Source organism: Chenopodium album, chromosome 27, assembly GCF_948465745.1.
Source record: "Chenopodium album chromosome 27, dcCheAlbu1.1, whole genome shotgun sequence".
In the NCBI taxonomy this organism is placed as follows: domain Eukaryota; kingdom Viridiplantae; phylum Streptophyta; class Magnoliopsida; order Caryophyllales; family Amaranthaceae; genus Chenopodium; species Chenopodium album.
Window position 1 is genome coordinate 26,961,679 of NC_137860.1, and position 124,315 is coordinate 27,085,993.

At 33.6% G+C, this 124,315-nt stretch overlaps 10 protein-coding genes, 1 long non-coding RNA gene and 2 pseudogenes across 19 annotated transcripts in view; 7 read left to right on the plus strand and 6 right to left on the minus strand.

The window, feature by feature from the left end:
- The window catches only part of LOC145621436 (uncharacterized), a 2,631-nt gene extending 1,977 nt beyond the window's left edge, over window positions 1-654 (plus strand). For both annotated transcript variants that reach the window (XM_081676165.1, XM_081676166.1), the window contains exon 3: window positions 399-654. In XM_081676165.1, the coding sequence (XP_081532291.1) occupies window positions 399-596 (198 nt within the window). In that variant the 3' untranslated portion in view covers window positions 597-654. The remainder of the gene's footprint in view (window positions 1-398) is intronic.
- A 1,262-nt stretch (window positions 655-1,916) lies between these two features.
- LOC145620815 (nuclear pore complex protein NUP35-like) lies at window positions 1,917-7,659 on the plus strand. Its single transcript, XM_081675531.1, has 4 exons — window positions 1,917-2,203; window positions 3,003-3,602; window positions 3,705-3,816; window positions 7,125-7,659. The coding sequence occupies exons 2-4, from the start codon at window positions 3,031-3,033 to the stop codon at window positions 7,428-7,430; spliced, it is 990 nt and encodes a 329-aa protein (XP_081531657.1). The 5' UTR covers window positions 1,917-2,203; window positions 3,003-3,030; the 3' UTR covers window positions 7,431-7,659.
- A 4,126-nt stretch (window positions 7,660-11,785) lies between these two features.
- On the plus strand, window positions 11,786-23,168 carry LOC145620680 (putative inactive ATP-dependent zinc metalloprotease FTSHI 2, chloroplastic). 8 transcript variants are annotated; one of them, XR_014108287.1, is made up of 13 exons: window positions 11,786-13,349; window positions 17,082-17,254; window positions 17,526-17,627; window positions 17,735-17,899; window positions 18,055-18,195; window positions 18,892-19,050; window positions 19,162-19,247; window positions 20,186-20,264; window positions 21,438-21,560; window positions 21,763-21,819; window positions 21,890-22,137; window positions 22,568-22,625; window positions 22,757-23,168. XR_014108287.1 is itself a non-coding variant. In XM_081675388.1 (13 exons), the coding sequence occupies exons 1-11, from the start codon at window positions 12,032-12,034 to the stop codon at window positions 22,100-22,102; spliced, it is 2,616 nt and encodes an 871-aa protein (XP_081531514.1). In that variant the 5' UTR covers window positions 11,786-12,031; the 3' UTR covers window positions 22,103-22,137; window positions 22,615-22,625; window positions 22,757-23,168. The 8 variants fall into 8 exon arrangements, 6 of the variants coding, with proteins under 6 accessions (XP_081531514.1, XP_081531516.1, XP_081531510.1 ...); XR_014108288.1 differs by having other exon boundaries at window positions 22,766-23,168; XM_081675388.1 differs by having other exon boundaries at window positions 22,615-22,625.
- A 2,747-nt stretch (window positions 23,169-25,915) lies between these two features.
- On the plus strand, window positions 25,916-27,353 carry LOC145619893 (early nodulin-like protein 7 pseudogene; annotated as a pseudogene).
- Window positions 27,354-36,455: 9,102 nt separating this feature from the next.
- On the plus strand, window positions 36,456-42,616 carry LOC145619894 (F-box protein CPR1-like). The gene is made up of 4 exons (XM_081674581.1): window positions 36,456-37,705; window positions 41,469-41,594; window positions 42,307-42,398; window positions 42,549-42,616. Exons 1-4 carry the CDS (start codon window positions 36,456-36,458, stop codon window positions 42,614-42,616), a joined length of 1,536 nt encoding a protein of 511 aa, XP_081530707.1.
- A 557-nt stretch (window positions 42,617-43,173) lies between these two features.
- LOC145619895 (uncharacterized) lies at window positions 43,174-46,137 on the minus strand. Its single transcript, XM_081674582.1, has 5 exons — window positions 45,702-46,137; window positions 44,689-45,113; window positions 44,396-44,594; window positions 43,995-44,090; window positions 43,174-43,841 (listed from the first exon to the last, which is right to left on the minus strand). The coding sequence occupies exons 1-5, from the start codon at window positions 46,135-46,137 to the stop codon at window positions 43,174-43,176; spliced, it is 1,824 nt and encodes a 607-aa protein (XP_081530708.1).
- A 1,269-nt stretch (window positions 46,138-47,406) lies between these two features.
- Window positions 47,407-50,663, minus strand: LOC145619897 (uncharacterized). The gene is made up of 5 exons (XM_081674584.1): window positions 49,614-50,663; window positions 49,159-49,347; window positions 48,900-48,987; window positions 48,556-48,645; window positions 47,407-48,430 (listed from the first exon to the last, which is right to left on the minus strand). Exons 1-5 carry the CDS (start codon window positions 49,842-49,844, stop codon window positions 47,763-47,765), a joined length of 1,266 nt encoding a protein of 421 aa, XP_081530710.1. The 5' UTR covers window positions 49,845-50,663; the 3' UTR covers window positions 47,407-47,762.
- Window positions 49,978-50,652, minus strand: LOC145619899 (uncharacterized). The gene is made up of 2 exons (XM_081674585.1): window positions 50,192-50,652; window positions 49,978-50,032 (listed from the first exon to the last, which is right to left on the minus strand). Exons 1-2 carry the CDS (start codon window positions 50,650-50,652, stop codon window positions 49,978-49,980), a joined length of 516 nt encoding a protein of 171 aa, XP_081530711.1.
- Window positions 50,664-55,867: 5,204 nt separating the features above from the next.
- Window positions 55,868-57,133, plus strand: LOC145621012 (uncharacterized). Its single transcript, XR_014108331.1, has 2 exons — window positions 55,868-56,259; window positions 56,924-57,133. It is a non-coding gene; the product is annotated as an uncharacterized LOC145621012 (long non-coding RNA).
- A 341-nt stretch (window positions 57,134-57,474) lies between these two features.
- On the minus strand, window positions 57,475-59,379 carry LOC145621010 (putative F-box protein At1g65770). Its single transcript, XM_081675750.1, has 2 exons — window positions 59,242-59,379; window positions 57,475-58,958 (listed from the first exon to the last, which is right to left on the minus strand). Exon 2 carries the CDS (start codon window positions 58,912-58,914, stop codon window positions 57,724-57,726), a length of 1,191 nt encoding a protein of 396 aa, XP_081531876.1. The 5' UTR covers window positions 58,915-58,958; window positions 59,242-59,379; the 3' UTR covers window positions 57,475-57,723.
- Window positions 59,380-70,446: 11,067 nt separating this feature from the next.
- On the minus strand, window positions 70,447-72,049 carry LOC145619093 (F-box protein CPR1-like). The gene has a single exon (XM_081673692.1). The coding sequence runs from the start codon at window positions 72,047-72,049 to the stop codon at window positions 70,658-70,660; it is 1,392 nt and encodes a 463-aa protein (XP_081529818.1). The 3' UTR covers window positions 70,447-70,657.
- An 11,182-nt stretch (window positions 72,050-83,231) lies between these two features.
- On the plus strand, window positions 83,232-87,495 carry LOC145618928 (ruBisCO large subunit-binding protein subunit beta, chloroplastic-like). The gene is made up of 15 exons (XM_081673542.1): window positions 83,232-83,368; window positions 83,957-84,209; window positions 84,306-84,431; window positions 84,634-84,771; window positions 84,872-84,967; window positions 85,048-85,290; window positions 85,373-85,607; window positions 85,687-85,856; window positions 85,945-86,022; window positions 86,115-86,186; window positions 86,274-86,378; window positions 86,477-86,569; window positions 86,669-86,761; window positions 86,928-87,051; window positions 87,141-87,495. The coding sequence occupies exons 2-15, from the start codon at window positions 83,970-83,972 to the stop codon at window positions 87,152-87,154; spliced, it is 1,827 nt and encodes a 608-aa protein (XP_081529668.1). The 5' UTR covers window positions 83,232-83,368; window positions 83,957-83,969; the 3' UTR covers window positions 87,155-87,495.
- Window positions 87,496-109,199: 21,704 nt separating this feature from the next.
- Window positions 109,200-110,197, minus strand: LOC145620612 (ethylene-responsive transcription factor ERF037 pseudogene; annotated as a pseudogene).
- Window positions 110,198-124,315: the final 14,118 nt, after the last annotated feature.

Genomic DNA, 124,315 nt, shown 5'->3' on the forward strand with positions numbered 1-124,315 from the left:
AGTTTAATTTAGTTGTCATTTTAATAGTTAATTGAGAGTTACATGAATATATGACCTTCTACTAAACATAATATACTCTTGATAAATGATAATATTAGTTACATGGTCTAGGCATATAGCAATAGTAGTTGTTTGCGATAGATACTACAGAGTACTAGTTAGAATTGTCAAAATAAGAATAAAGATTAAAGTAGAGTCGACACAAGTTATGACATATCTCCATAATCGTATATTGTTACTATGAATTGTACTATGTATCATTATATAAGTTCACGGGGGGAATATCAATTCGTTCCTCCCTCTAATTTTGTAGTTACTCTTGCTAGCAAAACAATCGATATGATTTTATATTACTCCATATAATTTTAGAAATTGATGATGATTGTTCTTGTTGACAGGGATTGAGGGAGGGAATGGAGCAAATTACTGAAGTAAATGATAATATAATCGGAGTTGATGCAACTAGTAACGTTGATGAATGCATCAAGGAAGAAAAGAATAAAATAGAAAAGTCACACCATTGCTTATGCAACACTCCTCTAATTCAGTCCCCTGATGAAGTTAGGCAAAAGGAGCCTGTCACTGCTCCTTTCTAATCTTCAATATTCTTCACATTATTAATCTTTACATAAATAAAGACTATAAGCGATGATATACTTTGGCCATTTCTCCATTGTTAATTCTCATCTATGTGGTCTCTTTCGAGACATCTGATAAAATTGGAACGATACAGGAAATTGTTGTCTATGTGTATCAAGGAACTAATTGCACGGTGAATATGTTACAGCGATACAATATGATTCATTGTATGCAGGGAATATATCAAGATATGTGAGATAGTAAGATTTCAACTTTGGGAGAATATTGTCTTTGCTTTATAATTATAATATGTATTCAATAAACGGCACTCCGTATCATTAAAAAAAAAAGAATTCAATAAACGGTACTCCGTATCAATAAGTTCACGTACAGTTCAGTGAGGAAGCTGTCTTAATTAATTGGTACATAATGCCACTTCACTCCTATTCTCTTTGCACAAGTAAACACCAATAGTAGAAATGACAATATTGAATGAATATATGTTATTGTAATCTATCACTTACTTTAACAATAGGATGGAAACCCAAATTAAATGGAGGAAAAGTGGGTGACAAATCATATAAGTTCCGGATGGTGCTCTACTCCATTCTTAAACCATCTATCCACCCGTTTGACAAATTTCCATCTAAACATGTTTATAAACATGCTTTGAAGGTTACTCATCTTTATTACTTTAATATACTCCGTATGTTTTTATCATTCCACCACCGCCCCAATGTCCCATGCCAATAATTGCTAATATCTTTATTAAGTAATTATCGACCAAAAGTGATCTTACTCCTAACTCCAACTCTCCAAGCCAGGGCTGTTAATGAGTCGAGCTCGTAAGCATGGGTTTGAGGCTTGGTTCGAGCTCATGTCTCGTTGAGCCTTGAACATTGAGCTCGGCTCAAGCTCATTATTGGTTCGAATTCGAAATCAGGCTCGGTATAAGCTTGATTTTGAAATTAAACTCATTTAAGCCCGTAAATACATAATTTATGTCACATAATTTACCCAACTATCCAAGTATAATAGTGGGTTGCTGTTATTGTCCTTGTTAACTTTATTTAAATGTTAAAAAACAAAAGTTATTTATAAAAAAAAAAGTAATTCGAGTCGCTCACAAGCTTTTTGAACCTAGCTTAACATGGCTCGTGTGTTGTCTCGTTTAGTCTCGAGTCAGATGCAAACCCGACCTGAGGCCGAGCATGTCCAAACTCGAGCCGAGCTCAAACAGTTCACGAATGGTCTCGGGCCTCTCGGCTCATTAACAAATTTTACTACGTAATTGAAATTGGGGACATGTTTAAAGTGGGGTTACGAGTATATTTTATTTCAAAGCGAAAACCTTGCAACCCCGCTGCACAACTCCCTTCTCCCCGCTCTCTTTACACTCCGATCAATTTGAATCCTAATTTCATCACTCAACATTTCCCCCCTTTCTCTCTCTTCCTCGCCGGAAAATATCGCCGACATTTCTGCAACCTCAAATTCCAACCACCGCCGCCGCCAACGCCGCCGTATTTCGTTGCTTTCAAGTTTTATCTTTCTCTCACCTCCCTCTATAAACCCTAATACTCTTAAACCCTAACTCTCTAACAAACTATTTTTTCGCGGTTAGGTAAATTCTTCGCTATTTTACTTCTTCTCGTATTAATTCAGTATTCTCGTCTCAAATTAGCTCAATTTTTTCTGTTGAATTTGATTTTTTAATTGCTGTTTTTTTTCTTAGTTTGTAGAGTTTGTTCAATTTAATTTAGAAGTTTAATTGAATTGAAATTTAGAAACCCTTGATTTGGTGCTTTTGTTAATATTTTTCATTTTATGCATGTTTTTGTTTTATTAATTAGGATAGGAAGTTTGGAATCTGCTTTGTAAAGTAATTGGGGGCAGTAGAAAGGAAATGCATAGGAAAATGGTGAAGTCTTTAACAATTTGTTGGAATAATTTGGGATTAGTTGGGGAAATTATGTAAATATTTCTTAGCAATTTCCACCCTTTTTCTGCTTTGAATTGGCGGACATTCAAATTATTACCTAGTTTGTGATGATTGGAATAGTTTCTCACAATTTGTTGGAATTTTCCGATGAATTGATAACGAACCTATGTGAATTTTCTCACTGTAAAACCTGCGAAATCAGTAGTACTTCAATTTGAAATAGAGTTCTATTTCTACGAAAAAGGTGGAATAGTTTTATAGATGCCAGTCTGCCACTACTCCTTGAATAAGAAAGAGTATGATGTCTGTTTCTTGTTCTCATTTTTTTGAATTTGATTATCTGTATATTGTCAGTGAAAGCTTATCGTGTGCTTAGCGTCAATCTCATTGGTGTTCATAGTTCAGATTAGATGTGGTATATAGTTTTGTTCCTTACACTCGCTCTCTTCAATCTGTAATGTTTTGGTTTTTAATATTGCAGAGATTTTGTTGTAAAACTATATCTGAAGATGAGTTCAACAGTGCATAGAACCCCGAAATCGGGAAGACAGTCATTGTTTTTCAATGATTTAGCTACACCTGTTTCGTCTAGGAGGGGTAAATTTTCAACCCCTGGTCAGGCAGCGGCAGTTTCTGCCCTATGGCGTGAAAATTTTGCAAGTTCTGATCTTCCGCCTCCACCAATGTTTTCTTTAGAAGACCGGTCTGACTTCACACCGGAATCTGGAATTATGGACTATCCAATGTCTCCTGAACCTAGGTCAGATCCTAGAACTCCTGTTCAGACTTCTGGCCGAGAGTTCTCAACACCTCTTAAAAGCAAATCTGAGGCTAGTACATCAATGGCTTTAACAACAAGTCAGCATAATCAACAAGGGTCCTCAGGCATGAGTTGGTGGTCCCCTAGTAAAAGCACTAGTGACCAAGAAGAGAAGGGAAAGGGCTCCCCTGTCGAGGGTGTTGTTCAGCCAGGAGCTTTGATTACTGTTCCTGCACCAAGGGAAGTAGCGAGGCCTGAGATGCAAAGGAGTAGTTCTCCAGCTGGTAACCTCAACGAAGAAGAATGGGTCACTGTTTATGGGTAAGTTGTGACATTCATTTTGAATATAATATGTGAGCATGATGTCTATTTTATAATTTATGCACCGTTTCTTGACCTTTTGTAATACAACTGTTTTAACAGATTCTCTCCCGGTGACACTAATTTAGTCTTACGGGAGTTTGAAAAGTGTGGTGTGATATTAAAACATATTCCAGGACCAAGAAATGCTAATTGGATGCACATTCTCTATCAGGTATCCAGTTCTGGCATAACCTTTTGTTATTGCTTGTTTAATGCTAATGGCTAACTGCTAACTGCTAAGCATGCTTCCTTCAAGGTTCTTTTGCCTCTTCTTCTGAGTCCCGTGCTCAAGTGTCTGTAACTTTGTATCACTGTAAGCATTAGAAAAATTACTCCTTTGTGCTTTAAAAATGCTACATATAACTTGGGCACACAAATGAAAAGTAGGAGAGTGATTAAGAAAAATGAAGAGAGGGTCCATGTGATGAGGAGGGATATAGGTAGAACACATTACCAAATTTGAGTTTGTAGATATATCTAAATAAGGGAATTGTAGTAATTAATAGAGAATGGAGGAAGTAATTTGTAATTGCATTTAAAAGTTGGTGAACCCCCGTGTTTGTTTTGTGATAGAATGGATTATGTTCTGAACTGAATGTTAAGGGAAAAATTGGAACTTCATAGTTCTGTAAACAAGTCCTAGGATATTATGAAACATTTGGGGGCTTTTCACTGTTTTGAGCAAACTAGTCACCCTTCTAGCCTCCCTTAGTTAAACAGTGTACAATGAGTAGAATGTTTTTACTGTGACTATTTATTTATTGTCATTTAATAGTATGATTTGAAAATTGGTAGTTAATTAGTTATATTCCTGATAAATTTCCATGCATAATTTCATTTTGAGTAAGGTTCAGTTGAATTATAGGAAAACAGTAGAAGGAAATGGTAAAATGTAGATATTGGGCAGCCACTGTATAATTTCTAATATTTCCTATGTACCAGCTTTAGGCTTGCCTTTTCTCAGTGCTTCCTTATAGTAGGGGATGATGTATATGATGTGACAAATAGAGAAGAGGGATAGAGGAGCATTGTTGGCAGAAGCTAATGATTCATTTAGCAGGCAGTTCAGCAATTATGCCAATATGTAATCTTTATTCTTTACTAGTAGCTGTCCATCGTTTGAGCACCAAATTTATATTATTTATGGGAATTCTATGTGGTGACCTCTAATATATCACTTTCTATATGGTGGACATTTTTTTTTGCCATATTCTAAAATAACCCTCTGTTTTTTTCTCCAACGTGCCCTCATATTTGTTCAATGGGTAACTTTTGGTGATTTATGGTTAATCTTTAAGCTAAATAAATAAAATTACTACCTTTTTGGTAGGGGTGAGTTGTTTCAGCCTTGGGGGGGGGGGGGGTGGTTTCAGGTGAGGTGGGTGGTTTAGGGGTGGGGGTGGCTTTGAGGCGGGGTTGTGTAGTTTTGGTCGAGTGAGGTGGGTTTGAGCTGTGGTTGGGTGGTTTGGGTGTGGGAAAGGGTTACTTCAGAATATGGGCAAAGAAAATTTCCACCGTATAGAAAGTGCAAATAGTTAGAGGCCACCACGTACGATTTCCCAATTGTAACAGTGTTGTGTTTTTTGGGTAGCAAGAATGCAGTCTACTCTAGTCTTGTGATTGTAATTTACTGCTTATGTTACTTCAGAGTTCAGACCATGGCTGAAATCCTCTTCTACAATAACATTCTTTGCTTTATTTACCAATACCCCGGCAACTTGGCCAAAGCCTTATAAAACACCTACTGATAAGGTCTTCACTTGCTGTGCTGCTTAACTGCAAGTTTCTATTTGACTTGACTGGTTTTGTTTGGTCTGGTCCGGTCCAGACCTGTTCTCGAAACCAATTTCTTTCTCTCTCCCCTCTCTTCTGGTACATCAATATAAACCCCTAGAATTGGATTTTGGTTAAAAATCTTTACTGAATTAAAATTTGCTTGTTTAATTTCTTTCATAACCCTTTGGACATTTACTACTGAATATATCATCCTACTAACTCTTTCATGGATGACAAACTATGTATCTTTGCACCCTTTATGAGTCTTCTTAGAAGGTTTATATATATTTTTCCTCTACTTGTACCCTGTGTCACCTTTGTTCAACTTTTTGCAACTTGTTTCATTTTTAGGCATCCCAAAATATTGGCATGGTTTCAATTATTAGACATTGGGCCTTGTTAACAGGCATCAACACATCATAAAACATAGGAGTGAACTAAAATATTAAATTGTGAATGCGCTAGTGTATTTTATGCATTAGAAAATTTGGTGAGGGATAACTCTGCAACAATTACCCTCTAGTTTTAAATGCTTTGTAACACTCTCTTAAAATTATTTTCTATTACCTTTTATACTGTTTTTAGTGAAGAAACTATCTTTTTTCTTTTTGATTACCTCTAAGCTAAATTATGACCTCATCTTACCTTTAGAGGAATTAGTCTTCAGCCTTTTTTTCCTTGATTGGCTAAACGCTGCTAAATTGAGAGTCACAGCTGGACATTCTAAAGCTAAAAGTTATTGTCAATTGAGAAGGTGCCATGAATTGTAGTTCATTTTTAATACTTTGGAAGGAAGTGAATCTAAAAAAAGAACAAAAAAATTATGAGAGGTAGTAATCGACTAATCGGAATGTTTTATTTTATTTTATTTATTCTTCTTCATTTTAATGACTTTGAAACACCTGCGTATTGGAATGGAGGAAATAGTTTTTTATTTTGTTTTCCTGCCTTCATTTGACCTCTCCAACCGAGCTTTTGAGTTTCCTCTGTTCAATGTATTTTCATTTCTCTATTGATTTTATATAGGCAATTAGTTTTGAGAACTCATATCCTGTGGTAAGACCTGTTATCGGAACTTCTTTTTAGGATCTCTGTGATTCAAGCTACCTTTGCATTATGCCGGTGTTATCATGGATTCTTTTGTGGATGACTATACAGAATAATCACATTTGGTTCATGTAGCCGACCTCACTTATGAGATTAAGGCTTTGATTGATTGATCGATCATCCATTCTTTTGTAATCAAAAGACCATTTTCAAGGCTTTGAAATCTTTTGATTTCCATTGTCTTGGCATCCTCGTATCCTCGAGTTGCTCATTGAATCATGCAACTGAAATTTTTCTCTCGGCTTTTCAGTTGGGAAAGTTTTTTTTTGAGGCAGTCGAAACTGTAGTTTTAGCTCCCCTTGTGAGTTATTCTGTGTTTCCTTGGGCTTCCTTTGTCTTGTTGGGTGAAAAAAAATCAGGCCTTGGGAGATGTATTGACTAAACTTTTTTCTGACTGTTGATCTTTTCTGTAGTTTGTTCATCCCATCTTCTCTATTTGTTAATCATCTTTTTCACTTCACATGAGTCTCCTTCAGTCTCCACTAGACAATCTTTGCTTCTGGTGCATTTCCTGCATTTATTTGTACTTGTGCCCCTCATATCATGTTACTGCTAGCTTGAATGGTTAATATCTGAGCTGTTTCTACTTATTTTCAGAATCGTGCTGATGCTCGGAAAGCACTTAGCAAGAATGGATCACAAATTAATGGAGTCCTTATTGTGGGAGTGAAGCTTGTCGATCCAGGTCAGCGCCAGGCTCTTGATGAAAGGGCCAACAACCAAGGATTTATGCCTCTGCCACCTGCATCATCATCTGGTTTGAATTCTGAGCAATTCAGATCGAATACAGCTCACCCTTACTATCTTCAAAATGGTACCAGTACAACCAAACAGTCTGGTGCAATTGCTTCCCCTGCAAAATCCGTTGTATCTAGAGTCATGGATTTAATGTTTGGTGTTTAGTTATGCCCCCCACAGTTATACTGCGTTCTCAGGAAATTGATAATGTAGTAGTTTGTATTCCAGCAGAATCTTGTTGAGAATCAATGTATGTGCAATGAGGAGCTCAGATGATGAGCAAAGAAAATACATTCTTTGTAGCCACAAAAGGCTGGATTTTGTACTGTTTATCATTCTTTCGGTTCTTGAATTTGGATTGAATCAATGAAATTTCAGATTTTTTAAAATGGAACTCAAAATACATGAAAGTCTACATGTCTTCATTTAAAACTTTTGTGTACACAGTATGGATATGGATTAAAGAGCAACAATGAATTGAAGAGCAACAATTTGGCTTGACATGGCTACGAACTCTGTATATAGGAAAATGAACAACAATATTCATACACAAAACAAGCTGTACCTGATATACAAGTAATTTTAAACCCATTTGTCATATCAGTTACTCCATAATCGATTTTCTTTGCTAGTTTATGAACTACCCATGATCGATATGAAACCTTAAATAAACACGTCTACGATACGACTTTGATTAGATTTTTAATTTTGTATAGTATGGGATTACGGTGATACTTAAACTAAGTAAATAACTGTATTCTGTAGAGTATATACTAGTACATGAAACAGTGTGGCATGAAGTCATGCTTAAAAGTCACGGAATTTTTAAGGGATCTATTAGATTGAAAATCGTCCAAAGTCCCAACAGGTGTTGAACATGAAATTCCCTTTTGATTTGAACGTAACAAACAATCAATGAAGCATTTTGACCCAATTAAATACCAATACACTGCTTGGTCACGAGTACTTCCATCACTTGTCCCTCAGTTCTTCCTTTTCTTTTTTTTTTTTGTTTGTTTGTTTGTTTTTTCTCCTTTCTATCTTTGTTTTCCCCTTTTTTGTATTAAATAAAAACTCATTTTTTGCAAGGAATTATAGCTAGAAAGATGACAACTTTGCTTGATGAAGTACTATTTCCAAGACAATAAGTTCAGTTCTTTTGTATTGGTTACATTTAAAATTTAACCTAAATAAAAGTGTATTCGAAAAAAAATACAATAAAATTATTTAAATTTATTTGTACTAAAATGAACATTACCTTATGAGTAAAGACGTAGTCGAAGTTTAGCAAAAACAAGTCGAGTGGATATAGATCACTAGCCAAAATTTAAAACCATGCGTGATAATTCCATTACCCAAACAAGTGTAGAAGTAGTGCCTCTAATATTACACCACTTGAATTTGTCCTTACAAACAAAGAAACCCCGGTAACACAAACTCTGTCCTTACCTAAACAACCAAACTCACACATTTTCAAATTTCAAAGCTCCCCTTCTTCCTTTATAAACACCTATTCCTACCTCTAAAAACAGTCACACCATTCAACTGAACACAAATTAATGGCGGAAGAGTGTAAAACAACACCACCACCACCACCAGCAGGGCTAGAAATGGGGATAATGAGTGGTCCATTGGCTTCACCTTCTCCATTTTCGATAAGTCGAAAAGTGAGGCCGGCTATGGTTGATGGTGTTCATGTAATGCTGCGGCTGCTTTGTTTGGTGAGTTCAATGGTGGGATTGTCTTTAATGGTTACTGCTGAACAATCGTCAACTTTATCTCTTTATGGGTTTCAGCTCCCTATTTACTCCCACTGGTCCTATTCGGACTCTTTTGAGTAAGTCCTCTTTTAACACTCGGTCGAATTTTATTTAGTCCTATGTTCGTTTAAGTAAATGAAAATATTATGTCCGTCTCATTTTACTTGCCCCATTTAACCCAATTAGATCCGACAAAAAACGGTCACATGAAACAAGTAAAGTGAGACAGAGGGAGTGTAATTTTTCCTAAAATTTTCTGAGTCTTGGCTACTGTACAGGTATCTGGTTGGAGTTTCAGCAACAGTTGCAGCTCACTCTTTACTTCAGTTGCTGATTAGCGCGGCAAGATTGCGAAAGAAAGCTATTGTTATTCCCTCTCAGAAATATGCTTGGGTTATCTATGCTGGTGATCAGGTGAAAATCTAATGAAACTGAAAAATGCATCTATATTTTTGCTAGTCAGTTTGATGCAGATCATGATTTCTACATGTGTAATTCACTAGGGAAGAAATTTTTTCTTACATGTTTTTTTTTTTTTTTTTTTTTTTTTTTTTTTTTTTTTTTTTTTTTTTGTGTGAGGCAGATATTTGCATATGCAATGATGAGTGCAGGCTCGGCTGCTTCAGGGGTGACTAGCCTGAACCGAACAGGAATCCGACACACGGCTCTACCCAATTTCTGCAAGCCTCTGCACGCTTTCTGTGACCGAGTTGCTGCCTCCATTGCATTCACCTTCCTGAGTTGCATCTTGCTTGCCACCTCTGCTGTTCTTGATGTTATTTGGCTAACCTGTTACTGACTTATTTTTAATCTTATTTGTACTCGCTCTTGGTTTTAACCGCGATTATCATTGTACTCGTAAATTGAAGAACGCTAGTGATCTATGTATTGTGGTAAGCGGGTAGCCAGTCTTTTTATAATTCATTACTCTAGTGATTGTTGTAAATGTTGGGAATTTGGGATTAGTATTCTCAACTATGAAAATATGAAGCAAATAGTAGCAGACTAGCAGTGGCTGAAGCTTCTTATATTATTGACTTATGATGGAACAATATGTACTACTTTAACATGTCCTACCATTGATGAAAGTTATGTACTTCCTATTACAAAAGCTTGTTTTCTAAGAAGAGAAATTATTACCATAAATTAATGTGAATTAATGTTTTTCAGAATATACTTATACTTGAAAACTAATTAGCTATACGAACATGATATGATATGTGACAACATTGGTATCTTGAAATGACAGTCTAATCCATTTTGTTTAAAGTAACATTATCGGTAGTCTTGAGCAAAGTCTCGAGGATTTTATGTTTCTTGGGTTGAAGTACAAATGTCTGGAGTAAAAATCTGTAAAATCAAAGATGATGTTGATCATTGGGTTTGCTCAATATGTAGTTACATTTGAGTCCGATAGTTAGAGTGTAAAATCAAGATACATTTGTACTTAGTTTGCAATGAATGTGAAAGATGATTACACTTATTTAAGTTAGTGAAAAACTGATGTGGCAAAGTTTAAAATTTGAGCAAAGTTTGATCGAGTTACCTTAACATGCTCATGAAATTTAATTTAAGTTGGCTAGCTAGCATTTTTTTTTAAAAAAATTCTTTTTTTACTACAATGACTTGATTTTTTTGGGTACAAAATAACTTCTTTACCTAAAATCTTCTTTTAATTAAGGGTAAAATAAATCCAAATCAGTCTACAGAAGGTTTACACACCCACCAACATACACTAAACAATAAGAGATGAAAATAGAGAACAAAAGGAGTAGAAATCGCCAAAAAAGATAGCAGTTATATTCGGAGACCAAATCAGATCTCAAAACGACAATCCAATCGTACAAAATGAAGCCTTTTGTGTCAGGAATAAGCTGTCCTAATTTGAGGACAATCCAACTGTGAAATTGTCGACGACGCACAAATCTCTTATTACTATCCCTGAAAACCCGAAGATTACTTTCCCTTAAAACCCTCACTTTTGTGTGTGTTTTTCTTCTCCCTTTTTACAGCACTTGCTGCCCACATTTTTGCAAGAATTACCCTCAAAAGCTTACTAGGCAAGCCACCAAGAATAAGCCTAAAGTTGAACTCATAATAACAAGTAAAGTGTAATTCAATTTGGACCATGATGAAACATTTTACCACAACTTGGACTGGACCCACAACATAGGCCGGGGTAATTCACACTAATATTATGTAACAAAATCTTTAAGCACTTCATTTTAGAATATGGTGTCACCACTCACCATGCATGTTGCCCATTCATATTGAGGTTACACCATTGCAGTTATATAATACTCCTTTTGTTCCTATTTAGTTGACACACTTTAACTGCCACAAAGTTTTAAGCAAATTTAATTAATTTACTCGTATTATATGATATTCCATCTGTTTCTAAAAGGTTCTCTTAGTTGAAAATACTTGGACATTTCAAACACCTAAGGAGGAATGCCTATTTCATGCATTTCCACTCCAAATCGAAATCCCAATTGCTTTGCCTCAATCCAATTTTTTTTAAAAAGAGACTTTAACGCCGGTAATGACTTTGTCCTCGAGACTAGTGGTAGTTTGTTGGGAGGAGAAAGTGTTAAATGAGTTAAGGAGTGAAAAGCATGTGACGAACTGACGATAACTCGTCTATAATTATCAAAATACGGGCGTTAACCGGTAAAAGACGGGTAACTTTTAAGTCTTCAACCCATAGAAAAAGGAATACTTGTAGACTCGTACAGTACTAAATAAAATCATTGGATTTGCCTATCTCAATTTTTTCCTGCAACGCCAATCTCCAACACCTCCTGTTTTAGTCAGGCCAGTATCTCTCTCACTCACTCTCAGAAGCTACGCTTTCCTGAGCAGATGAAAACTATCTGAAACTTCAATTCCACCAAAGTATGCTGCACCAAATTGCAATTACTTGGTCGCGCTTCAATCAAGTTTGTGTTCCTTTCTCTCAATTCTATTTCATTCTTGTTAATTAGTAGATTATTTTCTGTAAATTTCATGGCTTTGATTAAACACTCATTTCCCTTGTTTAATTTTCCATCAAAATCCCAAAAACATAATTGCCCATTTCATGTACACCCTAGAATTTCATGTCAATTGTCTAAAAACTCACAAGATGATGACGAGAACAAAAAAAACAATAATGGGTTGGAACTGCTTAAGTTGTCTGTCACTCTTACAGTGATTTCTACTGCGCTGCCACAGCCGGCTGTGGCGGCAAAAGAGTCCGAAAAGAAGCGTAGTACTAAGAAAACAGTAGAAGCATTGACCCCAGAACAGTTTAAAACATGGTCTCAGGGTTTGCCTGTAGTTAGAGATAGGTTACCCTTTACTGAGGTATTGAATTTGATGGAGGAGGGTAAGCTTAAGCATGTAATTAAGCCTGCTAGTGCTGCATTGAGGCGAAAACCCGAGTGGGTTTTGGTTGTGTTGGATGATTCTAGGGTTTTTAGGACCGTGTTGCCATCTTTTGAGGGTAATCCTAACTTTTGGAGTAAATGGGATGAGTTGAAGATTGATTCATTTTGTGTGAATGCATATAGTCCGCCGGTTAAGAAGCCGGAGATTCCTTCCCCATACTTGGGGTTCTTGTCGAAGGTACCCTTTTGGGCGATCAATTCGTTTTTTAAAACAAAGCCGCAATCGAAGAAGGCTTTGGAGTTGAAGAAGATGAGGGAGGAGTTGAAGAGGCAGAGAAAAGAGGACATGAAGGCAATGAGGGAGGAGAGGGAGATGATGGAAAAGATGGTGAAACAGCAGAAGAAGATTGAGGAGAGAACCAAGAGAAGGGAATTGCAGAAGATGAAGCACGAACAGTCATTGCGTCAGGCTCGGAAGAATTATAGAGAAATGGGGTATATATGGATTAATTTGGCTAGAGACAAAAATGTGGCTACTGCCCTTGGGGTTATCTTCTTTATCATATTCTACCGGACAGTTGTTCTTAATTATAAAAAGCAAAGGAAGGATTATGAGGACAGAATAAAGATTGAGAAAGCCGAGGCAGAGGAAAGAAAAAAGATGAGGGAGCTAGAGAGGAAAATGCAAGGATTGGAGGGTGAAGATGAAGAAGGAGAAGAAGAGGGGAAGGGTGGTGAGCAAAACGCTTACATGAAGATGGCTTCACAGTTCATGAAGTCTGGTGCTCGTGTTCGTCGAGCACGCCATAAAAGACCACCTCAATTTTTGGAGAGAGATGTAGATGTGAAGTTTTCAGATGTTGCCGGGCTTGGTAAAATACGAATTGAGCTGGAAGAGATTGTTAAATTTTTCACACATGCAGAAATGTATCGCAGAAGAGGAGTGAAGATACCAGGTCTGATTTCTGCAAATTTCTTATGTCTTCCAATTTATATTTACCTGAATTTTGTTGTTGCCAAAAGCCATTTCCTGGAAACTGGGTCTGTTGACTAAATCATTTTTGCAGTGCCTCCTTTCTCTGTACCTCCTTTGGCTAATAACTTAGATTGCATTTCTCATATTAACTGGATAATTACAAAACAAGGCCCTGTAATCCTTCCTCACACGCTGTGTGAAAGATCTTCATCTTCACCTAGATATGAGTCATATGACTGCTATTGCATAAATAGCTTGCGCTGTCATTTAACTTGTTTCTTCATTTAACTTCTTTCTATGCCTGTCAGTAAAAGACTAAGGACTTGTTCTCTTGAACTTATTTCAAATAGTTATTACTTATATCTTAATAAATTCAGATCAGACCAGATCAAAACTTTTGATTATCATTTACTTATCGTTAAATATCGTTAATTGCGTATTAAAAAAATTATTAAAATTACATATTTGAAAAGTTCATAATGAGACGAATCTAAGAAGATCCATTTCGATAATGTTTTTCTGTATAGATTAGTATTAAAATGCAGTCAAAGTTTTGTCAAATTATTAAATCAGATTAGGCCAGACCAGACGAGATAATAAAAAAAAATCAAATCAGATCAAATCAGACCTTAAAAAAATCAGACCAGATTTACTTGTTTCAGGTGAAGAGAACAAGTACTAAAAGCTTATGGTTAAAGGTTTGTGGCAACAAATGGAAGTGAAAGCATTTTTTTTTTTGGGGGGTATTGTTATATGAGAATAGGCAGCGATGTTAAAAGAGAGGCCTCAATCTGAAATTTTGTAGACAACCAGTAGGTGTTAAACGTATACCCCCTCAAGAGTTCTGTGAGAATTGGCCTTGTGAAGGAAATTGTGGTGCTCTATGGTTTGTCTAGCAGACCCCTAGCATGGCGCCCCCGTCTATAACAATGTAGTCCCTAGTAGTCTGAGTTTTCCTCTCTCCTTTGCCACCAGTTGTATCACTTGTATGTCTCTACGGTTTACATCCTAGCCGTTTTGGCCTTTCTTCCTTCTTTTCTCAGCTATTTTTTCCTTGTATAGCTGGTCTTTTTTTGTTTGCTTTATATTTATAACTTTGTGTTCTGAAGTGCTTTATTTACTATCTAGTATTCTAGTTAATAAATACATTATCATCATAAATGCTAGCTATGACTAAAATGCTCCTTTTTCACTGATCCATCCCCTCATGTTGTTGTGTTTTTTTCTGTAAATATATGGCTAGCATTTACACTAGCAGCACTTCTTATTCACCTAATTTGTTTAGGAGGGCACCCTGGTTATAGAGGGGGGGGGGGGGGGGGGGGGGACTCTTTGCATCTTCACTTCCCACCCGATTTACTACTAACTCTCGTTCAAATTTCTTTAAATACAATGTGAATCCAAAGCAGTTTGCAATTCAGAGGAAATGATTTTCTGAGTGGATTTAGATAACGTTAATTACACCTGCTGCTCTTATTAAAGTGCATTTTCTGGTTGCTAGATGCAATCAGCATATGTTTTTCTGTATTTTCCTGGAGTGCCAGACATACGTTAATGATGAAGTGTGAAATTAGCCCTTTAGAGACTAGCGACAGAAATGCATCTAATTTCTTAGCAAGCCTGGTGTGTAGAGTCCAAAGTGGCTATAAACACTGCCTTTTCCACAATTATTTTGTTACTAAAAGCTTGGTTATAACTTAGATCTGCCATTATTCTCCCAACTTATCACATGATAGAAAAAAAAGGTGCCCACCCCAGTATCTTCCACCTCTTATTCTTCACATGAAAGAAAAAAAAAGGGAAAATATAATACTCCACAAGATAGGTCCAAAAGTTTTCCTTTTCTTTTTCTTTTTCCGAGGAGGTTTTCCTTGATCCAGGCTTTAAATCCCTCTGAGATCATTTGAGGGGGTTTTAGAAGATCCCATGTTTCAGCTATAGGGAAGTGTTCATTGGTTCAGATATATGTGGGCAAAAGCTACAGTTAGCATTGAAATCAATTATCCTGTTAGCAATGGCTTGAGCAGTAGTACTTCTGCTCCAATTCAACAGTTTGTCCAGAAAACATATAAATTTTGGGGTGTCAAGGAGATACCCATACCCATTCCCCCTTATCCCTGTTGAGTGCTTACAGTCTAACACCATTATCTTTGATTGAGAGTAGTGTATTTTCAAGGAAAATATACCTTTGGAGACTAATTAGAGGATGTCTTTGTTTTGAGAGGTGACATGGACATGATATTCTTTGTACTCTGAAGAAATCCTAGATATTTTCATGCACATATAACAGGTAGGCAAGCAGGCTTTCACTTATTTGGATAATCCCAGTCCAGTTACCATTTCGTTGTATGCACTTGCATCTTCCTTATTCGTTCCCCATAATCCATTGTAGGCTCTTAAAGAAGAGTATGAACCCTTGTCAATGCTATTTCAATGTATTGGAAATTTGGAAGTCTTGTTAAAACTCTTGGGTTCATAATTTTCATTTCAATAGTTATCTTTGAGAAATTTTGTGTGCCTGAGTCTTATCAGCTTAAAGTAACGACTTTGCCAGACCAGATTGTTAGGTCCCTGCACTAGTGGACCCTAATCTCCCTTTTATGTTATTAGTTTGCAAATATGTCCTCTGGAAATCCAGTGAAATTTTCTTTCTACTTCCTCCGTTAACTATTATTTGCAACAAAGGGGGTGTTTGCGGACTCCTAGGCAAAATTTGTTTGTGAGAGTAAAACGGAGAGAGAAAAAGTTGGGTGCATGTGATGAGGAGAGAGATAGAGAGAAATGATTACTTAAAAAGGAAAGAAAACATTTGTTGCACATAATAGTTAGCATCCATTTATAGTATATGTTGCAAATAATAGTTAACGGAGGAAGTATATAATCTACCAGAAATTCTGTCAATATTATTCATAATTTATCTAGGCTGAATGGCTGATTGTACTGATGAGTTGATTGGAGAAGTGATTTGGTATGCTTTTCAGCCTTTGATCAGCATTTTGACTTCCAGCTGCAAAGCTTTGCAGCTGCTTCATCCAAGAAGAAGCTATGCTGGTTTTGGGTGATTTTTTATTTATTTATTTATTTATTTATTATTATTATTATTATTATTTTTTTTTTTTTTTTTTTTTTTTTTTTTTCCATTTAAGAGGGATACTTGAGTAAGTTTTAAGTCTTCACATTCCTTGAAGTTATCAACTTTTTGTTTGGGAGGAAGTTATTTTGCTCATTGAGGCATTCATTTTTTGGCTAGACTTCATAAAACAGGGGTCGAGACTTTACTTTACTGCTTAACTGCATCAGAATCTCAAATTTCGCTTCGCCTAACAGAAGGAAGTTATCCACAAACATTAGTGCAATACTTCCTGATCACGCCTTGTAAAAGAGAAATGCTTCTAAGTTAAAGAGTCATTCCATACAGAGAATAAAGACTTCTGGTGTTAGAATTACTCTGTGTCTTATTCTTCAAGATGCCTTAATTTCCTGAGGAGGACTTCCATAATCCTGTTTATAATTTCCTAGGAGGTATTTGATGGAAACTATATTTAATATACGAGTTATCAATAAAATGCTACCATCTCACTCACACCTCCCGGTACCAAATGAAACATTTGTTGTTGCCCTTGGTGACAGTTTCGATTGTTGAGTCAATTTAGTGCTTCACGTTGTTTCTTTTGTTAAATTGTTAATAAATTGCTGCATCAACTTCTTGAAGGTGGGATTCTTCTTTGTGGACCCCCTGGAGTTGGGAAGACACTGTTAGCAAAGGCTGTGGCTGGTGAAGCTGGTGTAAACTTCTTCTCAATATCTGCCTCTCAATTTGTGGAGATATACGTTGGTGTTGGTGCTTCTCGTGTTAGGGCACTTTACCAAGAAGCAAGAGATAATGTAAGTATATTTTTGTTACTTAAAGTCATAATCAAATTGAAGGTCCTTATTTTCTCTGGATTCTCCCAGAATGTGTTCTAGTACTAGCGTAAAACATGTGATAGTTTTCATCCTCTTTTGTTACTATAAAAACTTTGTCTTCGTATTCTTACTAAAGTTCTCATCTTATATGTCTCGTGCTCATCTTTTCTGTTATAAGTGAGCAAGATTTGCAATAGATTGAAAGATGAGCTAACAGTAACATGTCTGTAATGGTTTGGGACTTGGATAGGCTCCAGCTGTTGTCTTTATTGATGAATTGGATGCTGTTGGGAGGGAGCGTGGTCTCATTAAAGGTTCAGGTGGACAAGAGCGTGATGCTACTCTAAATCAGGTTTAGTTATCTTGTTCCATTTCCATTATGTTTGTTGAAGCAGAGACATGGAAGTTTTCATGATATAGTTAGTTATTTATCTTTCTTTTTTTTTTTATCAATGACAGCTCCTTGTGTGCTTGGATGGTTTTGAAGGCAGAGGGGAAGTGATAACTATTGCTTCGACAAATAGACCAGACATTTTAGATCCAGCTCTTGTTAGGCCTGGTAGGTTTGACAGGAAGATACATATTCCAAAACCTAGTCTTCAAGGGCGTGTCGAAATTCTACAGGTGCGTCAGCTAAATTTTCATTTGTATTCATTAGCCAGATATTGTCAACCAAATTTTCTTAGACAATGTGTGGCAATTTTACAAGGCACTTGCCCTCTTGGAATAACCTTCTCCCCTTAGCATCTACTTACTATTCTTGTGTCTTCTGGACTTAGGTTCATGCTCGCAAGAAACCAATGGCGGAGGATGTGGACTATATGGCTGTTGCTAGTATGACTGATGGTATGGTTGGGGCGGAGCTTGCAAATATTATCGAGGTTGCTGCTATCAGTATGTTGCGTGATAGCAGAAGTGAGGTAATTTTATTCTTGGAAGCACTGGACTTTGATGGCTCATGTTTTCCTTGTCAGTGAAAGTTTGCAGAAATGTGAATAAAGTTCAGTTCTTTTATGAAACTTTTCTTGGAAATTAGACACTAACTTTAGATACTGATTTGTTAGTTATCATAAAGAGAAGAAAATTTTATCATCCTATTGCCCTCCTTTTTTTTCCCCTCCACCTGAATAAAAATATAAGAGAAAAAAAATCCATCACTCACCTATTTTGGAATACAGTCTTTTGCTTTCATGGCAACTGTATCACCCATGTACATTCTCCCTTGTTAAATTATTGGATTTCCCTATGTTTTAAGTCTGCATTAAAGTTTACTGGATTTTACTTGACAGCATACCACCATATTTCGTTGTAAAATTCAAGATCAGTGGGAATGAAAGCAAAAATGAGAGGCACTTCCAAGTTCCAACCTGTTGGGTTAACCTCAACTTGAGAATTTTGGATCTAGGTTTAGCCTTTTTTAATCAGAAAAGGATATGCATCACTTTTTTAATTAAACCCAAAGTGCACTGACTTAGCTGACTAGATTGACTTGAATGCACCTTTCCTAGTAACATCCATTAAAAGTTACCAAGGTAGTGTTTGGCCAACTGGCCCAATGAAGTTGGTCGCTATCTAGGTCTATAATCATTAGTCATGATTTTCGTTGCGGTATGCAGATAACAACGGATGACTTGTTACAAGCTGCACAATTGGAAGAAAGAGGAATGCTTGACAGGAAGGAGAGGACTCCTGAAATGTGGAAGCGTGTAGCTCTCAATGAAGCAGCACAAGCTATAGCAGCTGTGAACTTTCCTGATCTTAGAAATATAGAATTTGTATGATCCTATCCTGGCTTTGCTTTCATCATTTTTCAAATGTTTTTCTCATTGATGAAGTTGTTTTCTCTGTCATGATATTGTATTTAAATTTTAATTCTTTCCTGGCAGGTAAATATTGCTCCTAGGGCGGGCAGGGAACTTGGTTATGTTCGTTCTAAAATTGATCATGTCAAATTTAAGGAGGGAATGCTAAGGTAGGTTTCCTCACTGCTGCTATTCTGTAGTCATGGTTGTCCTTTCTGTATTTGGTATACAAGTAATACAACAGTGTACAACAACAGAACAGCCAATGTAGATCTTACTGGTGACAGTATCGAAAGATATGGGTATACCTAGCTTTATACGAGGCTGTTTCTCAGATTCAACGTAAAAGAAATGTTGATGAAAGAAATTGCTAGGTATTAGCATGTTTTACAGCACCAACAATGGCAGAAATTAAATTGCCGATTCTAGTATTAAGATGAGAATTACAGCTAATTGAACGATAATTCCACTTTCGAGAGGTGGAATCTCTCCCAATATGAGCTTTCGAGAGGGTCACTCTCACCCAATTACAAACCTCACAATATTCAACATATCCTTATTCTTCCTAATGAGGCCTATTTATAGAAAATCCCTCCTAACAAACCTCTCTAGCTTATTCCCCAAGTTACTACTAAAAGATTATAACTAGCATGCCCTTCCCCTAAATATTGATTCCTTGCAGAAAACAATGATGGGCAGATTGTAACAAATTTATGGTAAGAAGTGTAGTAAGTAGTAGTAGAACATAAATCTAAAACCAAAGCATGAAAGCCAGATAAAGGACCTATCTTGAATTGAAACCCTTAATCTGTAAGATACTGTCTGGTTATGTATGTCTTTTGTCAGTTCTGGACTTTTGGTACCGCCTATCTTGATATGTATCTTCAATACAGCCATATCCTGGAATAAACAGTTGGAACAATGAGAAATAAATAGTATTAAAAAATTCATTTTGTGCATTTACGTGCAACTCACAAGCAAGCAGGTGTCCAACTTGTAGCACATCTGACCTTCATTCATGGTGGCTTAAGATGCATATAGCTGACTTCAGAGTTGCAGTCTGCATTCAAAGAATATACTCACCTTCTCTGTTATCTTCTTTATGCAGCCGGCAGTCTCTTTTGGATCACATTACAGTTCAGCTAGCATCTCGAGCAGCTGATGAGATGTGGTATGGTGAAGACCAGGTGAGGGAAAATTAGCATGGCTTGTGTGACGTTTCTGAAATATCAAAATTCAAATATATTCCTGCATTTTTCTAGGTTGTGCAAGTTTTATGTCTGTAGATTGTAGACTGCTACTCTTGTTACCCATCTATGCTTATTAGTGTTATGTCTTTTCTGTTAGGCTGTGATTATAGTAAGAAGTGAAGGTCTAGTTAGCAAGACTATTAATTCAGTGTCCCATAGTTAAAAAGCTTCCTATCTGCAACTCAATGACTACTTTTCTTGTTTCATAATATGATTGTTCAAGTGGCATGCTTGCTGTATTGTAAATTAACTCCAATCCATATAAAGTTTCCAGCCCAAGTTGGTCTGTATTGTACTTTATTTGACGAAAGCCTCTTATTTCAGCAAATAGACATTTCTTAAATACAAATTTTTGATGGAGCATTATGCTGTGAGAAAATAATTAGCTTTCTTGGTAAAGCTAATCATGGGGGATTTGCTGTTGGATGGCAAATAGACTCTAAATACTCTAAACTTGCAGTGCAGTCTTGTATACTTAAGATTATAAAAGGTTCTGGAATTTAGTGCTTTGCTATGGTTTAGCCTGTCTGCACTATACTTATTTAAAAATAAGTGTGGGATTTGAGATATGCCACAAATCTGAAGATACTGCTGGGAAAGTGAGGTTCTTTGAGTCACCAGGCCATTGATAATATGACGGGAACATTGCTAATATATTTCTTCTATTATTTTCTTCATGAATGTCATTCTCTTTCTGAACTTCTAGTTTTGTACTTCTGACGAATGTTATTATGTATTGGTGCATGGATGATACTGCTTAATACTATTCCTCAATTCACTGGACTTCAAATCAAATTCCCAACAAGGGTAATGTTTGCATAAGTAAAATAATAATAGAAAAGAAGAGCAAGGGAAGAAGTTTATTTTTTAGCTACAAAGGCATTACAAATTACAAATGGGGGAGGGGATTCGAACCTGTGACCTAACATACACAAGCCCTCGGTCTGGCAAGGGAAGAAGATGATGTGGTAGAGTATTGTTATAAAAATAATAATCTGCTATCTGGTTTATTATGTTTATCCTTCTTGATATCTGCTTGCTAGCTAACTAACTTTTATTTCTTCTGCCCTCCTTGGTAGATATGACTCTAACTGCTCTGAACTCTTGCAGTTAAGCACTATATGGGCTGAAACAGCTGATAATGCCCGGTCAGCAGCTCGTGCTTTTGTTCTTGGTGGCCTGTCTGAAAAACATCATGGTTTGAACAACTTCTGGGTTTCTGAAAAAATTGATGTAAGCATTCCCAACAGGTGCTAAATACTTTTTGAATAAAACTCAGCTTTTACCAGTGTATGTTGAGCCAAATAAAATTGAGACCTGGTCCCAACTTTTAAATTGCTTACCTTTTTTTTTTTTTTTTGAAAGGGATAACCTGCTCATTCCTGTTTCTGGTATATGTGTCTAATGGTTTGGTTAATACATTGCCACTTATCAGGACATTGATCTGGAGGCACTAAGGATAGTCAACTTATGTTATGAACGTGTTAAGAAGGTACAGTAGATTAGTGTTGGCGGTGTTATCTGTTGGCTGGTTCTATTGTATGACTGTTTGTTCTTGTCAGATCTTGCAACGTAACCGGAAGCTTGTGGATGTTGTGGTTGACGTACTCATTCAGAAGAAAAGTTTGGCAAAGAAAGAATTTTTTGACCTTGTTGAGATGCATGGGTCTCTCGAACCCATGCCACCAAGTATTCTTGATATCAGAGCTGAAAAACGTAAGCTGCTCCAAGAAGCGATTACAAATCAGAAAGCTACTATTGCAAGCAAAGTTTAAGCGAGAAACTTATAGAACCTTCTGTCTCCTTTCAGGTGATTATTTTTTTTCGACCATTTCTTGTCATCATGGAATTCTATTGTTTCCTTTGATCATTTATTTTTCAAGGTTCAATGAAAAACAACCTTTCTGTTTTCTGGGGGATAAAGTACATCTAACCCCTCTGGCCCAATGTACTCTCCAACCCAGGGAAGATTACTGGCTGGCTCATTTTGTTCTGAAAATTAATGATGAAAAAGAAAAAGAAATTTAAATGTCTTTCTTAAGAAGATTGCTTAGTTGCCAACAACTTTCCACCTATTATCTTAGTTTTACTTGTAATCTACGGAGTACTTGTATAGTTGTATACGAGTATATAAAATGAGAACATAATCTTTCAGTAGGCTATCTACTATTTCGTATATTTATTACTTAGTATTATGCTATCCGAAGGAAACATGACTGTTGCATTTTGTTTGCATTAAGCTGCGCAATACTGGCTGAACTGAGACTGAAAAACCTGTTCTCGGCAGGATTGGAGGAGGTGATCTTCAGATTTCTAAATCTCTTGCTTGTTTGCTTGAGCAGAACAATTCAGTATTTGATTGTTGTCATCAAATTTAGAGTAATGGACCATGCTTGTGTGTTGCGCCCATTTGAATGCCTTATTGTCAGTTGCTGCAGGACATATACTTCACCCTCCATGGACTTTCTACTGCAGCTTCAAGCGAGATGCCTTGCTCCTGGTTTGAAAGAGTGGATGCTGGTCAACTGCAGACAGACGAGCAGCAAAAATGACCACAGATTTTTCGAAACTTCGAATTTTGCCTTTTGTATATGAAATTGTTAGAGCTTCTAGTTTGACCCTTCGGGAGAATGTAGGAGTTTTTTTCTTTTTGTTTTTTTGACCCATTGATGATATTGCTGCAATCCCTTGGGAAGTAGTATAATAAAATCCATCCAAAATTTTGTTTTGGTAATGCCAGCAACACTGCAACAAAAATTTATTTTGTTTTTCGCTTTCATAGTTCGAGTTAGTAACACTTGTAAAAAGAAAGTTTTTGGTTATGGTGACCCCATTTCTTTATATGCAGATAGGACCTAATTGGGGTGTGTTGTGTGTTTGTATTGAGTAAATGACTTTGTAATACAAAGAACTACTAATTTTAATATTAGCCTTCTTGAAAGTACTGTGAAACACTAGCATCTATTATATGGGATAGTTGAGCTTGCCATGGACACAACAAATAGACTACAAACAAATCTCTTATGAATGTGGTAACTCAAGCTACCCCAGAATCCCGGGTTAGCAGGGGTGACGGTAGAAGAACCATGGGAACAAGGCGAGGGTGGAGATGGGATACCTTATCACCCTATCTAGCTGAAGGTCCAGATTCACCTAAAGGCTAAGTTCACAATTCAATCATTGATGAGTATTATGAGACATGAAAGTTATGTAATTGACAATGAATGCAGGGATAGTGTTTGGAGTGCGCTAATACGGGCAACAGAGAGGTTCGAGCCCTTCTTTGGCCTGCTTTGCATGATCAAACATAAGGGTAGAACAATAAAACAGAGGAAGTGATAGTCACCTTTTTTTTTTTTGTTTTTTTTTGTTTTTTTTTCTTTTGCTATGCTAGAGCCTCGGAACAGCTTTTGGCTCATTTGGTAACCTAAATTTTGGGTCCGTTAATCGAATAAATAATAAAGCTAAATTTCGAGTAATATTCATTTTACCTATTTCAGTATTCCTGTCCATATTCAATATGCAAATAACTTAATGGTTATGATTTATACAATCCTTAAGCCGTGATGCATATAAAGCATAACATAATAAGGGCATGTTTACTTCATCTTAATTTCAGTTCAGTTCAGCTCCAATTATTTTTATTTAGTTCCAATCAGTTCAGTTTAGCTCCTAATTTTCTTCTCTCATAAAATATTCATTTCAGCTCTATTCAGTCCAGTTCAGTCTATCTCCAATCAGTTTTGAGTTCAGCTCAGTTTAGGAAATTTGAACAGGCCCTAATACATTATCTTAAAATGGTGAGTATAATTTTAGGAATTTATAACAAAATCACGTGTTAACTGATGTTATTAGTGCTTAATAATTCTTAATAATATCATTTATCAATTTCCAATAATTAATCCTTATATAGTATGTTCTTTATCAACCAAGCATTTAAAGTTTTAATTGCACCAAAAGAAGCATTTAAAGTTTTAAGCTTTTGACTATTGTGTGCTCTGCCTTGAGTTATTCTTGTATATTAAATATTACTCGTACTTTATACTTCGTATGTCATACGATTATTATTTATTCTAAAATAAAAATTATTGTACATATTATCAAAATTATTTATTTCTTCTATACTGTTGAACTTATTTAGGGCCTGTTCATTTCAATTAAATTTCAGTTCAGTTCAGTTTACCTCCTAATTCCCTTCTCTCATAAAATATTCATTTTAGCTCTATTCTGTTTAGTTCACCTCAGCTCAATAAATGTGAACAGACCTTTACTAGCTAAAAAAACTATTAGACCCTGTTCTTTTCACCTTAAAAAAATAATATTAAGTAAAAATAATTTCAGTTCAGTAAAAATAAGTTCAGTTCAGTAAAATTAATTTCAGTTCAGTAAAAATAATTTCAGTTCAGTAAAAATAAGTTCAGTTCAGTAAAATTCAGTTTTCTTAAAGAAGAATTATAATAGAAAATCAGTAAAAATAATTTCAGTTCAGTAAAAATAATTTAATTTCAGTAAAAATAATTTCAGTTCAGTAAAATTAAGTTCAGTTCAGTAAAAATAATTTCAGTTCAGCAAAATTAAGGTGAATCAAACAGGGCCTTAAACTTATTTATTTGAAACAAGTGAAAGTAAGGTGAACATAGAATGACATGAGTTTAATATGAAAACATAATTATATTATAACTCAAAAAATACGGAGTAATTAGATATGTTACAAATATATTTCATACATATCCAATTGTCATCACAATATATAATCCACCAAATCATATGCCAAGGATATAAATCTATATCTATAGGTTAATTGACAACCACTATATTTTCCTTATGAGGTATAACTAATACCAATTTAGAAAACAAATCAAATATCTTTCAAAAAAAGAAAACAAATCAAATTCTTGTCTCTTAATTCTTTTTTTATTTTTTTTTATTTTATAAAGGTAAATAATCCTTCGATAATAATTCACAATATTGCTAAGATCTACTAGTAAGGAAACAAATATATTAATTTTAATTATCATTATGTATATTAAGTGAATCAACAAAAGAAAAAGAGTAAAAATAATCGTTATGAATGGAAATGAAATCAAATAATTGTGAGAAGTAAATGCAGCATACAATGATACACTTTCTTTTTTTTTAAAAAAAAAAAAATCTACAATGACGAGTGATACAATTAACGAATTAATTATCATCAACAAATTTTTTTTTATAAAGAAAAAAAAATAAAATTCAAAGAAAAGAAAGTACTAGTGTTGAAAAGATAAGTGTTGGAAGTTTGAAAGGTAAATAATTTTCAAACGGTAAAAATTCAACGCACCTATACTATACACGTTGATTCCCAAAGATTGAGTCAAATTAGTCAATAACAATATTAATTACCGCCACATTATTATTAACCTCTCCCACGTCCCTTAATATCCTCTCTTTTTATTCTAACCGTTTCAATCCCTTTTAACCCTCCTATATATATAACCTTTACTAGCCCACTTTTTCATTCACATTCATTTTCATTTTTCATTCTTATTCCTCAAAAAACTTTGATATTTAGAGAGAAATATTACAATTATTATTGTGTTAAATTATAAAAGATGAAGGTTAATATGGGATTTGCTTCACTAATCATGATTAGTGTGATAATTGGGATGCAATTAGGTGTTGTGGATTGTTTTAAGAGTTTTGAAGTTGGTGGTAATCTTACTTGGCGTGTTCCTGATGGAAATGATACTGATTTCTTTGCTCATTGGGCTTCTTCTCAACGATTCCATATTGGAGATTCTCTACGTATGTTTTATTTTTATTTTTATTTTATAGTTTTATCTAATTTTTTTTTATTTATGATTTAATATGTCATTTTAAACTTTATTATATGTGTTGAATGTTTTAGATTGAAAGTTATTATATTATACAATTAATGGTAATATAGTTTGGAATAATTTCTCTAGTTAGGGTTTATATTTTTGTTATGAGTTTATGTTTTTTCTTTTCTTTTTTTCTTTAAATTTAATTAATGATAAGTTTGTAATTCGTTTATTTTGTTAGGAGTGTATCATTTATTTATAATAATCAGCCTAAAAGGATCCATTAAAATTAATTGAGACTACATATTTTGAATTAGAGTGTCAACTCTTTATAATAACTAATCGAGAGTACAGATTAGGGTTTATATGTAAAAAGTATGAACTATTAATTGGTGTAGATTAGGGTTTATATGTTTTAATTTGTTACAAGTTTATCACTTTTTCTAATGTGATAAGTTCTAGTTTATAATGTGTTCATTTTGTTTAGTGTATGTTTTTTATTATACTAAAGGGATTTATTGAAATCAATTGAGATAACGATTTTTGAATCAACTGAGATGATGATTTCTAAATCAATTGAGATTACGTTTTTTTTAATCAATTAAGATGATGATTTCTAAATCAATTGAGATTACGATTTTTTAATCAATTGAGATTATGATTTTTAAATTCTTAAACCCAAAGGGATTTATCGAAATCAAGAGATTACGATTTTCTAATTCTTACTCGTAAAACCTGATTATTTTTTTTTATTTTTTTTAAGTAATGAGATAATGCTTTTATATGATGAGATACTTTTTTTATTTTAATTCGTTGTGCAGATTTTCAATACAAGAATGATTCAGTTCTAATAGTAGACAAATATGGCTACTATCACTGTAACAAAACCAACACCACTGCTACGTACACAGACGGCAACACCGTGGTTAAGCTCGAACGTCCAGGATACTTCTACTTCATCAGTGGGAATTTAGAGCATTGCAACAAAGGACAACGATTGACCGTTGATGTCATATCTCCACATTCACCTCCTGTGGCGCCTCCACATGGTTCGCATGGTCAGCCACCCAAGTCTCCTGCACCCTCAGCCGGGTCTCCTACACCCTCAGCCGAGTCACCTGCACCAACAGCCGAGTCACCAGCACCAACGGCCAAGCCTAACTTGGGTTCTAATCTTCAAGTTTCGGCTCTTGTAGGGCTAGTTGCTACTTCTTTGTTCTTTGTTTGATAATATGCAATCAGGATATTAAATGTAGGGCGATTGGAACCATTTTTAAATTGTATGTTACTTAAAAAAAAACTATGCTTGTTGCATTGGTATTCTAATATTGCTATTGTGTGGCTAAATATGAACCTATGATTTTTCTTGGTATGTTTTAGGGTTTATATTGTTGATTAATTAAACACATTAAAATGTTTTATAATGTTAGTTTTGCATTTGGTCCTCCTTTGAATTCTTTGTTTTATAATGTTTTATTATGTTTTGAATTCTTTGTTTTATAATGTTTTAGTATAACTGATGTTGAAGTGTTAATTAATAATTATTACTCTATGTTCATTAAATTTTAAATATGATTGCGTAGACTCAAATACGTCTCATTAGTTGTGCTTAAATTATAATTATGTTTGAGATTATACTCCCTCCGTCCCCTTTTGATAGTCCCTTATGGACATTTTTCACGGGAATTAATAAATACAAATAAGAATAATAAATTGACATTGGTTATGCAAAAAAGTAGAGAGAGAAAGTAATAAAAGTATATGGGAAAACAAAATTTAAATGGGAAAATTAAATTTGCACAAATATTGTTGCAAATTGGAGGGAATTTTGGTAAAAAAAATAATATTGATGGTTGTTGGAAAAAGCAAATGGGGTGAACATTTTGGGACTAAAATTTGACTATAAGGGACTGTCAAAAGGGGACGGAGGGAGTATATGATAATAAAGCATAAAGGGCAATTAATAATATTGGATTGTGTTTGTTTGAGAAAGTGGGCAACTTGATTCAAACTACTCCGCAATTTTTTTATAAGCAATTTTTTGCACAAAAGCTGCTTATTATTATTATTATTATTATTATTATTATTATTATTATTATTATTTTGTAATGACACACCTTGATCAAATTTTTTTTGCAAATCAATACCTTTATATCGAAAAATGAGGTTTGACCCTATTTTCCGACGTTGATTACCCCAATTCACCCAAGAAACCACCTCTCTCCCCGACCTAATTCACAAAATCACCACCTTCGTCCTTAGCTCCACCCACGAAACCGCCTCTCCTCCTCATACCCACCAATGAAAATGAACTTTCTTCCTTCCACCACCTCGCAACATCTGGATTTAGTGTGGTAGATGTCGGCGCTAACAATGGAGGTGAAAATGGTGGCTAGGGCTATAGAGGAGGGTTTAGGGTGATCAGCGTTGTTAAAGGGGTGTGTTTAGGGTGGTCAACGCCGTTAAAGGGGTGTGTTTAGGGTGGTCAACGCCACGAAAGGGTGGTTTTGTGGGTGGGGTTGGGGAGGGAGGTGGTTTCGTGGGTGGGGTTGGGGAGGGAGGTGGTTTCGTGGGTGGATTGGGGTAGTCAACGCCTAAAAATGGGGTCAAACCTCATTTTTCGGCATAAAGCTATTGATTTGCAAAAAAAAAAAAAAAAAAATCTATCAAGGTGTGTCATTGCAAAAAAAAAATTATAAGGTGGTTTTTTGCAAAAATTCTTTTTTCTTTTTAATAATATCTTTTAAATCTGGTTCACACTAATTATTTATTGTGTCCTTCAAATTAAGAGACACTAGAAAAAGGATCTTGCTAACAGACGCTCTCAAGACATTAGATAAGAATTTAAAATACCTTTTAAAAAGGCATTAATTTAGGAATGCATGACAAATTCATGCGTTGATCGGTGTAATTAATGTTCATTTTTATTCAATATTTCTACTTGTAGTTATTTTATTAAACGCCCCTGGGGCATTCATGAGCTTATGTCAAAGGTCACTATATTAATTAAGATAAATGTTGTTATAATAAAATTCATTTTGTTATAATGGTCTTTGGAAATTAAGTTTTTTCAATGAAAATTTTAATATACTGGATCTGATACCATTATGATATGGATATCTCAAGACTCTCACAAGGCTTGCAAGCTATAATAACATTGGATCTTCGGATTTTAATAAGATTTAAAGAAATTACACGAAAATTAAAAGGATAGTACTCTTATTCTCGCAGGAATAGAGGGTCTCTTCCTAGTCGCAACTGCCAACTAGAAGATGATCACAAGTCGCAACAAGTGATGTTTTTGATTAACAATCAAACTAGCAACGCTCAAAGGATTAATTCCCATAACAAATTCTCTCATTCTTCTTCAACTATTATTGATATACACCCATATTTATAGGGTGACAAATCGCACAGAAATAAGATAGAAAACTAAAAATTATATCCTAAAATAAGATAAAATATTTAGAATCCTAACCCTAATATATTTACTAAATCTATCCTAACATAATTAAAATAAATAAATAAATATCCTAATGTCTAAAATTCTTAAAGCCTAAAAATAGGAATAATCCTTTCAAGGTAAAGGTAAAAACCCATAGGCATAATAATTAATAATAACTAAAAGATAGTGTAGACTTTCTCTTAAAATTCCATGAATTTTAAAAATACCCATATTGGTCTATTGCTCCCGCATCATCAATAATAAGAATTATAAAGGTAAATCATGGTCATTACGTTTAATATAATCATAGGGCTGACACATGTGCATTTGTAGTGCATAATTTAATAATTATAGTACGTACTCCCTTCGTCCCTTAATGATAGTCCCTCATGACCTATTTTCTCGGGAATTTAAAAACATAAATTAAAAGTACATTGGAAAGATAAATTTATATCGGGTATGGAAAAAAAGTAGAGAGGGGAATTATTAAAAGTACATGGAAAAACAAAATTTACACGATAGGAAAATTTGTCAATCATCACCGCGTATTAATGTCATTTTGAAAGTAACTACCGCGAATTAAAAAACTTGTGAATTACTACCGTAAAAGCTGTAAAAATTTTGATTATTTTTATTACCAGACTCCACTATAGACCATTATGACGTCATATTTTCCCCTCAACCCATGTTTAATCCTTGATTAATAATTTAAAAGATAACAACAAAAAATAAAATATTCCCCTAACCCATGGTTACCCCAGGTCCCCAGCTAATTCAACCCACATTTCTCTTCCACTACTTAACTTTGACCCTTTGACATTCAAACTCCACTAAAGAACAATCTACAAAGTGATGGATCTTCTGCTCAGATCTGCAACGAATCTTTGACGAAACTAAGTTGATTAGAAATTTGAGCAATGAAGGAAAAGGGATGGACCACCATTGATTAAATCGTCCTGTAACATTTAATTTAAATTATCAAACCCATTAACTCACATATTATAGTTGTTTGATTGATCAATTCAAAGAAAAATACAAATGCGCTACGTTAATCAACCAAAATCGTAATCCCTAAACCCTAAAATGCGAAATCCCTGATCTTCAAAAACCCTAGAATACGAAACAATAAAAAAATTACTTTAAGAGAAGAAAATTACACATTTATTTGGAGCAATTGGAGGATAGATGGGAGGAGTTAATGTGAATTTATTTTTTAAATTTATTTTAATTTTTTTTTATTTGAGGAGTGAGTTAATGTGAATTTGGAGTAGGAAGATTGGAGGGATTTTAGCAGTGGTGGAGGAAGATCGATGAGAGAGGTAGAAAAGAAAGGGAAGTATTGCTTAATTAGTTAGTTGAGGTAACCATGGATTATGGGAGATTTTTGTTTTTTCTTTCTTTTTTTTGGTTGTTTAAATGGTTAACTAATGGTTAAATGTGGGTTAAGGGGAAAAATGACGTCATACATGGTTGAAAGTGGAGTCTGGTAAAAATCTAATTTTAAAAATTATTTACGGTTTTAATTAATAAGTTTTTTAATTCGCGGTTATAATTTAAAAAATGACATTAATACGCAGTATTAATTGTTAAATTTTCCGAAAGTTAAATTTGCACAAATATTGGTGCAAATTGGATGAAATTTTGGTTAAAAAAATTGATATTAATGGTTGTTGGAAACAGTAAATAGGGTGAACATTTAGGACTAAAATTTGGTCAAAACGGAGGGGGTAAAATTTCAGGATATATAAGTTTTAATTTTTTTAAATTTTTTTTTAAAGAGCCATATAAGTTTTAATAAAGGTGTCTATGTTAAACAAAAATATTAAACCCAAAAATAAACGCAAATATATTAAACCCAAAAATTAAACCTTCCATTTCTATTCTGCGCCTATCTAAACGCTTTGTTGCTCTCCAATTCTCTCTCATTTAATTTCCATCTCTCGATATATCTCTAACTTTCTTTTTTTTTTTTTGAAAAACCCTAATTTTCTCTTTTAATTACCTTATTTTTCTTTAATTTTTGTTGTTTCAGTTAGATCTAGGGATTAATTTGGGAAAACTTTCAACCAAATTGAATTTTGTTTAATTTTGCACAATTATAATGGCGATCTATTATTTAAACTCCGACTCTTATTTTTGTTGATTGTAGCGATTGTGTGTTTCGCTACAATTTGCTGATGAGAACTGATGCTCTAAATGTTTTAAGTATTGAACCCATAGGGGTTGTATCAATCCGGATATTATTTAGAATATAAGGTTTTGGATTTTGAATTTAATTTTTTGATTTTTGTTTAGTGTTTATTGTTGTTCTTATATTTAGTGTGTGTTATGTATCTTGTTTTGCTACAGATGAAGCGTGAGATGTGTGGTATGAAAAGCGATAAAGAAATCTGGGTTTTCAAGCATGCTGAGGTTTTAGTTTGTTATTTCTATAATTTTTAGTGGCCAATTAAAATGGGTTTTTTGTGGGTTTTTTTTTTTTTTTTTCATTTTCTATTGAGATGATTGTGGGAAGACAAGACAAGTCAAATTGTTCCAACTTCTAGCTATTCAATTGACAAACGAGTACTACGATGTAACAAATATGCACTTATAATGATCGAGTAGTTTGATGGCTTGCAACCACTCGAAAAAAATGGGTGGGTGTGATTACATCTCAAAATCTAATGTAAAACAAATTATATTAAATGTATTTATATTTTAACAAATTACGTAAACTATCATCTTAGTAAATTTAATAAAGTCAAGTACTACATTAAATCTTTTGGTAACACTCTAATTTTGGGTTTAATTTGGGAAATTTATAACCAATTTCAACATCACTATCAAAGTAAATCCATAAGTTTTTTCTTTTGTAGCAATGGTGCGGTACAAGTTTAAGATGACGGTTGAACTTTAGAATATGCTAGCATTCAACCCATGGATGGCTGCAACAATCCAGATTTTATCTGGACTTTTAAGGATTTTATTTTATTTGGTTTTGATTTTTTTTTTTATTTTATTTGTGTTTATTTAGTTCTTTTTTTCTATTATTATTGCTATTCTTTTTATTTAGTTTTTGCTCTGTTTGGTCTAGTTGGAATGCGAACGGTGTGGTAAGAAAAGTAATAAAGATGTCTAGGCAAAAGTAGGGAGTGAGTATTGTGATGAATTTGGATATCCTGCCAAACAGAGTGACAGATGGTAAGATTTCTAGACAAAAATAGAGAGAAAGTATTGTGACGAATTTGGATATCCAGCCAAACAGAGTGATAGACGGTATAATAGGGAGTATGTTTATATTGAAATATTTTTGGTGTGTTTTTCTGTACTTTTTTTTGTGTGGTTAATTCACGTGTTGTGTTGTGTTTTTTTTTTTTTTTTTTTTTTTTTTTTTTTTTTTTTCTGTTTGTCTTTTCCCTCCACACTGTGATGACTGTGGCAGGAAAAACAATATGAATTTTTCTTCGACAGCTGGTAAACCACTTACAAATGAATACAGTACTTCCAAAAGATATGCACTGATTATGGTACTGCATTTTGATGGCATACAGTAAACTCGGTGAGTACTTGTCTCATAGTTGGAGGGGAAGAGAGTTTGTAAATTTTGGATAATATTTGTTCTTCTTTTTGAACTTTTACTGTTATTTTTTTGAATTTATTGAATTTTTCTCAAATTATAAGAAAGAAAGAATTGAACGTTGATTGCCTTATACACCTTGTAAGGAAGACATTCTCCTGCATAGTGTACAGCCGGATATAAATATTCTCAACAGGATTGGATTTAGTCATAAATAAATGATGTTCCATAATTCTTTTGCTTGCATTCAGAAAGTTAACTTAGCAAATATTGTCGTCTCTTCAGAAATAGCCCCAAATTTGTACGTACCTATATAGACAACACTACTTGAAGCACATTAAATGCACCAGAATTTTTTGTATATTTGTATGTTCCTACTAAGATAAAAATAAAATATATTTCTTGCCTTTCTTATGGCCAACACCAGGCAGGAACAACTGTTGATCAAGAAATAAACCCTGTGCTCTCGAATTTACGGCATTACAACATGTAAATATACCAAAAAAAAAAAAAAAATCAACATTTACTGGGCAGTAGTTATCTAGTAGTGTGATCGCTCACAGCTTCCAAACCCCAACTCAGCTGAGATGGATGCCCAAGCTTCAACTCAACGCTAGAAGAAATACGACCTCTCAATCGAACAACTAAATTATAGTCAACTCACTGCAAGTTCAAAAAAGAAGAACTAGACAAATTCTCACAAGAAGATGTAAAGGGGAAGGACCTCGACTCCTCGAGTGACAATCATTCTGTGATCCCTCTTTATCACTCAGCAATGTGGGCCTTAAATTTCTTGAATTGCAAGCTATTTGGGCGTTATTTAATATTTGATTTGAGAAATTCTATATTGGTCGAGGTATAAATTATTATCTTTCTCCTATGAAGACACCCCATTTCTAATCTAATATCAATTACTCCATCCGTTTCATAATGTGGGTCCCATATGGAATCAATCACATAAAATAAAATAATTTTTTTTTTTGAAATTTAACATTAAAGTACAAAATAATTCATAATTAGTTTACCTTATTTAAGTTTTTTTATAGTTTTTTTTTTTTGAAAAGTATAAGTCATAATTGTATAATTCAAGGTAGAAATTTCCTTAACTAGAGTCATGTCATCAAGCCACAACCAATTAATTCCAAAAAAAATAAATTAAAAATGAAATATAACGCCCAAAATAATATATGGGACTAAAATTATGAAATGGAGGGAGTATTATTTTCTCTGGATCTTATCTATGCTCATACCTTGAGCTGTGATATATTTAACCATCAAAGTTCAAATAAATTAGGGGTTGTATTAAACATCGCTCTCCTTTTACTAGGTAACACCCCCCCCCTTTTTTTTTATTATTTGAATGGACTTATTTATCCTTCATATAAAATATACCAATCTCCTTTCACTTTTGACTCCACTGTTCTATCACTTTTCACACAATTTTTTTTCTAAAATCAATCATATTACAACTTAAAAAAAAAAAAAAAATTCAACCAAATGCCATTGAACACTTTTAAAATTCACCAAATGCCATCAAGGTTTTTAAAATTCACCAAATGCCACCCAGTTTTTAAAAAATTATCAAATGCCACCCAATTTTTAAAAAATTCACTGAGTGTCATTAATGACTAACAATCGTTAACTCTGTTAGTCATTAGGGTTTAATTATGACACATGTCATGATATAATTGGTTCATTTTAATTGATAAAAAAAAATTTATTCACGCTTTTCGTAACGATAATTGATCGGGTAAAGTTTTGGGGGTTAGTTGACCCTTCTATGGGTTCAAATTAAGCTCGAAATTGGCAAAATAATAACATAAATGCCCCGTTTTGTGTGTCGAAAAATACCTTGATTAGCGAGTCATTATTTTTCTTCCATGAAAATTGATCGGGTAAGATTTTGGAGGTTATTTTGACCCTTTATGGTTTCAAATTAAGCTTAGAATTGGCAAAAAAATAAAATAATGTAAATCCCTGTTTTGTGTGTTAAAAAATATCTCGGTTACCGTGTCATGTTTTTTAACCATTAAAATTGACCGGCTAAGGTTTAGGGGGTCATATTGTCCCTTTAAGCATCTAAAATGACCTCCAAAACCTTACTCGATTAATTTTCGTGCTTAAATAATAATGACTAGCTAATCGAGATATTTTTCGACACACAAAATGGGGCATTTATGTTATTTGTTGCCAATTTTAAGCTTAATTTGAACCCATAAATGTTCAAAATAACCCCTAAAACTTTTCCCGAATAATTTTCTTAGACGTTATTTTTCGAGTTTCATCTTTTATCGAAAAACCTAAGTAGTTCCGTCTGAATTAGGCGTTTCCACCTAGGTTTGCCGGAAAAACCAAACACCTCAAAACCTAGGTGGAATCGCGTGATTACTAAAGTAAAATGTGCCTAGGCGTGCTATAAGCCAATAATAGGAGAAAGAACAACCACAAGTGAATATTGAAGTAAAATGTCACTCCCAATTTTTCTAATTAATATTTTCAATATCAAGCAATTTGTGTCTTTAATTGCTATTCAATATCTGATTTATCAAACACTATATAAAATACTCTAGTATCGTATTCAACTTTCAGGTGATATTTATTTAATTTAATCAATGTAAAGATCATATAAGCCGCAGGCTATGTCTTGCTGCTTGACACCTAAAACAAAGATATACATGTATGATTCCATTGATGTATGCAAAAACAATGTCGCATTTAATTTGTAACACTACCGGAGCAGTAGAACAGAAACTAACAAGATCCATCAATGTAGCTTACAATAATGCATTCAAAGACGAATGTCCCAAAAACCGTCTAGAAGAAGATTTCACCGTACCATCAGGAACATTTGCTCCTCAATAGATCCATCTTCAACCAATATCCACCAAGTTGCATCCCAGTACATCCTATGGATCAACATGAACAATTATTAAAAAGTAGAGAAATTCCAAAATACTATTTTACAATCAGCTAGTAAACTATATATTCTACTCGAATTATACAATCAGATACTCAAACAGCTAACTGATAGCCAACAGATCAATTTTTAACCAACTAACAGCTAGTCAATATAGCAAATACTAGTATTAGATTACTAATGCAAGTTTTGTTGACTATTATTAACAATTAGCTGGATGCTTGAACCGCAAGTCATTCATGAATCATGATCCAAGTGTAAAATTATAGCCGACCCAAAAATATTAAGAAAACAAAAGCTTGGACCCCAAGAATTAAGCATGTATATAAAATAAAATACACTCCAATTGCTTCAAACCAATATCTTCAATACAAAAACAACCAAGAAATCACTCATTAACTTGTATTCTATGGCATCCAAAAACATTCCCATGGAAATAACCATAATAATCCTATCACAATTACCTGTTAAATCTCTATCTCGATTCAAATGTGTATGCAAGTCCTGGAAAAATCTCATTGAAACTCCAGGTTTCTTCAAACTCCATCTCAACCGATCTCTCAAAGTCAACTCCTACAATTGCTCTCTTATTCTCACCATTTATCGTACCCTTATGATAAATGGTTCCCCTACCATGGTCCGTGCACTCTACCGTGCTTACCTTGAGCTTAATGACACCAAACTCAAAATCAACAATCTAGCATTGCCTCCGTCTTTTAGCCCATCCATCGAAAGTGTAAGAAGATACAAAACCTATTATGGAAACGGAACTAAAAAGCTAGGCTTTGGGAGTGATGTGATTGCTGGCTCTTGCAAAGGGTTGGTTTTGATCTTAAGTGGGACGCACCACATTGCTGTCTGCAACCCAGCTATTGAGAAAGAGCACGCGGGGTTTAAATTACTACCTTGCATACCCTATAATTATGATCCTTACGGCTATTATTATGAGCAGCATTACCGGCACTATGAGATTCCTAATTACACACGCTATGTGGGTCGGACTTTTAGTTTCAGGGTTTACGGGCTTGGCTATGATAGCTACAACCGCTGCTTTAAGATTGTAACATTTACTCCAAAAAGGGCTTTCATTTATAGTTTGATAAAAGACGGCCATTATTGGAGTACAATGAAGTTACCTGATATCACCCACAGTGTCCCTAATTATGCAGGGGAATGGGAACAAGAAAAGTTATATATACGGGCATACGACCATGGAATCCCAGCCAACAACCACTTACACTGGAATATAACCAAGTACGATCCATTGATTTTTGAATACTCGAGGGAAATGATCCTGAGCTTTGACCTTCACGAGGAAGAATGGGGTGAAGTGCCAATGCCGGATGTATTAGATCAAGGGTATTATTTGCATGGTTACATATCAAAGCCTTACATCATAGAGCTTGGAGTACTAAGTGAATGCTTATGCCTCTTGATATCTAAGGGTATAAGTTATCCTTATCTCGAGTTGTGGATAATGAAAGAGTACGGAGTGAAGGAGTCGTGGACAAAGTTGTGTAATGTACCCAATGGAAGTGGAATTCCTCTGGTTTATCACACAGAACGACATGAATTTTTGTTGCCAGGAATCCAGCATGGTCTGGGTTGGTATAGTCCACGAGAGAACAGGATAACGAAGGTTGAGTTTCATGGTTGTGAGTGTTAGGAAGATATTTCTTGCCTTTGTCATTGATTTGCAACGTATAAATACAATTGGTATCCTAGGTAATTACAATCTAGGAAATAATATATACTCTAGGGAATACTATACAAACATTAATGAAGCAACCTAGGGAAATATATATACATTGTATCTAACAATACATTGTATCTAATACACCCCCGTAGGCAAAGCGGGAGGTAACCGAACGCTGAGGCTATCACGAAAGTCTTCAAACAAAATCTGTGGCAGCCCTTTGGTAAAAATATCGGCTATTTGGTAACGAGAGGGAATGTGAAGGACGCGAACTTGACCCCGAGTTACCTTTTCACGAACGAAGTGGATATCCATTTCAATGTGTTTAGTGCGTTGGTGCTGGACGGGATTACCGGTGAGGTATACCGCACTTACATTATCACAATAAACCACCGTTGCTTTCTTGATCGGGAGACGGAGTTCAAGAAGGAGGTTGCGAAGCCAGCAGGACTCGGCAACCACGTTAGCCACCCCACGGTACTCGGCTTCAGCACTTGATCGAGACAATGTGGGCTGCCGTTTGGCCGACCAAGAAATTAAGTTGTCGCCAAGGAAAACGCAATAGCCCGAGGTGGAGCGACGTGTGTCTGGGCAGCCACCCCAGTCAGCGTCGGTGTAGGACAGCAGCCCTGAGAGAGAGGAGGAGTACAAGTGGAGGCCGAGCTTCAAAGTACCCTGTATGTACCGTAATATGCGATGAAGAGCTTGCATATGTTCCTTGCGTGGGTCATGCATGAAAAGGCACACTTGTTGGACAGCATATGAGATATCGGGCCGTGTGAAAGTTAAGTATTGTAGAGCACCCGCCAAGCTTCTATAAAGAGTTGGGTCCTCGGTTGGGGGACCGGAATTTGCACTCAACTTTGCCTTGGTGTCGACCGGGGTGGTAGATGGCTTGCATGAAGACATATTTGCCCGAGCTATGATGTCTTTAGCATAGGCTTGTTGAGAAAGAAATAAGCCTTTGCTATGATGTATGACCGAAATGCCAAGGAAGGAGCTAATCTTGCCAAGGTCCTTCATTGCAAACTCCGAATTTAATTTTGACATAATGGACTTGCGGAGAGTGTCGGAAGAGGCCGTGAGGATTATGTCATCAACATAAAGGAGAATGTATGCCACTTGTTTGCCATGACTATAGATGAAAAGAGAGTGGTCGGATTTGCTATGAATAAACCCGAGAGTGGACACAAAGGTGGCAAATCGGTGGTACCATGCTCGTGGAGCTTGTTTGAGACCATAGAGAGCCTTGTTGAGGAGACAAACATGACCCGGTTTATTTTTATCACGAAAACCGGGTGGTTGGTGAATGTAGACGGTCTCTTCAATATCACCATTTAAGAATGCATTTTTCACGTCCATTTGATGAATAGACCAAGATTTTGAGAGGGCAACGCTGAGAACGGTGCGAATAGTTGCCGGTTTGACCACCGGGCTAAAAGTTTCATCACAATCAACTCCAACCTGTTGGTTCCTGCCATTAACAACAAGACGGGCTTTATGCCGCTCAAAAACACCGTTAGCATCTTTCTTGTGGCGATAAAGCCACATACAAGGAATAATATTCGCATCATGAGGACGAGGAACTAACTCCCACGTCTTATTATTAATTAGAGCATTGTATTCCTCAAGCATGGCATTTTTCCAATTAGGGTCTCCAAGTGCTTTGATAGGATTAGTGGGGAGAGGAGAAGGAGTAGCAGCAGTGTGGAGATTGAAGTGTCGTTTGGGCTTAAATATCCCATGTGAGCTTCTAGTGGCCATTTGAGGAGAAAGAGATGGAGTGGGAGTTGGAGTGGGCTGAGTAATGGAGATGGGCCTTAGAGAAGGAGCATCATCATGGGGAAGAGGAGGGGAGACGGGCTGGGCCTCGTTTGTGGGAGAGTGAGGGAGCCGTGAGTGAGGTGAGAGAGGAGGAGAGTGGGCTTCGGGTGGGGGGAAATTTGGTTGGGCCGGGGCTTGTGTTTGGGCCGTGGGAGTGGGGTGGACTGCTGGTGGAGAATTTTGTGAGTGTAAGTGATGGAGAATTGTGGGGGAAAGACCATGTTCAAGAAATTCATATGTGTTGGCAGTGGGAGTGTGGATTTTTGAGAACGGGAATTGAGTCTCATCAAAAAGAACATGACGAGAGATGAATATTTTGTTGGTGGACATGTCATAGCATTTGTATCCGCGGTGATTAGGAGGGTAACCCAAAAACACACAAGGGGTGGATCGTGCTTGGAGTTTATTGATAGTAGTAGAGGGGAAAAGTGGGTAGCAAAGGCACCCGAAAACTCTAAGATGTGAGTAAGAAGGATCTTTATGGTAGAGGATTTTTGTGGGGGAGTTGAGTCCAATGGTTTTAGAGGGGAGGATGTTATGTAAGTAGGTGGCCATTTGTAGAGCATGGTGCCAAAAGGAGGGAGGCATGGAAGAATGAGCAAGAAGAGTACGAACCATGTTGTTTATTGTTCGGATTTTTCTTTCGGCTTTCCCATTTTGGGAGGAGGTGTGGGGGCAAGAGAAGCGGAAGGTCATGCCATTTTGGTCACAAAAAGATCGGAATGGACCATTATCATATTCTCTACCATTGTCACATTGAAAACATTTAATCTCACGTTCAAATTGAGTTTTAGCATATGCACGAAATTGTAGAAAATATGAATGCACTTGAGATTTCTTGCATATAGGAAAAGTCCACAAAAAATTGCTAAAGTCATCCAAAAACAATACATAGTAAAGATGCCCTCCCGTACTTAATTTAGGAGAGGTCCAAAGGTCACTGTGAACAATGTCAAATGGCATAGATGTACTAGACATGGAAGAATAGAAGGGAAGTTTAACATGCTTTCCAAGAGGACAAGAAGTACATATGCTAGCATTAGAAATTTTATTACAATCCACAAAATTGTTCGCTTTTAAAGAGCGCAAAACATTAGTCCCGGGATGCCCTAGTCTATCATGCCAAAGAGAAGAAGAAATTGCAGCAAAAGTTGAAGGTGGAGGAGCTTGAGAGAGGGCGGTGGTGAGGGGATATAAGTCGCCGGAGCTATCACATCGCATAAGAGTTGTCTCCGTCGAAAGGTCCTTCACAGAAAAACCAAACGGGTCAAACTCAATAGAAACCCAATTATCACTAGTGAATTTTCTTACGGAAATCAGATTTTTGATTAATTTGCCGATGTTGATGCTCCGGTAAACAACCAGCGACTCATCCTCACCATAATTCGCGGCCTTCCAAAATCGTTTGATGGGGTCGCTGCGATTCTCCAACAAACCGAGCCATTGCCTTCATTCTATAAAACCCGATCAATGCTTGTTCTTGAGGAATCCCGCCTCTCCAATCAGGCCGCCTCTGAAGCTATTGCTGCCGGCACCGCCCTTCTCACCACTGACTCTGACTCATATCAAGACGAGGTTCCCTCCTCTCATGACAATCCTCGCAATCATCATCGCAACAATCGCAGCAACAACAACCGCGGCGGACGCAACCGCGGTGGTGGTGGCCGCGGCAAGGGTCGCCACAGCAACCAGGGGCAGCACCGTAATGTTTGTATAGTATGTATTGTTAGATACAATGTATTGTTAGATACAATGTATATATATTTCCCTAGGTTGCTTCATTAATGTTTGTATAGTATTCCCTAGAGTATATATTATTTCCTAGATTGTAATTACCTAGGATACCAATTGTATTTATACGTTGCAAATCAATGACAAAGGCAAGAAATATCTTCTTAACAGTGAGTTTACCGGAGAGCATTATTATTCTACCAGAGTAAAAACATGTATCGAAAGTTTTGTTCATCCATTTACTTGTATGGAAGGAAGAGAAGGAACAGAGGAAATTTATCAAGAAGAAAATCTGCTGTACTGAATCTACTGACTGTTTGCAGTAATGCAGTTTCTGCTGCTTCTGTTAGTATGACTGTAGTTTTTTGGACAGACTTTATATTTTTCCTGAGTAATTGTGTTATAATACTGTACACTTGGAGCTTAATTCTTGTAAAGAGGGTAATGGTTAATTGTAAGGATAAATAGGAAGAAGAATAATCATAAGAATATTGAAACAAAAATGTGGATTTCCATTTATGGTTATATGAATTATATGCTCTTAGTTTTGCTAATTTTCTTTCCAGTAACAAATTTAAGTCTTGAATTCCAATTCAGTGACCAGATCATTTGTAACATTATATCAATCTTTCAGGTAATGTATGCGTAAGCCAAACATTAAATTAAAACAGAGATATAAAGCTAATGTATGCAATAAAACAAGGACAGATTCAGTTCTTAACACTTCTGGAGTACAAACTAACAAGTTCCATTAACATAGAGTACAAACGCTTCCAAAGATAAATGAATGAAAAATTGCCTAGAAGGAGACTCACCACCAGGACGATTTGCCAGTCATTTTATCCACAACAGAAGAGATGCATGCCAGTTCATCTTTTGGATCAGTAGGAACAGCCAGCAAAGTCAAGCTCCCAGGAAAGACGCAGAAAATCCAGTTTCAATTTTATCCCCGCCATCATGCCTCCTTGTATAAGCCCAAATTTTAACTGACTAGGTAATTGTCATTCAGATGCAGAACAACCTCAACCACAAAAATTGCTCACAGTCGTTCTCAACTAAAGATGACTCCAACTGCACCAATTTTAAGGGGTATTCTTCCCGGTTAACTAGTTACAGTATTTTACAATATGATCATCTGATCTACAAGCCGGAGATTGAGAATTTAATGGTGCTCCATCAAGAACTATACAAGTCCTTTAATCTACAAAAAGTTGAAAACTATGCAATAGAATAAGCATTTGCTTATACCAGGTTTTCCAGCCCAATCAGAACTCTGCTATAGAAGACTTGATAACCAAGAGAAAGGCAGCAATGATTGACACAGGACCCATAATATAAACTCTACCAGGCAATGTTGGCATGTGCTTCAACTTTGCAAAATGAAGTGATTTCACAGAAAAGATTTTACTTATTCTCTCACAAGTGAAGTGATAACAATCTCCGGATACTATGTATGTTTATACTCTGCTTACTTTCTACAAGATGAAGTGTTCCCCCAGATTAAATATTCCAGTTAGCATACAACACATCAAAGCAGGACAGTCTCACAGAGTCACAGCCACATTGTCTGACGATATCTGTCATCACAAGTACATGAATGCCATATTCACCTTAATCACAAATTTAACGAGAGGCAACATAAGAAAACTCTTGGAATCTAAAAACGATTAGGAACATCACTGACACACAACCACCTAGTACTCCATAGATTCCCTAAAGTGACTGAGAGAAAATAGAGTACGTTTACCAAGGCCTGGGAATGTTAATCGCTAATAGATAGTCAAAATAGCTAATACAATTGGCTATCGTCGATCAACTTACTGCTAATCACCAAATAGGGCCTTGTATATCCATACAAGTGTCAAACTGAGGAAACTTAATACGTGATTATCCCAGAAGCAACTCGACTTAGCACATCAGAATTAAATGAAAAGGTTCCCCCTTGAATATTTTGCTGCTTTCTCCACTTAGAAGTCTTTAGCTTGTCATTGATCATCATAATAGTCAATACAACAAAAACGATGCATAAGAACCCACCACAGATAGACAACACAATTCCAGACGTCCATTTCAGGTGTTGGACTTGTAGGATTGTAGCCCACCTTGCTGCAATGTAAGCAGTGGCTAGGAAAGATACTGCAAGCCATAAAAGCTTATGTGTTAGAGACAACACCTTTCGCATTGGTGAGGTGCGAAAAGGAATGATGCTAACAAGAATGACAACGATGCCAAGAGACAAGAAGAGGGCCATATCGTTGCTAATCACAAACACCTTAAATGCAGTTGTTTGACCCAACACCGGCTTTCCTATGTTAATTCCCTCTTGAAAAAAACCCCCTGGAGGGCTCAGACATCCTGTAAATGTTACTGTGGCAATTAAGATTGCGATTATGTTGATCGTATTCCTTGCATTTTGAAGCCCTTCCATGTGCATTTCATGCATCCTTTTCTCTTGTCTATCCTTACGAAGATCCTTTTCTGCTTGTATAGTCTCGAGAATTTCTTTCACAGCTCTATACATGTGTTCTTGATAAAATGCATTTACTGAGGCAAGAATATAACATAAATCACAACTTTCTCATGGATATGAAAGAAACTTCTTGTTTTATACTGTATAGCAAAAACGATATTGTAATAAACTATTAAGGCTAGGTTTGATTGAGAAGGGCAAAAGTCCGAACTTAAGATGAAACTCACCTTCACACTCCCTAGATACATCATGTGGAGGTGATGGAGTTGACGAGGATTTTCTTGATTGGACTCCGTCTGTTGTGTGCCCACCACTCACTAATCCTCCAAAACACAAAAGAAACATGAAAGATTATATTACTAATTCTAAAATACTAATGATTTCTAGAATGAAGATTGTTTGGGTAAAGTCTAGAATAAAGATAGTAGACATGGAATTTATCAGTCTAGAACAAATTATGCACTAGGTGTTAGTCAAAAATCTGTTTCAGTCCATTCTGTTCATAACAGTTGATGCTATAAAAATCATTGTTGAACAAATTGGAGTACTCCATAATTTCAAAAAGTAAGCTAAAATGGTCATCATTACTAATATTAAGATAAAGGAGCCAAGGAGGTATATCAATTACCTTCACGTTGCTCGATTGGTTCAAGAGTAGATGACTTGATGTCGAGATAATCTTCTTCAAGCTTTTCTAACAAACAATCTCTTAGTCCTGTGATCATGTCATCTCCACAATTGTGCAAAATGTCAAGAACTGCGAGCCCTCCATCATTCCTGTCTAGGAGTTGTTCTTTAGTTGATAGGTTGATAATATACTTTGCAATCTGTAGCAGGACATACATGTTAGTGTTTTAAACCCATTAAAAACAGCCTGCAATAAATTTATGCAAGATCAAGAACATTAAATTTTTGACTGACTTCAACACATTTTCCTGAAATAGCAAAATGCAAGGGAGAGTTCCCTTGTTGATCACGACAGTGGAAGAGATCGTGTTTAGAGTCTTCATCAAGAAGTTGCATCAAGCATAAAAATGTATCAAATTGGTTATGGCATATGATTAGATGGAGAATTGTATCATGCTGCTTTGTTAAATCCAGGAAAGCAAGCGGCGCTAGTGCCTCAAATTCTTTGAAAATTGCGCCATTTTTGTGCACCACAGCCAGATGTAAGGGCGTGAAGCCATTATTATCATATAATTGCGCCAATTCAGGACTCAGTTTAAGCAGCTTTCGGGCTATCTCTGGCTCACCATATTTACAAGCATAATGCAGCAGGTTTAGTCCATTTTCATCAGCTTTTTCAATGATACTTGGCCATGTTTCAATTACTTCATGTACAACATCTGCAACAAATTTTAAATGACAACTAATATATCAAAGTTGATTCGACTTTACTTTCACAAATCAAAGGATACTGGAGAAGGTGAGGAGAGCGGCTGACTAGTTGAGCATCAAAAACCAAACAGAGAATCCAACTTAGATTGGAGAAACTAAAGTCATATCAACTTTGATAGTATATATACCAGCCAAAAACATTTTAAAAAGAAGAAGAAATTTTGTACTTGTATAATAAAAGTAAAATTCTACCATTGCTAGCACTAAAAGTGACCAGAACTTAGCTTGACCTTATTAGAGCTTAGGCCATGTTTTGTTAACTTTATGTCCACATGTTTCAGAAAAAATAAATTCAAATAAGAATAATTAAGTTCAGATAAAGGTAGCCAATAGTTTATTCAAGTTTAGTAGTAGTAGTAGAAATCCTGTAGAATAGCAAAAGATGCAAAACAGATATCCAAACTTAAACAGAGTAAATAAACAACTAGTAATCATTAATGAGGATGCCCCGGTTTTTCATGGTGAGAAACAAATTTTGTTTCTTTCACAAAAATGTCCCCATGAGAAACAGGAAATTTCCCATCATTAATACTTACCTGCATGGCCACGCGACAAGGCAGCATGCAAACATAACAAATCAACAGGAATATTAATCTCTTTCAAACGATTCACTAGCTGACGGTATCCATATTTGCAAGCCAAAAACATAGCACTCTGCCTGTTGTTGTTAAGACAGTGCGCTACCCAGGGTTTAACTGGCAAGAGCAAGTCCAGCACCTTGAGACTTCCACGACGACAAGCCTCATGAATCGGTGATTCTCGGTGTATATTTAGTGCCTCAACCTGATCAGGTCTCAAGCTCACTATATGAGACACAAAATGTGCATGCCCATATCTTGAAGCTACATGAAGTGTGGTATCCAGGGAGTGCTCATTTCTTTGATCAATCAACGATTCATCCTGGTCAATTAGCTGCTCGAATAGCAGCCTATCATTGCGAATGATAGCTTCAAAGATGTCATATGAGTTCATTTTAGTGTTTCGGAAACAATTCGAATTGATGCAATGGATGGATGGTCAATTTGCAAGCTGTGTGAGAGAGAGCTAGGAAGGGAGGTATCAAGAAAACTTAAGTTGACTTAGAATCACGAAATTTCTTTAATTCCCCATTTCTTATAGACGTATTATCTAATTTAACATTTTATTTTACCTTCTCAAACAAAACAATACATATCAAAACAAAACATATCTAAACCTTTGACGACACAGTTGAATCAGCTACACAGTTTGCATACTTGGTCATTTTATTTAGTTAAAAAAAAAAAAATAACCTTTGACAACTTCTTCCTCCAATCTCTAATTTCCTCCTTTCATATATTTAAAGTTGGAAAGCCTTGTCCATGAATTCCAATCAATAAGAAAAAAAAGTGTATATTCTTTGGACTTTTGCACTACATCACCAAATTTGACGCTTTGTTTCACAACTATACGAATTATTAAAAAAAAAAAAAGCATATGGAGTATTATTAATTGCAGTTGTGCATTAGTAAAAACCTCATTTTGATGGTCCCCATCTGTAATTTTCTTAAAATATGTGACTAAGAGAGTATCAATTATTCCGAAATGAAGGTTATAAATTTAATTATAACCTTGGAGTCTTTTCACTTACTTTTATCAATGCGTCATATATCAATAATAAATATTTTTATCTAACAATAAGTAGATAGGTTAAAAAAAAAAGTGTCAAAAATTAAATAAATGACTTCCAATGAAAACGTTACATATACTCGTATTACATTATACTCCTACATCAAAATCCTACATCATAGAGCTTGGAGTTTTAAATTGAATACGGTCCTTGGAGTGAGGAGGGAAAGACATCATGGACAAATTTGGGCAATGTACTACTATATGGAATCAAGATCTCTGGGGTTTATTGCACATAGCAAGATAAATATTTGTTGTCTGGTAACTTGGTTTATGTTGGTAATCTTGGTATAATCCAAAAGAAGAGTAATAGAATAAGGAAGACTGAATATCATGACTACAACTGCGAGTTTACAGGGGGGGGGGGGGGGGGGGGAGCTTAACAATTATACTAGAGTATAAATGTGTAATGATCTAATCCATTCACTAGTACAGAAGTTGAAGCAGAGGAAATCCTTTTTGTGAAATCACTTCATTTTGCAAAGTTAAAGCACATGCCAGAAGTGAAGTGATAACAATCTCCAAATACTACGTACGTTTACACTCTGCTTACTTTCTACAAGATGAAGTGTTCCAAAGATAAGATTTCGTGGCAATTGTGAAGAAACGGGATTAAATATTCCAGTTAGCATACAACAAATCAAAGCAGGACATGAATGCCATATTCACCTTAATCACAAATTTAATGAGAGGCAACATAAGAAAACTCTTGGAATCTAAAAACGGTTAAGAACATCACTATTCACTAACACACAACAACCTAGTACGGAGTACTCCATAGACTCCAAAATTGACTGAGAGATGATGGAGTTTAACAAGGCCTGGGAATGTTTTGCTAACAGATAGTCAAAACAACTAATACAATTGGGTATCGCCTATCAACTTACTGCTAATCACCAATTAGGCAAATAGGGCCTTAAAAATCCATACAAGTCTCACGTTGTTTAGCCTTAATAGGAGATATAACCAGATGTAACTCGACTTAGAACATTAGATTCAAATGAAAAGGTCCCTGCTGTTAAATTTTCTTTCTTTCTCAACTTAGATGTCTCCAGCTTGTTTTTGATAAGCATAATACTCAACCCAACAAATATGATGCATAAGAACCCGCCACAGATAGACAACACAATTTTGGATGTCCTTTTTAGGTGTTTGACTTGTAGGGTTGTAGCCCACCTTGCTGCAATGTAAGCTATGGCTAGGAAGAATACTGCAAGCCATAAGAGCTTATGTGTTAGAGTCAACACCCTTCGCATTGGTGTGGTGCGAAAAGGAATGATGCTGACAAGAATAACAACGATGCCAAGAGACAAGAAGAGGGCTACATCGTTGCTGATCAAAAACACCTTAAATGCTGTTGTTTGCGACAACACTGGCTTTCCTATGTTAGCTCCTTCTTGGAAAAAGCCCCCTGGAGGGCTCAGGCATCCTGTGAATGTTACTGTAGCAATTAAGATTGCGATTATGTTGATCGTATTCCTTGCATTTTGAAGCCCTTCCATGTGCATTTCATACATCCTTTTCTTCTGTTTATCCTTACGAACACCCTTTTCTGCTTTTATAGTCGTAAGAATTGTTTTTACAGCTTTATATAAAGGCCTTTGATAAGATGCATTTGCTGATATAAGAATATAACATAAATCAGTTGTGATAAACTTTTTGTTTATACAACAAAAAAGATCATAAATTATTAAGGCAGAGTTTGATTGAGAAAAGCAACAGCAGTCTAATCCAGAAACGCACCTCTACGACCCTGATATACAGTACGTGAACTCGATGAGGTTGACGAAGATTTTCTTGATAGAACTTTGTCTACTTTGCGCTCAATGGTCACTAAAATCCTCCAAAACAAGAAATGACAGATAATATTATAATTTAGAAATCCTCTCTACTAATACTAGAAGATTCAGGAATTCTAGTGTAAAGATTGTTTTTTGGTGAAGTCTGTAACAAAGATTGTAAACATGATAAGTGTTGAGTCTTTATTATAAGTCTATAAGATATAAACATAAAACATGTCAATGGCGTTGTGAAAACAATGATACAACATGAACATAGGCTCAAGCACAATTCAGCATGTAACTAACCTTCTTGCAGCTTGGACTTATATGTTCGAGTTTCAATATCTGATAGGGTTTCTGTTAATTGAACCATCTGAGATTGATCTTCATTCAACTCTGTTTTTACAATCACATTTAAGAAAAATAAAAACAAAAATCAACGGGTGAAGCTGCTCATTCTGGACATGCAATTTAATGCTTGAAAAATTTGTATAAAGCACAAGTGTATTATATTGAAAGTAGTACGGAGTACAAATGATGAAATTACCTTCATCTTGTTGGCTTATTTCATTATCAGATGCTGATTTTCTGTTGGGATTAAGTTGTGAAGTTTTTTTAGCAAGAGGTCTTTGAGATGCAGGGCGGCAACATCGTCTAGTCCAGACTTCTCCAGAAAGCCAAGAGCAGTAAGCCCTGCGTAGTTTCTAGTTTGTAGTAGTTGTTTTGTTGCTGTGTTGATCAGATATTCGGCAATCTGTATAATGTAACAAGTGTTATTGGTCTTTTTAATATGTTATGTTGATCTCAAATAGAAGATTGCAGTCTGTAATAATTGAAATGCAGTTAGTACCTATTCACCAAAATATTTAGTAGCATTGCTTTGTAAAACTAGTTTATGGTCTCGTGCAATGCACACAGATAGTACGTTGTGTAGTTTGAGCCTAAGACACAGAGCATGATTGAAAAATAATAAGGAATACCAAAAAAAGCAGAATATTTTTTTTTTTTAACATACTATACCTCAACTGAATTATGATAGACAGCAAGATGCAGGAGACAATTTCCATCTTGGTCTCGTCTATAAAAGAGATCATTGGAGTCACCGAGAACTTGGATCAAGCTTACAAAGGCATCAAATTGATGGGTTTGAACTGCAAGATGAAACATAGTTTCTTGCTTCTTGGTCAAGATTTTAAATGCAGACGGAGCAAGTGCCTCAAATTCTTTAAAGATGGCTATTTTATTTCGCATTACTGCGTGATGCAGAGGAGCAAAGCCATGATTGTCATGAGATTGGGCAAGGTTAGGATTCGATATGAGCAATATTCTTGCGATATCAGGTTCACCCAATTCACAAGCATAGTGCAGTAAGTTAAGTCCATCTTCATCTGATCTTTCCACAAGAATTGGACACGCTTCGATTAGCTCTCTGATAAATTCTGTATAAACATCAACACACTGATTCTGTTTACATTACTCACAAGAAACCCACTAGAGGGAACAATAAACTAATAAAGTCTAACCCCCTAGAGTACGCAAAATGGAATAAAGGGATAAAAACAGAGAGATGCTTAGCTAAATCTAACCGACCTGCATACCCACGGGAGATAGTAATGCGTAGACAGGAAAATTCAGCAGCAAAATTGGACGAAAGAGAGAAAAAAACAGTTTCAACACTATTCATCTCTGACATCAAACGCTTCATCAGGTGACCATGTCCATGTTCACAAGCCAACAGCAAAGCACTTTTACAGTTAGACTGATGAAATGCCCAAGGTTTAGCCTCCAACAAGGTCTCCAACACCTCTAGGTTTCCGCCACGACAGGCATCGAGTAGTGGAGTTTCTTTCTGTTGATTAAGTGCTTTAACCAAGTCTGGCCGCAACTCCACTATTTGATGAGCAATATTGGCATGCCCATGTTTACAAGCTAAATGTAGTGTTGTCTCCTGTGAATTCTCAGTTCTTTCGTCGAGTATTGAATCACCTTCTTCATCTAGTAGTTGCTTGAATAGCAACTGGTCATTCTGTGTGATTGCTTCGAACAATTTGAGGTTCATTTTTTGTAACCTTTGTGTTTTTTATGGGAGAAAGGACAGACGGCTTTGACGACCAACCATATATAATACAGAGTAGAAACCTTACTTTTGCAACTACGACAAAGTCTACCGTCTTCCATGGATGGGATCAAAAAACACAAAGTCTTCGGTCTTCCATGGATGGGACCAAAAAACACAAAGTCTTCCATAGAAATTTCAACGAAAGTCGAATGATTGCTTAATGCTTATGTTACCGATGGTTGGTGCACCCGGGTGCACCATGCGCATGTTGCACCCGGAAAGAACATTAGGTATATTTAAAAGAACATGGGAAAAAAAGAATATTATAGATATTTATAAAGAACGTGAGCATAATATGTTCTTTAAGTTTGATCAATATGTTCTTTGAGCTTGAATTATATGTTCTTTACATTATAGAATATGTTCTTTAATGTATTAAAAAAAAAAAAAAAAAAAAAAAAAAAGAGTAACCAGGAAAAGAACATGTTCTTTAATGTATTATCATGTTCTTTTTGTAAAGACTTTGTGTTCTTTGGCTAGAGGTGATCAAAGTTAGACCGGCCCGACCCGATTTTGGACGGGTTTTGGGCAGAATTTTTTCGCCCTCACATCGGGTCAGATCCGGCCCGTAAATTTGATGTTTTAAGCGGGTTTGGGAATGCGTTTTTATGCATTTTAGTTGATTTTTTTTACTCGAACCGAAAAGCCCGCATGGCCGGACTATTTTGGGTGGGTTTGGGCACAAAAAATTTGGCCCAAAACTTGTCTCGACACGAGAAGTGATCTGGTTTTTAACTTTGGCCCAGCCCGCCCAATGATTACCTCTATCTTTGTCAAATGCAAGCATGTTCTTTTTTTTGTCAAATATTATGTTCTTTTTCAAACACGTTCAACCACCCGAGTAATCATGAAAAATAACATGTTCTTTTTATATAGAGTCTATGTTCTTTGTAATGTCATGTTCTTGTCAAGCACAGGTATGTTCTTTTTCAAACAATAACATGTTCTTTTTTTTTTTACCCATGTTCTTTAAAATATGTCTAATGTTCTTTCCGGGTGCACCATGCGCATGGTGCACCCGGGTGCACTATACTATTTTCAGGCTAGTAATTTCAATTCTAGGGAGAGAGATTTAATTTCACGTCTATACTTTGTATGGAATATACAAGTGCATTCGAACCCAACTACAAGACTTAAAATGCATCCAATTAGATAGGATTATAGGAACATTGAAAGCAGCTCCAATGACAAGCTAAATGGCAACGGGTCAGATCTGGACCGGATCAGATTTGGACCGGGTCTGGATGGACCCGGATCCAGATCCGTTTTCCAACCTTGGATCCAGATCTGTCCCGAATCCGTCGGGTCTAAAAAATGAAGACCCAGATCCAGATTCAGATCCAACGGATCCAAGTCTGGATTCGGGTCCAACGGATCCGGGTCTGGATTCGGGTCCAAAACGGGTCCTGCACATTTTGCCTACTTTTTTAAAACAAATGTAAAGAAATACGCATTTCAACCAAGTTCAATACGTAAATTAGAGTTACACAGCTAAAAATACCAAGTAAAAGGTAAAACACATTTTGTCTTTGTAAAAATAAAATTTTAATCATTAAAAAAAAGTACGATGTTAACCCACAAAATCAACCCAAACAAAGATAAGAAAGAGAACATCACAAATTAACCCACAAAATAACTTGTACAGAAACATCAAAAACAAATGAACTACTACTATCTTACTTTAAAAACAAAAAAAAAAACAAAAGATGAAAACTAGACAAGGACCATAAGACTTATTGATGATCTGAACGAAGTCATGAACTCACGAGCTTGCTTCTTTGCTTTCTACTCCGTATGTTTCGTAGATCTGCTTCAGGTGAACGTTTGTCGCTGCCATTCGAGGTCGCGCGCCGATTTGACAGGGAGTACGGGGTGAAGAGGTGGAGGATGGAAACTAGAGAGAGAAAAAGTTAGGATTTGTAAAATTGTAAATTGTATGAATCTCTTTGGTTGGGCCGAAAGTTGTGAGTTTGTGAGTATTGTGACCATTACTAATTTCAGTTTTTTTTTTTTTTCCCAATATATATATATACTCCCTCCGTGTTTTTTTTAAGTGATATATTTTTCATTTTCGGCCGTGTTTTTTTAAGCGATACATTTCCTTTTTTGACAAAACAATACATTAAAATATTATATCTCTGTCCTCTCATGGTCCCCACCCAAACACACTACTACTTTTTTATTATATCTTTCCTCTCACATATATTACTTTTCAATAAACTATTAACCCCACTTACCTCTTATTTTATTTAAGTCAATTAAATTGTCTAAAACTATGTGTCGGTAAATATGTATCACTTAAAAAAACACGGAGGGAGTATATATATATATATATATATATATATATATATATGTAAAATTTATAAAACGGATCCACGGATCCGGGTCCGAGGGTTAGACCTTGACCTAGATCCAATTTTTTCAGCAGGACCCGGATCCGTCGGGTCCAAAATTTGAGGACCCATACGGATCTGGATCCACGGATCCAGGTCAGGTCCAGATCCACTGCTATCCCTAATTGCACTACTATCATTAGTGAATATTTAGAGAATTACAAACAACCTATTTACTGGAGTTTCTAATTAAACTCAAAGAGTTTACTAATTTAAATTCTAATATTTATCAATTCTTATTATAACTTAATTAGTTGGATAAGTATGATCAACACAGTCTACATCTTTAAATTTAAATTTGCCAAATCAATCATGTCTCTTTTAATTGGAAGAACATCTCAAAAACATCACTTTTCATCTAGATTAGCAATGGGTGACCGGTGTTTCTAATGTCTATAAGCTCAAACCCATACACATATGCAATCTCAAAATACCTATAATAATAGAGTATAAATTATCTTACTACAATTGCCATACATTGGCTTTAACATTGGTTATAAGATGAAATATGGGAATATGGGCTATCAAATTGAACATGATTAATGTCGTCAATCTTGAAATTGTTGTGTTTTCAAGGTTATTTACGATAAACGATATACTACGTAAATAAGTATGTTCACTAATGGAAGGATTTGATGGAAAATGTATACACCACCCTCTTAACTTAAACCAATTAAGCTAGTTGTTAGTGACCCCAAGACTAATTTTTTGTGATCACTGATCTGAAGAATTTTCTTTTACGTAAATTGGTTGTATGTATGTGATGATGATCTGAAAAGTTGCTTTTCTTTGATCATGACTTTTTATAAAATGGCATCAAGTTTTGTTACCATGTCAACATACTAAATACTTTACTATAATAATATATACCAATATATAAATACCAAGATATTCATATCTAATTAGAATGATCATAATCAATCAATAACAATATACTAAAAGACACAACAGTAAAATTATTTTGAGTAATTTTCTAATAAGGTTAAAAAGAATTAACTATAATATAAATTGTCTTTATGGTAGCAAAACAACTGATAACTATATACTAAAAAACACACTAGCAATGACACATGTCATTTTCTAGTATTTTTTTTTTTCTTAAAACCTATTTTGAGTGATTTTCTAATAAAGTTAAAAAGAATTAACTAAAATATAAATTGTCTTAGGTTAATGGTAGAAAAACAATTATAGCAATAAGTTATGTAAGCAAATCAATTTTAGCAGGAGTATTTTTTATTTTCAACAATAATCTTCTCTACTTTCTATACTACATTTAGCCTAAAATATTCACGATCATATTTCAAATAATATATTTCTAAATCTAAAAAATTTTAATTGACAAGAAAGAAATGGAAAATATTTACCAAAAAAAAAAAGGTGTTTAATTTTATCTACTCTAATATTTTTGATAAACAAAATAATATGTGTATGTTCAATAATTTCTATGTGACCCAACTACTATAGTTGGGTAGCCATTTAATTTCAAAAATAATTTCTATGTAAAAGTTAAAAATACTCATTAAAGTTTAAAAGGTAACTTTGGTAACTTAAAGCAATGGATTAATGATTAATGGTATCTATCTATCTATTTATATAAGTATCTATAATCTATCTATAACTTTATACTAAAGGCGAAACCAGGAATGACACATGTCATTTCCTGGTTAAAAATTTTCCCTCCAAAAGTTTTTTTTTTAATTTTTTTAATTTTTTTGGCCAAAGCTTCTTAGAGAAGTTTTTAATACAAACTATACAATAATAATTCACTTCCTATTTGATAAGTATATCTTATTTATATGCAATAATAGATTTCCATCTATAACTTTGTAATGTAATTCAGAGTTATTTTTATTAGTCGTGCATATATTATTCTCTCTGTTTTCTTTAGTGTGATAAAATTTTTTAATTATTTTTTTTGTAATAACAGAACTTTCATCCTATTTTGCAATTAGGTTTTTTTTTTATAATTAAATAGCAGTCTTAAACTATGTATTAAAAATTACCGTGCATGGCACGGGACTTAACCTAGTATATATACTAAAGGCGTAAGAAAAAAATATGAATGACATGTGTTATTTCTTGATTAAATAATTATCCGCCAATTTTTTTTTCAAGCTTATTCTTAAAGAATATTTCTTATTTGCAATAATATTTCCCTTCTTGGTAATTATATTCCATTTACATACATTCAATAAAAAATTATTAATCTTTTATTTAATACTATGCAATTATCGATAGCTTTGTGATGCAATCCACAATATTTTATTAGTCGTGCATTTCGCCTTTGGTTTTCTTTCTTATGATATATATTTTTAAAAATTTTGTAATTACATAATTTCATCTTATTTTAATGAGTTCCAAATGAGTTATCTGTAGCTCATAATTTCATAATGAGTTCCAAATTTTTGTAATTACATAATTTCATCTTATTATCGATAGCTTTGTGATGCAATCCACAATTTTTGCAAGAATACATTCCAAATGAGTTCAATCTACATCATACCCCGAACTTCTGGAGGTAAATTATTCAATATATTCTACTAGATTGGTTCTTATGCTCTATCATATCAACTATTGAATTAAGCTATAGGTGGATTTTGAATAGAGTAGTTTCTCCATCAACCTTATACAGTCCATTTTAATCAATCCATCTTATATTCTACTCTTCTATAGGTGTCTAAGATTTCGGGATCACTGAGGCTATAAATGGGTTACAAAGACAAAAATGCCAAGCCAAATACACTAGTAGAAAAATTGAAAAATACACCGCTAATTGGCCACCGGTTTTTGAAAACCGGTGGCTTAATTAATGGGCGGGATGAGCCAAACCGGTTTTGCCACCGGTTCAAACCAAACCCGTGGCAATAATTATAAGGCCACCGGTTTTGAACCGGTGGCAATATCCAATTAAATTAAAAAAAAAAAAAAGCGCCCCATATAAAAACCCAAACCCAAACCCTATTCACTCATCAGCCACTGTCATTTTCTCTCAGCTCTTTCCTGTTCGATCTCCCTTATTCTCTCTCCTCTCCTCTCCTCTCCTTCTCTTTCCTGTTCGTCCTCCTTCTCGATTTCCTTCTCGATCTCCTTAACACCGCAACAACAACAACGAAGACATTCAACATAATTTCGGGGGTTTGTGGTGAAATTCGAGGTAATTTCTCTCTTTTCTTACTTTTATTTTGTTTTTTTTGTTGTTTTTGGTGGAATTCGTGGGTTGTGGTGGTGGTTGTGGTTATGGTGATGGGTGGGTTTAATTCAATTTTGTAATTTTCTCAGTTTTTAATTCGATCTCCTTCTAGATTTAATTCGATTTTAATTTTGGGTTTAATTCGATTTTAATTCTGGGTTTAATTGATTTATGTTAGGGTTTTCTTCCTTTTCATATTAATTTTTTCAGATCTAGAGTTCTTGTTGTTTTTTTCGGATCTACAAGCGATTTTTTTATGGGTTTTCATCCTTTTTCATATTAATTTTTTATTTTTCGAGAATTTTCTGGGTTGTTCGAAAATTCTGGGGTTTTCGAAAATTTTCTGGGTTTTTTAGTTTTGTAAATCTGGTTTATTTTTCGCATTTGGTTTTGAGTTTAATTAACTTCTGGGTTTTTTAAATCGAGTTTTTTGAGTTTTAAAATCGATTTTAATCCAATTTTTATTTGATCTTCTTTTGGGTATAATTTGATTTTAATTATGGGTACATGCTTTTTCTGGGGTGTTTTGTTTATTTTTAATTTATTGATGCAGGTATTTTTAATTATGGGTACATGATATTTCTGGGGTACATGATTTTAATTTATTTTTTTGTTTTGATTGATGCAGGTATTTTGATTAAGATCTTAAATCGAAGAATCATGATGCAGGAATATTGTTTTTGATGTTGTATGGGGTTTTTTGGATTTTGATGATGTATATTTGTTTTTTGATTTGTATTGTAAATTTTTTTTTTATTTATATGTTGTAATTGATGAATTTTATTGATTCATATTGTAAATAAAATTTCGATTATATAGATTGATATTGTTTGATTTATATTTTGATGTTTGTAAATTTTTTTGACTGAATTGTTTGTTATATTTCTTTTTGAAAAAGACAAGACAAAAAAAAAAAAAAAAAAAAAAAAATGTATGCATTGCCACCGGTTAACCGGTGGCAAAAACAATTAATACCCAAAAAAAAAAAAAGCGCGAAACGATAATTGCCACCGGTTAACCGGTGGCAATACTCCTTTTTGCCACCGGTTTTGAACCGGTGGCCTTTGCTTCGGAGTATTGCCACCCCCCAAATGACCACCGGTTCAAAACCGGTGGCATTGGGGGGTTTTGAACCGGTGGCCAATTCATATTTTCGCCTAGTGATATATAGCAACTTGATACAGCAACAATACATGTTCATTAGTTCATTAGAGATCAAATATACCTTTAATGACTGATTAGTCAACTGACTCACATAGATAATGCACACTTAATTAAACACGGTACAAGGAGAAGCTGAGCAAATAATTTAATGATTGCTAAATAATGAATAAAAGCAGGAGAAAAAACAATAATAAATTAAAGGAGAACAATACGTTTTCCCCTCCTTTATTCCTCTATATATATTTCAAGATGCAATTGTTCTTGTCAAAACTCTTGTTCTTTAATGGATCCACCTCTTGTGCCTAGCATTGGCATAAACCATAAGGGTGGGCAGAAATCAGAAAGGACATCATCTCCGTCGTACAATGTCTTAAACTCCATGTCTTTTATACTAAATATCCCCATATCGTGCCCCCTTGTGCCATACATATTGTGCGAAAAATGCTGCCTCACATCATCAGTAAAATAGATACAATTGCATTTGCAATTGTTAGTAGAAGATGAGCGAATAGACATGGGGTGATTATTGCCCACAAATAAGGCGACATCACTAAGGTCTTTTACTTCTTCCCAACATATGGTGTCAAAATTAAGCTTATATACCTTAAAATCTCTCGTTTTCCCATCAACGTCGTGTTTGAAATCATTCACATTCACATATCGGAAAACCATAAGAAGATCACCAAATGATTCCAACAAGTATAATCCAGTCCAATCACCTTTCAAAAGCTCTATTGAAGGTGAAAGATACTTGTTTGCCGTAACAGTTTGTGAATTTTGAATAGCATTGATATCGCAATATCCAAGTGAACCATGAGAGCCACCTAAGAAGAGTATTTTCGAACCCCAACGCACAACATCAACCGCAATAGTTGGAATCAAAATTGACCTCCATGCCTGATCACCCGGCATTGCATAAGCCACACAACTATTGCTACCATAACGATATAAAACAAAAACAATCCAATCATCATTATCATCAATAATGACATGCACCTTGCTTATAAAATAATCTTCTCCATAACAATTATAGCTAGCTACTTTATACTTTTCTTCAATTAGCTTTGGTTTAGTTGATTGGGGCGGTAGGCGAATCCGAGCTCTTGTGAGGGGGTTAACTAAATGCATCTCCAACTCACGATCAAGCGTGACAACCCAACCACAAGAAGAACCCCAACATCTAGCCCCAAACGTTTGAGGGAGCTTTAATTGGTAGCATCTTTTACTACTAGGACAATATAGTTTCCTAAGGTAATTCGGGTTCGCTTTCGTGTTTTCGGCTAGCATCAACCATGGCATTCTTGGCCGTGATAACCATTCCTTCATTACAATTGGATACACACGATTCCATGAATGACATACAGCGGCGAAATAGATGATATCTTCAGGGCAATCTATTTTCAAAGCAATTTCAACTAGGATGTCAAACGACAACATAGACCAGTTGTCAGCCATGTATAAATTACAAGAATTTGCTGCAGTCCAATGCTCCAATTAACCTGCAATTTCAACCACATATATTTACAGAGATGTAATTTCATAATCTATTATCTCGAAAAATACGTAATTATAGGGATATTTGATTCAATAATCAAATTAGGCTGAATAATTTTGGTTATGATGTTTCATAATCTAAGAATTTAGAACCAATAGTTGAGATTTACGAATTTACGAATCCTAAAGTTAAAGCACTGATAATTGAATTAGATTAGATTAGATCAAATATAAACCCTAGATTGTGAAATTGATATGATATGATGATAAGAACAACAAACAACTAACCTTAGAAGCTGCTTCAATGGGGAGACAAGAATTAGATTCAAAGGAGAACGTGAACTGCGCTTCAATGGAGAAAGTTGAGTGCGCTTCAATGGATATCTGAGAGAAGTTGGAATAGAGGCCTTGGAGCCCTTTTAAAATTTAGTTAGTTGGTATGAGAGAGAACGTTGAGTGCCCTTGCACGTGTTCGGTTCAACGTTGGGAAAAATGGTCAAATTAAAAATTGATTAAGGTGTGTTATTGCAAAAAAAAAAAAAAAAAAAATAAATAAATAAAAATAAAAATCTAATCTATTAACTATTACTAAAACAAAAGTTGCTGACGTTATCATTGTACACGTGTCGCTCTCTCAATAAAAAAAATTCCCGACTAGCTAGCATGATGTCATATTTATTATTTTTTAATCATATTTTACATTTTTGAAATTTAAATATTAGAAACTTCTACATTACAACTTAAACCTATCAATTTATCGTTGAAAATTAAACAATTTTGAAAAGCACACTAATATATGACCTCCTACATTGAACTATGAATTAGACAGCGTTGATCACTATAACATAATTTTAATGAAAATAAAAAATTTTAAAATTACAAAATGTACGTAATTCTAATTTATATTCATTACAATAGTAGTTTATTTTTAAAATGTATAAATTAAAAATAGGTTTTATATAAATCGTGCATCGCACGGGTTTTAACCTCGTCTAATCTAATATATATAAATAAAGTAGGCATTTTTCGGGTGCATCCGGCGCGCCACATAAGAAAAGGTATTATTTTTACCAATGAAATTTTAGATTAATAATTTATTTTAGAATTAAAAAATTCACTTGCCACCTAAGAAAAAGTGACGAATAAGATTTAAGAATTTTTCCACCTAGGTAAAAATAACGAATGTATTTTTATTTTTTTTGTCAAATCTTCTCAAACAATTGTTTACTATACCAACGAGATATTTTTTTCCCATATTTAGTTAACATATATATTCCTTATTTTTCATTTTATATCTTTTATACCTTTTATATAAGGTAATTCATTATTATTGCCCAACTCATGTGTCAATCAAAGTTTGTCAACTAATTAAATTGGTAAGGGAAAAGTGTTGTAATCGTAACTTGTATGTCTTTGTTCTAAGGTATAACTTCGGTAAAAAAAAAAGAAGTTATTTTACGCATATTATACATATTATGATTCTCTCTAATTTATTTATTTTTTCTAAATTATTGTAGAACTAACAAAAGGATGTAATTTCTATTAAAAAATAAAAACCTAAAGGCTGTAATTAAGAGAGTATTGCATGGTACTATCCTTGGTGTCATTGTTAAATTAAAAACTAGTACTTGTATAAAACTAGGTAATTTTGTTTATATAAAAAGAAATTATAACATTCTCTTTTGCGTAAATTATTGTATTTCCTTTTGTAATTTAATAAGTGTTACACTTATCAAATTCGACCGTATTTTAATAAATGTTACACTTCCTTTTTTGGCAAAAAAAACTTTATTATAATATTATATTTTTCTCTCTCATGATGGTCCCCATCCAAACCAAACACTACTTTTTTTACTGTATTTTTTATAAACTCTCACATTCATTACTTTATACTTCCTATTAGTTAAAAAAAAATTAAAAAAAAAACATTTATACTTTACAATAAATTATTAACCCCACTATTTTTCTTTTACAATTTTTTATGTCTCCAACTACCGTACTAACCTCTTATTTTATTTAAGTCAATTAATTTTCTTAAAACTATGTGACGATCAAAGTGTATAGTAACACTTATTAAAACATATAGGTAGTATTACTTTTCAAAGATTATATAATTCAAAATAAAATTTTGTTAAATCTGTACGTTGCATGGGATTTAGGGTCTGTTCACATTTACTTAATTTCAATTCAGTTCAGTTTAACTCAGCTCCAATCAGTTCAGTTCAGTTCAGCTCCAATCAGTTTAGTTCAGTTCAGTTCAGCTCCAATCAGTTTAGTTCAGTTCAGTTCAGCTCCAATCAGTTCAGTTCAGTTCCAATCAGTTCAGTTCAGTTCAGCTCCTAATTTCCTTCCCTCATAAAATATTCATTTTAGCTTAATTCAATTCAGTTCAGTTCAGCTCCAATCAGTTCAGCTCCAATCAGTTCATTTCAGTTTAGTTCAGCTTAGTTCAGTAAATGTGAATAGGCCCCTAATCTGGTAGTTGATAAAAATAAATAAAATATTGTAAAATTTTCCAAATAAAAAAATGGAGCACATATTTAAACAAAACTCTATATATAAAAACAGAGGGAGTACAACTCCATCCCTTTATTACATGTCTGTATTCCTTTTTGGGTGACCAAAATTAAGTGTCTGTTTCTATTTATAGGTTGTAATTTTTTACAATATTATTCTCTTTTTATGATTTGTCACCCTTTTTCTTTTTCTTTTTCTTTCTCTTTCTCTTTCTTAATTTCCAACCATTTTTTCTTTCTCACTATCTATCTCTAACCCCATATGCATATTTATACTCCCAATTATTAATTTTAACTTTTTAAGAAACCTTTAACGTTCTTAATTTCAGTGCAAAATAAGAAATAAGCATGTAATGTAATAAAGGGAATGATGGAATATTTTCTTTACGTTAGAAGCTCAACAATGGCTGATGGAGTGATGGAGGAGCCATAGAAATCTCTCTAGATTTCCCCGTTATTATTGATGTCATCGACACTGTAAGTTCCCCAACACAAACACTGTTCTTTATTTATTTTTGTAAATTTTAACTCTTTTTGGGAGCTGAAATTATGATTTCACGCGATTTTTCTTTTTCTTTTTTTTTTTATTATAATTTCCACCACTTTATTTACAATGCAAAATTTAACGTAAATGTCTTTAAATTATGTGATTGTAATTAGAAAATTTAATGTTTAGAAAATACACTTATGATCAAAATTTGGCTCGGAATCGAGACATAAACTGGAAAATTGGAGGAATTTGTGGTTTCTTCAATTCAAAATTTTGGTTAATTATGATAATTTTTGAATGATTAACTCTGTAATTCTGAGTATATTGGATGCAAAATCTTATTTTTATGATTGATAATTTGTGCTTGATTTGTTGAATATTGGAGTTAATTTTTTCAATTGACAACGAAATATGAAATCTGGCTAGCCATAATTTAATTAATTTGAATCATCGTTGATCTCTATTTCTTGAATCTGGTGATTTTTTTTTTATTTTAAATTTTAAGCCTATGAAGTTGTGCGGCTTAATTAGTGGTTTAATTTCGTCGATTTTAATACCTTGAAGCTCAGTGATCATCTACCTAAGTACTTATTGTTAGTAGATAAGCAAATTAAACGAAAGTACTTATCTCAATGTTGTGTAGACCAATTGATAATTGCCGCGTCGTGGTAAACCACTGACCTAAAAGACGATTCCGCGCTACCCGGGTGCAGTAGACATCAAGCGGTCGCCCTCCAGGATAAGCACAGCGCCGGAATTTGTGTGCACTCACAAACCCGACTGGAACCAGAATACTTGCCCAAAAACCGAAGGGATAAATTTAGAGAGGGTAAAAGATAGCTGATTTTTGTGTGTCTTATGGAAGCAAAGAAACATGAATATATGTATGTATGTTTTAAGAGGTTGGAGCATAGCTTATAAAGCATAGGAAGGTGTGAAAAGGAAGCCAACAACAATGGGTAAAACCATCAGCCATTAAAGGCATAAATGCCATACTTAATCAACATTAACTAGCCATTAAAAGAGCTAATAAAAGGGTAATTCAAGGGAGCATAATTACCGGCTATTAAGAGCAATCTCAACAGCCACACACAATTAATCATTAATGTGACTTTCTTTGTTTAACATCAAGAACTTCCAACAATCCCCCACAGGTTCGAAGATGTGAAAAGAAAGAAAGAAAATTGGTTTTGGGCAAAACAAAACAATTGCATAAGTGTCAATGTCTCGCGACTTGAATTAACACATAGTGGACATCAAGCTATGATCCCTCACCTACCAAGTGACCTTCGTCTTGAACTTAATAGGGAGTTAGGGACCCGTCACATTGAGCCACACAATTGAACATGTATAATATTCTGAAATTCCGCGAATAAAAGTGACGCATTATACTGGCCATACGTCCAGCCTGGATGCTCATAGGTGCTCTAGAGTATTAGCCCACCCAATACTCATAGGAAGCGGCCACACTTCCACACCTAAGTAGGTGAATCCCATCAAGTGTGAGCTACATCACACCACCAAAAATATGGATATGGGTTCATTAAGAGCCATATGCTCAACCTCTTTCCATTTGTAGCAAGCACACATCAAACATCTAGGGATGGACAAAATAAAATTTTGTGCTTCCGAATTATTCCATAATGTTCCCCTTTGAACTCATGATGAGTAGGAGTTGATTACTTGTAATTCATACTTTGGGCTTTAGTCCCATCCCTTCCGATGTTACCAAAACTAGTTTTGTACAAGGCCTTTATTAGTTAACGGATCCGTAACATTCCTTTTAGACTTTTTCTAGTCTAGTGATATCACCCTATTCGACAATTTATCTCTGACATCAACCATTATAGGCATGGTTCAATCAAAAGTAACTTCAACTTGCAAATCACAACGAATTCCCCTACAATGGGATATTTGCAAGCACATTTGCTCATAAGAGCCATATATCACTAGACTAGAAAATTGGTTTTGGGCAAAACAAAACAATTGCATAAGTGTCAATGTCTCGCGACTTGAATTAACACATAGTGGACATCAAGCTATGATCCCTCACCTACCAAGTGACCTTCGTCTTGAACTTAATAGGGAGTTAGGGACCCGTCACATTGAGCCACACAATTGAACATGTATAATATTCTGAAATTCCGCGAATAAAAGTGACGCATTATACTGGCCATACGTCCAGCCTGGATGCTCATAGGTGCTCTAGAGTATTAGCCCACCCAATACTCATAGGAAGCGGCCACACTTCCACACCTAAGTAGGTGAATCCCATCAAGTGTGAGCTACATCACACCACCAAAAATATGGATATGGGTTCATTAAGAGCCATATGCTCAACCTCTTTCCATTTGTAGCAAGCACACATCAAACATCTAGGGATGGACAAAATAAAATTTTGTGCTTCCGAATTATTCCATAATGTTCCCCTTTGAACTCATGATGAGTAGGAGTTGATTACTTGTAATTCATACTTTGGGCTTTAGTCCCATCCCTTCCGATGTTACCAAAACTAGTTTTGTACAAGGCCTTTATTAGTTAACGGATCCGTAACATTCCTTTTAGACTTTTTCTAGTCTAGTGATATCACCCTATTCGACAATTTATCTCTGACATCAACCATTATAGGCATGGTTCAATCAAAAGTAACTTCAACTTGCAAATCACAACGAATTCCCCTACAATGGGATATTTGCAAGCACATTTGCTCATAAGAGCCATATACTCTTGACCATCTTGCCTCATAATAACCTGTCAATTCAAGAGCAATAAATTTAGATTATTCCAAAACAAACATAGCAAAACAAGGTTGCTTTGCACAATTTCCAAAACATAGCTCCACCACTTAGTGGTGCAAACATAACCACTTGAGTTTGAAATCATTGTCGAACATCAAGACCTCATGGAAAATTCTTGCAATAGTGCAAACTCTTATCTTTTGTACTTTTCAAGTACTTATGCATCCTTCTCAAAACTATCTAATGATCATTGCTCGAGTTAAGAGTATACTTGCTTAATCTACTTACATAAAAAGCAATGTCAGATTAAGAATAGTTCCCAAGAAACATAAGACTACTAAACGGACACAAATTTCTCCCATATAATTAATAAATTAAAAAAAAACTTATCTGAGCAATGACTCATCTAAATCACAAGTTTAGCCTTAAAAACTTTCAGCAAAACTCAAATGTATTAACAACAAAATCCATAGAAGAAACATCAAGCATTACAATCCTAAGGAAAAGATTGTAGAATTCTACACATAGTTAGACATAACCTAACTCATAATCAAGGACTTCTTCCATGAAAACAATCACTCATGATATTCCACTAATTTAAAGTTAATACTCTAAAGACATAGAGATACCAAAACAAACTTGTAAGGAAAACTCAATCATAAACCATCTCTAGCTCAATTAACCACTTTTAGGCTTTGCATTAAACAATATAAAATTCTAACATTAATGTCACTCATTCCTACTAGATTCAAGTAATCCAGCTTGGATATCCAACCACTTGAAACATAGTAATAATACACATATATGCTCAAATACAATTTATTCAATAAAGAATCAATTAGGATATGCAATTTATCAAGCAAAAACTAAGCAAGACTTTGAGTCCAACACCGATTCTTTATTACTTCCCCCACATTGGACAACAAAGTCCGATTCAAAACCCTTACCAATGCACCCACATTCTCAATGAATGAAATATTTGGATATAAAAACCTCCGTCCAAAAATCACATGGGGTCTTTATTAACATAGATTTCTTATAAAGAAAACGCATAAGTTTATAAAACATGAACCCCCACATGAAAGGACAAGGTTCAAATACCAAAATAGAGCATAAACAAATACATGGTTGGGAAAAAAAAAAACCACAACTATGTCATAACACTGGGTATAATAACATATAAAGTGGACAAGAGCAGAGATATTTGAAACATTGAATTAATCAAAGATAATAATTCAACAACACCTCAAAATATTAACTCCCAAGCCACCATATAAAATTCAAGGCATTTACAAATTATTCATGCAATATTCATAAAGAACTATAACACAATAAAGAGTCATAGGCGGTAACATGTGTCATCATAAAAATTGAAAAAATGTAGTCTAATTCCCAAAAAAACTTCACTTGAAAATTCTCCAAAGAGAAAGTCATATAATATCCTTGCAGAAAGATTATCACATAATTTCCCTTTACAAAACTCAACTAGTTTGAGAATTATATATTTTACACATGTTAATGAAATACCGAAAAATAAGGTAATGAATCAAATGAGTTATGAACAAAGCTTCTAAATACGAGTATTTCATATCATGGATTCAAGCAATTGACATATATAGTACATCTCAACTCCATACTCAACACATACATGAATCATGATAAAAGTAGTACCCGGAGTACATACATGCACCTCAAAAAAAAATGTTAAAACATTGCTCAAAAGCATCCTACTGAATAACAAGTTACTCCACAAAATGTAAAACCAACAAATTAAAGGTAACTGATTATATGCAATATAAAGTCATACTCATAAATATCGAAATTATAACTTTTACTTTCTATTAATCATTCAACAAATATTTAGTTGACAAATTGAACATTCTTTGTCAATACTCACAAAAGCATATATCTGTTAAGATGATTACTAGGGATTAAACCAAATGATAAACATAATAACATGAGACTTGGTTTAGAATGAACCTCCCTTGAATTAAATCAAGTGACATGTGTGAAACCTCTATGAGATGTCCAACCATCCTTGTTGTAAATAAGGGCCTTAAGATGTCATCATAACTCCCTAATCTGAGCAGATAGTGAGAATCCAACCGTTGAAAAATAAGCCTCATGTGTCCCAAACATACTCCCAAAATTTCAGCCCAAACCGACCAAGGATGACCTTTGATCGGGGGTCATCTTTGGGACTGCTCCCGAAAATCCGCGAGTAAGAACCTAGTCCTAAAATTTATCTCAAGAATTTTTGAAAAGGTATTAGAAAATAATAACTACAAAGAAGATAAATCTTTGTAATTGGACTAAACCAATATGCAAATCAAAGTTTAGGATACACACGATAACATATGTAAACAAAATCAATCCAATTAAGAGATGCAAAATATGAGAACATTAAGCCCAATACAAAACAAAGATTCTAAAATATCGTGTAACTCAATCAACTTGAGCGTGTAAAATAACAAGTTAATGATAACAATATTTCCCATTAGACAATGCATCAACTTGAAAAACCAACTCATACATATAAGAATCGAAAAATATCAAGCATGATATTGCACAAATGCAATAAATTATTGAAAACACAAAATTACCCACTAATTAAAATTAGGCAAAACCATGTACAAATAAACTAAAGCTTATAAGACACATAGCCAACATATAAAAACAATACGGAGTAATAGATCACAAATCACAATTATAACAATTCCTAGTTTATAGCCTAGGATAATTCATTTCCTAGTTTAAGTATCCATTGAGTAAATTAAGGAAACAAATTATGGGATCAGTTCACGGAAAACTTTTTTGAGAAAAGTCGAGACGGTGAAATCAAAACCAAACTTTCCATAATACATTCACATTATAGGCCTTCTCACGGTAATGTATAAACATCAATTTAATAAATTCCATGAAATCATTCATCATTACAATAGTAATATGACTAATCACATACACAACAAAAGATTGCTCCAAACAAAACCACATCATAACTAACGGATACCATATTAGAATTATATTCCGTGAGTGATATCCTTTGCACTATTGACAATATATGCAATCTACCAAGCTTATCACAGGCTACTAACATAGCTACATTTTAGGCAACAACTAATTACAAAAATATTCTAGGCTATAATCAAGTAACCGAAATATATACAAAGATATATTCTTGACTAAAATATCTTAATAATCAGAATAAATCAAATCACAACATTGTCTAAATTTCACATATCAAAAATTCAAATATTTAGAAATTATATCATTCGTCTTTTAGATTGTTAGTAGATAAGCAAATTAAACGAAAGTACTTATCTCAATGTTGTGTAGACCAATTGATAATTGCCGCGTCGTGGTAAACCACTGACCTAAAAGACGATTCCGCGCTACCCGGGTGCAGTAGACATCAAGCGGTCGCCCTCCAGGATAAGCACAGCGCCGGAATTTGTGTGCACTCACAAACCCGACTGGAACCAGAATACTTGCCCAAAAACCGAAGGGATAAATTTAGAGAGGGTAAAAGATAGCTGATTTTTGTGTGTCTTATGGAAGCAAAGAAACATGAATATATGTATGTATGTTTTAAGAGGTTGGAGCATAGCTTATAAAGCATAGGAAGGTGTGAAAAGGAAGCCAACAACAATGGGTAAAACCATCAGCCATTAAAGGCATAAATGCCATACTTAATCAACATTAACTAGCCATTAAAAGAGCTAATAAAAGGGTAATTCAAGGGAGCATAATTACCGGCTATTAAGAGCAATCTCAACAGCCACACACAATTAATCATTAATGTGACTTTCTTTGTTTAACATCAAGAACTTCCAACACTTATAGTGTCTCTGATCTTGACAAGATGTATGATGTTTCAATTGTATGATCAAAACTAAGTTGCTGAGTATTTAGAGGTTTACTTTGTACGAAGTATTAATTATTAAGGCTTGTGAGAGGCAATGCAATTCGATTTTGCCTAATCGCCTCGCGATTAACTTTCTTGAGCCTTGGTAAACTCTATTTTTTCTCTGTGACTTTAGGGAATCCATTGAGTTTTAGGTTACTGAGTGTGTTAGTGATGTTTCTTTTTGTTTTTGGATTTCAAAGAATATTCTTATGTTGCCTAGTTTAATTTGGATTTAAGCCCACTGAGGTGAATATGGGATTTATGTTCTTGTGATGACAGATAGCAGCATTTTATTAGGAGTAGGACCTTATCCTGGATTGAGAGTTGAGACAATGTGGCGGTGTGGACATGTGGTTGTCCTGCTAATGTTATAATATGCTAAATGCAATGTTTCATCCCGTTTTTTCATGATTGCCACAAAATCTTATTTGGGGAATTGAACACTTCAGCTTGTGATTTTCCTATATGTAAGTGCTAAATGAAGTTTATGATGCAGTTACAATGGCTTTGGCTTATATATGAATAAACCAAAACCATTGCCTTATAAAGCCCTTCTGACCATTAACCATCGCTTCCTTGGTGTGTTTTATACAGCAACTTTGTGCATTTCCACTGCCTAACATAGAATTATATCATAACAGTCAGAAAGATCAAGGTCCCGAGTACCAACTGCAATGACCCGCAGAATGTGGGTGGACCATCTAAAGGATCAAACCATGTGGAAGGTAATCGGAGTATAAAAGTATTCTGGACACTGTTATCACTTCATTCATGTGATAATTAATTTGCAAAAGCTTTTCCAAGATGAAATAATTTCAAATTGCAATGGTGAAGCATCAACCAACATTGCCTGGGAGAGTTTAGCCTAATCAGCAGCCAAATGATGCTGTGGTAAATGTAAACTTTATTGCCTGTTACATGTAAACTTTATTGCATAGTTTTCGTCGATTAAAGGACGTTATATCTGATTCAGTATTTCCTCATCTTGCAGTGCGTTTATATTCAAGATTCCATATCTCCAGCTACTGTCACAACTCACTAGGCATTCACATACTTCTTCATGGGTGTTGTCCATAAAAGTTCTTGCACTGGTGTTAAAAGCTTAATCTCGGGCTTGGAGACCAGATGATCATAGTCGTCACACTATATACAAAGCATAACAAGTTACTGTTTCATATTAGAGAGGTGTGAAAATATCTTTGCATCAGCATTCAGCAGTGAATGTAGCTGGTTTGTATAAAGGTAAAACCGAGGTATGGGCTCCAAGAACAGATTCAATTGTTATTTACATATGAGATGTGAAATACAAGCGTTTTTGTGGTTGAGGTTGTTCTACATTTTAATGACAGATACCTAGTCAGATCATAATTTGGGCTTACACGAGAGGCATTGAACGTGGGGATGTAATCAAACTGGTTTTCTCTGCCTTTCCTTGGAGCTTGAACAAGGCCAGACACTCAGCTTGGCTGGTTGTTCATGCTGATCCAAAGGATGAACCGGCATGCATCTCTTGGTAAATGATGGTGGTAGATGGGTCTATCACTTTATTGAGGTTAAAATAACAGGCATTCCCTGATGGTAAGTCTCAATGTCTCATTCAAGGCTGTTTTTTGTTAATTTATCTTTGGAAGCGTCGTACTCTCTGTTGATGGATTGTTAGTTTGTGCTCCAGAAGTATTGACAACTGAATATAATCTTGTTTTCTTGCATACATTAGCTGAATGGTATTAGCTCAATATATTTCACCTGACAGGTAAAATGCCAGATCATTGAATACAAACTCAAGCCTCAATACATAAGTTGTGATTAATCAGATCATTGAATACAAACTCAAGCCTCAAATTTTCATGAAAGAAAATTAGGATAACTATGAGCATATATGTAATCATAAATCTATAGTCCACATTTTTGCTTCATTATTCTCTTATGAGTATTCTTCCCTCTATTTATCCTCACAATTAACCATTACCTATTACAAGAATTAATCTCCCAAAAACAGCACCCATACTAACAGACACAGGAGAAGCTGCATAAGTGCAAACAGTCAATAGAGTCAGTATAGCAGATTATCTTCTTCTTGATAAATTTCCTCTGTTCCTTCCATTCCTTCCATAATAGTAAATGGATGAACAAAACTTTCGATACATGTTTTTACTTTGGTAGAATAGTAATGCTCTCCGGTAAACTCACAACCATGAAACTCAACCTTCCTTATCCTGTTCTCTCGTGGACTATACCAACCCAAACCATGCTGGATTCCTGGCAACAAAAATTCGTGTCGCTGTGTATGATAAACCAGAGGAATTCCACTTCCATTGGGTATATTACACAACTTTGTCCACGACTCCTTCACTCCGTACTCTTTCATAGTCCACAACTCAAGATAAGGATAACTTATACCCTTAGATATCAAGAGGCATAAGCATTCACTTAGAACTCCAAGCTCTATGATGTAAGGCTTTGATATGTAACCATGCAAATAATACCCTTGATCTAATACATCCGGCATTGGCACTTCACCCCATTTTTCCTTGTGAAGGTCAAAGCTCAGGATAATTTCCCTCGAGTATTCAAAAATCAATGGATCGTACTTGGTTATATTCCAGTGTAAGTGGTTGCTAGCCGGGATTCCATGATTGTATGCCCGGATACATAACTTTTCTTCCCAATTCCCTGCATAAGCTGGGACATTGTGCTTGATATCAGGTAGGTTCATCTCCCTCCATGACTGGCTTTTCTTCATTACACTAAGAATGAGAGCACTTGTTGGAGTTAACGTTACAATCTTAAAGCAATGGCTATAGCTATCATAGCCAAGCCCGTAAACCCTAAAATCAAAACTTCGACACACACAGCGTGGGTACATTTGATTCTCATTGTACAAGCGGTAATACTGATAATGACTCTCATGATAATAGTCATAAGAATCATAATTATAGCTTATGCAAGGTAGTAATTTGAATCCAGCTTGCTCTTGCTCAATAGTTGGGTTGCAGACCGCAATGTGGTGCGTTCCACTTAATATCAAAACCAACCCTTTGCAAGAGCCAGCAATCACATCACTCCCAAAGCCTAGCTTATCAGTTCCGTTTCCATAGTAGGTTTTGTATCTTCTAACACTTTCGAGGGATGGGCTAAAAGACGGAGGCAATGCCAGGTTGTTGATTTTGAGTTTGTTGTCATTAAGCTCAAGGTAAGCACGGTAGAGGGTACGGACAATGGTAGGGGAACCATTTATCGTGAGGGTACGATAAATGGTGAGAATAAGAGAGCAATTGTAGGAGCTGACTTTGAGGGATCGGGTGAGATGAAGTTTGAAGAAACCTGGAGTTTCAATGAGGTTTTTCCAGGACTTGCATACGCATTTGAATCGAGATAGAGATTTGACAGGTAAATGTGATAGGATTATTATGGTTATTTCCATGGGAATGTTTCTGGATGCCATTGATGAATAGCAAATTGAATGGTTTATTTTGCTTTTTTCTACAGAAAAGAAAGAGAAATGCAAATTTGATTGTTATGAGTTTGATGATTGGTGGTGTGAAGCAAGTGGAGTGGAGAGATGGCTATTTATTTGTATATTTATACAAGAATACTCTTGGGATCCAAGCTACCTTTAGTTTAATTTCTTGATTTATGTGGGTCAGTTTGGATTATTCTGAGTAGAATTTAATATTCTTAAGTTATGGTTTACTTAGGGTCCAAGCAAAGTACCAGTAACTAAATGTCAACAATTTTATTTTATTAGTAAACTAATCCTTTTTTCGGTCAAAATGAGAAATTGAAAATGCTTTTATCTAGTTAGTTTGTACATTGTTAGTTGTTTTAGAAGTGTGCCTTTATTTGACAATTTTCTTGCTTTTAATTATGTTATTGATAAACCTGGGCATATATGCTCGGCATATATGCTCAATTATAAGATGCAGTACAGTACTGCAGTTAGGAGATCAGGAACTAGAGTTGTTTTTTGAGAGAAAGCAAGAATTATTCTTGTTTGTTGCAGGTATGGAAATTAGTAGTGCTATAGCAAACTTAGGTATCCTCGGGGGTTTGACCGAGGAAATATCTTCTGATGCTACGGTCCATAATGATGTTAGAATCATCCACCTTAGGCCAGGTCAGATTAGATCTTTGCTCAGATTTGACTTGTTCTTGCCTTTATTACCTTTTCGTCCCTAGCCGTGCTTTTAGTATGTCCGGTTAGGCTATTTTTGATCAGGGTGGCTTAAGGTGTACTTTCTCTCATATAGCCATATAGGAGGGTTACTTGTTAACTTATTATTCGAAAATGCAAGCATGACTTAACTGCAAACCTTACAAAATTGCTAGGGGTACAGGTAGTAAGGGAAACCTGATACTAGCAGTAAATCAGGACCTAGAAAATCTGCATGATTGCTATCAGTAAAAAAACTAACTAAAATAACTCCATACACCAGACTTGTTCAGTTCTACTTGACAGATTTCCTCTGCTTCTAATTCTGTACTAGTGAATGGACGGGTAGGGTAGTAGCCCACCTTGCAGCAATGTAAGCTGTGGCTAGGAAAATTACTGCAACCCATAAGAGCTCGTGTGTTAGAGACAACACCCTACGCATGGGTGTGGTACGAAAAGGAATGATGCTGACAACGATGCCAAGAGACAAGAAGAGGGCCACATCATTGCTGATCTCAAACACCTTAAATGCTGTTAGTTGTTTGCCACAACACCGGTTATTTACTTATTTTGATTGTATTCCTTGCATATTGAAGCCCTTCCATGTGCATTTGATGCATCCTTTTCGCTTGTCTATCCTTACGAACATCCCTTTCTGCTAGTATAATCTCAAGAATTTCTTTCACAGCTTCATATAAGGAGGGTTCTTCAGACCTTGCTTTTGCTGTGGCAACAATGTAACATAAATTATGTATTAACCTTCTCATTGACCAAATGAATTGTAAATGCCATGATTAAATAAAATACACAGGAATTTGACTATAACAGGGATCCCAAGTAAATGTTCTCCGAAGAGTTATTTCATTAATCATTGGGATATTTCAATTAGCTCTCTTTTTACTAAGTATTAGGTTAGCTCCCGTGCAATGCACGGTGATCTACAGTTATATATAGTATTTTTTTATAAATTAGTCGAGAAATAATAAAAGTATGTGATATGTCGATTTTTTAATTGTAGCTTCTAATACACAACTAAAACAAAAGTAGGCAAAAAATCAAAGCTATATATTTTCTTGCTATAAAGTAGGTCACAAATTACTGCGAGTATGATTTTTGGTTTATATTTTAGAAAGATTTCTGAAATCTTTTTATTGTAAATATTATAATTACTACTTATTAATATGGAATATGTATATAAAATAATGTTATTTTTGTAAATAATTTGATTTCCTTTTTTTTTTTGAGGGATAAATAATTTGATTTCCTTAATCAATAATTTTTTTTAAAAAAAAAGAAAAATAACTAAAGATACACCAGGAGATGACACGTGTCATTGCTGGTGTGTCTTTTAGTATATAGTTATTGATTGATTAAAAATCTTTCTATTCAAGGCATATCTTATTTTTATCCCAATTATTTATGTACTATAACTATAATAGTATAATTGGTAAATTAACATGAGTTGAAACTTAGGTAAAATAAAACAATGTTTTGACAAGTTTTCAAAAAAAAAAAAAAAAAAAAAAAAAAAATGTTTTCACAAAATTACTCAATTTTTATTTAAAATAGAACGAGTTGAGGTTGAAATAAATAAGTAAATAACACATTGTTTTTAGTAAAATAACACAAGAAGGAAAAATTTTAAATTACCACCCAAATAATAGACCTGCTTTAAAATTACCACTCGTTAATTTTTTTATTTTATTTTACCTCCCCTTAAATTAAAAAATTAATCAAATTCCCACCTTTTTCAAAATTCCGATGGGTTATTCTGTTGTGGGACCACCTCTATTTCCATAATCCGTTGCATCACTACAAAACCTTGCTCTGTTCTCCATATTCCTGCTTCACTTTCTCTCTCCTCCTTCTTACTTGAAACCACCATAGGACGCAGAGGAAGGAGCCGCACTTAACGGAAACACTTCAAGCAAAGGGGAAAGAGGAAGGAACCCTTATTTCATAACAACCCCCCATTTAGTTGAAGTAAGAACCCTAATTTTGAAAAACTCCCTAATTTAAGAAAATCCCCAATTCAATTGAAGCATGAACCTTAAATTCATAAAATCCCCAATTCTACCTATTTGCCCCAATTATAGTGGAATTTGGTGAAGGAAATGTGAACTGAAGTTGTGAGAGCTATTTTAAAGAGAAAAGTCGGGGGGAAAAGCAGTCAAAATAGCAGTTAGTAACCGTTAGGTGGTGCCCACCGCAATTTTGATAAAGATGGAAATCTGAGTAATTAATTTAAGGGTAATAAAATAAAATAAAAAAATAACGGTGGTAATTTCAATACAGGGCCTAGTATTTGGGTGGTAATTTACAAATTGCCCCAAGATTGCAAAATAAGATAAGTTAGATACTACGTAACATAAGTTAAAAAAACTAATCAACCATAGAGTATACGGAATTATTATATTTGTTTGGTAGACCATAAAAAGTGAGAATGTGGAAAGTGTAAAATCATGGGAATTTAATTACCAAGCCCCCTTGGTAATTCAAAATACACATATAACAACCAAACCAATTTAGTTAATTCCTAATTCCTTTGTCAACCAAACAAGTCCTAACTGGAAAGAAAGTGTCTTTGTTTCTCTGTATGGTTCATATACTCGTATGAACAAACTCGATCTACAGTAACTCAACACGTCTCCTAGAAATCTGGTGAGTTTATATATATATATATATATATATATATATATATATATATATATATATATATATATATATATATATATATATATATATATATATATATATATATGGGGGAGGGATCCGGTAAGAACCCCACCTTATATAAGAACCCTTTCTTATGTAAGAACACTAATTATGTTCTAAACTTTTTTCTATGTTCTAAATTATTTTTTCATCTTATGTTCTAAATATTTCCTATGTTCTAAATTATTTTTTTTCAGATTATGTTATTATTTCAACTTATGTTCTAAATTATTTTTATTATGTTCTAACATTTTAGTTGTTTATGTTCTAAATTTTTGAAATCTTTTAAATTATTTTTCTTATGTTCTAAAATTTTCTGCTTATGTTCTAAATTTTTTCAGCTTATGTTCTAAATTTTTTTCTATTTTCTAAATTTTTTTTCTATGTTCTAAATACGAAATTGTCAAAATTACAGAAATGCCATTATTAAAGAATCATTTTAGATGGTTAGATCAAAACTAATAAAGGGCTGAGATTGGTTTTTATATAAGATTGGGTTCCTATATAGAGGAGGGTTCTTACATTAGCCTTTATATATATATATATATATTCTTTTTCTTTGCACACTGACTTCCCCTCAATCTGTTTTATTTTCATTGTGCTTAGACCTTAGCCTCAATTAATGTTAGAACGAAATCAAGATAAAGATAATCGATATTTTTACTTGGGATAAATTATAAATTGTTATAGAGGGCAAAGACTGTATTTATTTATACAATATTTGTATTTATTTATACTCTGTACAATTTGCTTGCTTGTCTGATTGATTTAGTTCATCTATTGGATTTCAACTTTTAAAAAAAATTACAATAAAAAAAGTTATGCTTGATAATGCAGGTTAATTGGAGCAAGCAAATTCTTGTAATTTTTTTTTTTTTTTTTAGTTTTTTAAATAAATTAAATCCTAATAAATCATTATCCGTTGTTTTTATCTACGTGACAAGTTTCTTAAATCTCATTTGTTGCTTTTATTAGGCGGCAATTGAATTTTTTTAATTCTAAAATTAAAAAAAAAAATCTAATTTTATTTAATAAAATATATACCTTTGCTTATATGGCACGCCGAATGCTCTAAAAATACGCCTACTTTATATATATATATATATATATATATATATATATATATATATATATATATATATATATGAGAATTTTTTTTTTTTTTTTTTTTTTTTTGTGCAATAATACACTTTAATCAATTTTTAGTATGACCCTATTTCCCGACGTTGACCCGAACACGTGCAAGGGCACTCAACGTTCTCTCTCATACCAACTAACTAAATTTATAAAAGGGCTCCAAGGCCTCGATTCCAACCTCTCTCCATTGATGCGCAGTTCACGTTCTCCGTTGAATCTAATTCTTGACTCCCCATTGAAGCAGCTTCTAAGGTAAGTTGTTTGTTGTTGTTATCATCATATCATATCAATTTCACAATCTAGGGTTTATATTTGATCTAATCTAATTCAATTATCAGTGCTTTAACTTTAGGATTCGTAAATCTCAACTATTGGTACTAAATTCTTAGATTATGAAACATCATAACCAAAATTATTCAGCCTAATTTGATTATTGAATCAAATATCCCTATAATTACGTATTTTTCGAGATAATAGATTATGAAATTAAATTTCTGTAAATATATGTTGTTGAAATTGCAGGTTAATTGGAGCATTGGACTGCAGCAAAGTCTTGTAATTTATACATGGCTGACAATTGGTCTATGTTGCCGTTTGACATCCTAATTGAAATTGCTTTGAAATTAGATTGCCCCGAAGATTTCATCTATTTTGGCGCTGTATGTCATTCATGGAATGGTGTGTATCCAATTGTAATGAAGGAATGGTTGTCACGGCCAAGAATGCCGTGGTTGATGCTAGCCGAAAACACGAAAGCGAACCCGAATTACCTTAGGAAACTATATTGTCCTAGTAGTAAAAGATGCTACCAATTAAAGCTCCCTCAAACGTTTGGGGCTAGATGTTGGGGCTCTTCTTGTGGTTGGGTTGTCACGCTTGATCGTGAGTTGGAGATGCATTTAGTTAACCCCCTCACCGGAGCTCGGATTTGCCTACCGCCCCAATCAACTAAACCAAAGCTAATTCAAGAAAAGTATAAAAAGGCTTGCGAAAAGCGTAATGGAGAAGATTATTTTATAGGCAAGGTGCGTGTCGTTATTGATGATAATGATGATTGGATTGTTTTTGTTTTATATCGCTATGGTAGCAATAGTTGCGTGCCTTATGCAATGCCGGGTGACCAGGTATGGAGGTCAATTTTGATTCCAACTATATGTGCGCTTGATGTTGTGCGTTGGGGTTCAAAAATACTCTTCTTAGGTAACTGTGATGGTTTACTTGGATATTGCGATATCAATGCTATTCAAAATTCACAAATTGTCACGGCAAACAAGTATCTTTCACCTTCAATAGAGCTTTTGAATGATATGTGGATTGAATTATACTTGTTGGAATCATTTGGTGATCTTCTTTTGGTTTTCCGATACGTGAATAATGACCAAGATAGGAAAACGATAGATTTTAAGGTATTTAAGCTTAATTTTGACACCATATGTTGGTAGGAAGTAAAAGACCTTGGTGATGTTGCCTTATTTGTGGGGAATAATCACTCCATGTCTATTCGCTCATCTTCTACTAACAATTGCAAAAGTAATTGTATCTATTTTACTGATGATGTGAAGCAGTATTTTTGGTACAGTCGATATAGCACAGGGGGGCACGATATGGGGGTATTTAGTATAAAAGACATGGAGGTTAAGACATTGTACAACGGAGATGATGTCCTTTCTGATTTCTGCGCACCCATATGGTTTATGCCAATGCTAGGCACAAGAGGTGGTCGCTGATCCATTAAAGAACAACAAGAGTTTTGAAACGCAATTGCTGTCTTGTAGAAGTTGTTTGTTTTCATTTTTTACTCTCTAGACATTAAAATTGTTGCTTATTGTTATGAAATTCTTTTGAAGGTTTGATTAATTCCTATGTCTATGCATGATTGTGTTGCATTCTAAAATTGTTAGTTTTTTAATTTATAATTTCAATAACAAATCCAAACAATCTTTTGCATTACATTGAAAGTATAATTACATTGAAAAATTAACTTTCAATCAAGTTTGCAGCAATCTTAAAGGTAATTTCATCAACACATTTGTTGATACATAACTCCCTTACTGAGAAGCATAGTTGATGACAAGAACAATTGCATCTTGAAATATATGTAGAGGAAAAAAGTAGAGGAAAACGTATTGTTCTCCTTTATTATTGTTTTTTCTCCTGATTTTATTCATTATGTATCCATCGTTAAATTTTATGCTCAGCTTTTTATTTTGTTTATTGAACTAATAAGTTTTGAGAGTTATGAAAAAAAAAAAAAAAAATTATTATTATTTTTTATTTAATTTATTTTATGAAAAATAGTTGAAGTTATGTGGTATGAAATCACCAAGTTCGGATTCAACTTTGAGGTTTGCTTCTTCCTCGAAGCAAATTAAGCTGTTACGAATCAGGATAGCAAATCACTCGGCAGAAAATTCAGTATTATATTATCATTCTAATTAGACGCTATTTTGGCTCAGGCGTTTTCTTTTTCCTTGATCTGGCATTGTTCATTTTCTATCTGTTATTTTGTTTACTGGGAATAGGAATATCATGGTGTTGGAATTGCACCACAGCCACCACTGTAAGTTTTTTCTGCAAAATACATCAATTGATGCAAGAGACTTACTCCTGTGATACCACAGCCACCACTGTAAGTCGGTCTATAAACTATTTTCTTTCTTAATTTTCCTGCAGTAGATTGATGTCTATCTTCTAATTTGTATAAATCGATCTTACAGAGTATTTAATATAATAGCGTCTGCTACCTATGACTATATACCTGTCAGCACACTTGAGTTCTTGCAGGTCATTGGATTTGGCTGTTTCTATATTTCACTTGGAATGAATTATGAATACCTTGGTATTTGTATGTTTGCTATGCTATTACATAGGCTGTATTTATTTTTGCTTGCTTGTTTTGCAAAAACTCGGTAATTCTTATTGGCATGTAATTTTTTTTTTATAATGATTTAGATTAGGGCTCCAGCCTCCAGGTATTGATAGAGGACTGGAAGGATTGTTAGCAACTTCTGGATTGGCAAACAGCAGCATGACTGTTGCTAACAGGAGGAAGTTTTTTGACATGTCTAGTCTGTTTAATTCATCTGTAGAGTCTTCTATGCAGCCTCAGAATAATGTGTCCCCTATTATACCTCGACCAATGCAGAATTTCTCAAATCAAATATTAAATAACGCCCAAATAGCTTGTAATTCAAGAAAATTATGGCCGACATTGCTGAGTGATAAGGAGGGATCACAGAATGGTTGTCACTCGAGGAGTCGAGGTCCTTCCCCTTTACATCTTCTTCTGAGAATTGAATTTGTCTAGTTCTTCTTTTCTGAACTTGCAGTGAGTTAACTCCACATTTGTTCGGCTGAGAGGTCGTATTTCTTCTAGCGTTGAGTTGTAGCTTGGGCATCCATCTCAGAGTTGGGGTTTGGGAGCTGTGAGCGATCACACTAGTAGATAACTACTGGCCAGTAGATGCTGATTTTTTTATTTTATTTTTTTTTTTTTTTTTTTTTTGTATATTTACATGTTGTAATCTAATATATCTAATATATAATTTAAGAGTTTTTTTTCCAACTTTCATTCACAGCACTCCAAATTCTCATCCCTGCAATTCTAGCCATCCTATTTTTTTTTTTTTTTTTTTTTGAAAAAATAACCAATAACCACCATTGTTACCCATAACTACCCATATCACTCAATTAAAATCTAGCCCTCTATTTAAAAAAAAATTAAAAATAAAAATAAAAAAATAACCACCACCCTTTAATAACTATCACTTCTACTATTTTTTTTTCTCAGAATATATATACTACATATATCCCGTGCATGAGCACGGGTACACTCTAGTACTTCGTAATTGTAGAGTTTGTTGATAATGTTTCTCCAAAACCTCAATCCCTAACTCTCATAATTTTTCTCTTTTTTTTTTTTTTTTTTTTTTTTTTTTTTTTTTTTTTTTTGCTATAACCTCCAATTAAGTAACTTCCAAATTTTTTTTTTTTAAAACACCAATAACTACCCTACCCATTCCACTATTTCATTTTGTTTATGTTCAATAAAATTTATAAAAAAAAATGATTTTTTTTAAAAAAATTATAAAACCATCAATAGATTTCTCTTTAATTTATTAAAGTTATTTTTTAAACAATTTACTATACTTTTTTATATAAAAAAAAATAACCCCGAACATCGTCTGGGCCTCAAACTAGTTGTACTCTATTTCACTTTCGCCTCCTCTAATTACTCTTTTACCTTTTACCCCCCTCCACCGAACAACCACCATGCACAGTTTGTTTGAATTTTTTAAAACAAATTTTTTAAATAATATGCTAAAATTGGTTATATATTTAATAAAGTTCCTACAAAAACTTTTGTATACATCCGGTTTACAATAATATTAGTGTACATCGAGCAGTATAACAGTAACTTGTTGCCCTTTTTTGGGTAAGTTTGAACATAATATGATTTTTTTATATAAATAGAACAAAAAAAGTTTTATAAGGGTTATAAAATTACTTTCAATCATTACTAATTGAATTTTAGTCATTTAAAATGTGATTCTTTACGAATAAAGGGTATATTATTTTTATTTGAATTGGGTTACTTTTATACACATTTGAGTAACTTTTATTCATTTTAGGGGTAACTTTTGATCACTTTGAGGGATCTTTATAATGGATATACAATAATTATTGTACACCCGATTTTTTTAAAAGTTTGTAAAGTTCCTAATATCAAAAGATAATATTTTATATTTAATTAATTTAAATTTAAAAATGACATTCACCATTTTTGCTTACGTGGCATTTGAATCATATAATTATAATTTAAATTTTAAAATCCCATTAGCGTGGCATTTGAATTATTTAATTATAAAATATTCTAATAATCTCTTATTTAATTGGCTACTACAAAAATTTATAATCCTATATGGCACACTAAGAAAATTAGATCATATGTGGATCATATATATATAATTATTTCTAAATAATACAAACTTTGTTATGAGTCTGCTAAACAAGATAATTTGCCTACAACTTATATAACAGATTATAATTTTTTATTATTATTTTTTTTAAGTATGGTTAATTTCTCATTTAACTTTTAATTAAATATTAAATAAATCCTTACCCACTAATTAATTAATTTTATGTTAAACTTGTTCCACACTGAAAGGTACTAAACTTGCAAGGTGATTAGCAATATAATTCCCATCCCTTATAACATGCGACCAAGAAACATAAACAAATTAGAACTAATTAAGGGTCTGTTCTCATTGATTGAAATGAGTTGAACTAAACTGAATTTATTAGAGCTGAACTAAACTGATCTTAAATGAATATTTTATGAGAGAAGAAAATTATGAGCTAAACTGAACTAAACTGAACTGAACTTATTAGAGCGCCAGATCGGGTTAGTTTTGACAGCTCTACGTTGCGATCATATAATAAAATGTGGAAGTGTGTTCTATTCTTTTTTACTCGACCTGTTTCTTTTATCATGCTTGCCAATGCAAAACTTTAACGATCAGTAACTTTAATTCTCCATAAGTAAAAATTACAAAAGTTATATATTATGATAGTACTTACTGAGACGAATTAAAGATCTCACATGAATATATTTTTCCTTACATACTATTCACAAAAGACGGTCGAAAGAGGGGTGGTAAATAGTGTAAAAGTCAAATGGATCAAGTAAAAAAACGGATGAAGTACTTAAAAAATTGAAAGAAGTGTGCCATTAAGGATCGATCTTGAAGCCTGTGGTTCCATAGTTTACTATTCAAACAACTTTACCACTGAGCTCTCGCAATTAAGATAGTAATTATGTACAAAATTAATTATATCATAAAACTTTAAGAGTGCCAGCTTCATACATACACACACAAAAAAAAAAAAAAAAAATAAAAAAGAGCTGATGGTTAGTCCAGGAGGCCGGGCCTCCACCAGTCCCTGTGGCTCTGCCCTTGCCAGTAGCCACGAATGCAGCGCACCCCAGCAAATAAAACCTCTCCAGTTACATTAAATTTGTTTTAATATGACACTATAAAATGGTGAATAGTGAAAATAGTTTAACGTGTCGATTATACCGGGTCAAAGGGAATAATTTTATAATACCCAACTACCCTACTTATCTCTTATTATACTACATATGAAAGTCGATTAAATGTGTGAAAATATGTGTCTTTCAGAGAGTAACATACATTTGAAATTACAAGTTTATTAATGGTCGAGGTAGTCATGCTTATAGCCAAATTAAATTATAATTTTTTTTTCAATAGTACAATTAGAGTTTTATGGTAAATTTTATTGATATTAATAATACACAAAATATACCATTAATGATTCAATGGTACTATTTTTTGAATGGTACACAAACAAAGATCCTGTTCACATCACCTTATTTTTTCTGAACTTAAATTATTTTTACTTAACTGAAATTATATTTGCTAAACTGAAATTATTTTTTATTAATTTTCTATAATATATCTTTTAAATTTACTGATTTTTACTGAACTTGAATAATTTTAACTGAACTAAAATTATTTTTGCTAAACTGAAATTAATTTACAAAACTGAAATTATTTTTACCGACTAAAATTAATTTACAGAGCAAGAAACAGTGAAACACCAACTGACCATCATCTACTAGAACGTTCCACACTCGATGTGTTAAACGTTATCCAATGAACCATAACAACCTTTTATCATTCCTCCACAAACCCAGTTTTCAGTCACAACATCCTGCTTCCTCTCCATTTTCATTGGGTAAGTTCTTTCCATCTTCCTCAATTCTCAACTATTTCATCCAAGTATACTTCTCTATCATGCTGTTAAAACTTACCATTATAATTAATTTTCTAACATTGCATATTCTTGTATGTTCTTCATTGCTTAACTAATTGGGCTTTTTTTATGCTTTATTTCCTACATAATTTGGTTGTTCTTTACTTAATTAGAATATGTTGTTGGATTTTTGTTGGTTTTATGACTAAAATAAATGAAACCCATTGTTATTATCCACTGAATTGTGCTTGAATTTGCTTCAAAGTGTCTTAATTACCCATTGTTTTAGTATATAAGCTGCAACAAAGGACAGTGATGTAATCGGGATTTAATTGAGGCCTCGGTAATTATGGCCAATGGGTACCCGAACCATGGTACCAATACCGCTCTCTAGACTTGAACCAACTAAGCTAGTCGACATTATGATTACACCTGAATTTAATTGACCCCAAGACTAATTGTTTGTAATCACTGGTTTTTGGAGTTTTGTTTTACAAATAGGTGAATTATTGCTGTCAATTGGTTCTATGTATGTGATGATGATCTGAAAAGTTGCATTTCTGTAATCAGGATTCTGTTTAAAATGGCATCAAGTTTTGTAACAATGTCTGCTATTGGGTCTTTGACATCTGTTGGAAGCCAAATTGACAAGAAAAGTATTAACCCGTCACACAAATTATCTTCGTTGGATTGCATATCATCGAGTTTTTCTAGAGGTAGTCGAAGTTATGTAGTACCTAGAAAAAGGCATTCCTTAAAGATTAACGCGGCAATAAAAGAGTTGCATTTCAATAAGAATGGAGCTGCTATTAGAAAACTACAGGTTAGTATTGGTAGTGTTTTCTGAATTACTGGTATAATGATGGCAGTTGTGTATTGGTTTAGTGTCTAACATTGCTGCTCTGATTTGAAACTTTAGGCGGGTGTGAATAAGCTTGCAGATGTTGTTGGTGTTACTCTCGGTCCCAAAGGAAGGAATGTAGTTTTGGAGAGCAAGTATGGCTCTCCTAAAATTGTTAATGACGGTGTAACTGTGGCCAAGGAGGTATGAACTATATGAAAACATTGGCTCCTTTAGTGCTGATTGCTGATTTTTACTTCTTCAAAAGTTAAAGGCAGTACTCAGCAAGTCAGCATTGCTTTTTAGAATTCTTTGATTCTAATAGGAATATGTTTATGTTGGAGATGTTCTTTTGAAGTTTATGTACTCTATTTTTGTTGACATCAATAAGCTGTTTTGTATGCAGATTGAGCTCGAAGATCCTGTCGAAAACATTGGTGCAAGGCTTGTTAGAGAAGCGGCGTCTAAAACTAATGATTTAGCAGGTGATGGGACCACTACATCTGTAGTCTTAGCACAAGGTTTGATTGCCGAAGGTGTCAAGGTGTGAGAAAATTACACATAATTAATGTACACCTCTGAAAGTATAATGTTATTTGGCGTTGAACAACATGCTTGACCAATAAGTGGTTGTATATTTCCAGATTGTATTGGCTGGGGCAAATCCTATACAAATAGCCAAGGGGATTGAGAATACTGCAAAAGGTTTGATATCTGAGCTGAAGTTGATGTCCAAAGAGGTAAGCTGTTTCCTGCTGCTATAATAAATGTCAATAATGCTTCACAGCTAAACATGGACTTTTTTTTTTATGACTTACAGGTTGAAGACAACGAACTTGCAGATGTTGCTGCTGTTAGTGCAGGAAATAACTATCAAATAGGCAATATGGTTGCCAATGCTCTGAGCAAAGTGGGGCGCAAGGGCATAGTAACTCTCGAAGAAGGGACAAGTGCTTCAGACAGCTTATATGTCGTTGAAGGAATGCAATTTGACCGTGGCTATTTCTCACCATACTTTGTTACTGATAGTGAGAAAATGATTGTTCAGTACGAAAACTGCAAGGTATATATCCTGAATTCGAGTACAAAATTGTGCCTAACGTTTTGTATCACATAGGATGATTAATGTCTTGTTGGCTATGTAGTTGCTCTTGGTTGACAAGAAGATTACAAATGCAAGAGAGCTTGTTAATGTCCTGGAAGATGCAATTAAAAACAACTATGCAATTTTGGTTATGGCGGAAGATATAGAGCAAGAACCTCTTGCTACACTAGTTGTAAACAAACTCAGAGGATCTCTTAAGATTGCTGCAATGAGAGCACCAGGTTTTGGAGATCGCAGACACCAATATCTTGATGATATTGCTATCCTTACTGGAGGTAAGTTGCCTGAATATCAGAATGTTATCATTTACGTCAAGTCCCTCAACTTTTTGGGTGCTAACTGAATTATCAACAGGAACTGTGATCAGAGATGAGGTTGGTTTGTCACTAGACCAAGCTGGCAAAGAGGTGTTGGGACATGCAGCGAAAATTGTGCTCACCAAGGAGACAGCTACCATTGTTGGGGATGGAAGCACACAAGAAGCCGTTGCTAGGAGAATTTCCCAAATTAAGAAGCAAGCTGAGGTACTAGTGTTAATCCTCTTACAACTTTTCTTGTTTGGCTGTTAAATTGTAGAATATTGAGCCTGATATCGATAACATTGGTTTTCAGGATGAAGACTCGGCTTATGAGAAAGACAAACTAAATGAAAGAATTGCAAAACTTTCCAGTGGTGTTGCTGTCATCCAGGTGATTCTTCGTGAACTTGGACATGCTACCAAATTTTCTTCCCTATTTATGTATTTATATGTTTATATGTTTTTCTTCTTTATTTCCCACAGGTTGGAGCACGAACTGAGACAGAGCTTAAAGAAAGGAAGTTGAGGGTAGAGGATGCTCTTTGTGCAACAAAGGTATCCTCTATGAATGGTTTCCTGAGATTTTATGACTCACCCTATAGTTTTAGGGATAAAACTGACTCAAACTTGTAATCTTGTCAGGCAGCAGTAGAGGAAGGTATAGTTGTAGGTGGAGGGTGCACCTTGCTGCGCCTAGCGGCTAAAGTAGATGCCATCAAAGAGAGACTTGAAAATGACGAGCAAAAGGTTCTCTTTGTCAAAATCCGCTCTTATGATCATAATGATGTCAATATCTATCTCCCCTACTAGATGAACTAATATTTTGAAATCATACATATTTTCAGCTTGGAGCAGATATTGTTAAAAGAGCGCTTAGCTATCCACTGGATCTGATTGCCAAGAATGCAGGAGTTAATGGAGCAGTAGTAATAGAAAAGGTCAAGATAATGCATTTTAAGCTATTGTATACATCATGATAACAATGTGAATTGGAAAATCCTTCACGTATTATTGATCCATGCATTTTATATTTTCAGGTGCTCTCTAATGACAACCTGAGATTTGGATACAATGCTTCAACCGGAAAATACGAGGATCTGATGGCTGTTGGAATCATAGATCCCACTAAGGTTTGATTTATGTTATTTTTTTTAACTTCATATTATATCCTTAAGCTTAGGATGATGCATCTATATGACTATCAATTGCTCATTTCCAAGATCAAATAGTGAAGGCTGAAGGGTAATTGAGATGAAGATGGTTTCTTTCTCTGTATTTATGAGTTGCAATTTGCAGGTGGTAAGGTGTTGCTTGGAACATGCTGCATCTGTAGCAAAGACGTTCCTAACATCAGATGCCGTGGTTACTGAGATCCCAGAGCCAGAACCAGCTCCTATGGAAAACCCAATGGACAACTCTGGTATGTCCCTTGTTTTTTCCTGTAATGGCGTAATGCTAATTACTTTCATTCATATTTTAATTTCTTACTAAACCATATTTCTGTTACAGGTTTCGGTTATTAAGCCCTGTGTGTACGGTTCTGAGAACAATCTTCAATCATTACGGATACTTGACCGTCCATGTTGCAGATCAGCATAAATCTGAACGAGAACTCTTGAAAATCAGGATTGAGATAAACATTATTCGAGTTGCATTATGGCAGGAAATTTTGATCGAGATGTTGTCTCTTGTTGATGTTTCGTATTCTGTTGAGCTGCTTTGAAATGGACAGTGGCCAGATCAAGGCTCTGATTTAGGAAGATATAGGTGGTATTCTGTGTGAGAAGCTAACTAATCCCAATTTTGAGTGTAATGATAATGGTTACAAATCAATCTATCTTGTTTATTTTGTTGTCGCCGACAATTTCAAATTTTGTAAACAAGTAACAGGATTCTCCAATTTTTGTCGTCAATTTTCAAAATTAACACACATCACATTAAACACAAACTTTTGAAATTTCAAAATGAAAATTGTAAACTAGCTTGATACATAATTTATACCTAATGTCCCAATCCTAAAACCCAATAAACGTTTTTTCAAAAAAAAAAAAAAAACCCAATAAACGTTACAAAGTACATGTATTTTCAAATTAGGAATAAGCAATAAATGAGTTACTATTCTATTTGTCCACAAAGGTAGACAAGCGACAAAGGGGCAAGGTACAATGGTACATCTCCTTGGATACGCTCCCAAGCCATATAAGATAAAACTTATGTCACCCTATGTGACAGAATTCACCAGGCCAGTTGGGCCGCCCTTGAGACGAGCCTAACTTTAATGCGGAGTTAAACCAAATTAAATTTGCTCGAGCCTTGAACTAAGGCAAAGTTCTCCAAATATTTTTAAATCTCGAGCCTAACCTAAGGACTGTGATCATTGTAGAACAACTCCATTATCAATTGATCCGAACGAAGATTAGTTCTCTTCAGCTTAAGTTCAGTTCAGTTCAGTTTCTAATTTCCTCCTCTCAGTTTAGTTCAATTCCAGTTCAATTCTGTTCAGTTCAGTTCAGCTCAGCTCAGTTCAGTATATTAGAACAGGCCTTAAGTATATGTTTTACAGTAGGACCAGCCCTAGTTGTTATCTTGACCAAGCATGTTTTTGGCTTTTGTTAAACATTCATTGGTCATTAGAATTAGTAGTAATATTTTACTAGCAATCTTTCATCATAACAATAATTCTTTTTCTTTTTGATTGACCTCAAAGGCTCAAATAACAATTAGACAAAGAGGTTGAAGTAATAGTTTATAATGCAAATTAATCATCATAATATAGGCAGTAATAATTAAAGCATGATTTGTAGCACAACAATTAACAAATATCCTTATCTTCTATCATGTTAACTGCCCAATTATAATATGCCTCGTATAAATTGATCTATGTAGTTGAATTAGTTGATCATCATGGATTCAACTATGTAGAAAAATGGAGGTGACTTCTAAATGGCATTATTGTATTGGCATTATACTATTTAGGAATCATACCGTACTAAATAAAGTGGTCGTTAACTGTTTTAAATTCTAATCAATGTCTTTACTATACATTCGAAGCCAAAACAAACATGTATTTCTAATTTTCTATGGCACATTACATGTTTTGTTTGTTCTAATGATTGTCGCGTGGAGTTATAATTTTGTTTATTGATTTTGCTCGTCATACATGATTTATGTTGATCGATGTAAAAGGTTTTGATAATTACAAACTAATAAATGATAGTTGTCTAATTAAATTAATCTGTTGCGATGTACACATTATATATAAATATATAATGAACATGTCATGATGAGATCATAAGCAACTTAAGGAACTAAGGAATCATGGAAATGTCATGGATATTCCTAGCATGGAGCTAGAAGTTTGATGCAAAGTTATGATTGATGGATGATGGTTTTTTATGAACTTAATTGATTATGTTAATGAGTGTTAAAGTAATTATGTTTCATTTTGGAAAATTTGCAAATTGTAGTCATTTAAATTTCGTATTTTGCTATTTGCAGCCATTTAAAAAAAATTGCAAATTGCTGCTCAAAAGTTCATATAAATTGTAAATTGCAGCCTGATTAAACTTTTTTATCGGTTTACAAGTCGAAAAATCTTCGATCAAGGTTTTAGGGGCCAATTTAGGTTTTAGGGGTCCGAATTGAGCTCGGAATTAGCAAAAATATAATGCAAGTGCCTTGTTTTGCGTAACAAAAATGTATCAATTTGTGGGAAACTGTAAAAATGAGACACTTCACTCAGGAACGTTATTCACTCAGGAACTTCGAGTTTATTTAAGACAAGAGTTTACATGAAATGGCAAAATTTTGGAGCATTATTATTATTATCAATTGAAGGTTATCTATGTCTTTCTTGGTTCCTTAAACCTTTTTTTTTATTTTTCATGCATTTCAATCATTATTTCAATCTCTAATATTTTTAATTATTAATAAGTAAAAGTTATAAAATTTTGATATTACTAGGGTTCATTATAGCTAGTCATGTCCGGGAAATTTTATCGGTTTGGCCTTAATTTTAGTTGTTAGTAAATGAGAGAAAATTATGTAAACAAATATTTTTTTTTTAGGGGTATAAATATCCACACACAATCTTTAAGAATTTTTTTTTTTAAAATGACATTAATGATAACATTTTAGGGACAAAATCGTCTCAATACTAATAAAAGTGTAATCATATTTTAAAAAGGGGTAATGTGTAAATAAAACATTTTTTAAAGGCATAATCATCTCAGTACTATTCATAAGAGTTTAGTCATACAATGAGCCGAATGAGGCAAATAAATAAATCTAACAAGATATCACAATATGATTATACTTCTATAAGTCTATAAATTAAATCACCAAAGCAAGTCAAAGTATGTAAATATATAGTGCATATGTCATCAAAGTGTTGTTTGTAAAATGAAACAGAGGTAGTACGAGTATAACACATAGTCATTCAGCAAATTAGAAAATCAAGATAGCATAGATATTAACTGTCTTATTTGGCTAAAGTTTTGGGGACTAATACTCAAGATAATGCATTGAATTTCGTCTACATACATCATCTTTTTCTTTTTGAAATAAACATACATCATTACTTTTACGATTCTCTTTACATCAAAAAAAAAAAAAAAAAAAAAAACCAAGAAAGTAACACTACAATTATAATATATATATTAATAAGGCGAATCATCAAGGTAAAAGTGCAATAGAGTTAAGAAAAGACTTATTAATAAATTAGAGTTGAGCTTTTGAGTTGGAGAATTGTTTTTTGGTATTTAGAGAGCCATAAGGAAGCTTTAACTACTAAAACTATCCCTCACTCCGTGATAGTGAGTGTTAACTATGTAGTGGAAAAATGGTTATTAAGGGATTAACTGTTTAAGGAACTATGTAATTTTGTGAAAGGTTTTCTCTGTATAAATAATAATTCGTACTCCGTGATAGATAACTCAAAATCTCAAATACTCTACCAAGTAGATGTATAGGGAGTCTTTCCAAAACAGGGTACAAGTCTTCCACTAAACATAATGCAAGCTAGGATATTTCGTATGATGTTGATACTATTTCGAGTGTCATAAGTTGACTTAGCTCAGATTTTGTCCATCATTCAATTTGGTCATGTGCGAATTATATAAATGACATATCTTACCCTCAATTACTACAAGCCTACAATTATACATGACCAAAATGAACATGGGTCATGTATCATTGTAGAAATTATCCTTTTTTTTTTATATTTTTTATATAAGTGACGTGTCTGAAAGGTTAGCAAACCATTTATCTTGTGTCCATGCAATCAACCCGAGAGATGTAACAATATATACGAAGTACATAAATTTAATTTTCTAATATTCGTAGGTTTACGAGCATATAAAATAAACTAACCCTAGCTACAAATGGACTTCTAGATGGGGTTAACACACAATTGGTATTCTATGCACCATGGTGCACAGTAAACTACATGCTCTAACCCACACGCGGCCCAATAAACACAGCCCAAACAAAAAACACGCCCAACCCAGAAAAAAAACGGAGTTCCGTTTTTCAGTTTTTTTTTTAAAATAACCGCCACTTTATTTTTTTAATCATTTTAAATCATTCTCTCTCTTCTCATAAATTATAAAGCTTCATCTAATAAATTCATTTGCAATTCTCTCTCCTCATTTCATTTTTCTCACTCAACTCTAAATTTCTCTCTCTAAAAACTACTGCAATTCCATGGCGAACGAAGAAGATTCACCGAAAACACCTTCAAAAAGGTGAACATCTCTCCAATAACTTTGATTTTTACTCGATTTTGATCAATTTGTTAAGTTTTTATTGTTTAATTTTTTGAAATGTTAAATAATAGATATAATTTTGTTTTTTTTTTTGTAGAAAATCGCAACAAAGTTCGTCTGATGATGAAGACGATAATATGTAAGTAATATTTTGTTCTAATTACTAACAAAACGAGCAATTTAAACCCTAATTTTTGAAATTGAAAAATAATTTGATACAAAATTTTGTTGAACAGGACATTAATTAAGATGTTCAAAACGAAAACACCAAAAATGAAGAAATTGGAAGATATAAAAGCAAGTCCAATTGTTGATCACAAAATTTTGCAAGAATTAAACAAAGTAATTTCAGAAAGTCCATCAAACAGGTATATTTTGAACTTTTAATTCATATGATTCCTGTTCAATGTGAATATATGTTATTTTTTTGAAGAAGAATTATAAATACTCAACTGAAAAACCCAGAATTTTGCATTTATGTTTGTATATATGCATGCATGTTTATCAATTTTAATTATGTATTGATATATTTTTGAACAACCCACAAAAATCTTTTGAACAACAATAAATAGCCACTGAAAATATTTCATTTCACTTTGTAATGGAATTATAGATAATAATTAATTATTAAGTTTTCAGATGAATACCCTTTAAAAAATTTTGAACAATAAAAAACAAACACTGAACAACCCAGAATTTTGCATTTATGTTTGTATATATGCATGCATGTTTATCAATTTTAATTATGTATTGATATATTTTTGAACAACCCAGAAAAATCTTTTGAACAACAATGAATAGCCACTGAACATATTTCATTTAACTTTGTAATGGAATTATAGATAATAATTAATTATTAAGTTTTCAGATGAAAACCCTTTAAAAAATTAGGATATGTTCATATAAAATTTAGTTTATATTCATATTATATGTTAATTTTGTTGTAATTTTACTTTATTAACAGTCCAAATGCTGGAGAGCCCCATGAAACATCTGAACAACATCCTGAAACATCTGAACTACCCTCCCAACCCACTGAACACCAAGAACCAAAAAAATCTTCTGATGTACCTCCACAAATGTCTGAAATCCCATCAGAAAATCAACCAGAAACTTCTGTACCCTCATCAACAAGTTCTGAACTAAACAAAGGAACTTCTGAACTCCAACCTGGAATTTCTGAAAAACCTCAACCAAATTCTGAAAATCCTGAAAAACCTCAACCAAATTCTGAAAATCCTGTTCAACCTACAGGACATATTGAACAACCTACAGGACATATTGAACAACCTACAGGAAATTCTGAACCAGAAGAAAGCAATGGTAACAATAATGGTCAGCCCAATATTGAACAACCTACAGGAAATTCTGAACCAGATGGAAGCAATGGTGACAATAATAGTCAGCCAAAGCCTAGGTAAAATATTAATATGTTTTTGATCATTTTATTATAGTGTAATGTTCATTTAAATACATAAATGTAAATATTTTTTTAACTTATATAAATAATTTAAACAGGAGAAGGAAGCACGTAGCTACAAAAAAAAGGAAGAACACAACACCTACAACACCTACAACAACAAGAGTGTTACGCAGCCAAAGTACCCTAGAAGGGCAAAAGAGTCCTGTTGAAGCAGAGGTTATTCCAGAATCAGAGTTTAACAGAGTTCAAAAGATTAAAAAGGGGGTTCAAAAAACACAGAAGGGGGTTCAGATCAAAGAAAAAACTGGTGGAAAGGAAGGAGGACAACCTTCAGAAAAGGTTGTTAAAAAGGGAGTTCAGAAGAAGGGAAAAGAAGTTCAGAAAAAGGCTAAAGAAGTTCAAAAAAAGGACAAAGGAAAACAAGTTGAGAAGATTGAGAAAAAGAGAAAGAGAAAAGTTAATGAAGATGAGCTGATTGATGACAATGTAGTGAACTTGAGTGATGATGAGGAGGTTGAAGATGATAAGCTAACTGTTAGAGTGGGTCATGTTAAGTTTATGAAGTTTGTAAGTAACTTAACCCCACAACAAAAACAAGCAGTCGAGGATATGGGATTTGGGGCATTTCTTTCTGTAAATTTGCCTCAAAATGATGCAGTATTTTGTGCTTGGCTGTTAAAACATTTTGAAGAAAACAGCAGCACTCTATACTTGCCACTTAACAAAACAGTGGAGATCACTGAACAAGATGTTCAGATTGTATATGGAGTACCTAGAGGTAACAAAGTTGTTACAGAAAAAGAGCCAAAGAAGGCAGAGGAAGAAGATGAAGATTTGGAGTTAGTGACACCTTTGATGAGGTGGAGGTAAATGTGGGGGTGCAAAACTGGAAGCCCTAGAACACAATGGATATTTGAGAAGTATGAAAGTGAGGAAGAAAAGAAGAACAAGAGGGATCAGCAAGCTTTGCACAGGAGGAAATATGTCACGGCAGACATAGAGTCAAAAGAGAAGAACACAGGGGAAGCAACTGAAATGTTCAAAATAGATTTCCTTGTGCTTGCTGTGAACTCAATGATGAAAACAAGCCAAAACCTTCACTGCCACTACAAATTCCTACACTCAATTCAAGATTGTGATGAAATAAAGGGATTGAATTGGTGCAAATATGTGCTACAAAGTCTGATTTCCACAGTGCCTGAGTGGAAACAAAACACCAAGGGGTTTTTCAAGGGACCACTGCCTTTCCTGTTGGTATGCTTCTGACTTTTGTTATTTTAAATTTTTTGTTCATATTGTATTGCATAATGTTCAAACGTTATACCTATTAGTTCAAAATTAAAAAAGGCATATGATCAAAATGTGTTTGCCTTATTAAAGCATTTAAATTATAACTTTTATTCTTATGTTCAAAAGTTTTTGTATGACTGTTCAAAATTTAATTTCTTATTTTCCTGTGTTTGTTTAAAGGTTTTTTCTTATGAGTGTTCAAAATTTTAATGCAATATATTAATATGTTAAAAATTCAAGGTTTTTAATTATGTTTGTTCAAGATGTTAATGCATATCTTGGTTTCATTTTTTTAAAAATTCGTAATGGAAATAATGTTTTGGTATGCTTTTGTCATGGCACAGTTGTTGTATTGTGATCGAGTGCAAAAAAGAGGTATTGAGCAACCAAGGACATACCCAATAATTTCAACTTGGAATAGAGATATGATTCAAGAGAGAATGAAATTAGAGGGAAAGTCTACATTTGGATTGGGAAGTGTGCTAGAAAGAATACAAATACCTGGACAACAACAACCAAAAGTTCAACAACAAGAAAGTGTTGAATCATATGAGAATTTGCCAACCAAGGTTCATTTTATTTTCTGTTCAAAATTCTTTTCCAGTAGTTCAGATTGTTATGAAACATGTTCAAATGCTTTCGTCAACTTATAATGAATTATAAAATCAGTCATAACATCATTAAAGAATACTTTAAATTAAGTCCATTTACTAATCTGTTCAAATTTTATTTATAATTGTTCAGATTGTTATGATAAATGTTCAAATGATTTAGTATAAAGTTCAAATAATAAAGAACACTTTAATACTTGATAATCAGATCAGTTACATATTCATTCTTTATATTTCTGATGTTCATCAACTTATAATGCATGTTCAAAATACTGTAAACTTAAGTGAATGATTTTATATTGAAAACAGGAGGAATTTATGGATGATTTGATGGAGATTGTCAAGACTTTGGGAACTTGTGTTTCAAAAATGTCTGAGAAGCTGAAGCTAGGGAAAAATCTGTTCCCTAACAACATGATAATCAAAAGTGTTGAAGGTCTTATTGGGAAAAGAATGAGTGATGCTTCCAATTTGAGTGAAGATGAGGCTTTCTTTGGAACTAAGGCTTTCTTGAAGGCTATTGATCAGATTGAAAGAGAGTATTTGGAGAAGAAGGAAGCTGAGAAAAAAGAAACAGAAAGAAGAGAAGCTGAGAAAAAAACAGAAAAGGAGAAAAGAAGAGAAAGAGCAAAAGAGAAGATGGGGGAGGATTATAACATGGAAAGTACTTTTAATTTGGAACTTCAAACTCCTCCAACACCAACTGCTCCTTTTTCTATGGAAAGTGCAGATCAAGGGGAAGAGAGTACTGTTGTTGGGAAAAGTACTCTTGACCTAACACTTACCATAGGCAGAGGAGAGAAAGGTCATGAGAAAAAAGTGCCTGATGTTGGTGGAAAGGGAAAGGCAAAGGAGGTGCCTTTTGAAATGGCAGCTGCTGATGCACCTGGAAAGTCAACAGATGTGCCTTTTGAAGACATATTTGATGATCCCACTGACTTTACCAATATATTTGAAACCAATGATGCAACACTTGATGATATTTTGAGGAACCCACTTTCAAAGGACTTTCACTATCAAGGGTAATGTAATTCTATCTGAACATCTAAGTGTAATTTTTTGGGCAGTAGGGTAGTAAAGAAAAAGAAAAACATATGTAAATATTTTGAAAGTAATGTAACGAATCTGTAATTTTTTGGACAACTAGGATAGAAGCTGAAAAAGTCAGCATGAATATTTTGGATGAAATCAGAACAAGTACAAATATATATATATTTATGAATTATTGAATGATATATTTACTATATTATTTTTCTGTGTTCAAATAATTGTATTAGATGCTCATATGTCTTTGTTGTATGTTCAAATCTACAGATCTAAAGAAGAAGCAGGAAAAGAAAAACAAGTTTCTGAAAAATCAAAGGGGTAACTGTATAAGAGCATATATATTCAATAGAAGTTCATTAGCAATTCACATACAGTTCAGTTATATAAACGTATAGTTCAAAAAAACTAACAATACTTTTATATTGTTACAATAGACCAAAAACAAAACAGGATGTGGATGCAAACAAAAGACCACGAAGAGAAGTTACAAAATTGCCAGCTTGCCTAAAATCCCCATTCATGATTAAATATGTGGATTTGTTCAAAAATGTTAGTGCAATGCAAGCAACTTTATCTGATTATGCATTCAGTGAAGGTCCTAAAGAGTAAGTTTTCTAAAATAATTTCGTTGTTCAAAAATTAATTTACTTTGTTCAAATATTTATTTATATAATTCAAATAATAAATTGAAGCTTAACTTAATTTGTTTTTTTTTCTTGTATTGGCAGTGAAGTACTGTACCATGATGGAGAAAATAGTGTCAATAGGGAAGAAATGAGGACACTTGGAACAGATGAAGAGGTGGACACTGCAGTTATCGATGCTTGGGCTCATATTCTGAACACCAAAGACAAAAAACATAGCATTTACTTCTCCACAATGCCATACGTAAGAAAAAATATATTCAATATTCTTAAATGAACCTTATTTAATATTTTTCTACAAACTGTTCAGTATATTTTGACAAGTGTTCATTATATTTATAATAACTGTTCATTATTTTAATGGTTAATTGCAGTTGATTGTCTGCACAAACAAGGGTGAAAGTGTGAACACCACAAAAGAAGTAAGACATGAGAAGTTTGTTGAAAGACTGAATTATGAAATGGCAAACAGTGGTATCTCCAACACAAAAAAATATAGGGAATTCTTCTTTCCCGTGGCTGCATTTGGTCACTTCTACTTGCTATGTATCAACATGTACAATAGCACAGTTGATTTGATTGATAACAGGAAGCTTCAAATGAATATCAAAGCATCTACCAAATATGAAGATAATCCTCAAAAAATGGTAAAGTACTAAATTATTTTTTGTTCAATTTCTTCTTAGACCGTGTTCAGTATATTGAGTTGAGATGTTCAAAAAGTATATTTTTATGTTTTACAGCTAGAAGCTTTTGCATATTTTATGCGAACAAAGGATTATACAGGAAGCGATGTTGCTAGAGTCTTAAGTTTCAAGACTGATTTAATCAAGATGAAATGGAGAAGCAATTTGGATTCTAAAAATTGTGGTGTTTACTTGATGAAACATATGGAAACATACACAACAGAGCCTTTGGTAGAATGGAATTGTGATTTGAAAGCAAATAATGTGAGTATCAAAAATACTGTTCAAATGTTTTCTTGTTATGTTCAAAGAATTTCATATATTGTTCAAAACTATATAATTTCGGGTTTAATGTTCAGGTTGATCAAATAAGGAAGCTTAGAGTTCAATATTGTTCAGAAATAATATTAAGCCCCACCAACAAAGAAGGATACAGAGTGAAAATGGCAGCAAGAAGAAGAATGGAGGAGAATTAAAATTTAGATTTTTTGACATTTCAGAAGACAGTGATTTTATGTAATTTGTTTGAATTTGATGTTTGATGAAGACAAATGTTGTTTGAATTTTTAATTTGGATTGAAATTGACATAAATATGTAATATTTGTAGTAAATGTTGACATTAACATTGTGTTCAAAAATTAATCCTTAGTAGTTCATTTTATAAAACATGTTTGTCAATATATAATTTGATTAAAAAATAATAACAAAAACTTTATCATGCACAAATTTTCAAATATATTGAAAATATATAAGAATTTGAATATTATTACATATATTGAAAAATTATGAATTACTTGTCTTGTCAAAAATTGATAACATTGCATCATAACTTGAAACATTCGAAGATCCAGAAGCATGAGACCCTTCATTCCTTGCATTGCGACCAGCATCAAAATACTAAAAACACAAAAATTAAAAGAACAATAATAAAAAAAAAACAAAATTTATACAAAAAAACAATAATACAAAATAAAAATGTTCACACTTACTTGAGCCCATTTACTAGTTTCATATCGAAAACTTCTGTTATGATTCACTTCAGATACCTTCCTTTTTTTAGCCTGAGAACCACTTGAAACCTAAAAAAAAAATATATAGTTCAGATTATAATGCCTTAAGTTCAAATTAAATGAAAGAAAGTTCAGAACAAAAAAGTTACATTTCTTGCAGAAGACTGAGAACCAGTTGCAGGAAAATTAGTTGAAACATGATGACCATGAACCTAAAGAAAAATAAGGTTAGTTCAAAACTTAAAGTTAATAGTTCAAAAAAAACATTTGTCAGTTCAAAATATAGTTCAGAATCTGAAAACAAAAGTTCAAAAATAATCTCGAAAAGTTCAACAAAAAAAATTACATTTGATAAAAGTGGCTTAGTTGTTGGAAAAGAATTTGAAGCTCTAAATGAGGATGGCTGAGAAGAATTAGTTGAAGCTTGATGACCAAAAACCTACAGGAAATTAAAAATAGTTCAGAATCTGAAAACAAAAGTTCAAAAATAATGTCAAAAAGTTCAGAAAAAAACATTACATTTGATAAAGGTGGCTTAGTTGTTGGGAAAGAATTTGAAGCTTTTGATGAGGATGGCTAAAAAGAATTAGTTGAACCTTGTTGACCAAAAACCTACAAAAAATTCAAGTTAATTTAGAATAATAAAACAAAAATTCAAGAAAAAATTAAAAAAATTCAACAAAAAAAATTACATTTGAAAAAGATGGATGAGTAGCTCTTGAAATATTTCCAGAGGAAGGCTGAACATTAGTTGTATTTGAAGCTTTTGATGAGGATGGCTGAGAAGAATTAGGTCTTGCAAAATTGTTGGATGATTCACCTTCAAACAACTACAAAATTAAAAGGTTCAAAATATAACATAGAAAGTTCAAAAGAATGACAGTTTAAGTTCAAAACAAAATAAAAATTACATTAGCTGAAGATTGCTGAGTAGATTTAGTTGAAGGATTACTATTTTTGAATCCTTTTCCATTTGAAGCTTGAGAACCAGTTCTGAACCCATCACCAAAAACCTAAAAGAAAAAAAAATGAAATTAAACATATATAATACAAAACAGTTCAAAAAAGACAATTAAAATATTTTTTAAAAAAATACTTACATTTGTTAATGAAGAATGAGAAGCATTGTTAGTAGCTTTACTATTTGTACTCTGAACATTCTTTTTCTTAGAAAGTACAGAGAGATTTGGTCCTTGTGTTGTTGGATGTGAATAAACCAAAGGATCTCCATCATCATCTAAAACCTACAAAATTTTAAAAAATTATAAGTTGTTCAATAAGAAAAAACAAAAGTTCAAATACAAAGAACAGAGGTTCAAAATTACCTCAACAACTAATTTTTGGACAGTAGCTCTGGCTTCGTCTTTGTATTTATCTACTTTCTTTTTCCAACCCTTAGCTTTATTACATGCTTTCTCAACAGTACTCTTTGGCCTGTAGTTCCTCTCACCCTTCTTCCTAGCTATTTTTGGATTGTTTATGAACCCTTCTTCATCACCATCTTCTTTAGCTTCTTCACCAACTTCAACCTCATCAATATGAATTGGACCCATCACACTTTCCACCTCTTCACGTAGCATTTGAAAAGTATACTCAACTTCGTTTCTTGCTAAAAGATCATCTTGACATGATGTCACTAACTGAACATACTTCCTAACCATTTGAACTCTCCAAACAGCAGAAGGGACAACTTTAACATCTTCACATGGCTCTTCATCAGAAACATGACTACACATAGCCTTCTTAGTCCACCTCTTCACTATATACTGTTCTGGTATTTTTTGAACACAGTGAATATTATATATACGAAGAGAGTGTCCACATAACAACCCCATCTCACTCCAATACTTACAAGTGCAATTGATGTTAAAGGTGAATTTCTCATAAGTAACTTCATGCCTTATAATGTCCTTATTTGGCCTCCAAACATAATAACAAATAGTCTCATCATCTTCATGCTTTCGCTCTTGACAACATGAAATACCTTTTGCAAATTGATCCTCAAATACCACATACACAGAAATAGTATAAATCTCCCTAGCGTGTATGAGCAAACTAACATTAGCTACTGTAAGATGACGGTTACCCCTCAGAAAACGGAAATCTTGATTACTTTCTTTACGCCTCCATTCTGATATAACATCAAGAAAAGTACTATAAAAGTCACTCAAACCATCTGTTTTATTCAATCTATTAGAAACAGAATGATTTGTTGTTTCACTCCTTTGGGATGACAATACTCCACCCGAAAAATAATCCTTTGAATAAGCAGGGCACCATTTCTCTTTGATATCATACAAGTGATTTAACCAATCATTTTCTGAACACTTGTATTTTGTCATCATTCTATTAAAAACAAAAAACAAGATACCAATAAACAAAATAATAATATAGAAGTTAAAAAAAAAACAGCAAAGTTCAAAATATATTACATACAGTTCATATATACTTGTTAAACAAAAAGAGTAAACAGATTGAAATTAAATAATTATTAATTCATATATAAACAAAGGTTCAAATCCTAAAAAAATAAATTCAAATAATTAACAATAATGTTCAAAACGAAATAAGTCATGTTAAATTCAATAAAATTAAGTCCACAAATACGTAAATATCTGAGTTCAAATTAAGACATAAGAAGTTCAAAATATAAAATAAATAGTTCAAAGAAAATTAAAGAAAGCTTACCTTGGCCAGTAATGTTCAAATTCAGCAGGACTTTCACAGTACTTGAGCAAATAATCAAATACTTCTGGAAACCCTTTCAATATTCTGAGCCCTCCTATATTGGTCTTTGAATTCTCACCGAGGTGCCAAGTGCACAAACGGTGCCGAGTACTTGAAAAAATTTCTCGTATTGCTGCAGCAATTGAAGGGGCTTGATCAGTCATTAAGGTTATGGGGTGTCGACATTCTCCCATAGATCTCATAAAAGCCTCAAACAACCATACAAAACTGCTGGTCTTTTCATCAAGAACAAAACCCATTCCAAACATCACATTATTACAATGATAATTCATACCAACAAAAGGGGCACAAATCATGCCATATTTGTTGGTTCTATAGGTAGTATCGAAAACCGTCAAATCACCAAAAGCTTTATAATCCCTTCGCATTCTTCCATCCCTCCAAAATACACTACAAAGCGCATGATTTCCATCAACCTCAAACTCATAATAAAAGTCACTCTCTTTGGCTTGTCTTGCAGCAAATGACTTGATCAAAGCATTACAATCACCACCTTCTAATCTGCCAGCTTTTTCAGTAGCTAAAGCATTGTAAACATCAGTAACAGTGTAGCATAGATTAGGAGATCCACCAACTTCTTTCCTCAAAGCACGAAGAGAATCCGTAACCCTAACACCACTAGCCTTCATAGTACTTATGAACTTCAAATGTTCACCTTGCATTTTCCTTTGAGACCTAAGGAGATGTCTTTTCTCAACAGGTATCATAGCATGATTGTGATCCATATTGTGTTTAACAGCAGTCCAAACACCTTTCTCATCAATAACAAAATCAATATAAGCTTCACAACAAGTACGATAATCCAACTTAGAATACTTCTTAGGCACCTTAGAAGAAGTATCCTTCAAACCAGCATTTGAACACACATAATTTCTGCCTCTCCAAACACTTGAGAAGTACCAACATATCGAACTTTCCCTTTCCTAATACTAAATCCATGCCGAAATGCATAATCATTGTACATTTCATATGCCTCCGCATCACTTTTGACTTGTTTCCACTGCAATTCAGACTTTTCACTTTCCTTATAAACAACTTCATACTTATAAACTGCAATAAACAAACAAAATGCATAACCAACATTATTATAGTTCAAATATAAAAGAACACAGTTCAAATAACAGAAACAGATTGTTCAAATAAAAGAATAGCATGTTCATAATTACTTGTACAATTCTATATTAAAAAATATAGAGAATCAAAGGTTCAATAAAATGAAATAAAGGTTCAAAAATAACATGACAGTGTTCATAATATAGTTAAACTACGAAAAAAACGACTAATACAAATTATAAACAAATAATATTCATAAAATTCATCAAAATATGATAAAATTAATCACAAATTAATAAATTCCAGAAGATAATTTAATTAGTCGATCAATTAATAAATTGAACAATACAACTAATTAAACCTAAATATTATGCAATGTACAAAAGCACATTAAAATTCATAAATCAGCAATCAAATTCAAAACACTTTGAACAACACATACGTATATCTAACAAATTCTGGACATAAATTGTTCAGCAAGAAATTAAAAGAGGCGAAAGTTCAAAATCAAGAATTAATGAATAAATTAATCAACAAATGATCAAAATCATCACAAATTACTAAAATACTATTGCAGAATCATATTAATCACAATCTAATCAAAAATTACAGAAGATTAAAAATAATCTCATCTCCATTATAAGTAACTTTAAAAAACCTAATTATACAATGAATTGTTCAAAAATCAAATTGAAAAAACCTAATTAACAAAAATAATCGAATTCAGAAATCTTACCTCCACTCTCAAGAAGTTCAGGAACAGAAATCAAATCCATGGCAAAAACAAGATTGAAGAACAGAGCAATCAACAATGGTGAGAAAAGCACTGAATAAATCGAATCGAGAAAGTAATTTGAGAGAAAAAATTGATGAGAGAAAACTAGAGGAGAGAGAAAATCAACGAGAGAATATTTTCGAATGATATTTGAAAAGGAAAAATGGAGAAATAAGGAAGGAATTGAAAATGGAAAGAACGCGCGAAAGACGTTGCAAAATAAGGAAAGAACAGCTAGGTAAGCAGAAGCTACGTGGCAGAAGCTAATTGGTGGTGCACGTAGTTCTGTGTGCACAAGGGTGCATATTATAATTTGCGGGTTAACACATGCATGTACGCATGTCTCCTAGTGAACTAGTAGAAAGAAAAGTAAACTCTAAAGTCCAAAATTAACAAAACGCCTAAAAGGGCATGCACGAAAATGAAAACAAGCCCAACCATCTCATTCTTAAATTTGTAAATGACAAAATTTAAATCACCAAGACAAATATTTACGAAGTATCTGAATACTACATCAAAATTTAGCTGTTCTTGTGTAGTGAAGTGTGTGTGCTTCTCGTTGATTCATGTCCGTACATGACTCGTTCATACAAAAGAGTGAGTTGGATTATATTACAAAACAAAAACAAATGGTCATTTTCATCTTACATGTCATTTTTGGCTAACAATCGCAATTATTTTAGGTGGGGGCCTTAACCTCATTTAAGAAACTTTTTATTTATTTTTTTAATTTGACAAGAAACTACAAAAGTACATTAGAAATCACATTTTTCTTCTTTATGATCCTCATGTAAAGAAACTACTATTTTGATATTTTCGTTCCATTTTAATTGTCACAAATTATTTTAGAGACTTTTTAAATTTTTTTATAAAAAAAATAGAAAAAAAAGTGTGAATTTCACATTTAGAGAAAAAGGTAGAGAGAAAAAAAAAATTACTTAAAATGAAAATGTTCTTTGCAATTTATCTGAACAAACTTTAAAAGAAAAATGTGACAATTAATTTGAGACTAAAGAGTAATATAATGTATAAAGTATGGTGTTAAACAAGCCACGTCATATGTCTAGTAACTTTGTCTCAAAAATGACACTTGTTTAACCAAGATTGGGTAGAGAATTTAACACATTGAGCTTCTTGTCATTTTCAACATGATCTATGAACATAACACACCACCAAACTAAATTAATTATGCTATGCTAGGGACAATATATCCTTAATCACTACATATATATACATCCATGCAGAAAGCAATGTTACTAGGGAAAATTTTGTTGCCTTCTCTTAAAAGTTTAAAGTCATTGTCGCCTTAATCAAAACCTTAATTTGGATTATATATAAGATTATGTTTTAATTATTTAGGTTAGGTGTGTGTTTTACATATAAGCACAACTGCACAAGTATTGTTTCTTTACAGTGCAAGTACCTAGGAGTATTCTATGACTTTAATTTGTACTTTCTTATATATAATGAAAGATACATTGCTAGAAAGTCTATTTTTATTATTTCATAATTGAAATTAGGGTGATTTGATGCTCGATCTCTTGCATTAATAGTGTTGACTCTGCACTCACGTCACAATAAGTAATGTATTTACGAAATAGATGATTTAGCAATGCACGTTTAACTGTATACTATCTTACTTTCGTCAATATGATTACATATCCAAACTTTATTACCATATATAATTCTTTTACGTAGGAGACTTATTATTACGATGTCATTAATAACATGGTTTTGTCAACCCAAATCATTAATTAGCTCTAACAAAAGTGATCGAGAGTCTACACTAGACAAGAACCATGTTGAAAGGACAATTAGTTGGACCCTTATTAGATATTTATGTTTAAGAGAACCACATAAATCTCAAAGAGCATTATTACAAATCCTATATACCCTCATCTACCGTTCTTGTGATTACGACTTGTAGAACGTCATACATCTTACATATGTCGTAATTATATTGTTACACGAATTGAAGCATATACTTCGTAATTATTAAGCTGGCATGCATTTAAAAAGGATAATCCGTATATGAAGCTTCTATCCTTTTATTGTAAAATTAAAAACCTATTAAAGCTGGCATGCATTCTTTTATAAATTTAGCATTTAGATTTGTACATACTAAGGACGTGCTTACTTCAGCTTAATTTTAATTCAGTTCAGTTCATCTCCAATCAATTCAATTCAATTCAGCTTCAATCAGTTCAATTCAGCTTCAATCAGTTCAATTCAGCTTTTAATTTCCTTCTCCGATAAAATATTCATTTCAGCTCTATTTAGAGCCTATTCTGATTGACTGAACTGAACTGAATATTTTATGAAAGAAGGAAATTAAGAACTGAACTGAACTAAAAATAATCCGAAGAGAACATACCCTTAGTTCAGATCACTTCAGTTCAGTTCCAATCAGTTCAGCTCAGCTCTAATCAGTTTAGTTCAGCTCAATTCAGTAAATGTGAACAGGCTGTAAGGACTTGTTTTGTTCATCTTAATTTCAATTCAGTTCCTAATTTTCTTCTCTCATAAATAATTCATTTCAGCTCTATTTAGGGCATGTTCACATTTACTGAATTAAACTAAATAGAGCTGAAATGAAATATTTTATGAGAGAAGAAAATTAGAAACTGAACTAAACTGAATTGAAATTAAACTGAAGTGAACTACCCTTAGTTCAGTTCAGCTCAGTTCAATTCAGTAAATCAGAATAGGCCTTGAATGAAAGAATTGCAAAACTTTCCAGTAGTGTTGTTGTCATGTTGCAAAACATAATACGGAGTACTACGTAAAAACATATTTCAATAGGAATTTATATAAAGTTCCATAATTGTTTCAAAAAATTATATACCACGTATATAAAGTTCCATAAACATAATTTTGAAAATTATTTTTATTAATATTTATTTATATAAAAATAAAGTCAAATTAATACATTGACATATATAAAAAGTTGACTGTGTGTGGTTATTCAGGGATAGAGAAAGTATAACACGCGTTTTAGAGTTTGATCCCCCAATGTATAAAATTCTAGTTGTGCCACTATCAACAAGTAGCCCAGTGAATGAACTTCAAATTGACATAGGCTACCTTGTTAATTTTGCTAAACCTCAAGGACACCAATGAAAATTCTTTTTTGTTTTTGTTTTTGTTTTAAAGGAAAGAATAATTTCAGTAGAATATCTATATACTGTTTGGTCAAATACTACTGGCACTACTGTTAACCTCCCTCTCTGTCTGGCAATCTGGCATGTTCATCTGCTATACCAGAAACTCCTTAAAATATAATTTAAAAATAATAATTAAAAAAAAAAAAAAAATCAAAAAGACTGCAGAAAAAAGTAATTTTGGCATGGCAGCATTAAATTCCAAAATGGATAAGTAAATTGAAGCTGTAAAAAGATAAAATTACCACCCAAGTAAAGACAATTAGATAACACTATTACTAAACCGAGTAAAAGTCCTTGTCACATCCTCTTAAATGCTTTGCTGTCTCCCAAAAGCTAACCCCCCCTAACTTTCTTTTTTTCCTCTTTTCATTTTTTTTTTTTTTTCATTTTTCATTTTTCATTTGACAATTTTTCATGTTTGAGTGTTAACATCACTAACCAACGGCTACATATTATTATTATTACTAGTATTAGTGAAATTGGATGACCATTTTAGGATAAACTAGGGGTTAAAGAAATGTTATTGTTAATGTATATAAGAGTATAATCGCGATCAATATCATATAATATGCATATCAGTGTATATAGTGTATATGAACACTGACTTTTATTCAGATTGAGTCGATTTATTTTTAATAATTTCTTATGATAGGGTAAAAAAAAACATTCTAGCAAAGTATCACGTTTGACTTTTATTTTTCAATGTATATTAGTTGAAAGAATTAAAAATTAGTGAGGGAAGCACATGGTTGTTAGTTGTTAATTCACTTGCTAACTAGTATATTATGTTATCTCATGATGCAAATCAAGCTATATAGTATGGCATAATTTGATCAATGTGCCGATCTAACAACCTTAGTAAGAAATTGTTTTTAGCAATAGTCTTAATTTTTTTTTTTTTTATTAATTATTACTTCGTATTATTTTTTTGGAATTGAGCGTAGATTAAGTAAAGTTGGATAATGTTGAGGTTGTAGTAACAAACTTGACCACTAGCTTCTTTCTCATGGTGTTTATGAATCCAAAATAGCAATAATTAGCTTATGATCATATCATCACTGAACATAAAATACTTAAGGATCAAATTAAAGTTGAAAGGATTATTATTCAAGTATGAAATAATAGGCATTTATGTTGTTGTTTTTTGCCATAATCGTTATTAGTTTGATGGGATTGCCTTTTATTTTGGCCATTTTGATGAATAAGTGAAGCGTGTCAAGTGTGATTATTATTTTAGCTCACTTTCAAAATAAACGTGTCATTTAACTAATTTATCGAAAAATGGATTTTACTTTGAGCCAAATTCGATAATTTTGTGATAAGTTATCGTCTTATGCAGATTTTAAAAGCCTACTTAATTGTCATATTTATATCCACGTTACAAAGTCAATAGTCTCTTTAGGGTGAGGGAGTATGGTGTTGTTTTCCATTCCATTTAACTCAAGAATGTGGATAACATCCACAAGGTAAGGTATGGTTGTTTGTCCTAATTAGCAATGCTTGTCTATTTGTGACAGCTTACAATTTCAAAACGATTTCCTCTCCTAAATGCACTATTTTTGGGGGAAAGTGTGGGTATAAGTTTGGTTTAGATGATATAATGAGGACAATTATGAAGACGTAATTATATACTCCCTCAAGGCCTCAAATCTTAAAAAACTTCAATCTCTTATCGTGTTTTATGTCCAACAATGTTTTACGAATATCAAATTTTTATATTAATTTATATTTAGAAATATCAATACAATGAACAATATATGCATTGACAAACTTACGTGCTCATAAATTACTATAAGTAACGTAAACGGAGTATTAGAGTATGTTAAAACATGTGAATGGTATAAGCACACAAGTTTTTCCAAACTCAACTTTTATAAGCACACAAGTTTTGATAATCTAAACCTAAATTTAGGTAGAAAACTTTTATGACATACGAGCAAAAAAAAACTCTACTTTAATCTAAACTCGTTGAAATTTCACACAAAAAATTTCATCATCACACATTAATCAATTATCATCCTACTAGTAATAGTATATTTATACAAATTAAATAATTATAAAACCTATTATTTAATACTATAAAACCTTTTCAGATAACCAATTTGGTTTTATGCCTGGGAGATCTACTATGGAGGCAATCCATTTGATAAGACAAATGATGGAGTTTTATAGGGTAAAGAAGAAAGATCTTCATATGGTCTTTATTGATTTAGAGAAGGCATATGACAAGGTGCCAAGAGAGATACTTTGGTGGGCAATGTTGAAGAAAGGTATCCCACGAAGGTATGTAGACCTAGTTAAGGATATGTATCGGGATGTGTCAACAAATGTGAGGACATGCGGAGGGTTGACAAAAGATTTCCCTATTACAATCGGATTGCATCAAGGGTCTGCATTAAGCCCTTTTCTTTTTGCAACGGTTCTAGACGAATTAACTAGACCAATTCAAGATGAGGTTCCATGGTGTATGCTGTTCGCAGATGATATCGTTTTGGTGGATGAGACTAAGGATGGGGTTAATGTCAAGTTGGAGCAATGGAGGCAAAGGTTGGAATCTAGAGGGTTTAAGCTAAGTCGGAGTAAGACTGAATATTTGGTATGTCGTTTTGGCACTCAGAGGGGGACAAGCAATGAAGTGGTGAGTTTGGATGGAAAGGATTTGACCATGAGTGAATGTTTTAAGTACCTAGGGTCGATCATCCAGAAGAATGGTGACATTGATCAAGACGTGACCCACAGGATTAAGTCAGGGTGGCTTAAATGGAGAGCGGCCACGGGAGTGCTATGCGACCGCAGCATTCCCTTAAAGTTGAAGGGAAAATTCTACAGGACTGCCATAAGACCAGTGTTGCTCTATGGTACAGAATGTTGGGCTTCTAAGAAAGAGCATATTAAAAAGATGGAGGTTACGGAAATGCGCATGTTAAGGTGGATGTGTGGAAACACTTTAAGAGATAGAATCAGAAATGAGGTTATTCGCAAGAAAGTAGGTGTGGCGGGCATTGTAGATAAATTAAGGGAAAATCGTCTGCGTTGGTTTGGACATGTAAGACGGAGACCCGAGGGTGCACCGGTGCGAAGAGTGGAAGAGTGGGACCATGGAGGGATTAAACGAGGAAGAGGGAGACCAAAGATGACTTGGTTGGAAGGAGTGAGGAAGGATATGAAGTGCATGGATTTACGTGAGGATGAAGTTTTGGATCGTAAGGGATGGAGGAGAAAGATTTATGTTGATGACTACACGGAATAATCAAATTTGGTTCATGTTAGCCGACCCCACTTTTGGGATTAAGGCTTTGATTGATTGATTGATTGATTGAAATAATTATAAAACCTAAAAAAAAAATGGTATTAACAGGAAGAAATTTACCACTCTCCCAAACAGAAAATAAAATGTTTACAAAAGTAATTTTCCTTTTTTTTTTTTTCAAATTTTTAATAAATTTAGTAAAAATCAATATATGTATATCCTACCCCATAATAATCAGCCAATGAAATGTCAGCCGTTGATTCATACAAATACCCACACAAACCCATCTCCTCCGTCCAACCAGGCCACTCTTCAACCGAGTCAACCAACACCAACTCACCCTTCGACTCGGCCGAGTCATCACCCACATCTTCCAAACTCGGCAACTCCACAATCTGACTCAGTTCTTCTTCAGGCCCATTTACCTCCGAGGAAGACGACGACACCGCAGGCGACGGCGCGTGCGACTCCATCGCCGTCGCAGCGGCTAAAGCGGCAGCAGCTTGAACATCACGCGGCGAGTTCGACGCGGGACGAGGGAGTGAGTTCGCGAGTTCAGGGAAGTTGAGGATTGCGGAGTTACCTTTGATGCAAAGTGCGGCAACGTCGTGAGCACGCGCCGCCATTTCTGGTGTGTTGAATGTACCAAGCCATATTCGTGATTTCTTTCTGGGTTCTCGAATTTCGGATACCCATTTGCCCCAAGCTCGTTTTCGAACTCCTCTGTAAACTGGGTCTTTGTTGTTTTCTCTCTTTCGTTTGTTGTTGAGTTGGGGTGATGATTGGGTTAGCCCAGAAAGGGATTGAGAAGATGAAGTTGAAGGTGTTGCAGTAGTAGTTGTTGTAGTAGTAATAGTGTCGTTCTGGGAAGTCTCTGCTTCTCTGCCATGGCGTTCCGCCATTGATGTAAGGTTAATGGAGCTCAGTAAGGTTGATTGAAGAGTTGCACGGAAGGTGTTTGATGAAATGTCTGAATGAAGGGAGAATTAAAGAGAGAGAAAATAATGTGGAGTTTTAAGAAGGGGGTGAAGTAGCCGTAGTATATAAAGCAGGGGAAGCCGTTAGAGTGTGATAAGGAGAGGGAGAGTGAGAAGTAAAATATGAATATGAATAATGATAATGGCAAGCTAAATTAGGTGGACATATATAATAAGGTGTATCATATAGAAAGGGGTTGGGTTAAAAATAAAATAAAACGCGCTACTTCTGTCAAATTGTCAAGTATGACCCTTGAAGAAAACTCTCCTATTGGCTTGTGGGTGAGGGCGAGGGTATAGACTGGATAATTCTAACTCGATCTGAATTACTCATATTTTTTTATCATGTTTTAGATTAGATGTTAGCTGATTCAAATCATTTTGGAAATAAGGCTTTGTTATTGTTGTTGAGATTAGATGTGTTAAACGGTCTTTGGTTAGGTTTATCTCGAATTTGAGTCATGCTAAGTCATTGTGTCTATATGAGTTTAATTTTAAATCAACTATAGGTCACTTTCAAGTTATATACTTCGTAGGTTCTAATCGAGTTGGGTCAATATTTGACGCTCCTATTTGAAATTTGATATTAGTTCAAACTTGCCCTAAATAATGAGTGATCTAATTAAAATTGAATTAACTCGAAAAGGAATGTGATTCATTAGTTGATAAAATTTTTGATTAGACAGAGTAAATGCATTGATTTTGAAAGTGATTTGAACCCTAAGGTATTACGTGATACGAATTGTTCATACAGAAGGTGTCAAAGGACTCGTTTGCCACCTCTGAGCAAGGTAGGTTGTGGAGCAAAAACTGAGGGGCAAAATGGTCATTGCACGTATGAGTAATATGTGTGTTGCAAAGTTGTTTCACGAGGGCAATTAGTTTATTGACGTATCATCAATTCCAGCAATAAACTAAGTAAGAGGTGTAAGTGTAATTAATAAGTCTCAACAACTTTTTTTTCCTTTGTCCTGAGCAAATTAATAGAAGTGAGTCACAACTTTGTAAAAAAAAAATCATACTATGACGTATTCTTTGGAATTAGCTAACAGAGTAAAATTAACTATAATAAAGTTTTGTTAGTAATAATAGGCTTAAAAGTTTGAGTTATTTTTACTAATTTGAGTTATAATTTTGACTAAAGTTAAATATATACAAAAAAAATGAAGTGAAAACAGTTTATATAGAGGAGTTTTTGCTAATTAAAATATGTGTGTGTATATATATATATGTAATAACTTAATAAGCTGGCATTCGAATGAGAAGTATGAATTTCGTTTAGGGCAAGTAAAATAAAATATGTCTATTTTTTTCACCCAAATATGTATGCGTAATGAGAGTAAGGATCGTATTTATCAAATTATACGCGTATCAATTTTTTTCACACTATTTCGACAATTATTAAAATTACATCAACATACGGTTATAACTCTACTAAAGTACTAGTTAATTAGATCTACTATGTCAACTTAATAAATTTACAGAATTAAAAATTCTCGACCCAAACCCATTTATTTACATCATCAAATTCGTACCAATTATTATCATTCTAGCCCTAGTTGAACCCTTGAAGAAGGTCATACATGGTACAGTGGGGTCAAATATGATGGAAACTCACTAGATTTGAATCATTGCATCAATTCTTTTTTACATTTTGCCTATGATTTTTATCAAAGACTAGCTTGCCTAATTGCTATTACGGCCACGGACGTCTCCATCGATAAGTCCGTTAGGCCCCCTTACATATATTCATTTTGTCCGTTACTTTTTCACTCATTAAACACTGATTTTTTTTTTTACCACTTTTTTCTAACTTTAAAATTTTATACCAAAGTAATTTCCAAGTACTATTTATTCTTTAATTTGTCCTTTTCATTCTTCTTCTTCTTCTTATGTCTTTTCTATTGTTTTCTTGCTTAATTTCTTCAAGATTTTTTGCTCTTTTTCCAATTCTCCCGTTAGAAGGTTTGGACTATTTCTATTATACTTAAGGTTGGTATACATAGTTGAATTTTTTGTCATCGTTAGGCACCAACAAATGTTGTATTTTATTTATTTTTGTTGAATTTTATGCATGTTTTATTTGTCATAGCATTAAAATATTTTATTAAGATTAATAAGTGGATGTTGCTCAAAACTTGAAGTGTATAATCTGTCTTAATTATTTTGTAGAAATTCAAATTTTTAGACTAGTAATTTGGTAAGGAGCACCAATGTAGCAAGAGACGTATACTAGGCAATAGAGTATGTAAAAGAGAAATTGCTTTTCTTATTCAACAATCTAGTTTAGTCTAATAGTTGTACTATACATGGGTATTGCTATTCCAATGTTCTTAAAACACTTGACTTATCCATAATTAATGGAAGTAAGGTAGGAATTTGATAGCAACTTAGACAAAGTGTTTTGAATCTTCGGTTTTGTAAATTCCAAGTCCCATAAGATATCAACGAAGTTTTTCTAATTGATGAACTTCAAAAGATCATATCTTTTCAACTTGACAAGTTTATTATGTTAGAAATACTCTAAACTTCAAAAAGAAGATTTTTACTAAAGAGGTTGATATTGATTGATCCAATATGTAATACTCCATCATATACCTAAGTCTTTGGAAAACATAATATGCCAATATACAACATAATTGAATACGTAGTACAAAACTCGTTCAACCATAAAATCAATACTCTACCAAGCTAAGGCTTGGTCTATTGGGAATGAAAAAAATGTACCTTCAAACCTTGAGGTTGTGGGTTCAATTCTTACTAGAGAGACTTTGAGAGTGGAGATCTCTTATCTTTCTCCCATCATTCTCAAAGCGTCTAACTCGTAAATACCGGATCCAAAAAATAAAACCGTGAGGCCTGAGGTTCAATCAGGGTCTCTAGTTGATCTAAGTGAAAGTATGAGCACAATCGAGTCAAAATGACATTATTTCAATAAGCTTGACTTTAAATTAAATTCATATTATTATGTGTTGATAAAAAGATTAACTTTACAACTTAAAGAGAAGGTTGCCAAAAATGTAGTGGGAGTCCCTTTCCTTCTTTAATGGGGGAAATGGAGTATCCCTTTTTCCCTTGATATATTTTTCTCCCCTTTTGGGTCACATGATTTGTGCCAAGAGCTTAGTTGTATTAAGCAGCCCAAATGTGAGACAAATTATAATGGGCCCCTTTAAGATTTACATACATACAATACGACCTACCAATATATTGCTGGTAAATAAAATTAAAATAACGTTAGACGTTACATATAATAATATTATACAGTATGATATTTCTATGTATTATATGATTTATAAGAAATTGGCATTGTGTAACTCATTTCTAGTAAACTGCATGGAAAACAAAGAATGTCAATGATTTGTCGGCAGTTACTGGTATTAAATTGGAGATTATGATGCACCTGATCTTTGACTTGCATTGGAAAATTTATGTGTTTATAGAGGATTATTGGCAAATTATAAGCTAGAAAATAGCTGGAATTCCTGGAAACATCTGATATTTTTGTATAGAATCTGGTTTAAACACATCTATTTGTGTGGACCATGTCTAACCAAGATAGATTATTAGAGGTTTCTAAAAATTACAAGATTTAGGAGATTTATTGAGAAAAATTTACTCCTTAAAGACAGACTTTTAGAGTAAATATTTTTTTTTTTTTTTTTTTTGACAAAGGATACAAACAAGATTAAGGTAATCGAGCATTTCAAAAAGTAAAAATTAAGGTAAAGTTTTGGGTGAGACGGACTCACGTGAGTCCACTATCATATTTTTGGTGTTGCGGGCCTCGCGATCGGGTTTAGTTAGCCCGCGCCTTTTTATTGGACTTTTGTTATTGAGCCCGGTCTCACGTGAGTCCGGTCTCACGCAAAACCTTTTGAAAAATTAAATGTACTATCTACTCTATTTCGACTAGCTTTTATAATTTGTGAGATCATATTGAATTTGATTTGATTTATTTATTTATTTATTATTGATAACAATTTGTTTTGATTTATGCTTTCATAACATCAAACTTTTATATATTGATAATTAAGCATATTAGTGATGGAATTAACTATAGGATATGGGAAGTTTGGCAAATTTTAAAAAAGAAAAAAAGAAAAGAAAAGAAGAAGTATAAGATTTCTACTAAATACATTTTCTCAATCATTTTAAAAGTAACAGTTTTAGGGTTTGTTCTCTTCAGATTATTTCAGTTCAGTTTAGTTCTTAATTTCTTTCTCTCATAAAAAATTTAGTTTAGTTCAGTTCATTTCACTTCAATTTAGCTCCAATAAAGTTCAGTTCAACTCAGTTCAGTCAATCAGAACAGGCTCTTAGTGTATCTTACAAAGTTAAAAGATTATATCTTACAATGCAACACAATAGAAAAGAAAGAATTATAGTTGCTCCAAATTCCTTTTATTGTTGACTGCATGTAGAGTGTATGATAGAAAAAATAAAATAAAAAAAATAAAAATAAATAAAAAAACAGAGCGTCATCATATTTAAAAAAAAATGAAAAATCAATATATATTTATTTAAAACCATTCTCCTTCAAGTTTTCTAAGTTATCTTACATGAAAAACTCATTACATTAGATCATCGTGTGACTAGATTTGAACTCCAAGTAAAAACCTTATCATATAATCAAGCATTATTTGATCATAGATGTTGCACCAAGACACAAAAGTGTAACTTGAGCTCCAAAGCCCAAGGGTAAGGTTTTGCCCGATTGAATTAATTTTTACTGGAATTTTTTTTTTATTATGCTTATGATATTATGGTAATGTAATACGACACAAATATGCTAGAAAACCTCAATCCGACAAAATATAAACACAAAATTAACCTAAATTAGTCATTATATTTCCCTTAATTACGTATTTACGTTAACGAGCAAACTATGTCGATATGAAACTATGAAAGTAAACACGAACACTATCTGTTTACACATTTTAAATTCATACGTAGATGTAATCATAAAAAATATCACTTACACGGCGTCACGGCCACACCTATACTCCGTATCAGCTAAAAATAGTTATTGCCGTATAGGTGTACCAAAAAAAAGTATAGGTGTACCAAGGTTGTGTCGTTGTGGGAAATTAATTTACCCATTCTAATAGGATTTTGGAATATTCCTTTTTGTTTTATTCTTTGCTTTCTATATTTGCTTCATTATTTTTCCTTCACTTTGGGTCACATTTGGTCCAAGGGCTACTTAGAGCCCAAAGGCATAAGACAAATTACAACAGATTCTATCAAACTATGGACTATATGGCCTACTAGAAAATAAATAAAGTAAAGAAATTGAGTGAAAACACATGAAAATTTTAATTACATGTGTAAATGTCGCTTTAACTACTTTAATTTTTGTAATAAGAAATGTGTAACTCATTTAAATATTTTAGGGCCCTATACATTTTAAAAAGTAGCATGATCATGAAAACAATATAAAGGATTTGTCGGCAGTTGTATATTCGAAACAAAGACTAAATCAAGGTTCTATAAATATAAATATACAAAAATATAAATTTAAAAAAAAAGGTCCTAATTAAAGAAAAAAGATGAAAAGATTTTGTTCTTCATAATTTTAGTGAAAGAAGATTTTGTGCATGCACTATATAAAGAATTAGATGTCATTGTCTGCCCCCTTTCAAAGCGATGTACCTTAAAATTTAATGATTTATGCATGATTATATGTAACACATGCATGCACCATTGCACCTTCGTGAGAGCTACAAATTAAAGCACCGTTTTTTTGCAATTATCACTAGGAGTGAGCTAATGAGCAAGTGAGGAGAATGGTAGTGAAGGGAAAAGGGAAAGAAAGTGGTGTATGCATGTAGGAGCTAAGAACTAACAAGCACAATAACAATCACTATATATAAACGAGAAGAAAAAAAATGTATTATATAGTCTATAGTTAGGTTAATAATTTGTGATGATGATACATATATGTTTGCACGATGTTTATAGAAGCAAATTCATTGTATTTGCGGTGTAATTGGAAATTTCGTCTCCTCTCCTTCCCTGATTAAATATGATGCCTTTGATTTTGTGTACGGTATAACGATCAATTAAGTGGGATAGAAATTCGAAATTGATGAGAATTAGGGGGATGAAGAAAAAGGAAAAGAAGTCAAAAGAAGATTAAAATAAACACAATATATATGTTGCAATCTAGGCCATAATTGAATTACTAATGAATTTTGTAAGCACCTTAATTAAGTGGAGAATATGAAGAAAAAAATTTCCATTAAGTGGAGAGCATATTGTGACTATTACCAAACCACGTCATCAAATGTGGATTGGAGTAACACAATTGAAAATTTTCTCAAAATTGGAGTTTTTTATTTCATTTTTTATTTTTATTTCATTTTTTAATTAATATGGACCGATAAAAAAAAAATCTAAGTCATAATTTACATAAGTCAAGCCAATTAATAGTTGACGGTCTGTGCCTGTTAATCATGCCCCCATCCATCCAATCCGTACTGATGAGATTTATTCAAATTTTCGACAAATCAATTTCAACAACAAATTAAGGTGTGCAACCCTCTGGTGGTGCACACGGCCTAGACACACATGTACAACAACCTTCCACATAAGTTATTTCTATGCCTCACTTGCACACTTCTACCTGCCCCTCTATTGTCCATTTATGTACTCCTAATCCTATGTTGCTTCTTATGTTACACATCTGGTTATTGCGTTTTTTTAGCAACAACTTGTAATTTTTGGTCATCTTTGTATTGCCCATACTAATGTTACGTGGTATAATGTTCAATTAACAAGTGTAATGAGCTCCAGTAAGTTAAGTCGAGTTTAGACGTCTCATTCAATGGAATTGATTAGTCCCAAATCAAATACTTAATTGGTCACAACAATTTGTAAAAATACAATAAAAGTTCTAAAGTTTTGCAGCAAATTTGAGCTGTACTCTTGATAGACTTGTTCTGTACGTATAACGATAGCAGTATAGCAGCAAACATCAACATCATAGACTTTTACAGTCTATACATACTACTTATGTACGAATACCTACTTATAAAATCTTGGACCAATTCTAATTAAAGGGGTGCCTTGGGATTAATGCAAAATTGCACAACCACAAATCTTTTGGTGTGAGATGGTGTGCTGGCATATTTTTTTTTAGGGTTCATGCAATTAATCAATTTTATATCTTTTTCTTTGTGACCCAACTAATTAATTTTACAAATTAAATCATACTTGTAGTTCTTGACTCCTTGTATTGGTACACAATTTTCAGATTTTATGGAGTAGTTAGCTAGATAGTCAAGTGACGACGTATGATATGAAAAATATTCCGTTCCTAATTAGTTGGCACAAATGCTTGTTATATATCAGATTTTAATGGTTTTGAAAACTCAATTTAACCATTAATATATATATCACTATTGTTTTCGTAGCTTATATACAAGCATGTTATGTGACGTATGATGTGAGAGGTATTTAGTTCCTAATAAATGGGCACAAATACTTCTTTTAAAATGGTTTTGAAGATATAATTAAAATATATATCATTGTCATTATGTAGTGATTGACCTAGCCATTATGTTCAATATAAAGAGAATTGATCCAATAAAGATTAAGGCTGAAGAGAGTCAATGCCTAACCATACAATTATCGCCTCATAATTGTTTAACTAGTTGGTTGCTAAGAAATTATCGCCTCATAATTGTTAGATGCTAAGAAATTTCATGGGAGGCCAAACCATTTGACGCAATTGTATTAGTGGCTTGTACTTAATTTTTTTTTTTTTTTAAATTTCTTTGGTAGTTGTTTCATCACTTGAACATATGTAGAATGACAAATAATAAAGTACTAGAATAGGGTACTAATCAAGCTGGTGTGGAATGTGGATGTATGTGAGTTTTAGTAAGCTTAATTAGCACAACTTTGTCACTCGGCTAAAATTTCACAATCAATTAACTTTAAATATTCTGATTTTTTTACCAACTTTTTAAAAATTAAAAAGTTAAACACAAGTATTTAATTGAATCGGCTCTTTACCAAATAATGTCACAGTCCGCAAACATGTCCTAACACTCTGAAGAAGGGGAATTGAAGGTAGGGAGAATCCCATCCCATAATGCATAGGACTTGACATTGACGTTGTGAAACTCGGCATCACACGGCCAAATTCCAACCACCAAGCCAGGCACTTGTATTTTCTACCTACTTTGTATAATTGATTAATTGTGTGTATTTAGCCTGTTTCATACGATTGGCAAAACAACTAATGCACATAAATACATAATACTCCATTCCGGAGTTAATGCTACTCCAAGTCTCCATACTTGGTCTAACATGGGCCAAATGCCCAAAAGGTTAGGAAATAAGACAAAAAAAAAACATTAAATGTTTTCAACTTAAGCATTAGTTTTTATAGAAATATCAATACAATGTTATGTGGTACGAGTATTATATACCCCAACCTATTGTATTTTAAGAATGTGAGGTTAAGGTGGTAAAGTAATGACATCGCTCCTTATTTCGTATTCCTAAAATATAGGGGTCAAATTATTTGAACATAATTGAGAAATTTTCCTTATCTTTTCCTATAAATGAGTCCCCTTCTTATGATTATTGAAAAAAAAATTACTTTGATAATGTTATGGATATATTGTCCTCTCATGATATGGCCAATTATGTTAAACAAGACTTGATTTAGTGGGGATGTTTGCATCTTACAACCATGAGGTCGGTTGTGGGATCAAACCTCACTAGAGGCTCTTAATCCCCACCCCCACTCTCATAGGGTTTAATTAGCCCACTAACCTGAGTCGGGTGGAATTGTTAGAATCCTAATAGGACCCTTATCCTTACCAACCAAAAAAATTTTCATGATATATCTAATTTGCCATCTTTAACTACAGTTATACATTACTCTTTATTATGTAAAATTAAAGATATTGAAGGTTTCTATTTGAAAAGATGCAAAGACATAAAAAATCACTGTTCGCGTCAAACTTGAAGTGGTAGTGTGTGAGCTATGCCAAATATGCAAATTAGTTATAAACTTAATTGTAAAAGTTATGTTAATATTTCTAATTTTGAGGTTTATAAATCTTTATTATTAGTAGATGTCGTATGCCTACTCATTAATTCATTAGTGATATTATTTCTTCCCGTATAAAAAAAAATAAATTTTTCATACCTTGCAAAATCAATTACGTAGTAAAAAAAAGTGAAACAAATTGTCGTTTTTGAAGCCTCACATCATTCATCATCTACCAAAATAAAGTCATCACTCTCAACTTCGTTCTCGAATTTAATTTCTCAACCGTTCATCCATCATCAAAAGTCATTTCAATTTGATTGATTTGAAGCTTGCTCATTAAACATACATTTTTCTTTTTTTTTTTTTTTATTTATTAATCGTTGACACTACATACATTCTCCGTTTGATCTTTTTGGTTAAAATTTTTTAAAAAAACGGTCGTATATAACTTGTTGGATTTATTAAATTTAAATGCTGTGTTTTTTTTAAAGAAAAAAAAAACTTTATATAGCTAGTTATGCACTTCTATAAAATAAAAAAAAGTGTGCAAATTGTGTATAGTATATCAGAGGTAAGATAGTAAAAGGAGTTTTCCCCAAAAAAAACACAACAGAGTAATGATAAACTGTTTAAAACGATTAAAAGTAAGGTAAATGCTACACATAGCCCTTAGGGCTACATATAAGCATTAAAAACACCCTTGAAAATCGTTTAAATTTAGAAAATCATGATAAAAACACACAAATTATACTAATCTACGCGTGTTTTTATCATGAACTAATTTTCAAGAGTCTTTTTAATGCTTATATATAACCCAGAGCAAATTGAACTTCTGAACAATGTGAATAGTCAAGTTCAAAATAAAAAGCAAATTGAACTCTTGAACGAAGTGAATAGTCAAGTTCACAATATCTAAACATGAGCCGGAATAAATTTTTAAAGTTTGGTATATGGCTTCCATTATGGGCTTCATAAGTTTGATAGCCCATCTTCGGATCTGAGATAATCAATGGGCCAATGCTAGTGTCATTGCTTGATTATTTATTTATTTATTTTTTCCTTAAAGTACATTGCTTGAAAATCTAATCATATTTATTCATATCATATAACTAATATATAAAGCTAAACTTTTAGCCAGGTCACGAGATAACGACATTTGGCATTCCAACTTTTCGCCAAGTGTCGCGCCACCTTGGACAGGCTTAAATAGACTTTTGAAGATTAAAAAAGTTAATTAAGAATTCCATTTTCAATCAAATTAGGATAGAATTTTAGAATAAGATTGTTAGTTTAGAGTTTTATTTTCGATAAAATACCAAATAATTAACTTACAATTAGGCCACTAGACAACATTTAGCGTTTCAACTTTTTGTCAAGTGTCGTATCACGTTTGATAGATATAGATAGACTTTGTAGCATAAAAAGTTATTTTTTTTAAACCAGCATAAAAAGTTAATTTAGAATTCTATTTTCAATCAAATTTGATTTATTGTTATTTAGAGTTTTTTTTTCAATAAAATACCAATATTTCATATATACAAATTGAATTATAATTTTATCTTAAAAGTCCATAAACAACCCGGGCATCCACAAAACTAGTATATATATTTAAAGGGGAGTTTTTTTCCTGAGTTTTTAGAGCGCCACGTAGGATTTTTATTTTAAAAAAATTATTAGAGTGCCACATATGATAAATATTTTTAAAACGCTACAATAGGATTATGCCACCTAAGATTAGTTAACGTGCCATGCAGGATTATAAATTATAGTTATATCCATTAAATAATTCAAGTGCCACGTAAGCATGATTGACCAATGAGATTTTAATGGTTACATTAATTAAATACGAAATATTATCTTATGAGATTAGGAATTTTATCTAATATTTTAAAACAAATACGAAAAAAAGATATATTACGTACAACTAATAAAATACGGAGTAACAAATGTAATCACATAAATATAAAAATACTTTTTAAAAAAAATATAAACGACCCGTGCATCGCACGGGCTTCATCTAGTAGTTATCTATCGGAATCCCCTCAAAAACCAAAAAAAAAAAAGTTATCAATCTGGACTTTCTCTTTTAAAATTCGTTTTCTTTTACTTGCTACACTTCGACTCTATTTTTACTAATTCTAATGTTATAGTCAGTAAATGCTTTTGTCACATGAAATCTTGTTAAATTCATCGTTTATGTTCATAATACTCCTTACCAACTTATTGACTTTTAAAGATACGAGTGATCGAGATAATGTATTGACAAAATGTGAAATGAAAAGTGTAGTAAGTAAAAAGAAATATAGGAACTGAGAAAGTAAACTGTGGAAATACAATCATATTTCAAACAAATCAAAGATCTTATTTAAATATATTAAGGGCATGTTCACATTTACTGAACCGAGCTGAACTGAATTGATTGGAACTGAATTAATTGGAGCTGAACTGAACTGAGCTGAAATGAATATTTTATGAGAGACGGAAATTAGGAGCTGAACTAAACTGAAATGAACTGAACTGAACTGATTGTAGCTGAACTGAACTGAAATTTAGTTGAAGTGAACAAACCCTAAAACAAGCATATTTTTATAAATTTCCAATCAAGATAACACCCTTGGTTTTGTTTTGTAGAAGTTAGAGCCTCTATTACACATTACTACATTAGATATCATGTAACTTATAATATACACCCTAGTGTATGTAAATAACTTGTAATGCAATACACCAAGTATTTACGTGTATCTAAACATGGGCCCGGCACGGCACAGGTGGCGGCACGGCACGGCACGGCGGCCCACCTGTGGGCCGTGGGCCGTGCCGTGAACAATTTTTTTGGATTTTGGCACGGGCACGGCCCGTGGCACGGCGGGTGGCACGGTGGCCGGCACATGGGCCTGCACGCTGGCACGACCCGCCGGCACGGCACGTGGCACGGCCAGGCACGGCACGGCCCATGCCTTGACCGTTGGAAAACTAGCCGTTTTTGGCCGTTTTCCAACAGCTCTAAAACGGCTAGTTTTCCCCCCCGTTTTCCAACACCGATATTCCTATGATTTATATTTTTGCTTCTATTTTAGATCCTAGACAAAAATATGATGGCACCTTTTTATTAATTGATATTTATTATAGTAACATGAATTTTGAAGATGATGTTGAAACTTTTAAAAATAAGGTGACGGATGAGTTTTTTTTCTTTATATAGAGTTTATGAAAGTAAATATGGAACCGTGTCTCGATTTGCCCCTTCTCAAACATCCAAAAATGTAAGTAAACGGGCCAAAGGTTTATTTGCACAAGCTGCTAACATGATGTCCAAGTTTTCAGGTACGGAATCATCATCAAGTAAGAGAACACAAAGCGATGTTTCGGAGTTGCAAATGTACTTAAGTTACGACTTCATGAAAGACATGGACGATGAAGAGAAGTTTGGCATCGACATCCTCGATTGGTGGAAATCACAAGCCGTGAAACATCCAATTTTGTCGGCAATGGCTCGTGATATTTTTGCTATCCAAGTCTCCTCCGTTGCCTCCGAAAGAGCTTTTAGTGCGTCGGGAAGAGTTTTAGACGATAGAAGAACAAGACTAAAACCCGAAACACTTGAAATGTGTGTTTGCTTCAAGGATTGGTTGGATGCCGAAACTCGTTCTCAAGATCGTACTTATGCACAGAACGACGACGATGAAGGAACGTCGACTTCTTTTAGTTCTCATACTTCTCAATCCACTCAATTGGCGGATGAACTTGAACCTCTAGGAGACGAAGACGAAGACGAAGATGAAGACGAAGGCGAAGACGAAGACGACCAATAATAATTACATGATTACATATTTACATTATACACTATTGTATTCTTTTTGTATTATCGAACTTCGTATTCCGTATAATAAATGAAGTTATTCAATATTCATACACTATTGTACGATTTTTAATTATCATTACTTATTTTGTAATTTTGTATTATTGAATTATCGTACATTCGTACCGGCTACCGTCATATAATAAAATAAGTTATTCTTCAATTTTTTGTGTTTTCGGATTATCGCACTCGTATTTTTTTTTTATTATATGCATTGTTGTTTTTAATTCGTTTTTTTTATCATTTATTTTATTTTATTTTTTTTTTTAAAAAAAGAAGGGTGGCACGGTTTGGCCCGCGGCCCGGCCCGGCACGGCCCGCTAGGCACGTGGGCCGTGCCGTGGGCTGGGGTGTGCCAATTTCAGGCACGGCACGGCACGCCGCGGAGCCCACCCCGGCACGGCCAGGCACGGCCCGCGGCGGCACGAGCACGGCCCGTGCCCATGTTTCCGTGTATCAGTGCCTATAAATGAATTTTGGGTTAAAAACACAATTCACATAATTGTAATTAGCTGAAAAATATCTCATCACAATTAGTTTATAATTATCTAAAACTCGGTTTTTTTGTTTCCAACTCATCTAAAACTCCGTAGTACTTCGTATATGTTAAGTTCATTGGTTATCTACGCAAATCCTTTTAAAATTTTTGGTTATCTATTTAATTGGTCCAAAATACATTTGGAAATACCTAAACAGTTTGTTCAAAAGGGTTTAATATGGAGTGGCTAAATTTCCAAATGAAAACTTAAGGTATATATGAGTAGTGAGTTTGTTTACCTAATGACTTCATATTTCTTCTTATTTAATTTTATGTTCAACTGCATCAAAAGTTAGTGAACAAGAATACCTCTTTTGTTAAGGCCTCGTAATAATAATAATAATAATGTAATAAGTCAAATAACACAAATTTAGTTATTTTTGCCACAAACTTAGTTTGGTTTGGTGGTCCATTTTCATAACTGTTATCTAAATATATGTACTAGTTTTGTATTTTAAGCCACGAATTAAAATTGGGTCAACCCCCCTTTTTTGCACAAGAGTCGTTGACATTGCGTATTGCTGAAATTTTCAATTTATTGTTTTTGTTGATAAATTAGAGACTTGTCCAAATTACAATTACTCCGTATATGAATCTAACATAGTACGTATGTAATTTTATTACTTTTAAATAAGGGGAGAGGTTAGCAATCTTTCTAGTTCTTTGGCATATCCTACGCCATCAATCTTTAAACAATATTATTATTAGATAGTTCGTCAATTTTTTGATATAATATTTAAATTTTACTAATTAGATGCATATGTAATACGTATACGTTACATTTGTTTTTTAAATTTTTACTCAGTTATTATTTATGTAGTTAAAATAGA

Coding starts and splice junctions, on each gene's coding strand:
- LOC145619093 (XM_081673692.1), bottom strand. CDS start 72,049: ATGGCATCCAGAAACATTCCCATGGAAATAACCATAATAATCCTATCA.
- LOC145621010 (XM_081675750.1), bottom strand. CDS start 58,914: ATGGCTGACAACTGGTCTATGTTGTCGTTTGACATCCTAGTTGAAATT.
- LOC145619897 (XM_081674584.1), bottom strand. CDS start 49,844: ATGCGAAATAAAATAGCCATCTTTAAAGAATTTGAGGCACTTGCTCCG. Junction 49,348..49,613: donor TCTATCATAATTCAGTTGAG/GTATAGTATGTT, acceptor TACATTATACAG/ATTGCCGAATATCTGATCAA. Junction 48,988..49,158: donor ATCAGCATCTGATAATGAAA/TAAGCCAACAAG, acceptor GTAAAAACAGAG/TTGAATGAAGATCAATCTCA.
- LOC145619899 (XM_081674585.1), bottom strand. CDS start 50,652: ATGAACCTCAAATTGTTCGAAGCAATCACACAGAATGACCAGTTGCTA. Junction 50,033..50,191: donor CGCATTACTATCTCCCGTGG/GTATGCAGGTCG, acceptor ATGTTTATACAG/AATTTATCAGAGAGCTAATC.
- LOC145619894 (XM_081674581.1), top strand. CDS start 36,456: ATGGCATCCAAAAACATTCCCATGGAAATAACCATAATAATCCTATCA. Junction 41,595..42,306: donor TATCAAGAAGAAAATCTGCT/GTACTGAATCTA, acceptor ATTGTCATTCAG/ATGCAGAACAACCTCAACCA. Junction 42,399..42,548: donor TTTAAGGGGTATTCTTCCCG/GTTAACTAGTTA, acceptor TGCTTATACCAG/GTTTTCCAGCCCAATCAGAA.
- LOC145620680 (XM_081675384.1), top strand. CDS start 12,032: ATGGCTTTGATTAAACACTCATTTCCCTTGTTTAATTTTCCATCAAAA. Junction 17,255..17,525: donor ACCAAGAAGCAAGAGATAAT/GTAAGTATATTT, acceptor GGACTTGGATAG/GCTCCAGCTGTTGTCTTTAT. Junction 20,265..21,437: donor TGTGGTATGGTGAAGACCAG/GTGAGGGAAAAT, acceptor GAACTCTTGCAG/TTAAGCACTATATGGGCTGA.
- LOC145620815 (XM_081675531.1), top strand. CDS start 3,031: ATGAGTTCAACAGTGCATAGAACCCCGAAATCGGGAAGACAGTCATTG. Junction 3,603..3,704: donor GAATGGGTCACTGTTTATGG/GTAAGTTGTGAC, acceptor CTGTTTTAACAG/ATTCTCTCCCGGTGACACTA. Junction 3,817..7,124: donor GGATGCACATTCTCTATCAG/GTATCCAGTTCT, acceptor ACTTATTTTCAG/AATCGTGCTGATGCTCGGAA.
- LOC145618928 (XM_081673542.1), top strand. CDS start 83,970: ATGGCATCAAGTTTTGTAACAATGTCTGCTATTGGGTCTTTGACATCT. Junction 84,968..85,047: donor TGAAGTTGATGTCCAAAGAG/GTAAGCTGTTTC, acceptor TATGACTTACAG/GTTGAAGACAACGAACTTGC. Junction 86,023..86,114: donor GTGGTGTTGCTGTCATCCAG/GTGATTCTTCGT, acceptor TATTTCCCACAG/GTTGGAGCACGAACTGAGAC.
- LOC145619895 (XM_081674582.1), bottom strand. CDS start 46,137: ATGAACTCATATGACATCTTTGAAGCTATCATTCGCAATGATAGGCTG. Junction 45,114..45,701: donor CTTGTCGCGTGGCCATGCAG/GTAAGTATTAAT, acceptor AATTTGTTGCAG/ATGTTGTACATGAAGTAATT. Junction 43,842..43,994: donor TGTATCTAGGGAGTGTGAAG/GTGAGTTTCATC, acceptor TTCTTGCCTCAG/TAAATGCATTTTATCAAGAA.